This window comes from Paroedura picta, chromosome 10 (assembly GCF_049243985.1).
Source record: "Paroedura picta isolate Pp20150507F chromosome 10, Ppicta_v3.0, whole genome shotgun sequence".
NCBI classification, from domain to species: domain Eukaryota; kingdom Metazoa; phylum Chordata; class Lepidosauria; order Squamata; family Gekkonidae; genus Paroedura; species Paroedura picta.
In genome coordinates, this window is record NC_135378.1 from 58220061 (window position 1) to 58364239 (window position 144179).

Here is a 144179-nt window from a genome sequence, read left to right on the forward strand (position 1 = left end):
AGAAATACTGATACATCCTATGGTTGCAGCAGCAGTAGTTGCAAACCACGGCCTTGACTTTTTCTTCTTTTTAGTCAAAGGTGTGTGTGTGTCTGTTTGTATGCCTGCTACTTAGCCACCACTCCAAAATCTCCATGCATTTGCTTGGTTGCTTGAATAGAATTCCTACAAGCTTTGTTGTGGCATATATAGCAGGAATGGTGAAAGACTATGTGAGGGGTCAATCTGCCCCAAAGTGGGTTGCATTTCCCTGAAAGTAGGTTCATATCTTTGGGATGCTGCTGCCTCTTCACCGATGTTTAGATACTCAGGTCTCCATTGTGACATGTAGCTCTGCTAAATGGTTATAAAAGAACCTGATGGTCCACACTTTTCCATATCCAGAGCTGGATCCCTCACTCTACCAAGACTTGGAAAGGGCTGCTTATAATGCAGCATGAGTCAGGAATAACATAACATAACTCAGTGGTAGTATTAAATTATTTAGAATATATCTTTTCTGCTTCTTCAGAATCCCGCTCAAGGCAGCTTACCTTTAAAAAAAACAGCATGTGTGTGTGTGTGTGTGTGTACCTCTGCGATAATACCCATACCCACACACTCACGAGTCATTAAAACAAAAACATTAGACATAAGCAACAGGAAAACTGTCCATAAAAAAGAAGCAGACCATGTGCAGTCCAGGCTTGAACCTCAATGCTCCTCAATTCAGGTAGGTAGACCAGGACCCATTCCGCACATGTTGGATAAAGTATTTTCAATGCACTTTAGATGTAGATTTTCTTGTTCCCCACAGGAAAATCCAGCTACAAAAGCACATTGAAAGTGCATTATCCCGTGAGTGCAGAATGAGCCCTGGAACGACCTGAATACAGTGGTAAATCCATGATAGTAACCATGGAAATGGTGGGTGGCACAGGCTGAAGAACCGAGAACCAAGCTTGTAACTGCAAATGATCAAGAAGAATGGACTGTAACCAGTTTTGCAAATTATTCAGGGTTTCACTACAACACTAGTAAGGACATTTGGCAGAGATTATTACAACAAATAAGGAGGGAAGGAAGAAAAGGAAGGAAGGGGAGGACTTTATGACAATGTCTCTATTGATGTCTGTTGGTTCTGTCTAATTGGGGAATGATTTTATGACCAAGACCTGGATCTATTTCTGGCACTGAAAAGAACTTGGCACATTTGTCCTCCAATATTAATTAAGCCTTTGGGGTACATTATCGTTTAAAGCTATTAACCTTTAAACAAGCTTTAGAATGCTAAAATGAACAAAAATCAAATCCAGGCAAAATAATCTAGTACTCAGGAAATGTTTATGAGACTTTCATTTCTCGTGAGGATGCTCAGAATTGTTTAGTCTGACTATTCCAAAGGCAGGCTTTTGCAAATGTAATGTGTTTATATTTCACAAATCATGTATATTCTGGGAAGTACATAACTAAAGGCTGTTAGCACAAAAGTGAAGCAGCACATGGTAATCCTGGTTTCCAACATGAAAATGTGTCTGTCTGTGCCAGCTCTTAATTACTAGCTCATTAACACTCAGGTGTCAATTGCTGGTGGCAAAGGCAATACTCAAATGGCATGGTTGCTGTCATGCACAATGTAATTAAATTGACCTCAGCAAGAGGAGCCCAGCAGTTTCCTAATACCACTTGGACGCTGGTTTCGGGCACTAATCACAATAGTGTAATTTGGTGAATCACAAAGTGTAATGAGGGAGCGACTCGAGAGAGTAGAAAACTGTACTTGCATATGTAATAATGACTTTAAGGACAATTAAAGGAATATAATCACTGCTCTGTTTTATTCCAAACTAATAATGCCAGGATCTTGTTGCTTTTGCATTGTAGGCTTAAAACTCCTCTTTGCAAGATGCTGTTTGTAAAGGTCATCTTTAAAAAAATGGTACACTCTCCAGATGAACATTAATTTATGATTTGGAGAAGATTTTCTTCAGACTTGATTTTTCACCTCCAAATTGTGGTATTGAAGTATTTTTCTGCCCATAGGTTTGCTGCACTTATCACTGATGGTTTGAAAACTAATTGCATTACACCATGTATATTTCTGTATCCTTGAGAATTTGTGGATGGTAAAACTCAGGGCCAGTTTGTTCAGACTTTTGGTAATGCAAGTGAGTTTTGGTGCATGGAGTTTTATCCTCTGATTAATCTTTCAGGTATCGAAATAGCCAGTTGGCCAACATGTGATTATTAGTTGTTATATCATGTGATGAAACCAGTATTCGGTCACCAGATAGTTGCCAGATTCAGTCACCTTGAGGCTGTCAGAAGGAAGAAGCTATGACCTAAGTTAGAGAGAGCTGTTGACATTTGTCAGTGATGCCATTCTGTTTTTACACAGGTCAAACTGATCAGTTGCTAGGCAAAAAACTAAAAGGACACAAATCAGATATTAAAGAATATTATGTTTCAAAACCAGTGGGGAAATATTTCAGTTTCATGCTACGGATCTAAATGTCACCACTGTGTAGGGGAAAACAAAACAAAACAATGTTGCACTTATCTGTAATTGTTGTCTACTTTTTTCTCTCTGTGCAGGCACTCATGAGTAAAGTGCTGGTGTTCAGGCCAGCCACCAGAAGATTTTTTAGCTAAGCTGGTAATAAAGCAGGAGGAGCCCTCCCAACTGGAGACATTGGAACTGTTTTCCTGCCCAATGGCTATATGCTCCAAGGAGAGGCTCCGTGCTATCTTTCAGCTCTCCTGAGCTACCTCTGCGAACCAGAGATAATTTCTTTTACAATAGAGGAATAGGGGGCTGCGGGGAGGAATATGTGCCTGCAAAGAGAAGACTTGATGAACAACAGTTACAGGTAACTATAACGCTCTTTTCAACATTGTTGTCCTGTGCAGTCTCACAAAGGAGACTAACAAGCTGATTTACCAGGTGGTAAGGTGAGCAATTTACTGAAAACAGAGTGCAAGACTGCTGCCCCACTGATGTCTCTTTTTGTCCATTTCTGCACTGAAAACTTCACTGTCCCGGTCCCTGTGCGCGAGCACAAATCCGAGGTGGGCAAGGTGCACAAGGCCAAATGCTTAACACTAGCCTAGCTGCAAAACAGAACACATGGATAATCAGCCCTAAGAGCTGTTGTTTCCCCTACCCTCCATAGACATGTAACTAGCAGAAAAGCCTGTTGTATCCCTGAATACAACTGGTGCTAGCCCCTCCACAAGCCCTGGGCAGGCCAGTCAAGTCCTCTCCCCCCTCCACCCCAAAAGGCTTGCCAAGGCTCATGGAGGTGGGCAGAGTGCTGGGGGTCAGCCTGCTCCCCTCCCCTCTGACCCCAAAAGGCTCATGGAGGCCTTGGCAGACCTTTTGTGGCAGAGGAGAAGTGCTTGGGGGGGGGGCTTCCTCCCTCATCCAACCCCCATTGGTGCACAGTCACAGGCCATCCCACCCTCCCTCCCAATTCCTGCTTACTGGGTTGGAACTTCTTCCAAATGGAAGAAATTGGAGGCAACCAGGGGCAGGATATCCTTTCTGATGGCCGGCCAATCAGGAAAGGGACAGCTGGGACAGCCAACCTGATTGGTGGATAGGCAGTTAGTCCCAGATTCTCCCAGCAACCTCTTACCATTTTATTTAGAGTCACAGATGGCTTGAGATGCTTCACAGAGCAAGTGGCCAATGGCTCAAAGAGAAGTAGCATTGGGTGAGATCACTGTATCACAATGGGAGTCCTGGGTGGGTACAAGTTTTTGAGGCCTTTGAGGAAACTTGTTGAGACTTCATGTGAAAAATGGGATTTTCCTCCCTGGGGGTAATGAAAGGCAGAAATTGCTGTTAAGTGGACAATAGATGAATTTGATATTAATACTATTCTTTCAATAACTCTAAATATTCAAATACTGTAGACAATAGATGGGTGACAAATAAAACCCATCTATTTCCCAACCAGCCTAAAAAACATGTCCATTTAGAGGAATAGGTGATCCTAGTTGAGGGTTTTGAACATTAACAAGAATATTATCTACAGAATCATAAAAAGGCTGGTCTCCAGTTTCAACAACCAAGCAGTTAGGTATAGGTTCTCCACACCTTTATACTCAGTAGATCAGGGACCCAAGGGAGGTGGATAAACATGCCATTCAAGCTCTGTAGGAGTTCCTGAAACCAAATCTAATTAAGTGAGAAAGGTATGATCAGTATGCAATGGGAGTCATCTGTGACCAATTTGGCCATAATCCTCCCTATCAGGGGCAGTGGGGGGAAGAGGTAGAATAGGATTAGGGTCTAAGTTAACTGGAAGACATCTCCCAAAGAATGTGGGTCCCTGCCCACTCTGGAGCAGAAAAGGGAACTGAGCCCTATGGCAAAAAGATGTACTATGGGAAAACCCCAATGTGTAAAAATGGGGTAAAGATCATCTTGATAAACTGACCACTTATGGGTGGGTTCTCCTAATCTGCCAAGCACATCTGCATTGATGTTTACCACACTGGCAATATGGATGGCCTGGATGGATGTGTGATTCTAAATTGCTCATTCTCATATGGCAGTAGCTTCCTGACACAAAAAGAGGTAAGAAATCCCTCCCCCCTCATTTGTTGATGCAAAATATTGCTGTGGTGTTTGAATTTTACAAAATTGCATCTCACCATGCATTTCTTACATTTCATGACCCTTTAACCATTTCTCTTTACTCTTCTCTATATGTCTGCCTAGTCAGAACCAACTGCAACATCAAATGAAAAGTTAACAGTAGAATAAAGAGAGCCAGTTTGGTGCAGAGGTTAGGAGTGCAGACTTCTAATCTGGTGAGCTGGGTTTGATTCCCCGCTCCTCCCCCACATGCAAACAGCTGGGTGACTTTGGGCTCCCCACGGCACTGATAAAACTATTCTGACCGAGCAGTAATATCAGGGCTCTCTCAGCCTCACCTACCCCACAGGGTGTCTGTTGTGGGGAGAGGAAAGGAAAGGCGACTGTAAGCTGATTTGAGCCTGCTTCAGGTAGAGAAAAGTGGCATATAAGAACCAATTCTCCTTTTTCATTTTTGCTGCAGCAGACTAACATGACTACTCTTATGGAATTAATTACTTGGTAAGGTGATCATTTATAAAGCTTATCTGTAGATATGGCTGAGAAGAAGAGAGGGCTCCAACGAATGGCCTTGAAAGATATTGTCCTTAGCTCTTAGGAAGCAGCATGAAGGACACACTCCATCTTTTCACTCAGTTCGCTTTGCTTTGCTTTGCTTTCATGAGCAAATTAGGCAGATGGGTGTTAGTAAACCAACAGGCTATTTTGCAACAATAAGAAACAATCTCTTGATTATAACATCATATGCCCAGCTATGACAAAGCGGTATTTCCATTGATAGTTATTACCAATTTACTACTGGAACTAGTATCAAGTCAAAGGGGGGGAGGGTATTTTGGCAATCACATTGTGTTACTTCGCATTATCATGAAAGAAAGGAGAAAAAAGAGTATTGTCCTTACTCTAAAAAGATGGAGAGAGGGAGCAAGCAAGCTTCCCTGTGATGCTGAGGCAAACAGCAGATGTGTTCTTCTAGTATTGTGCTCTGAGAATAGTTAATTGTCTGCTATCAAGGACAGAGTAGCAAGAAGGAAGGTATTGTCACCTTGTATGTAAGTAAATGTTCACCATGCCAGTAGTGCCAAGTGTTTTTTGACATAATACCCATAAGTCCACATTTATTCAGTATGGTGATCCACTTAGAAATAACAAATAACAACAATAACAAAACATGCATAAATCAGTAGCACTGAAAAAGCCTGGGACTCACTTTCATAGGCTTTGTGACTCCGTGTGGGCTGAGACCCATCAGCTGGGAAATACCACTCTATGCCAGTGGTCCCCAACCCCCGGTCCGGAGACCTTTACCAGTCCATGGATCAGTCTGTACTGGGCCACAGCTCCTCCTCCTCCTCCTCCCTGGTTGCTGCCTCAGGGGCTGCCCTGCCACTCTGCTGCCAGCTCACCTTTGGTGCTCTCCAGCGGCTGCCATGGCTGGGGCTCCCCCTTGGCATGGCACATCACAGCTGCTGTTGGCAGCACCCCCCAGTGGGCGGTGGGAAATCAGGGGCGCCAGCAGGAAAGCAAGTGGAGCAGGGGCTCAGGCGGCAGTGACATCCGTCCGCAAAAGACTACCCCCCCCCCCGGTCGTCAGTAAAATTGTCAAGTGTTGACTGCTCCCCGGTGATAAAAAGGTTGGGTACCACTGCTCTATGCTACCATACTATGCTGTGTGGTGTAAGAAAAATCTTGTAGTTCAGCTTGGAAAGACTATGTAAGTTGCCCATTGTTTTCATCTTCTTGCTCTTGTAAAACAAGCAAACTTTCTTCCATTTCACAAAAAGTTTCATCATAAGATCACTTTCTATTTTGGCTCAGCTACTGTTGGATGTACCTGAACTAATACAAAGTCATGTTGTAGAGCAGGGCTCTCCAGATGTCCATGGACTACAATTAGTATGAACCGCTGCCAGCATGTGAAGCACAATTGTATGCTGTGGCAAGAAAGACTCCTTAGGGCACAGTTTACTGGCCATGATTCCCTTTGTAGAAAAATTAATCAAACAAGACCTTATCTGATGAAGAACACAAACCAGAGCTTCAGTCCAGAAACTCTAGTGTTTTACAAGGTCTAACGAGAAATAAGAGACTACTTCACAAGCTTTACTGCAGGGGTAGTCAAACTGCGGCCCTCCAGATGTCCATGGGCTACAATTCCCAGGAGCCCCTGCCAGCTTTCGCTGGCAGGGCTCCTGGGAATTGTAGTCCATGGACATCTGGAGGGCCGCAGTTTGACTACCCCTGCTTTACTGCATGAACTTTATTTCATATTTGATGTGTGGAGCCCACACAGACTCCTGCTTTTGTTGCTTCCTACACTGTGTTTTCCAGAACCGCTCGCTGCTGTTGCACACTCCAATGTAGAGGCAGGCAATGGCAAGCCAGTGCTGAACATCTCTTGCCATGAAAGTCCCCACAGCTCACTATAAGTCAGCTGTAACTTGTCAGCGCTTTCCACCACCAAACCAGTATTATACCTTTCATACTGCCAACAGGTGCCTGACAGTATGGCCCTAATAAAGCTACCCTGAGAGGGTGAGGTTGAGATAAGTTTTGAACTGGAAATTCCATGAACCCTAGTAGTATGGCAAATAAGATCTAGATGTATAGCTATTAGTTATGACAAGGTACAAACCACCTTACACAGTTACTGTGCAGGAAAAGGAACAAAGATAATCTTTCCCCCTTTCTTGTGAATGATGTAAACAGATTTGCTGACAAGCTTAGGCAACAGGAAAAAGCCATTTCTAGAGGCAGTACAAAAATCTAATGAATAGATGAAAGCATTTTGTTGATTACATATTTATTAGAGATTGAGCAATCCCAGGGAAAGGATCTAAAAAGAGAGAAAGCAGGGAAGAAAAGGAAACGTGCTCCCTTGAAGAGTGACAAGCAATCAAGGAAAGATGGCTTCCAGTGAAGTGCTAACAACTCCTGCAGGTGGGAATGAGCAAACTGAAAGGAACTCAGTCTGAAAACAGGAGGAAATCAACACCTTTTGGTTTCTTTGTGGGGAAAAGCTGTGAAGGTTAACCTGAATAAACAGTGTTATGAGAGTATAGGAAAGAAGAAAAGAAGAGGCAGAGAGGGATGAAGAAAATGCAACCATTTATGGCTTGTGTTTTCTCAAATGTTTTCTCTATTGTTCAAGCTAGGCATTAATTATAAATTATTCTTCTCATTCAGGCACATATACATGCATGAGATAATTTAAAGTATAAAATGGGATTGATATACTTCTGTTTTTACATAAGAAGCTGTTTTATAATGAATCCGACCATTTAGATTCATATAGTCTATTTTACTGCTGATTCAGACCACAAGTGCCCCAGAGACTTACTGGCGGGGCAAATTGGTGCCAGGAGGAAGCAGGAGAGCAGTCTCCTGCTCCCAGCAGCCTCTGGGTATCGCACACAGTGGCAGGAAGTGGGGCCGAGCTTGCATCCTGTTTATACGATGGTCCGTTGGGGGCTCAGCCTCTTCTCCCTTTTCTAGCGACACAGAATGCCACCCCAATCCTGTCGAGCTCAGTGGTGGGTATAGGCATGGGGCGAATCTTTTGGAGGAGGCTTCTCTTGCACACTGGCCTCTAGAGATTCGGGGGCACCATAAGGGGCTGTGCAGATGTGGTAGGAGGCTCACATTTCCAGGTGGTAGTGAAACCCACCAGAGGTGGGATGCCCAGTGGGTTTACCCAGTTATCACCTCCCACTAGTCAGCAGGCTGTTGGTCCTGGTCCAAGACTAGAGATCCAGGGAGCCCGATGAATTGGGTTTGGGCTTTCTAACCAGGCTGCCTTGTGGTTGGACAACTGCAAAAGGGCAAGTTCCTCTTCTCCCATGCCAAGCCATGCTCTGTTGGATAAAAGGTTGTGGCCAGTTCATGCAAAACAATCATTATGAGACCAGAGTTCTTATCGAGGTGACTGGTATCTCACTGCAGAGCAAGTCAGCATCAATAACATTTAGCAGTGACTATGCACTTCCAAGTTTACAATGTGCACTGCCAGCCATTGCTGGCCACCTACCATAGTATACCACTCAATTTTTATGTTGTGTTTTGCTTCTGGAAGCAGGGCCATCCCTGCCTAACAGAACAATCTGGTGGAGAGTAAGGGATACCCTAAATCAAACAAAAAGCCAGAGGGAGTATGTTACTCAACTCTCTCTATGACCATCCTATATGTTGGATCCACACCCTGCCATGAACCTTAGACACATCTCTCATTAATGTTAGCCAATCCAGCAGGCATCCCATTTCTTATTTTATTGGGTTTTTTTTCTTATTTTATTGTACTTTGTTCTTATTTTAAGGAAATATATTTTCTGATGCACTGCCAATATAAACTGTTCCACCATATGTTCATGGATATCAAGTATTGGACCTGAGATCATCTGAATGCAAATGGCATACACACTCTACCATTGAGTCATGACTTATACTAACTGATTGGGGCAAATTATGCAACAGCTTTATAAATGTATACTTACAGAAATGAAGACGTCTGCTTGCACACTAAAGCTTATACCTTGAATAAAATGTTGTTGGTATTAAAGCAGCCTTTTCCAACTTTTCTACTCTTGAAAAAACCCTGGAAAATCCTTCAGGCTTGGAAAACCCCAGAAATGGTGCAATCATGCAGAATATAGTTAGGAAGCATAGCTATGCACATGTCCAGTTGGGGTCCGACACTACCCTCTCCAGGGCCATAATTGGATATGGGGGTGGGAGGAGAAACAGGCCAACATTACCATATATGGTCATATCACCTGATACATGTTTAACAAAATTTTAAAATATGAAAAATTTAACTCCCACCCATTCAGGAAACCCTTCCAGGGCTTGCAAGAAACCCCCGGGGTTTTATGAACTAAGCCTGGTCTTAAAGATACCACAGGACTCAAACTATTTGGCTTTTCTTGTTTGGAGAGGCCTTCAATTTAAAACCTATTTGTTTCATCTTATATATTTTATAGCAATTTGTTTTTAGCATAATATTCCCATTTTTACTACCAATATCTCAATTTTGATTAAACTTCATAATGACACCATTCAATTTAAAATAAAGCAAGCCAACAAACCATAAATATAGTAAATGAACCAGAAAATAAATGGACACAAATGGACCCTTACCCCAAAACTAACATTCCAGGAATAATAAAAATAACAGGACAAGCACTTCAAAGCCACTTGGTGGTGCTATTAGGAGAAATTTAGAATTATAAAATTATAAAAATCAAATACAAGAAAGACTAGCTGAAGAGGATCTATACTTTTATGTATAGGTAATTTATCTGTATTGATAAATATTTGAAATAGAGTGATACAATTATATACACTTCGCGTACTGATGTATTCTTATGAGAAGTGTGGGAATAATGTTACTAAGGACTGATGGTATTTGCATTTTCTTGTTAGTATTTCCCTTTAAATGTAAAAAAGTAAAACAATAGTTAGAAGAGGCATTCCCCCATTCAAACTCTTCTGATGTTACTTCTAGTGTACTGAGAGGGAAATGTCAGTAAGACAATGTTACTTGACCTGTGGAACATGGTGGTAAATACAGTTCTATTTTACAATTGTGAGTATATATCGTAACATTAAGTACAGTTTTGCCCATTGAATTCATCTCGGTCACAAGCCATTTGTTTCATTATAAACCATAACTGCATTATGAAAAGATGGGGAATGTTGTTATTTGGGAACACATAGATTCTTTACTTCCCTAATGCCACAGGCTTGTTCTAGCGATTGGGAGTGAGAAGGATGTTTGTGAGACATCTGCAGGACCCAAATCATAGGGTTACTGAGCTACAAGGCAACAAAATGACAGGCAGATAAGTATGCTTATCAACCGGCTTTCCAAGCAACCATATTATTGGATAAATAATGGTGCTTCTACACCTTCTCAGAAGCCATCTAGAACCAATTGTCTTGTCATCAGGTCAAGCTAGTAAGGTCAACTATTACCTCTTGTAGCTTTCGAAGATGGGCCTGGAATGGGTCATTCTTCCCCTCCCAACTGCCCTGTGATAAAAACTGGAAAGAACAAGGTGAACTGGCCTTATTATTATCTTCATTTGTTCTTGCTTCACCAGTTGGACTAGTTTTCTGTAACTTGTCTTTCAGCAGCAACAAGAACCTGTGTGATTGTAACATGCTAACGTTACAATCTGGGAGGCCACTAGGTGTTTCAGATTTCAAGTCAGAACTTTGTGTCCTTTGCTGCTATGATGTTGTAATAGTGTTTCTATTTAATTGTATTTATACTGTTATACTATAAAGCAGGGGTGGCCAAACTGTGGCTCCCCAGATATCTGTTGACTACAATTACCCTGAGCCCCAATCTGTAGAATAACTGTTCCTTGCTGCTATTAGAATTATTCTCTTAACTATTTTTTTCCATTTTGATGTTTGTGATGACACTTCTTATTTTTAACAAATATATACAGGGTGTATATATGAAGGAATATTTTATTTGTTTCTGTCAGTAGTTGTTTCAAAGAGGTATGAGGCCTGGGTATACTTTGTCCAAATAAATATGTTTAAACTTTCACTGCGTCCCAAATCCATCAGTTCTCCTGACTGACATCCTTACCTCATCATATCCCTCCCTATTATTAGCCTTTGAAGAACAACATTTGAAGAACAGCCTTTGAACACAGCATTATTCAACTTCTTCATGGCTATGGCAGTTCTCAGTCTGTAAAACATGTGGTCACACAGCAGCAGTGTCTGGAGGAGGGTCTTATTTTTATATTTGAACCACAGAATACAGAATTGTTCAATTTTGGCCCTGTTTCAGGGGAAGGAGACTGAATATTAATGAAATATGATTGTGGGACAACAGATTTAACTTTATAAATGCTGTATATAGGTTATATATGTCTATGAAGAATTCATTAGCAAGTCCCTGTTCCTGTCAAATAAAAAGCTTCCTTGCAGAAGCTTGGGAACTGCATAAGGTGAGCACCTGCAGAGATACATGAATGTCATCCTGCTCCTAGTCATCATAAGAGATGTTTACCCATTCCCATTCCCATTAGTTGTTGGAACAAACCAATCTAAACAAAAGCTAAAACTTTACAATCAATCATGCTAAGAAATACAGTTAAAGATATCATGGCCAAAATATATTCAGCTACATATTTGTTCGAAAGATTACATCCTACTTTAAGAAAGCAAACAAATTGTAATAAGTAAAGCCCAAGTCCTACTAGATGTAAACAGACCATCAGATTAGATAATGTATTTTTCAGTTGTTCTAAGTAGACTAATACATTATGTTGCCCTCAGCTTTTGTGTATACTGATAATGTAGTTCAGAATGCTGACATAATCAGGCACTAACATAGAATCAGCACTTGCAAGATAAAATACAGCCAGGAAGACAGTATTTTTGTTTTGTTTTTCTTTAAAGGTATCTAGACAATCTGAAAACTCAGGCAAACACACCAGGCTTGGCTGGAATTGACATGCCTAAATTTAGCATGTTGTTATGCACCTGTAGTATTGAAATATCAGTCCTATAGTGTCAGTATAGTGTCATGATTTGCAGGTTAGTTCTGGTGTATTGGCCACTCTAGCACAACCCAGGAATGCTTAGAACTGCTTCAAATAGATTTATTCCAAAGGAACAACATTTATGTTGAGGAAGGTGTTGCTCTTCATGCATAATGATTATATTTTTGTGTAGTTTGCTACATATTTTCCCTTCTCGAGTTTTGTTATCATCCTACATAACATGCATGCTTCTTTCTACAGGGAAAATCTCTCTGTTCAGGAAATGCACCAATTCAAAGCAATCCATTTAGAATGGTCAAAGTGTACAAACTAATCTGGGGCAAGAAGGAAGAAATGTAGCCAAGATTTTTTTTAAAAAAATCTATAATTATAAGGGTGCATGCCTTAAGGGTGCTTGCGCTGCTGCACCAGATTTTTGTGTGCGTGCATGCTTAGGATCCTGACCTTAGGTTGCAAGACAGATTAAGTCTCCCTGAGATATGCCATTTGAACACTAAGGAACAGTGCAGAAATGTGGATTTGTATCTAAAAGATTACGGTGTCAATGGTGACAAACTGTGTGGTCCACCGTTTCTCAAATCCTAGATGCTGTCTATACACTGGAATGAGTTATGCAAATAAGAATAACCCAATGGCCACACAAATTCATCAGTCAGGGAAACAGTTACTTTAATCATGGTGCTGAATAGTGAATGCACAGCTGCACTGGACCATTTATAGCTTCCATTTTCAGATATAATGGAATACATGGAAAATCAGTGGCTTTTCTTCCTGTTCCCTATACCAGTAGTCCCCAACCCCCGGTCCAGGGACCGGTACTGGTCCGCAGAACAGTCGGTACCAGTCTGCAGCTCTTCCCCAGCTGCTGCTTCAGGGGTTGCCCTGCCACTCTGCTGCCAGCTCACCTTTGGTGATCTCCAGTGGTCACTATGGCTGGGGCTCCCCCTTGTCGTGGCACTGCTCAGCTGCTGTTGGCAGTGCCCCCAGTGGGCGAGAGGATGTCAGGGGCATCAGTGGGAAAGCAAGTGGAGCAGGGGCTCAGGTAACAGCGGCGACATCCCTCGGCAAAAGACTACCCCCCCCCCGGGCCTCAGTAAAATTGTCAAGCGTTGACCGGTCCCCAGTGATAAAAAGGTTGGGGACCACTGCCCTATACCATGAGAAAGTATCAGAAGTTCTAATTATATATACTAAAGAAAAACATAGGTACTTACACTTCTGTTCTCATTCCTGCTCTCTCTCATAAGACTCAAATCAGTTTTTAATCGCATCATAACCCTCAGCACCAATCTGGATCTTTCAAGAGTAAATATATTTGTTCACACAATTAACCATACAATGTTGGCAGATTTGATCCCTGGGATCACTTCATGTCAGCTATTTAGTATTTGAAATTTCTTTCCATTTATTTAGTAAGTTTTAGTTTATATAGGGTCAAATCTTGACTCCGCTGAATCATAAGATTTCTCATCCAGCTGTGCTTTCTGAAGATCTTAGTTTTGTCTTATTAACTTGGAAATCAAAAAATTAACACACACCTAAATGAAGAATTCAAGGGTTAATGACACAGTACTACATTAACTAGTGAATGCTGTGAACAGTTGAATGATGGGTGGGGCAGAAATGATCATAACATTGGTTTATGGTAATTTCAAATGCTTTTTGGAACTTTCTCCACTACTTAAAATTAAATGTAATATTTCTTTAGGCTGCTTTGTAGCCTCGGTAATTTTTTTTCTAAGAGAACTGTAATCACAAAACTTTGACTTCCCCTGACTTTTCAGTCAATGCACAGTATTGCAAACTTTATTTTAAAAATCAAATTCCAAAACATTTTTGGTTCAAGAAAGCTGTCAAAAACTGTTCTTGAGTATGACACAGAAATATATCTACAAAGACACACATTTTCAGTAATGAATTTGGACTGTGTGTGAGGGAGACAGTACTTATGTATATGTATCCGTTTCATATGAAAACTTATTAGCAGATTGAACATTAAGATGGAAGAGCTCCTTAAGAAGCTTTCTGGCCTTGGTTGAAAATTCCATAGTGGTAACATAATGAAGTCTTATTGGATTCTTTGGGTCGACGTATGAAATATTTTTCTGCTTCATCCTATCAGTAGTTGCTGGTGTTGCTTGGTCAGATGAGTGACAAAATGCATTTGAAAAAGTTTATGATGAGATTTAAGATTGTGACCATCAGGAACTGTACTAGGGAAATCCATATTGAAATCAATGAAAATTGTGCTAGAGTATCCCAGTTATTTCCAATAAGACCTATGTGCAAACCACCCAATTTTCTTCAATGAGTGTAGCTTGGTGTGCCTCTCCCTTTGATTCTGACGAAGTCTTTGCAACTGAAGATGTCTATATGTTCCTCACTACAGGATTGCTGTATCATTGCTCTACCATTATGTAAACCTAGGCAAACATCCATTAAGAAACCCAAGTGAGGTCAGCAATATGAAACAATGGCTAATAACAGCGGAAGCATTTTATGGAGCCATGGAAGCAGGACAGTTCTTGAGGAGGTCCAATCTCTAAGAAATAACAATTATCATTCCTGTTAACATTCCTGCCCCCTGGTCACAATGAGTTTGATCCTGTCAGCATTTCTGCTTGTGACAAAGGAAGGAGGGGGTCCTCTTCAATCACCCTAAGAAGGCTATACTGAGAATCATGAAACCTATATGTACAAAAGTTTAGCAGGGTCAAAGATAAGATATGAAGAGAAACTGGGCAATAAGCAGTGAAAAAGCTGACTACCTGAAAGTTCAAATACACAAAATGAAGAGATGGATTCTCACTCTAATTAAAGAACACTCATCTCCTGTTTAACTAAAAAGCTGAGTTGTATTTTACACTGTGAGATGAGTCCATATATTTATGTTGGACAGAGAGTAAAGTTTGAAAGAACAATAATTAAAGTCCAAATTTTAACAACTACAACTTCCGGCTTTATGTTATAAGCTAAAATAATTATAATTAGGCTGCGTCAACCAAGATCATAAAATTATTATAGACCTGCAACTTAAGCTATTACTGCTGAAAACACAGCAGTTCCTCAATCTGATTCATGATTTTGCTTGCCGAAGGAAGCCAATCAGAACACAGAGATGTTGTTGAAGGGAGGGGACCCAGAAGCCCCATTGTTGTGTGCTCCCATTTCAGTACAATCTTGTGCAATTCAGCTATAATGTTTACAAGTCAACTGACATACTTCAGTCCTAGTAGAACATAGTCTCCCTCAGAAGCTTATTTTTAATACCTTAGCCTTCTAAATATGGTTCAGGAAAGCAAAACAAAAATACTTAAATGCTTTATTTTGCTTTGAAAGCAGGAAAAGTCAGACAACTCAACAGTTGAAAAATTCAGCCCACTGAATTTAAAGACCCTGAAGATTTTTTTATTGTATTATTAGATTCTGGCACATGTATATGATTCTGTTTTAAGAAAGATACAAAAGCAACATATTCACCAATGCTATTCATCTTGAATGTGATGAAAATTGTTTTTTAAAATATATGCAGTTAATGCAGCCTGCAGGACTGCATGTTCTTTTTCCCTTTAGAGAATATTTCTTTATAAACCTAATAATTATATCTATACTCTCCTCTTTTTTTACAAAGAGATCAAAATTTTGTCTCGTATTGATTATCGTTCAAATACAATCTTGTTTGAATTCAGAAACAGAACTATATCACACAACTTTCAGTGATCCTTCCCACCCACACAGTATTCAGAGATGCATGAAGAACAGCTCTCTGAAAGTGGATTGTGTAGGCTGGGATCAAAAGAACTCCTTTAGGCTTGTACCTGGAGGAGCACCATTATTTAATGGACAAACATACCACAAGTCATCTTGCTTTCAATGCTGCTATGCAGATACCACCAAGATTCCCTGGAGAAAGGGAGTGTGAGGATTTGGGAGTCTTGAAATATCCTTCAGAATTCCAGTTCCATTTCATACCTACAGCAACAGTAGTACAGGCCTGTCAAGCCTAAAACCCTAAACATTTAACATTTGGACTCACATTTTGTTGTGGAATTTCTAGCAAATACAAGGCAGGATTATTTCTAATGTATCCAGCATTGCGAAGGATGGCCTGATTCAAGTTTTTTTTTTTTTAGATTAGCTAAATTGTTCATGAAGCAGTTTTTTTCACATCAGCTTGAGTAGCAAACTATTTGATTTGAGCTCCTTGATAATCAGCATGTCAGGAAACCATTTAATTTCAATGGATATTGGTTGGATGGCAAATACCATAGATTACCATATGAGGACTTATTCCAAGGAAATATTCAGCAAGTGATACTGTCATCATAAGGTCATAAGGTCATCATAAGGTCGCATAGTAGTGACTTTACCCCAACAAGCATATTCCATCCTACTTAAACAGGAGAATGAGAAAGTATGGGTGCTCCTTGAATAATGTAATTGTATAATATTTTCTTGAATAGGCCACTCACCATTCAAAAGCCCCACTCACTCTCCCCCCATGCCCCTTACGCAAGTTCACATTGACTTCCATTGTGCAGTTTATATTAAGTGATGTGAGGATAAAACAAAAGCATGAAATGAATGGATGTATACATATGATGATTACATATAGTTATTATACATAGAAAGATGGAATAAATGCACTAGCAAAGACAGGTGATATTGTAGCAACGTAACTATTTTTTCTCCCAAAAACTTGCATGGAAAATGTGAGCGAGATCTCCGTAAATCAAAACACTTTAATAGTCTATAAAAAAGAAAGGGTGATTTTTTTTCTCTCCACAAGACTAGAAACAACCCTAATTTACAGTATATACCTCAGTTTAGAGAGGCTATAAAAATAAAGCAAAACCAATTCCACGATGGGCATTCCATTTCTTGCCTTAAAATCAGCAACAGGTTCACAGACTTCTTAAAATGAAATATTTGTCACACAATTCATTACTAAAATAGCCCATTTTTCAAAAAACTAACAAGGCATAGAGGTGACCAAAACTCTCATTACCTAAAGATAAAGATGATTTCATGGTTGTGTTTTCTCAAATTAATGGTCATTTTCTGTGCTTTTTCTGTAATTCATATATAATATACATTGTTAAAAGGATCCCAATAAAACCTTATAGATATACGAGTTTAGAAATACGTATTAAAAGTATTTAGAAGGGATATTGTTAAGACTTTGAAAACTAATGTAACCACACAGTACAACATTTGAAACCTTATCTATAAACAATTCCCATTCATATTAGTGGGAACACAGTGGAAAATGAATGATGGGATTATGACGTCCCCTCCCATTCACTTACCTCCCTCAGAGGCAAGATTCTCCCTCCGTTTTCCTTTCCTTGTCTGACTCAGATGCCCTATTAATGTTTTCTTCTTTCATTAAAAACTGGCTGTCCCACCCTGTCACAGTATATTTTGACTATTTGTTCAGCCTAGGAACCTGAGAAAAGGATTAGAAACCCCCTTTAATTTAAATTGCACTCAAGATGCTTTTATATTCCTAATTGATGAAATAGTCTTAACATAAATGGGAAAGATCAGGTGAAATTGGGATAAAATGTCTGAGGTATCTCTGTATAGATAACTCTCGAGGTAAAATCGGTACCTACACATACTTTAGTTTATGTTTCAGACTACTGAGAGTTTCTGAAGCTAGCCAGAATTACTTAAATTTTCATGTTGAGAGGCATTTGTTCTTTCCCCAAACACTTAAATAAACTTTATTTACCAACTCTTTGGTTTCCAGAAGGCTGGTACACTCTTTCCAGAACCCAAATTGCTTCTCTTGAAACACCAGTACTCATCTTGATGTTTTAACTGGGTCTTAAGTTTTCTAAAGGATGTTTCTAACCATACCAATTGAGGGATCTCTGTGGTATTATAACTGCGGTATTATAACTAGAAGATCTATCCCCTTTCCTTGGCCTCCATGGGAGTCTCCATCTAACTATCCACTCTTTCTTGCCAACTTTCCTCTTTTCCTGTTGAATTGCTCTAAGTCAGGGCTGAATTCTGAAACTGACTCTTCTCAGTTAGCACTGAAATCAGACTGAATTCTCTCAGCATCCAGAAGTCTTTCTCTGCTCAGTTTCTGCTAATTAATCAAATTTCTTGGAACAGTCTTGTCACTCAAGGCTCTCTGGCTCTGTGAAGAATTAACCCTTCTTAATCCTTTATCTGTTTACATAGAACATCTTTTAAAAATGCAATCCATCACAAGGACTGTTGGTCTTATCTAGGAAAATTTTGCAGGTATGGGGTTATGTGATGCACATGAACCCACAAGTGCAAAGGGATGGATACACAGGATCTTCCATCCACTGAAATATATGGGGAAGCCTGCATGCACAAAACCTCCATGCATTGTACACATGGAGCTCTGGATCAGTGTAACAGTCTTTTTATTTCTTTAAAAAAATAAGAGCCACTTTCTCTACCCTAACACCTAGTCTTTATTATTATTATTATTATTATTAACCCTGTAAACAGTATTCAGCATGAGCTAGGATGCAAATTGATTGTCCTTGGATGTGATCCAAAATCTTTCTGAAACATTATGTGTTTTCCTTGTTCAAAGGGACGTTGTATCTAAGCACCGCCAACTGCAACAGTTGCTGTTATCACAGACAGAAATTTTATGGTTTCTTTTAAACACTTGACAGGTAATCATCAGAAAAAAAGATAGCAGAGAAGGAACCAACCCCCCCCCCCCAAGCACCTCACTGTATATCACTTTTCTCGATGGTACTTAAAGTCAGAGAACATGAAAGTAAAGGTTCAACTTTACTTTGCTAGGTTTTGAGTTTTAGAACAATTTATTGTTTTTCTAATAAAAATACCCTTTCTGAGATTTGTCAAGCCATGAAATTACTACAAAAATAACACAGGAGGGACCAACCTGATTATCAATGAAGTTGGTACAGTCTATTCCTAACTGCAAATTGCTTTTTTTCTTTTTTCTTTTTGTAAAAGAGACAAAATTCAAATTAATGCCCTGGCAACATGTATGTCTCTGAGAATCATCTTTTCCAAAAACTACTGCAAGCCAGCATGAAAAGATATATTTGCACAAAATGTCAAAGGACCATGAATGTTAGCTATCAGTTGTGGGCAGGAGGGGAGGGATGTTTCCTTAAAATAGTTATCTTTGCTTACATTTTATCTTACATTGCAAAATGTACAGACACCCAGTGTACTTTTCAACAACATATACATGTGAGTTTATAGAGCCTTTATAAAAAAGTTTTTTGATTCCAAATTAAAAGCCATAGAAATAGAATTAAAATAATGGAGGTTGATATATATACTTTTGATAGTACATAGTCAGTGCTCATTTTCATAATTAATTATTGACAGCTGTATCTTTGGCATTGAAAATTCAGTACAACTTTCAGGGAAAAAAACTGTTGTTGCTTACAGCTTTTTTTTTTTTTTTAACAAGGACAAACAGGATTGACCAAAGTACAAAAATGGGGAAGTATTATTAAAGATTTATTTTATTGTTTAGGCAAGGATAATTTAAGGACCCTGAATTACCTTCTCACTTTAGTGTATGGTGCAGACTGTATGAATTCATTTAAAAATCAACTAAATGGTACCACGTTTCCCGGAAAATTATATGTAATATAATATATATATTTTATATTTATTTAGAAGCTTTGAAATAGTACAGTAAACACTTTGCAACACGGTGTATAAACTACAGAATGTCTTTGATATTTTGTGGGTCTTTAGATTAACAACATTTTCATGACCCACGGGTGAAAAGAACATGATTCACAATTTCTTTTGTAAAGTTGGAATAGTTTGGGGGACACTTGATCACACAAAAATAATATAAAACAGTCAAGTTTAAAACAGTGATATTGCATTTATAATGCACGTTTCCTTTTTAAAATCTGTACGATTGGCTTCTTGTGGCGAATATAAACATCTAAAGGGCTCAGTGACATTTTAGAGAGAGAGAGAAAGAGAGAGCTATATAGTGCTGTAAACAGGCACACACTGATCAGAGAGGCAAAAAAATCAATTGCCTCTTGAAGTTTCTACAGTTCCATACATTTCAACTCATTTCTCAGGCCTGCTGAGAGCAGTTAGGTCCTATTGTTGGCCATGATGTCTCCAACAGCACAGTAATTCTTCAGTTAACACAGAATTGGATGGCCAAGATAATGAAGTTGAAAAGTTGATGCTTTTGTTGGTCGACTTTTGTGCAAATCATGCTGCTTCAGGTAAGTCCCGTAGAATAGACTAGCATATCCTTTTCCGTGCTGTTGGGGAAAAGAAAGAAACTTCAGATATTATCTGAGACAACAGAAAAATACATTAAATATGGAACTTGATGTACTGTTGGTATGCTATGTTAAATCAAAGAAACAATAATACTGATTTGGTTCTTCATCTTCGTATTCTTGACAGGAAAATGATCCAATAGTAATGTGTGTGATTCATTCAAAGGTACACATTTTAAAATCTGATTTATTCCATCCAGAGATAATTAAGTACATGCCTAATGGACCCCAATTAAATCAACTGGAGATGCATGTCCCTCTAATTTTATTGGCAGTAACCTCTAAATAAATGTAAGGATTGTAACTTGCAGTGGCTGGAGTCTGTCCAATTGTATCTGCAGAATCAAGCGTTGCTGGGGTTTACAATAACTTAAGAAAATCCCACCACATATACTATCTCTACCCATTCTGGTGATCTAGGGTAGTGTTGAATTTTTCAGCCTGGCTAGCTTCAGAAATCAAGGGTTGTCTACTCAATAATGTTTCCTTGCAAAAACTCAGTTTTCCTCTTTACTCTGTTTAGCTGTTCGTTGTGAGAGTTGACTATGCCATTGCCAGTGATGACATTTCCTATATAATCTGGATAGTTGATTCAGAATCAGCTTGCCAATGAGAATGAGACAACAGACAAACAGATTTTGATGACAGGAAACTGAGATACTTATAGGCCCTCTTCCCAGGTCACTATCCTGACCAGATTATAAATCCAATCCTCCACTGGTTGATTCCATTTTAAAACAAACATGATCCAGATAAGATGATGGAACACCTGCCATTTCATCTCTTTTGGCTCACATTCTAGCATAAAACTAACAGAACACTATATACATCCAATAATACGTTAATTGTATCTAATACCTATTTTTTTTTTTTTGTGGGCTGTTACTCTCAAAAGATAATGGAAAATCCCTTCTCATCCACCACAGACCCATAATCTATCTGAGGATGAAATCACTGTTCCATTTCTATAGAGAGGATGTATACCATCATCTTTATAATTGTTGATACTGGGGATATTGTTCTTTTAATCTTTAATGGGATGTTAGGGTTTTACTCTGCTTTTATGGTTATATTCTGTAAACCACCTCGAGATGATGTTTGTCAAGAGAGGTGGAAAATAAATTTGAAAATAAATAAAGTGCATTACGTGTGAAACTGCCAACTCAGAGGCCCATTCTGCACATCTAAGAACATAGTGTTAAGCCAGCACAATTGTAATTAAAATTCACGCCCCCACCATTTCTCACTATCTCGCACTCTTGCTTTCTTCTCCCCCTTTCCCCTGCTTCCTGGCACTCTGCATGGCTGATTAAAATGGTGGAGGAGAGGGACTTGCTATATCCGTGAGTCTCTCCCTGCCTGTCAATCATGGCAGCCAGCCAATCACCTTTCTCCCAGTTTTAAAGGGAAATCTATGCAAGCAATCTCTCTTTTTAAGTAAAAAAATCGCAATTGCTATACCTATGCATCTCATCATAGTTGCACAGTGAATATTTTAATGCCCCCCGTTTTGGAATTATGGAGTTGGAGATCAACAAAAGTAATTCTTTTCCCGATTTTTTGGGGGTAGGGTGTTGAGAGGCATGCTTTGTGCATCAACTGGTGGGTGATTTTTTTTTCTCTGCCTGGATCAAGCAATGAGTATTTGTTGTTTCGGACAGCTTGTTAAAAAAATTAAAGCCCTGTTCCAGGGAGAAGGAAAAGGGAGGCAGGCACAAGGGCACTGTGAGATGGAGATAATGCTACTTCTGTCCACTTTGGTTATGCACAGCTATTTCACTAGTGATTGCTGGTTGCTTTCCTCCCGCTTGCACAACATAGTTGGGGGAATCCAGTTTTGTGGATTCCTCCACTAGTGCTTTAAAATAGAGGATGTAGCTGCCGTTTTGCTGCTGAGTTGCTGGATGCTGACGGCGTTGTTTAAAACATCAAAAAAAGAAAAGAAAAAAAGCATCTGCAAGGGGTAGCCCTTTCACTTCATTTTCTGGGTGCGGAATGGCTACGATTGTGCACTAAAAAAAGAGCACTATTATATTTCTTCAATGTAAAGACCCTGATTTGCAATGAAGACACTTCACACTGTCAGCTGTAAACCATCAAATGACACAAGATACTTGTATAAGGAGCTGCCTTATGTTGAGTATTATCTAAGAGGGGGGAAAGGAGAACTCTGAGACTACTGACAGAGATCTTCCCAGTGCTGCTACCTGAGGTTCCTATATCAGACATGATTCTGGAACCTTTAATATACAGAGCACAGACCTCTTCTGAGACTTGTTTGGTTAAAAAATACAGGGAATGACTGTTGGAACGAATACAGGAATAACAGGGAAAATCAAGTGGAAATGCAAGAATTGAGGGCTGACTTGAACTTCTGTAGAACTGGGTGATTCTACTTTCCAACAAATGAGCATGTAAGATCATGAAATAACACAGGAATAAAGCAGCTCTTTGAATACTAACAAAATTTATAAGCAGTTGATGAGAGCTCACTTCATCAGATGTATGAAATGTTTATCTATTAAGCAGATGTGTTTAAATGGATGAGATAGGGAAACAGAACTGAATTTCAGTTTCTGATCTAGAAATCACTATTTTTCTACAAAAAACTTCAACAGACGGATCTGATGTAAAATTGCTGAATTAGGATTCATCAAGAAATTCAGTACTATCTCCCCTCATGCAAGTCTTACTTAATGAGATTTCTCACCCGCTACAGGAAACAAAATCTTAACATATCCCACCCTTTGCCAATGTAATTAGTTCTGCTACATCTTTATACTTTCTAATTGGACCAGCATTATCATGTTTTATCCTGTACTTGGTTAGATCAGATCTAATTGTATGTTAATCCTACTTTGCCTGTCTATCAACTGTTGGGAACAGTTCTCACTCACTCTGAGCAGATTGATTACTCTTTTAATTATATTTCGTTTTCAACAGGCCTTTGTTTGAAACACCCACCAACCTTTCTGGTGTTTGCCGCTCTTAGCATAAATGTATCTTCCTAACGGATATGTGAGCTCATTAAATAGTGGCTGTTATTTTTTAAAGTGCCATTGGAGTTCTGTTTTATATTGCTACTGCAGACTACCATGGTTATCCATCTGGATTTGTATGTCATGACAAGTTCTCAAGTGGTTTAGAAAGTGCTGATAAGTCCCTCATGGCATTATAGTTCTACTTATGTAAATTCTATATCTTGCATTGTTCAACATATCATGTTTAATACTTATGCCTTGTTTCATATTTTTTCAATCCTAGTCCTAATCTGCAATCCTGATCCTACTAGGAACTGGGGAAAGGGCATTCCCGTCACAACAGGAAGAAGGCAAGCCTGCCTCCCAACCTAAAACTGCAATGATGAGGCATTGTGTGCCTTCCAACCATTCCCTAATACCTCTAGGTAGCAATACATGTAAAGATTTATATGATAAATGATCACCATTATAATCTATTCCAAGCAGTATTTAAATAAACAAACAGAGGCAGAAGTACAAGACATGAAAAAAGGTTTATCAGACATTAGGATGAAATGTAGTATATAAGAGTAGTATATATGTAGTATATATACAAATTTTTTTATTTGTAAAATAAGTATAAGGGACACAAACCTTCCCTGCATACATCGTTCAAGAGAGTTATTGTAAGACTAGGGGCAAAGCCCGTTGTCTCCAAGAATACAATGGACGCTAGAGCTTGGCAGTGGAAAGAGGAACGGGAGGAGTTATCCAGTCTGTAAGGGCATGGGGTTGAATGTTGAGGCCTACTGTACAGGGTTGTTGTGCAGATGAAACAGGAGACAAAAGAGCCAGCTTCCTCTGCAGAATAACGCTGTGCAGTGGCCTCAAACCTGCAGAGAGGTGCAAAGAAGAAAGACACATGGCTTGGCTGTGTCTAACCCCTGGCCAGAGCAGCATTTTAAGTGAAAAGGGGCTTTTCTTTGGCCTCCCTGTCAGCCAACTGTTTGGCAGAAGGGGAAAGTCCCCCCCCCTCAAAAGGAAGGCCCTCAGGCTCCCCTGCGTTGCTCTTGGAAAGGCCTCCTTCCCTCAGTCAGGGCCTGTCAGAGGCTCCTTCGCAGCAGGCCTGAAGGGGGGAGGGGGAGCACTCTGCAGCCTCCTGCCAACTCTGTCAGGGTTCTGAGGCAATTTGCAGTTGGACATGACAGTGAGGACAGCCTTGGGCTGAAAAGGGCTGGCACAGCCTGTGTTCTCATCCCCCTTGGCAGCCCTACTTAACCTCCTTTCCCTTCGGTGGTCAGGAGCAGACTGGCAGCCAGACTGGGCTGGGTGAATGGAATTTTGGTCTGTCCTAGTGAGGGGCCAATAGGAAGGTGCTTCGTGTGCCTCCCCATTGTCTGCTTGGCCCTGGATGGGCCCTGAGTTTTTATCCTGGACAGGGCCCGCCCTAACTCTTCCCCAGGTGGCCTTACTCTTTTATTTAACCGCAGGAGTGGTTAAAGATTATTGCAACCAAGATGATCTGGGGCCAAGGGACCAAGCCCTATGAAGATAGGTTGAGGGACTTGGGAATGTTCAGCCTGGAGAAAAGGAGGTTGAGAGGGGACATGATAGCCCTCTTTAAGTATTTGAAAGGTTGTCACTTGGAGGAGAGCAGGATGCTGTTTCCGTTGGCTGCAGAGGAGAGGATACACAGTAATGGGTTTAAACTACAAGTACAATGATATAGGCTAGATATCAGGAAAAAAATTTTCACAGTCAGAGTAGTTCAGCAGTGGAATAGGCTGCCTAAGGAGGTGGTGAGCTCCCCCTCACTGGCAGTCTTCAAGCAAAGGTTGGATACACACTTTTCTTGGATGCTTTAGGATGCTTAGGGCTGATCCTGCGTTGAGCAGGGGGTTGGACTAGATGGCCTGTATGGCCCCTTCCAACTCTATGATTCTATGATTATCTACAGCTGCTGGTACTGCTGAGAGGTGGGGGTGGGGTGACTCCCCAGTCAGTTCCGCGGAGCTGAAAGGGCATTTAGTGTCCCTCTATGGACATCATAGGTTGAGGCTGAAAGGCCTGGCTTTCCTGCTTATGCATGGGGCTGGCCTGACCCAGCCCCCACCGGTACCCATGGCATCAATCACAGGGAACACGGAAGATCCCGTGTTCCCTTGTCGCGGGTCTTCCAGAGTGCTGCGCTGGGCCAGGGCTGGGATGGTGGCGGGAGGGTGCATAATTGGGGCTGGCCTGCTGCCGCCATCCCGGATTTCCAGCCCTGTGCATAATGGGTCATAATGAGAACCAGGTTTGATTCCCTACTCTTCCACATGCAGCCAACTGGGTGACTTTAAGTACTTTCAGAGCTCTCTTGTTCTCACCTACCTCTCATTTTCACCTACTGGTTGTAGGGAGAGGAAAGGAAGGCAATTATGAATTGCTTTGAGGCACCTTCAAGAAGTAAAAAGCGGGGTACAAGGAACATCTCTTCTTGGCATATACTAATTTGGGGTAGATACATTTCATATATTGTATATAGATTATGCATCCACTCTCCTAAGAACTAGCTATTCTCATTGTTTATGATTTTTATGTCTTTAGGATTTAATCATGTTTTACTTTGAGAGTTCCTTCAAACCGGCTCTTTGGAGAACAGTAAGCAAATCATCTAAACAAATAAAAATGTGATAGCTTGCCACTGAATATGAGATGCAGCCTGCATTGAACACAGCCTCTTTAAAGGGAAGAAGCATAATACAATAGATGAACTGAGGCTGTGTGATCTGGGCAGCTGATTTCATATGAGGAAGTGCATAAGAAAGAAGCAAAGTCTCACTTGAAACAAATGATGAGACTATGGAAGTTGTTTTTTTTTAAATCTCAATTTTACAGCATTTTGTGGTAATGAATTATGATTGAAATTCAGTTCTAAAGAGACTGAAGGAATTATTGGATGTAAGCACAAGTTTTATTTGGGGTCTTGAACAGTGCTATTAATGTTTCTATCCTCAATTTTACACACAGAGGTTAGTTATACAATGTCAAGTTTCTAAATTGTAAAAAACTATATTGGTTATGATCCAAAGTAGTACAAAAATAATTATATGAGCCCAAAAGTGATTTACAGTGCTATCCTAGCAGACTAATACCCTTCTAAGTCAACTGCAATGCTCACTTGGATGACCTTCAATCACTTTTTCTTAGTATAGTCTTCCTTGCAGAAGAATAAAAATGGAGGAGGGAGAAAACTACAGACTACACCCTCAGTGATCAGAAGAATAGTAGGATAAAAAGCTATAGAAAGACCTCCCTCCATGCACAAGTCTATTGTCCTTCATGGTAAACTACTTTCGAAACAGAGAAAAAGTTGGTTCAGCTGTTCTAAGAAAGGTTGGGGAAAACACCTCCAGAATTCCACTGTGTTAGTACAGACATCTTGCAGGAATGTAAGAAGCCTTTTTGCTCTCAACATTATTCAGCCAACTGCTAGAGCAGAAAAATGAACAGGCAGTTTATCCTAGTAGCGCATGTAATATGCATTACAGGCCCCGTGATTACAGGGGCCCCATGATGCTGTATGCTTAGGAAGCTTTCACAATGTGATCATAAGGGGGTCTTGATATTTATGTGGATTATGAACCATAAGAATGAAAAAAGTTGCTTTCAAAGTTCCAACTATTCCTAGTAAGGGTGCCCTGATGTTACAGCACAAATAGCAATATCAGTTGTGTTGTGCAAAAGGCCCTGTGAAGCCTTACTGGGGCTGAAAACCAGTGTTGTTGTTTTTTCTGCTGGTTTTCATAGATAAATTTGTGTTGATTTCCACACCTTCCCTCTTTGGGACTTGGGGGACCCCCCTCTCAAGATGCAAGTACTCCATACCAGTATCAAAAAAATCCCTGAAGAAAAAACAATGTACATTTTGAAATAAAAAGTATAATCTAAATTGAGATTATTTCTCATCTATTGTGGTTTTAGTTAATGCATTAAAGACTTCTTTCCTTGCAGTTTTTTTTTTTGCAATTTTCTCTTATAAATGTTGACATCAAAGTAGCAAAAGTTATATGGAGAAGCAGTGCTGAAGAAATGTTGTGGGAGAGAATTGTTGAGATCAAAGTAAAATGAAGTTTTCTAACTCTCTGCTGACTTTAGTCTTGTAAATCACAGCAAATATATATTTTTTAAAAAAGATAATTTCCCACAAGAAATAACAGAATGCAATTTTAAGTATCTAAAAAGTGGTACTTTGAGAGTAAGTTAAAATGTATTTAAGTAAATAATACTAGCATAGTAGAAAAAAAATCTCTAAAGTATTGATAAAATCAAAGCAAAATACACATTTCTGTTATAGCAATATCATCACAGGGCTTAACACCCCTCAACAGGGGACACCTTCAATTAAAATCCAATTAGAATATACATTAGATCTGTGATGATTAGATTATTCATGTGAGGAGCTGCTTATACAATCAATTTTCCAAGGAAAGCAATTTGTGAATTCATCTCAACCTATTTTTATCCTTTTTAATGTATATAGGAAACAGTAACTCCAGCAGGTAGTATCTGGGCTGCCCGATCTGGGTTGGGAAAACTTGGATGTAAATTGGGCAATTTCTGTAGATATGAGAATGGGCTTGCAGAAAATGGAATTTTGGGAGAGAAAAGTGTTCAGGGGTGATGTGATTCCATGGAGTCCATGCTTCAAAACTGCCATTTTCCCCCCAGGCAAACAGATCTCTGGAGATCAGTTTTAGTACCAGGACAATTGCAGGCCCCATCTGGAGGTTGGCAACCATATATTTGTCAGTTTAGCTCCATGATACTGTAAGTACTTTACATTTAAGGTTAATTTTGTTTAATCACAGTAGTATCTATGCAGGTCTCATCACAGCCATCACAGTAAACACTTCAACTCTTACAGATACTAGGGATTCAAGGAGAAGAGGGTCTTAGAATAAAAACAATACTCAATGTCAAACTTGGGTTGCCTCTGTATAATGTGTGGTAAGTCCGTGAAAAACGCCACAAATGCTATGCATTTCAGAATACGAAATAAACAAACTAAAATATAAACTAAGTGTAACTGAGGTGTGATTCTTACATTCCTTTCTCCTTCTCTGAGGGAAAAAGTTGTACAATGTTACTTCTAAGTGGTCCCAAAATTCACGGTTTAAAAGTGGACCCCTCCCCCCAAATACACTAAATTTGGAAGTGAATCTAACATCAAAAAGTGGAGAACCACTGGTTTAAACTGCTGGGAATGACGCTCTGGTCTCTGTGACAGACCAGAGCTTCATTCACAAGCAGTTGAATCTTTTCCACAAGCATGTTTTTCTGGTGGTTTTCATACAGGGGAAGATGCTACTCAGGCGTCTTAAATCAATTGCACAAATTAATCTATAATAAATGTTCTGCCATAGTTCTGCAAAATTAACAATCTGCAAAATTAACTCCCCTTCTATAATTTTAGCTGCTAATGGAATTATTCCAAATGAGTAAAATAGCTAGCTGCAAATATATTTTAGAAGATTTTTTTGTGATGGAAATTAGCAGCTACCTAGTACAATGAATCCTCTTCCCGTATATTTCTAAAATCACCCTAACCCAAAAAATCAATTATGCCATTTTGAAACTTGTACATTCATTATACTAAGAAAAGTAGCCAATTTCCTGCTGAATTAGTTCATTTCCACAAAATGTAAGAGAAAACTTGTTTAAATCCTGAGAAAGAATGTGATGGGTTTCTAACATGTGGTCAGCACTACCCTTCTCTTCACTTTTCCGCTAGCACTTAAATGTGCCTACACAGAAATTTCTATTATTATCCTTGCTTTACAGTTGGGGAAATAGAGTCAGAGAGGTTATACTGAAAGAAGGATGCTAATGTGCTTAAAGTCGCAGTTATAAAGACAATATATCTGAGCTTTGGTTCTGGTTCTGCCTTGGCAGGGATAGGGGGAAATGAAATAATCACTAAACCTCTCTGTCCTTGATTCCCCTATCTGTAAAATGAGAATAATAATGCTTACCTATCTCACCGAGGATCTGCGTGTCTTAAATCACTATTCTTTTATAATCCGCTCTGAGATCCACAAATGGCAAGGCCTAGAGAGGTGAAAAGCATCATTTTCATTACAAGATTTCATGTAAGAAATTTAAAACATACAAGCCTATAAGGGTTGAACTCATATTCTTGGCTATCTTTCTAGCTTCCTTATCAGGGTTGGCTGAAATCACATCAAGAGAGAACTCTTGAGTTTGGCATCACTTTGCTTTATTATTTTAAAATTAATCATTTGCAATGTTAAACAAAATTGCTACTGTATTTGCACAACAAATATCTCCCTGTAATAACAGTAAAGGGGAGAAAAAGATCAGCAACCAGGCAAAAGGCAGAAAACTCGAAAAGGTACTTTATGCTAGGATTTTTCAACTTAACACATTCCTTCAAAGAACAATATAGACAATTCTCAACATTGTGCAATTTTATCTAAAGCAATCCTTGGCTAAAGTTTTACACAGGGTTGCCAACCTCCAGGTGGAGCCTGGAGATTCCCCAGAATTACAATAGATTTTCAGATAACAGAGATCACTTCCTCCAGAGAAAATGACTGCTTTTCAGGATGGACGCTAGGGCAGCGGTAGTCAACCTGTGGTCCTCCAGATGTCCATGGACTACAATTCCCATGAGCCTCTGCCAGCAAACACTGACTACCCCTGCTCTAGGGCATTATACTCTGCTGAGGTCTCTCTCCTCCTCACACTTCACCGTCCCCAAGTTCAACCTCCAAATCTCCACAAATTTTCCGGCCTGGAGTTGGCAACCCTATATTTTCATTAGGAACAGATTTTAAGAATTGTCCCTATACCCATCACAGAGGACAGAGGATGGGTTCAAGGTCCTCACCCTTTGTCAGACAGGAATTGCAACATATCCTTACTTTCCAAATGTACAATGTCTGATTCTTGCAGCGAAGTGCAAAATCCAAATCAAAAATTAAGGAGAGGCTGCATGTCATCTGTGACAGTGTTACAAAGGACATAGGATGCAAACCCTGGACCCAGTCAATGCGCTCTGTAATGTGTAAAGAAGCCTTGGAATGTAACAGCTTTCAGTAAAAGTCAGAAATGAAGTACAGTACGTATTTCTAATCCTTTTTTCTCTATTTATGTATTATTTTATAGATAACTCCTATTAATATATCAGTATTCATTATAAAACATATAAAACTGTGTTTTAAAAATAAGAAAGCAAAAATACTGAAAGCTATCATAAATTGAAGGAAATTCACTTTCCTATTTCAATGCTGATATATAATGATCTGGAAATTTTATGGAAACATATATACTGGAAGTTTCACATCTAAGTACATTTATTAAAAACCTATATCCATTTACATTGATTCAGGGATGTTGTGATCCTAAGACTTATGGGAACTCCTTCACATATTGCTTTCTTTTCCTTGCAATGCCACAGATAGTTCTAAATGTATTCTCCAAAGATTATGTTGATACTGCTCACAATGTTTCAGTGGATGAATATGCACCATGTATATCCCTAGAAATCCTCTAGAGCTTTGGATAAAAGACCTTAAAAATCTTAGCCCTTATTGCACTTTCCACTAATATTATTACACAATACTTGTATATGTTACAGACATTCATTTTCCCCATGGAAATTACTTATTTTTGTATGTGCAATGTATTATATTAGACAATCATAAATCATCAGAATATTAAACATTTCAGTTTATTGTTTAGTACTTATAAGCCATACACTTAAAAATTCAGGAATTTTAAAAACAGTAAAACAAAAGTTTTATCTTACAATATTAGAAAGGGAATATTTCAACATCCATTTTCTCAACACTATCTCTGCCTCATATTTTGGAAATAACATGGGATGAGTCAAGTTCTGCCATTTGGCAATCACAGTGACATCGGTCTGAAGATATTTGGAGAAAACAAACCTTCATAAATGATCATATATTGTTGCCATGTTGATCCCAGGAAAGAGAGAGAGGAATCCCCTTTATTTCCTCCTTCCCTTTCCTTGATAAGCATCATAACCTTTGACTTTCTTCTGCTTTGTTCCAACCCAGCAGCAAGCCTACCTGTCCTCTGTGTCAGGTTTTCCTTTTTCCTCAGTCTCTACCCAGGAAAATATGTCTGAGGTGCATGCATTACCAGGCAATAGGCTCATACACAGTGGGGAACAACCAGAGAGTTATGAGGGCACCAAAGTTGTATCAGCCTCACATCACTATTTCCTCTTTTACCTCTAACTGGAAACTCTTATACTCCCTTCACCTTTCCCCACTTTCTTCTCTCAATCCCACTCACCCAACAACCTACCTTTTATCCACTTCCCACCTTCAGCTACATTTATTGTTTATTTACTTCATTTATACCTTGCCTTTCTGTATGAAGGAGACATGAAGGAGCATATACATCCTTCTCTTGTCAATTTTATCATCACAAAAAAAATAAAATCCCGTGAGATAGGTTCGCTCACCACAGATCCTTATATGAACAACTAACCACTGCAACACACTGACTTTTGTGGAAAGACAGCTATTAAGCAACAGCAAGCATCCAGTCCTGGGTAAAATATGAAAATAATATTAAGCCACACATGTCTTCTATCAGGCTTGGCCCTGACGAGTCCTCCCTCAAAGGTTAAAACCTTGGAAAAGGGCTTTTCCCCCCACATACACACCTTTTACTGACAGAAACCACTGGAACTTCTGTCGTGATTGCCTAATACAGCTGCTGAGAGCATTCATGCCTTAAAGCTATAGATGCTGCTTCATGTGGTTTCTGAGGATTTAAATCCCACAATGTTTTGTTTTTCTTTCAGATGTTTCTACAAACCTGAAGCTTTTTTCAGGTTGGCAGAAAGATTTAGCTTGTCTGTTCATGATCCCAAACGCAGATTTAAGTATCCACAGATTTGACCAAGTTGAGAATTAACTATATTAATAAAAAGAAAAGCTGAACATATGTGAAAAAGTTAGGGGGAAAGTGAAGCTTGTGTGGGGTCCTGTTCTCAGGCAGGAGAGAAAGATATTCAACCATGAATACAAGTTCAAATGTTTCTGAAGTCCTGAGTGCACAGAAATCATAGAGATGTTGCAGCTCTTGTATAGAGGCAATGGGATGAAAACCACTGTAGCCCTACAGGACTTTGTTTCATCCCAACTAGAAATGGCAGCCCTTCAGTGCTATATAAAAGTATGCACTACATTGGGAATGGGGATTTAATATATCAAATATATATCTAGGGAAAATATATATCTAGATTGTTTTCTAGCTCCATTCAATAATCTAGAGCAGTGGTCCCCAACCTTTTTATTACCGGGGACCGGTCAATGCTTGACAATTTTACTGAGGCCCGGGGAGGTAGTCTTTTGCCAAGGGATGTCGCTGCCACTTAAGCCCCTGCTCCACTTGCTTTCCTGCCAGTGCCCCTGACTCCCCGCCGCCCGCTGGGGGGTGCTGCCAGCAGCAGCTGCGCAGTGCCAGGCCGAGGGGGAGCACCAGCCATGGCAGCCGCCGGAGAGCACCAAAGGTGAGCCAGTGGCAGAGTAGCCCCCAAGGCAACAGCTGGGGAGGAGGAGCTGCAGCCCGGTACCAACTGATCCATGGACCGGGACCGGTCCCCAAACCAGGGGTTGGGGACCACTGATCTAGAGGACAGCATCATTGGGAGGAGCATTTTTAGGAGAAGAAAGCATATTTGTTGGATCTTGGGAATAAATATAACATAGACGTTTAGAGAAAGGAACACAATAATACACCACACAAAGCCCCATCCTCTGATCTCAGGTTGAATTTATAGATCTTTAGAATAATGAAAAACCACAAAATATTATTTCTTCAGACTGAAAGTATACCCTAAAAACTGTTACATAAAAACAAATATATTTTTCTAAATTCAAATGAATATGGCATACATAATAGGGCTTTCAAAGCAGGAAATAAAACCATTATTAATGGAACCCACCAATCTTCTATTTAAATGTTAAGATACATAGATATGATTGATATTTTATAGAAACAAATAGATTAAAAACTGAAAGTACTGTACATTTATTATGAACTATCCATTTACTCTGATTCCAATATGTTGTGATCTCCTCCCTTTCATTCCTATTTCTTTCCTGTTTTTTAGAGGACTAAGGATCATTGCATTTCCTCTGTTTTGATGCATATCTGTGGGGATTTCCCGGAACCTGAATGAAAAATTGTTCTAGAGATTTGGAGAGGATACACATAGGAAAGCCTGGCTCCAGTGTGATTCATTCTGGAGCATTAACCACTAGCTATATCAAGGAACCAACACACTTAAGCAAGCCTTATGCTACTACTTTTTTTCATCCATACAAACATATGCCGATTTACTGGAAGATATCCTTTTAACCATATATAATTACAATTAATTGCATTCAACTGCTAGGTCCATTATTTCCTCCTTTACCATTCCTGATCTATATGCCACTAACCTCCCCAACAACCTATTAGAAACTATTCTCAAGACTGAAGAACTCTTCAAATGCAGCTGGGACCAGTTAACTGCAGCATCACAGCCAGACAGAAGCAGACTCACATAAACTGAGCTGAGCTTAAGTAAGAAAAGTGAATCAACTGAAGGGTTGGGCCAAATTTTCATCCATGAGAATTGAGAAGCAAGGCTGAGTAAATGATTCCGGTCAACTTCTGACTTTTTATAAGCTCTGTGATAATGCCATATAATGGATTTTACTTGTATTTATGACAAAATCACAAGGTCAAATCAGAGTGAAGGCAGTAAATATCCTCTTCATTCTGAACAGGTTTGACAATGCTATGGGCTCAATGAAATTTGCCAGCATGATCACATCACGCCTGACTATAAGAATGGCAAATCTTTCTGTACTCACACAGAAAAGTCATACTTACTGTTCCCCACAAACACACAGATGGGGGAACTGGCATCTGTAATCTAGTCAACCTTACAAGGTCCATTTACTGTCCTATATAGCATTACAGCCAAACTCCAGCAAAAACTGACTGAATCTGATACAATAATATGTTGCTTTCTTTAATATGAATTAGGTATGGAGGGGGTGCGAAGGGAGACAAAAGAATCACAGTGAAGATTTTTGGCATTAAAATATTTACTCCATTCAGTACTATAAAGGGACAAAGGAAAAGAAAAAAAAATCTTTTCTTGTTAAGACACAACATTGTGACAAGCAGAACAAATATAGCAAAACGACACCTAGCCTTATATGCTGTCTGGCCAAGATTCAAGTATTTTTTTTTTCTGCATGGAAAGACCAGCTTCCTCACGTAGAGAAAATCACTTGCACTCTTGTGAGGGGAACTCAGCCATACCAGTCATCCCTTTCCATATTTGGTTATATCCCCTGCACAAGCTGTATGTACAATTTAGCTAGGTGTACAAGTAACTCATTTTAGTTCTTGCCCATATTTGCATGCACAACTGCATGAGCTGTATTTGTCCTTTAACTCACCATTTGCTTATTGTGTTTCTGCCTGATACACCATTCCTAAAGGCACAAGAGTCCTGCTGGGAAAAAAAATACAGATGGCAATGTTGTAGATTATGGAAGACGGTTGAGCATCTTTATGAAATTATTTGTTCATATTAAGATGGATTCTTCAAAATATTTGCATTTGAGTTCCTTATGAAGGTTTTTTCCCCCTCTTGAGGACTTTTCTAAAGTAATTCTACTATATAACAATTTCCGGGGGGAAATTTGGGATAGTAGTTAAATATTTCTCATTGGGAATAGGTGAAATTATTTTTAAGACATGTTTTTGTTCTCTGAAAATAGGTGGTTTACGTCTTGTTACATAATACAGTCAACAACATGAATGGATAATGTGCAGAGGAGTCACTACTGACTCATAGCAATCCCATCTGTAGGGTGTTCAAGGCAAGAGATGAGTGGAAGTAGTTTGCCTAACTTCCTCTGCATAGCAATCTGTCTTCCTTGATACTCTTCCATCCAGGTAGTAACCATGGGCAACACAGCTTCCCTTGGCCTAAACTGGGCTATTCAGGCTATTTATCAACAGATAATGATAATTTATATTAAAGAATACCCTATAATAACTAGGAAAGGCCAATTTATCTATCTTAAGGACTTTCTCCCCCAGTTTTTCTGATGGAAATCTGGAGGAACACTGGGAGGTGCCTCTTTTGGAACATATTTTCTAGTGTCATTAGTGGAGGTGAATCTGCAACCTGTATTTTTATTGCAGTGTCAGACCCTGAAGAGGCTGGCTAAGGAATATGGGACAATAATGTTTTTCCATTGGACTGTTAAGCAAAAGAATATGCACAATCTTGCTTTTAAACCAGGAAAGCTTTTGCAGAGTAAATGCAATAGGCAGCAGGCAAGGAGCTTTCAGCAATATGCAGTAGTGGGGGAAGCTCTTTGGCTGTGATCCCTGATGTAAGAATAAAGGTGTCAAGTACACCAGAGCATTCCTATTTTTATCTGTGAAATTTTGGAGGTGATGCAGGGGAACAGAGCCTGAGCTAGATCAGGATTGCTTTCTCACAGCAGCTTCGTCCCAGTTTTAAATTCAAACTTTTTTTTTTCTAGTGTCCAGATGACATCGTTTTCTGATCATCTACTTTTCAGGCTTCTCTGTTTTGCACCAATCTTTCTCAAACTTGATCTTACTGTCAAAAGTCAAAGTATGTTTGCACACTGTGTTGATGGGAAAGTGCTACACACACCACCACTATTTGCCTTGCCTTAGTCCCTTACAATTAACATCCCCTCTCACCTCAATGGGACAGGGCAAAATCAGTAATTGTTACCGTGCAATAACAATTTATTGCTAGATTAATTTTTCTGAATCCCAAGCTTTGTTTTTAAGTAAATCATTAGCTCTTTTCAGTATGAAGGTCTCTACCTGTAACAAAACGGGTTAAAAAGTATCAATAAAGACATCCATGGGTCCTGCTGAATGAAAAATCATGGAAAATGATGAATGAGGGAGAAACATGGATGCTTTATTCCCAGTGTGAATGCATTGGGAATGCAATGACAAGGTAACACAATGTAGGTGTAAACCTACACTAAAACAATTTCTTTACCTATAATGAAAAATGATACATAAAACCACATCCTTTTATTTTGTATTAAATTTGCACATATCACACCATGATTCCGTGTCCTTAATCACCAATACAATTTGTAATACTTCCTTCTCCTCCATGTATTAGCACACACTGATTATCCTTTGACTGCAGCAGAACTTGACTTTCCTCTTGTAACCACTCATGAACAAAATTTGAGTCCTGTGGCACCATTAAGATAGAGTTTTATCCAAGCTTTCTTGAATAAAACCCTGTTGGTTTTAAAGGTACCACTGGACTAAACCTATGTTCTGTCACTTCAGAATAATACAGCTGACTAAATTTAACCACCTATGTTAAGTGAAAGTGACTTAAGGAGACATCTTTAGAGATAGAAGTCCTGCAAGTGACCAGTCTTGGTCTACAAATATTTCTGGGATATGAGTTGAAACAGAGGGTCTGTATGAGAGATGTGATGCACATCCAACTGAGATGGTTAAATGGAAAGGGAAATAAGGCTGCAGTGTCCACTGATTGCATATTGGAAAAGAACCCACTCCATCCACATCACAGTCTATTTGCAAAACGTTATTAGGGTATGGTAATCAGCAATCAATCTACATTTGCTTATATGCTGGAGGCACCAAGCATTGAAGAAAACAAAATTGTGCTTACCTGTAACTATTGTTCATTGAGTACCTTCTGTGCAGGCAAACATGGGAGCTGTGCATGAACAGGCCTGACATCAAAGAAATATTTACAGCTAAGAGCCTTCAGGGGATTATTGTGCACCAGAGCAAAATTTGTTTTTATCTAGGGACCATGTTGACTGGGGAAGGCACTGGCAAACCACCCCGTATTGAGTCTGCCAAGAAAACGCTAGAGGGCGTCACCCCAAGGGTCAGACATGACTCGGTGCTTGCACAGGGGATACCTTTACCTTTACCTAGGGACCATGTACTTCCATACAATTGTGCCCCTATTCTCAGTAACTCTAGCACTGATAAAGCTAGAACATGTTATGGTGGGCAGAAGGGAGGGTATGCATGCCTGCATAGAAGATACTCAATTATCAATAGTTACAAGTAAGTGCAACTGTTTTCACCATTGATCTTCTGTGTAGTCCCACATGGGGATTCTAGCAAGCTATTCACCAGGCTGTGGGGCATGCTCTGCTCCCCTGAACAGTTAATTAAGTACTGCCTCCCCACTTGAGCTTCACCAGCAGATCTGATGTGCAATGGTGTATGAATGTATCTGCTGACAAAATAGCAGTTTGGCAAATCTCTGTCAATGGTACTTCACTGAAGCAAGCTGCCAAAGAAGCCATCACTTTAGTAAAATAAACATGAATGTTTAGCAGGCACGACAGCCTAGCCAAACCATAGCATTCCCTAATGGCTGGGACAATCCATCATGACAAAGTTTGAGATGAAGATCCTTTTCTTTTATTAGGACCAGCAAAACATAGTCCATGGAGAGTGGTGGGGTATAAATAATAAATAAATAATACATAATATGGACAATGCTCTATCCCTGCAGAATTTCAGAGTTCTCTTAAGGTAAAATAATAAAGTCCTCCTAATATTGCGGGAATATAACAATCACTAATTTTCAGAGCTTGGTGCAGGCAAAAAAAGCCAGGCAAAATAATATCCTGAGATAAATGTTACCTGGAAACTATTTTAGGAAGAAACCTAAGACCTAAGTTGCAGCAAAAAGTGAACATTCAAAGACTTTTACTACAACGTGAGTGTTTTTACATTTTTTCCTTGGGTTCATTACATCCACAGGGATTAAATACTGCTTTGGAACTCACATGTTTTGTGAGGCTGCCCCTTTAAGACGCTTGTTGCTGGAATGCACTTGCCATTTAATTACCTGGAATAAAATTAGGTAACCTACAAACCCAATTTGGGATCTTCTTTGTCATCACTTAGATCCCTGTTACTTTTCAGAATCCTATGGTCAGAGGATACTAAAAATGGTGATTATTTAGGTAATTTTGTGTTCTGTATTATTTTATTAGAGCCTCTTGTGGCGCAGAGTGGTAAGGCAGCAGACATACAGTCTGAAAGCTCTGCCAATGAGGCTGGGAGTTCAATCCCAGCAGCCGGCTCAAGGTTGACTCAGCCTTCCATCCTTCCGAGGTCAGTAAAATGAGTACCCAGCTTGCTGGGGGGTTAACGGTAATGACTGGGAAAGGCACTGGCAAAACACCCCGTATTGAGTCTGCCATGAAAACGCTGGAGGGCATCACCCCAAGAGTCAGGCATGACCCGGTGCTTGCACAGGGGATACCTTTACCTTTACCTATTATTTTATTACAATTTAGGAATTATTATACTGATACTTTAAAATATGAAATATATTTATATGTATTACAGATACTTGAGAATTTAAATTGACATTTTTTTCTGGAGTGGACTTGGACAATGGCTCTGATCCCACAAGGCTACTTTAAGTTTTTGACATTCTATTTCCTTGAAATTTAGGAGTGAAATATTGTCATCTTAAATGTGGGAATGTTGTGCCCTCCATCCAAACACAACAGACATAAGTCATGTTCATCAGTTTAGGTCATCTTTGCCCTACAATGGGTGCAGTTTTTGAAAAAGGGCTTTCTGAGTCATAGCTAGAACTCAGAAGCCAGAGAAATTTCCATGACTGGGCAAAGGAATTTCTCACCAAAGTGAAATTCTTGAGGCTCCTAAAACACAACCTTCTTCTTTTGTGGCAAAAGAGGAACTGAGGGTAAGAGCGTAACTACATGGTCCCTGGGTTGGAACAAATTTCTGGCTCCAGCACACAACATCCTCTCAAGGCTTTTAGCTGTCAAGACCTCTCTGATAGCAAGCGTTTTCATGTGGGACTGCACAGAAGATTGATGATGAAGACTTCCATTATTCCATGTGATCCAGAAGAAACAGAAGATATCTTTCAAGTCCATATAATGACATTACTTAAGAATGTTTGAAACAGTCATGTTATTTTATGGCTACTGGTATCTGTGCAATACACAGTTTTACCTTCAGGCACCTAGAATTCAATGCATTTCCCTCTAAATAGCTCTACATATTATTGTGTTATTGTGTCTGCTCTTGACTTCATTACATGTTGATTTGAATATGTGAAAGTGTATAGCAATAGGTACACAGGTAGAATCTAATTTGACTGGCACTGTTAACTTTTCAGATATCCAACATGTGCGGAGTCCCTTCTCACAATGTTCGTACATTCTATGATTATTTTTTCAACTCAGTATGTAAAGGTCAGGGGCATCTATGATGTGCATGATCCTGTTTGCTATATCTTAAATGACATCTGAAAAAGCTGGGTCTTTTAGCACTGAAATGAATCAACTAGCCTTGCATTAAAAAGCTGTACTTACTGTTCTACCTATAGAGGGTTCGCTCTCCTGGATAATTCATTTGTTACCCAACAAGGCACTTGTTCTGCTCTGTTTGCTACCCCACTTTTGAGACAGCACATCTTCTAAAGTAGCTGAGAACAAAAAGGATCTGCTTGCGCATGTCTAAGGGCAGCACCTCTCCTTAACTTTTGCAAAACTTGTTCTAAAGTAGAGTGGTACAGAAGGCTCCCTCCCACAAAGACTTCAAACCTAGTCTAAACTTGACCCTATGTTTGAATTCTAATAGGGATGTATTTGTTCTTGCAGTATCCAAGCTTCACATACAGTTTCTAAAAAAAGCTGACAATGCTCAGCCTGGCATGTACAATTTATTCAGAATCTGTGTAAAATCAAAAGAGAGCGTGAGCATCAGGTCTCTCCAGGCTGTGAATAAAATAATGAATGCAATAATTGCTCTGTTCTTCCTTTGCAGACAAGCACCCAGCTTTTATCTAAATAAATGCAAAAGATCATTAAATCAATTCCACAATACTGAGAGGTTTGCCCATTGGTAGGGGTCAAAAAAGAAAAAAAAAAGAATTAAAGCAGCCAAGAGCTAACTTCTCCACAGAAGGAATAAAATAACCAAGTGTACCCATTTTGGGGGGGGGGGTGCTGCACATAAGTGCATGTGTAATATCACTGTTCAAATCAAGTCAACTCTATTCTAGTGACATGACTTAGAGGCAACCAGGGATATATAAGGCATGGATGGACACAGCACTAACCCTTCACTGCTTTCAATCTACTCGGAATGACTCTGATGCTGATGCTGTTACCTCCACAGTCAAAAGGGGACAGATGGTTCATCTAAATGCAAATAGGTCACTTTTTCTATCAGAGCATATTTCTGAGTACTAGACCTGCAACCAAGTGAATTTGCTTAAAAGGTTTATAAACCAAATTCTGCAAACACACACACACACCACTTCATTTGTTTCAATATTGGAGGTAATTAAATGTGTAAGACAATGCAGGTTAATATAATAAAAGTAAAGGAGGTAAGACTCCCCCCCCCCCATTTTAGCCATTTTTAGAGTCTCTGAATATATCCAACTTCTAAGGTATACTTTTTGTTCCAAAGAGAGAGATCAGGTCAAACTAGAAGTGAATGAAATTGTGGATTGTTATTTAAGGAGGAGCTAACTCTTTAACCTTTGAGGTGTCTTCAGTGCTATCAATTGTCGGGCTGGGGTGGGGGGATGAGAAACCTCTCTTTGTCCCTGTTCAGAGACCAACTTCTTTACAAAAAAACCTTACATTTTTAAAATGCTAGGAAGATCTATTCATAGATCCTCCAATATATTGTCTGTTCAAGAAAGCAAGCATTTTAATAGTCATCAAAACATTACAAACAACACACCTTATTATTAAAGTAACATAAAACAACTATAAATTCAAATAATTGAACTGTTTATTCAATTATTTATTTTCAGTGTTTGAGAATTCTAAGTATTCAGTTTTACACCTACTGGAAGTGTGCTTATTTTAAAGTTATAGTAACAATTCTCACAGAAATACAAGAGTTATGATTGAAATAGCTGATTCAGAAAAAATTATTAAGGAATATTTTCCCCCAAAGCACAGCTTTCCTCTTCTACACTCCTTATCTCCCTTCCTCATGGTATATGATCTCCTTCACTACATATCACCTGTCTGTTCAGCTTGTTAATATGGTTATGAGTGTTGGCTTTTAATCTGGTGAGCTGGGTTTGATTTCCTGCCCCTCCACATGCAGCCAGCTGAGTGAACTTGGGTTTACCACAGCAATGATAAAACTGTTCTAAGCAGTAATATCAGGGTTCTCTCAGCCTCACCTACCTCACAAGATGTCTGTTGTGGGGAAAGGAAAGAGAAGGTGATTGTAAGCTGCTATTAGACTCCTTCAGGTAGAAAAAACGGCATATAAGAACTAACTCTTCTTCTTCATCACTCACAATCCCAGTTGTGCAATTTTACCTCCTTGAACAGTTTCTAAATGCTTTCCCTGGTTCCTCCATAGTCTCTCTTCTCATGCCACTTTTTCTCCAGTGGACATAACGGGGCCTGCATTAGTTAGGATCTTGCAAGTTCAATCTTCCATTCTGGAGAGCCTAGTGGTATAACCCATACTTTGGGTTAAAAGGCTCACGGCTTACAATTACATGGATAAAACTACTCATTCTACTGAATCCCTATGACCCCTTGAGAAATAACGGTACTGGGTCTGATCCATTCTATCGTGTTTCCTTACTTTAATTGGGGGAGATAAGGGAGGGTCTGTATCAGGCTTTTTCAACCACAGTTTCATAAAATCCTGGGGATTCTTGACAGCCCTGAAAGGGTTTCATGAATGACTGGGATTTAATTCCCTTTCAATATTTTTTGAATTTGTTAAACATTTATCGGGTGATATGATCATATATGGTCATGTCAACCTGCCTCCCCCCAATGTTGGATAATGGGCCTGGAATGGGTGGGAAGGGCCCAAGGTGGGCATGCACACAGCTATGCTTCCCAACTATATTCTGCACAATTGCACTCTTTCTAGAGTATCATGAAGTCTGAAGAATTTCAGGGTAATTCAGAAAAAATGGATAGCACTCCTAGACCTATAACACTTTAGAAAAGAGCTATATAAATGGATGCAATGTTGGAGCTTTCTTACTATGCAAAGTTAGCCTGTCAAGGAGACAGATAGCCTTTGGTCAGGCATGCTAGTTTTCTAGATGCTGAGAGTTTCTTTTTTATGCATTGAAACAGTCTCTCTACCTGTATTCTATAAAGTTAACCAAATACCCCCCTCCCGATATGAAGTACAGCTATCAGTCCAATGCTCTAAGGTACAAGGGCTATACTATGCCAGACTTATCCACAAGTTTACCTAACATCCCAGTGTGGCTATCAGTTTATTTTGTCCTTCTTTAATACAGTGAAGATGGTCAGATATTGAACCAATATGTATTCATCATACTGCTTCCTCAGTCGTGCTTCTTTAACCATCCCCTATTTCTTTACCCTCTTATGTCTTTTGTGTTCAGAAGCAAAGCAATTATATTTTGTTTTGAAGTACTATCCTATCAAATTTCAGCCCGTCCTTCCAATTTATCAAGATTATAGAGTACTTAATTGCATTCTGCGAAAGATTTGCAATCCTCTCAAAGCCTGTATTGTTTAAATATGTGATTAGCATACTCTTCACTGCAATGGCAAGTCACTGATGAGTCATATTATGCCTGAAATAGGCCACGTTGTTATCCTCTTCATCACTGACACTAGGCCATCATAACAACAATTAGCATGCTTTGTGTCTGTGAGCTGCATTTTCGAGCCCTTGTTTTATTTAACACGAAAGGGATACTAGCACCATGACTTTTATTTCAATTGGGCCAACATGATGTTATTGCATATTTCCATATCTCACACGGGTATAACTAAACTAAATATTTCTCATCAATAGAGCTGAAAGACAAAAAAAGGAAAGAAGGACAGGCTATGCTGAAGTAAGGTGGCCAACTTTCAGGTGGGGTCTGAAGATCTGGAATTACAACTGATCTCCAGACTACAGAGATTGGTTCCCTTAGAGAAAATGGATGCTTTGGAGAGAGACTTCTGTGACATCATATCCTTGCTGAACTCCCGCCCTTCCCCAAACACCACCTTCCATAGGATTCATCCCCAAATCTCCAAGCATTTCTTAATTCAGAGTTAGTAATCCTAAATAAAATTGAACAATTAGAGTTTTTTTTTCATTAGAGAGAAAAATGAAGATAAAAGGTATGGGAAGGCAGACCTAAAATGTATACAGCTGGCTTCTTTCAGCCATCTACTGTGGTAGCACATTTTGTACTAAATTAAGAAATGATGAGCCAAAGATCTTTGATGAGTCACATGCAAACAGTAGTCAGACTTTCCCTGGGCCTCATTTGCAGAGAGATAAACTCTACAAAATGGATGACTGAATAAAATGGGTGACTGCAAGAAATACATGAGATGAGGAATGCAGCATATGACAGGCTGGTTGTTTGAAGCAAGCTTGGAAATGATACCCTGGTCAAGCCCTGGTCAACCTGGGAAAGGTGCCTGATTACAGTAAAACTCTGATAGAAATGTTCTCAAATTTGTTAGAAAATCTCTTGGGTTTTTACAACAGGCATTAATTTAGTTATAAAAGATGGACACTACTAGCAAGGATGTTGTGGTCTTATTAATAATGGTAATGCTTTCCCCCTCATATCAGGAGAATTTAAAGGACTTGGTGAAAAGGCTTCCCTTTGACTACCAGGTTTCTCTCTCAGGTGAGAAAAAAAGTCACCATATAAGCCTGACTATGGCCTATTATGCACGGCCGCTGAAACGGCAGCATGGAGAATGCGGAGGAGGAAGAAGCAAAGCAAACCGCTTACGCACGGGATGGAACGTAATGGCAGCAAAACCCAGAGTATCCGATTATGCACGTGGCTACTCCGGAGCCACTTCTGGTTGCACCCTGATCGCGGGAAGCTCCACTTTCTTCCGCATCTCACTAACTCAGCTTTTTCGGCGGCATACGTTGACTCTGCGCCCGGTTGCTGCCTGCAGCGTGCATAATTGGTGATTTAAGCCGCCACCATTCTACCCCGAATGCAGACCTTCCACTCTGTGCATAATGGGCCTATAAGATTGACTGTCCCTTCTAAATTTGATTCTGGGAACTTTCATTAGAATTTTTACTCCTGTATTATCCATGATTATTTTTATTTGCTATCTCTTAGAGAACTGATTATCACTACAGAACAATGGTTACCAAAGGTGGGTATATGACCCCCAGGGAGAGGTGGAATTACTTAGGAGGTGCTAAGAGACAAGGGGACAGTGGCGGACCTGGAGGTGGGCTCCTTGGCTCCATTGTTCACTTATTTATGACTGACCAGGCTAGGGCCTAGAGTGAAACATTTAACTTGTTACATCTTTAAAGTTTTATTGTTCTTATCACTTACAAAGTTATTTACTTTGGTCACATTTGTTTGTATTTGCAATACTGAGTTGTCACAAGGTTACTGGTAATAGCTATTGATTTTCTTTCTTAATTGCCATGCATCTGTTTTAGGCTAAGGTTTGTGCATGTTTGGTAAGCAGTTCTATAGATATATCCCATGAATTTTATTACTTCATTTTTGTATAAAAATATTACTCATGCAATATGCTTTGCTGTATATTCATGCTCTAGCTACAATTTTAGATCAGAGCATATATTTATTTTTTAGGTGTGCATGAATGTAATACACCCATACCTGTTAAGGTAGTTTTTCTGGGAACCTATACCTATGAATGGCAAATGTATTTCTTTTCTTTTTTTGAACTGAATACGGAGATACCAAATTTATAGTATATTTATCATATTCCTTAGTAGCCGATTGTAGAGATGCATGTTTGTATGTTTTCAGAATAGCTTTTGAGATCCTCATTATTTTAATGGTTATAACTGAAATGTACTGATAATTATCCTGTCTGAGAAGATAAAGCCTGGATACAAGATGATGATCTGCACGTGTTTTGTGACCATTTGGATATGCTGCATGAAAATGTCTGATTTCTTTCAACAGAAATCAGTTTCAATAGAAATTCCAAATTTCTTATACTGACAAAGCTGAGATCTTGGAGAAAGAACTAAATGAGCTACAAAATGATAATGAAGGATATTTCAGATTCCTAGTCACTGTCAACAGTAAAGAAACAACTTATTGTATTTACAACTTCATATTTGGTGGAATGTGATTTTACTAGTGTCATCCAACTTCTCCTGAAGCAAGACGGTAGCAGGAAAATGGAGGGGGAAAGTGAAAAGCACCATTGTAGAGATATACATTTTCATTTTTAGTGTATTATTAAATGAGGGTTTTTGAGGGGGAGGGGTACATTTTGAAAACACAATGACAAACATGATGAAAGGGTCAATCAAAAAGCCAATGTCCTAGAACTGAGATTCTATAGATTCCAAGTGGAATACCAGATCATATGACTTATGTTACTGTGTCAGAAATGCATCTCTATGGACCAGAAAAAGGAATTTATATTTAGATTATTTTGTAAATTTGTGTCCCTGCATTTGGTGTCCCTGTAGGGACACTGTAGGTGTGGGGGAGGAGCTTGGCCTCAAAGGCCCGGCTTTTCCCTTATGCACAGGCCTGCCCCAGCCGGGCCTCTGCCGGCTGCCATGGCAAGACAGGGAATGTGGAAGAATGCATTCCCTTGCTGCGGGCCATCTGAGGCCCTGATTCAGGACAGGGACAGGATGGCAGTGATGTCATATGTACACGGGGATTAGCCCCGCTGGTCTGCGGCTGCCAGCCCAGCCTTTCCGCCCTGTGCATAATTGGTCATAGAAATATATTTCCTGCTACCAACTTATTTGAGAGAATATGTGCCTCAACATCTCAAAAATATAGCAGAAGCCCATTCATAGTGTGCAATATAGGTGGCAACTGAAAATAGTTTCCTGCATTTATTTTCCCCTTGCCTTGTTTCATGCTCCTGGCTCAAAAGGAGCCTATACTCATCCTCAGCACCACCACCACTAGGCAGATAGCAGTGTTTAACGGCACCAGTTCCTTGTTTTCCCTGGCTGGTGGCAGGTGCTCTGCCCTGAAGAAATGGGCAACTATCTTCTTTTCAATTATCCAGCGAAGATCAGCTTTCACTAGACAGAACACAGCCAGCACAACAAAGTGCTCTATCCAAAACAGCTACATTTAGCTGCCGATGGCTTGACAGCAGCAAAGGAAAGCAAACGCTGACAGGAAGAGCTTGAACCATCACTAAAAACAACACAGCAGGTAGAGGGTAGCTTTATTTTGTGTTTTCTCATTAAGAAATAACATGCGACTCAGGTCTTAATTTCTATTTAATTTATTTGGATGTTCCTGAATGGAGCACAGATTATTCAGGAGCAGTCTTCCTTTGATGCTGGTAGAATTCGGACGCAAGCAATTGTATTTAACTACTGTGGGATGTGGTTGTTTAATCTGGCCAAGTACTTGACTGTATCCAAGAAGACTATTTCCCAGTTTCCAGATTTTCCCTATCTTCTCTCTTGTTGTGAAACTTCTAGAGCCAAAAGCGCTCCAAGTGGAGGCAGAATTTTCCTGCTGGAGATGCCACTCCTACACATAACAAGAAAATTTAACTTTGTTTATTTAGGCACCATTTTAACAACACTAGAGCCTGTGACAAAATGCTACCACATAAAATAATAACTGGCATATTACTAGTGCAATTATTGCCTTGCTACGGATCAGGAGCAGGACCAACTAGATAGTGCAAGCAAAGATAGAATATCTTTGAAGTTTTGTTAACTTTAACTACTTTCTTAGTACTGAAGATAAATGTTTTAACATAGAGCAATCAAACCTCTATTTTGTTAGTCTTTCTGTCTAACCTCTTCTTATACATGGTAACCATGGTAAGCCCTTCTCTGTCAGTCACATTAAAAAGCCATAAAATGAAAGTTATGCTTTTTTACAACACAAAAGTAGGAAGGGGAAGGAACAGGATTAGGCGTAATTCAACACTATCTCATCACATGGACTGGAAACAAAGGCAGCCTCAGAGGGACACAGCCCCCCCCCCACGATCCCACATTAGAGGTGGGATCACAAAGTAATTAATCAAAATATATTTAGATGTAAAAGATTATGTGAATTACTATTCCAGCCAATGAATATTTAATATAATAGTGGCATTCTCAGCTAAAAATATGTTCATGCACAGTGACCCAATATAGACCAATTGTAATTTCCCTCGCTGTTTTTTCATCCTTTTAGATTACTGGCAATTCATTCCCGCCAGTTGCAGATGGACACCTACAGCTAGTATCTCATATGTCTGGGTTGTGGGAGCTATAATCCCCAGCTTCATCCTCTTGCTCTACCTTCTTCAGCTTCAGCTTTTCACTGCCTCCCCTTATTCATTCAGTGATATAAACTACAGTCTGCGTGAGCATCTGGAATGTAATATCTTAATGCAGGCATTATTATGTTGATATTATTTTATGAAAGGTTGCCAAATATGGGTTGTGAAATTCTTGGGGGCTTTAGGGGAGGAATGTTAGTAGGATATAATGCATAGAGTTCTCCCTCCAAAGCAGCTATTTTCTCTAGGGGAACTGATCTCTGTAGTCAGAAGACAGGTTGTAGTTCCAGGAGATTTCCAAGCCCACTTAGTGGATGGCAACTCTAAATACTTGACAGTAACATGACTGCATGTACTTGAGATTCATTTCAAACTAGCTCTTATATCACCAAGATATAAATACTTCTTTCAACTGTGTGTAAGGAGCTTTATCACTTTGTCAAAAATCTTGATTGATATATTAGCCTTGGCCTGATTAGGCATATTTCTTCAAGCCAGGTGTAGAAATGGAACTAGCATCTCATTGGATGGAGAAGAAACAGAAGGAAGCCCCCCCCCGCCCCTTTTATACTCAGGCTACCCTAGTGTGAAGTTCGGGAAGAATGAAAGGGCACATGTTTAAGGCACACATGCCCTTAACACACAGAGAAACCGCCCGTTTAAACATCAAACAGTGATTAGGTGCCACAAGAATGACCCTAAAAGATCCTTGTGGCTTACTCTCACACCCGTTCACCTTCTTATTTTATCAACTTACATGTTAAGAGCAAATTAATTACATTTTGGTTTGCAAGTAGGGCTGCCAGATCCAACTTGGGAAATACCTGGAGACTTTCAGGATGGTGCCGAGCAAGGATGTGACATCATATCCCGTATGTCACTTCCAAGTTAAAGGTCAAGTGATGATAGTTCCCAAGCACCACTCCTTTGTGATGTCACTTCTAGTGCATTGCACCAAATCCAACCCCTTTCTGTGATGTCACTTCCAGGGCATTTCCCCCCAAACCCACCTCTTCCTCTGAAGTCACTTCCTTCTTTAAAAATTCCCATCCCATTTTCCCCTACTTTACGTTACTTGTAGGGTTTTAGGCTTACTTCTAGTACAAAAAATAACAAAAAGCTTTAAGATAAAATACTTTAAACATTTAACAATAAGCAAAAAAACTCAAGCTAACAGCATATGACAAACAAGTGAACAAAACAAAAACTATCATAGTTATACTGTTTTCAGCTTGTGGGAAGGAAAGCAATCTTTATCTTGGTTTCTTACTGCTTTCACTATCCCTAGTCTTGACTTTATAAACTCGCAGAATTCTTCACAGAGCATCCTGAAATTCAGTTTCACTTGGAGTTCTGTTTTGACAAGACTATCATTCAGATGGTTTCTTTTCTTGCTTCAGAGTTGAGTCATTAGGCTGAAGACTCTCTCATAGTAAGCATTGGATACGGGGATAGTGCAAAAGAGACTATGGCTGTCTGAAATGAACCCGAACATCTTTACTTATCTCTGGTCTATGTTTTCCTCCTGTGATAAAATTTACTTTTGCCATTTTGTCATAATGCAGAAATAATCAAACAGCTTGTCAGTGTCATAATAGACCAAGGCCAAATAGATCAGGACCAAAATTAAGGTCTTTGACAAGACTCTCTAATGGATCCCATATCTCAGGATTGTCAAGTGAGAGAAGTGTCACATCTTTGAAAATTTGTATCAAAATCATACAATTTCTCAAGGTAGTCAATGTACCTTGAGAATGGGTCTGCTTCTGTTTCGAATTTTGTTCTTTGAGATGCAGAGATGTTGACCAGAATGGCCATGGCAGATCTTCCATAGAACTGTTTCTATCTCCTCTCCTTAAGTTTTTCACAAAGATCATTCAGGATTCTTTGGAGTTCTGTACAGCTAACATATAACACAGAGGAAGAGATGACTCCTCTTCTGGACTGAATCCTTCCCACACAATTTTTTCACATTTTTCATCCCCACATGACAGGAAGTTTTCCCTCAGTGCAGGCCAGCACTGAAAAACCTATTCAATAATAGGCATAAGTGACACCCATCATATTGGACGAAGATGAATCAGATCTCTATACTCAAGATCTACAAATTCAAAGAGCTAACTCAGAGAGTCTGTACTTTTGGCTGATCATGAGAACTCACTATATATCTCTGAGACACATGAAAACTCAATGCTGTCTTCCCTGTTTAAAGTCAATTATGAAGTACATAGCATTTGCAGCCCACATCTCTCATTTGCTTGTTAAGTGGCTTAAGTGTTTGACTTGTGCTTCCCAAATTGCATTTAAACTATTTAACAATAAATAGAAATAGAAATGTCTTATCTCTTATTTTGGGGAAGGCACTGGCAAACCACCCCGTATTGAGTCTGCCATGAAAACGCTAGAGGGCATCACCCCAAGGGTCATTCATGACTCGGTGCTTGCACAGGGGATACCTTTACCTTTACCTTTTATCTCTTATTTAATTGTCTTAGAACAACCAAAACGGCCTCCAGATTTAAACCGTTTTCAAAGGTATTTTCATCAGTGGTTGTTATCAGTGGTTGTTTTTCCAACTTAGTATTTGCTGGTGAAGTCCTTCACAAGGATCTATTCTTCTTCACAGAATTTAAACAATATATATGTTGGCCTTTAGCTCACAGGTATGGGGAAGTTTTAGTCCAAAGACTGTTCCCCAGCAATAATTCTATGGATTTTGGTGCCAAAATGTTCTCCACAATTCTGGTGGCTTTTGTCCATCTAATCTTTTTTGCTATGCCAGAATCAGGAAACATTCTTGGCAGCAGTTTCTTTGTGTTGTCTTGACTTGCATAACTATGATGGTGCATAACACTGTCACACTTCTACCACATCAGCTGCAGTAACCTGATTGATTCTTGTGAGGAATCTGGTTTGTTAAAGAAGGTTGTCACTAGTGGTGTCTGTCTATCCTGTTTCTCCAGTTCTTTGTACTTCATACTTTTCATATGATTTATTAGGGTACCTTTCCCCTAATAATTCACAGGTATCCTGTGATGACAACAACATGAATGTTGCCATTTCGAAGTCATTTTTAAAAAGCCAGTTTTTAAATTGTCTTTCAGCCATTTATCTTTAAGAAAAGATAAGGTTTTTTTGGGGGGGGGTTTGGTCTTTATTTCTGTGCTACTGCTTGAAGGAACTTCTTCACTGTCTGATGGACTTCTACATTATTTCTCAGTTTTTGGATGGGAACTAACTCTGAGTACCATAACAGGAAAATAGCCGAGCAATCACAAATAGCTTCCTGTTCCTTATAGGTGGGGCCCACACTTTGGCAGTTATTTGATTATACAAATACAGATGCAGAGAATGTTATTTATTCACTTCAAGTATATTTTACATTTCTCTCTCAATGGGCTTACATAATTTGCTTCTCCTCCACTCTGTCCTCACAATAGCCACCCTGAGAGGTAGCTTAGGCTGAGAGTGTTTCACTGCCTAGCAGCTTTCCATGGTCCAACAGGAATTTGAGACTGGTCTCTGGGATGTTAGCATGGTGCTCTGACATCTTAATATATTTCACATTTCAACATTTCAATAAATCACAAATGAAACACCCTTACTCATACTCACGGGCTCCTTGAGCATGGAAACTTAATTCACAACAAATCATGGCTTCCCTCTTAAACACTGGAAGCCATTCCCAATCTGGTAAGACTCAGTTACTGTTCTTTTCTCAGGTCACACACCATTGCGAGCCCAAGTAGCTCTGTGGCCAGGTATTTGCCAGTCACATTCCCTTTGCCACAGAAAAGAATTTGCAACTCATTATGCTTCAGGAATTTGGCAATTTAGAAGCTTCAAGAAATAATTCACACTCAAGAAAATTCTTACAGGCCCTTGCAAATGTCCTGTGCACACTGCAGCATACGGCATTCTCCTCTTTTCTATGTACTTCACTGTTATTCCATTAGCATTTATTTTGTAGCCCTGATCTCCCTCTCATCGTTCCCAATCAGAAAACATGTGTCCTAAATCCTCTGCTCTGTTAATCTAGTAATTGAGGTCTCTAATGAAGTCATTTAAAGGCTGCTATATGAAAGAACTATTCTATGTCTGCTTCAGAGGGTAGCCATGTGAGTCTGTATATAGAAGAGCTAGATTCAAGTCCAGTCGCACTTTTAAGAAGTGAAGGCATTTTATACTCTCAAAGCTCATACCACAAAAATCTTGCTGGTGTCTATGCCTGCTGGGATTCATTAGTGCTCCTCTGTGTCTGCCAACTGGGGACAGCACAGTACATGATTAAAGGGTTTGCATGCATTAATCTTACCGAAACCCTAACAAGCAGCTAGCTACTGTCATAGAATAACCTTAGGGTTGCCAAATCATCCCTGACCAGCAGCAGATAAGGCTGCTAGCTATTGGTTAGGAAATTCCTGGAGACTTGGCAATGGAGCCTGGGAAGGACAGGGATCTCAGTGGGGTAGAACACCCCTCCAAAGCATCCATTTTCTCCAGTGAAACTGACCTTGTACATGAGCTGTAATTCCAGGAGATCCTGAGGTTCCATGTGAAGGGTGGCATTTCTAGCTAAGCATCACACCAGCAATTACTTCCTTAGAATCATTGCTCAGAAATGAATTAACTTGGAAGCAAGATGGAAGGCAGCAGAAGGGGAGATTCGTTTAACTGTGTTTAAACTACTTTTAACAATGTTGCTACTACCCAGAGGAAAGCAATGACAAGCTACCTCATAATGTCTTTCAATAGGAAAATGCAGCCACAGCAGGAAGAGTCAGACTACTGATCCCCTACTGCCCTAAAATTCCTTACTGCACCCTTCCATCGCCTTCAGAGGGGGCATGCCAACCACTATGGAAATGCCTAGTTTAGAACAAAGTTTGAGAAGTGATACCTTAACTAAATGTACATGCAATTGAAAGCTTATACTCAAAATTAAACTTTGCTGGCTTTAAAGGTGTCACTGGACTCAAACATTGCTCTATTGCTTCGGACCAACACTGCCACCCCCATCACACTTCATTTACTTTAGATGCATATAAGAAGAAGAATTGGTTTTTATATACTACTTTTCACTGCCTGAAAGAGTCACGAAGAGTTACAATCACCTTCCCTTCCTCTCCCCACTACAGACACCCTGTAAGGTAGGTGGAGCTGTGAGAAAATCTCATAGGACTGCTCAGTCAGGTCAGGGCTGGGACAAGCCCAAGGTCACCCAGCTGGCTGCATGCATGGAGAAGCAGAGACTCAAACCTGGCTCGCTGGATTAGAAGCTGCCCTCTTAACCACTACACCACATTGGCTCAGGTGCTATTATTGTAAATGGGTGTTAAAGACAAGGGGGAAAAGGAAAGCAAACTATTTACAACAAGCCGACTGCGTTTTGAGTAGATCTACTTTGTTATGCAGCCTCCCTTCCTTTCTACCTCTTCCTATTAACACTGTGGGCCATTCCACACATTGAAAAAAATTAGTGTTAACCCAATGCAATGGGGTAACGCTAAAAAATAACATGCCTCCCACCATTCCTCACCTCCTGGCTCTCTCACTTCCCTTTGCCACCTTCTCTCACTTCTTGGCACTCTGCATGCTTGCCTGTAATGCCGGAAGAGAGCTATGCTATACATGTGCTTCTTCTCTGCCTGTCAGTCATGCAAGTCAGCCAATCACCTTTCTCTCTCTTTTAAAGAGGCCACAAGGCAAGATTAAAAAAAATTAAGTCAAACTTCTCCATTTAGACGCCTATGCATATAATAAAAAATGCATAGTGTTTCTTTTTAATGCCACCCCTTTTACATTAATGAGCCTTGTAGACTGTACAAATTGATCTTGTTCCCAAATTAGGGTGGGCGTGGGGGTTAGAGAGGCATGTTTCATGTGTCAACTGTTTGGGGTTTTTTTCTTGCTTTGTCTGGACAATTAAACGCATACTCATTGTTCCAGGCACTTTGTATTAAAAAAAAAAACATCCCTGGGAGAAGGTAGAGGGAGGTGAGGATGGGCACTGGAGGCAGAGATAGCACTCTATTGGCTCCACAGTTCCTTGGTGTGTTGCTTGCTAGGTGCTCTCCTCCCACTCGTGCTACATGGCTACATGGAATCCACTTTATGTGATTCCCCAGCTAGTGCCTTAAAATGAAGGATGTAGCTGCTGGTTTGCTGCTAGGATGCTGGATGTTGGCGACATTGTGCAAAACACCTAAAATATGGTGCCTGCAAAACGTATTTCACTACATTTGTTGGGTGTAGAATTGCCCTGGCTCATGAAACCCCTCCTGACGCATGGAACTTCTTTAGTCTGAGAAGACTGTAGCTGAGTGCAGCACCAAAGTTCAGCCAGTTAATTAAAGAGAGACAACTGCCTTCCTCTGGTGCTGGCCTGAGCTCACCTTCAGATTTCTCATCATTCTGGAGGCAGATGCCTGAATTGCAGCAGCCCCTGCATGCAGGCACACATATGTGCATGAAAAGCTGGGAGGGGTAGAATTGGAAGCTTCATGATGAGTAACTGGGGCCAGGCAGCAACTTTCCCTAGAAGCCACGCATGCATGCATGCACACACTGGGAGGTACACAAACACTGGGAGGTAGAGCAGGATCCCACAGCTGCTGGCCAAGGGAAGGGAATCATTGAAGGATTAATTGAAGAGATGCTCAGTCAAAGAAGGGGATGGCTGAGTCAAGAGGCAGCTGTTTTCAATCTGAGCTTCTACGAGCATAGTAATTAAAGTGGTAAGTTCCTGTCTCCAGCCCCCCAAACTCAACCCAGCCATGCACACACAAATTATTTGAAAAGTGAGTGATGGTGAGGCAGCCTGAATGGAATGGGGTGGACAGGCTGACATCCTGCCAGGCTTTCACTCCTAAGAAGAGAGCTCTCAACTACATCCTCTTGCTAACATACAACACAATGCACTGAGCAGAGGCTGCATGGACCAACTTTTAAATACAGGATGACCTACCTTTAAATGCGAGACTAGGAGGGAGGAATGTCATAGCATACCTTTTGGGTGGCCATTTCCCCCCACTTCCTGATAGCCCTGAAGTGTGAAGGAGTCCAAAGCAGGGATCCCCAACCCTTACTTGGGGACTGGCAACCTATTTGCAAGAAGCTGGTTAACTGTCACTCCTAAATTAGGAACTTACAGCTTGCATTTGCCCAACAAATAGGGATTGCGGACTGCGAACAAGTTGTGGTTTGCACAGCAAGAACAAACCACACTTTACGATTTATTTCTCTACTTTTCTTACATTTTTTAAAATTTACATTTGTAGTAGAACAGTAACGTGAAAGTTATGATCATGTGGAAACTGACACATTTTAAAATTTGCATTCACCTTCTATGAGACCATCCTCTTAATTCCCCCCTCAAATGATCTCTTGTTAATGCTGTATTTTCTATTTTCTATTGATTTAAGCACATAACTTTTGAGGGGGGTGGGATTAACTATTGAGTTGCTTGACAGATTCTATAGCATACATCCTCAAGAAACCCAGTGATAAATCAAGTAGGGAAGCATGGATTTAGAACAACCAGATAATTGAATGTGGGAACAACTTGCTAGGAATCCGCAAGTCAGAAATCATGTGCAGTGATATTTGATTCCTGCCTCCAGTAGTCCATGCCACTTCATATACACAGTAGCTGCTGAACCTAAAGTGGGAGATTCAAAGACCTGATTTAATTTTCTGCTGTTCTTATGTCTAAGAAGGCACTTGAATTAAGTCTTCTTGAGTCAAAACTGATGTTTTGGAACCATGGAGCTTAGGATATTATTGATCAGACAAAAGAAAAAATATAGTTAAAATAGAGTACTAAAAATATTCTTGAAGCATAAATTCTCAAAGAATATTTGCGTTTCTAGTGCTCGGAACTGCAATAGGTAACTATATGTGTGCGCTAAATGAGGAAGTAAACCTTAGCAGTCCTTCCTAAGTATTATCTTTGCAAATGTTTTTCAGTTGATGTTTGATTTTCTGTATGTGAGAATTTTTATGCTCAACCATGCTGTTATATATTGTGACTGTAGAATCTGAATATTGTGACTACTTCAATTTTGATAATATTACATTGGCAGTTGTTTCCAAGCATACATTAGGGGGAAAACAAAACTATCCCAAAAGACTGGCATGGTGCTAGCTAACACTTATGCATCAGAACTTTCCCATTGCAGTTCCTTATGCTATACTGGATGCCAGTATGGAGCGTCTTCTGACCTTGAAAAGTGGCTTTTCAGAAGAAGGAAGCCAGAGCAGAACCAGTAATACTTGGTGTTCTTTCTTGAAGACTCAACAGTCCAGGAAATTGAATAGTAATTGTACTATGAGAATTCCCCTCCCTTTTCATTTTTCTTAGCTAACCATTAAACCATCTAGTTTACATGACGATTCATGGTTTAGTTCAACATGTTAAGGACCTAGTCTAAAATTCCCCTAGTCCCAGAGCTCCAACACGTGGAAGGTAAAGAACCATGCCAGTCTGTTTTTAATATTCAGTGGACCAAATTTCACAGCATTCAATGTAGGGCTGAAACACAGTTTCTTTGCTTAATGAAGAGTAGATCTATAAATGTATCCAAGCTCAAATAGGATATAGGGGAGAGGAGGCTAGGCTGCTTAATCCTTATATTTTCCTCTGTATGTACCCAGTTCTTACCCCCAGTTGCTTTCCTACTCACAAGAGAAAGAAAACTAATCATTTGGAACTACATCCAGAAGAAATGGATCTTTGACACCCTGTTATGGACAACTCCTCTACAGAGTCATAAAGAATCACGACTAGATTTTAAAAAATGAAGAATCACATCTTTCTAGATATGCCTAGTTACATTTGTGCAACAACTCCTTCTACAGTTATCCTCCTTTCAGAAGGTATACTTAGACTCTATCAGCAAAATTGTCTGTGCAGCAACCAGGCTCTTGGGAATGGCTTGCCAGAAGAGGTGCATAAGATACCTTTTTTATGTATTGATTCTAAACCAGATCATGGTGTCCTTTGTTGAGGAGCTATTACTCCAATTTAGTTTCCTTTGTGGTTCTGGTAGTCTATTGTTGGGTTTGAAGGTTCTTCAGCACAATATCTTATGTGTATAGCTTTTATGATTCAGTTATGTTTATAGTTTCATTGTGAGAGTTATTGTTTTTATTATCGATATGGTATTGTTTTCAAAGGCCACTTCATGGATAGTAGAACCACTATACAAATTATTGAAAATTAAGTGCCTACTGTTAGTCAAATGTTTTATAATTCCCATTCCAGTTACTGTTTCTTTCTTATTAGTAGTACCTGTCTAAATTGCCATGTTCATTAGATTCAAATAATTATCCTAACCTTTTCTAAATTGAATTTATTTAGAACATAACACTTATTACACGGAAACTATTTTTGTTAGAAATAAGTCAACATTCCCCTTAGCATCTTTTGCTAACTGTTGGAAGAATACCATCTGGTATAATGAATTTATTTTTATTTAATGTGTTAGTTTGTACGTACTTTGTCACTTGATCTCTCATTCTCAGATATGGTCCCTTTTTACCTAACAAGAACTAATAATATGCATGCATCGATCATACCAACTACTTTAAAATTTACTTCATCCCCTGAATGAAACCCAGGTAAACCAGATCATTTTAAGCAGTTTTCCTAACCCTTTGAAAATACTCGTAAAATGGCACTTTGACTACAGACACAAATAAATAACATATTCAATTATCTGTTGCTTTGATTAGCTTATTTAGTATTTCCCTACTCATTTTACTTTGTGAAGCTATTGATATATTTGGCGTCTAACTGTCTGCATCTCAGAGTTTCACCATGGAGAATATACACGTTGCCTGTTTATTTTTTACTGTGCTGATGCATATGTTCTCGGACTATCCATGATCTGATTAAATCTAATGTTAAAAAGGTGAGCATAGTGGGGCCCTGCCTGCCTCTTCCAGTTTGCTTGAAAGATTTGCCTTTGGTACTGAAGGAACCCAATGAAATAAGCACTTTTTAAAGCAGAACAATGCACTTGTGCATATTACGGCATTATAGCCCCATCACCATCTAGAATTCCCCTAGGTTTCACTGTAAGTTGCTTTCTGACACTTGTCCCTGAAGATTTCAGAAGTGCCTACCAATTCAGTTGGGGAAGGACTATTAAAACAAAATTTCCAAGTCAAATTCAGGTTTTCTCATACTGTTCTTGTCTTCTGGAGGTAGATCAATGTGAATTCCAGATGGTTCCACTCTTAAGATTTATTTGTTTGCTTGTAATTCTAAACCTTGTGTTTTGTGAGTTAAGTATTTGTTATACTGAACACAGCTTTTATTTTATTTCTCCTGTTCTACCCCAGTATCCTAGCTTATAGGTGTGAAAGCAGAATGCTTACTCTGCATATTACACCCCTTCAGGGTTTTCTCAATTAGCTTTTTGTCTATTTCCCTTTATAGAGCTCAATGTTTTCTTAATGGTTTTTGGTACAATCTGCCCCTGGGGAATGTTAAATTTAATTATGCTGTGGTCACTATTACTTAACAGTTCTGCTATAGTTACCTCTGCTATAGTTACCTCTTGTGGCTTTCCTTCGAATTGAACTGAAAATAAGGCTCTTCCTTTTTCAGTTCTACAAAAAAAAGCATGCTTCTAAGCAACTGTTTTTTTCACCCACCTCCAAGAAACTTTAGTATAATTCTTAGTTATAAAAAAATAAGGAAAGAAAATTGATTACAAATAAGTAAAGTCAGCCATATAATTTCATATTTAATACAGATTTAGTCTTGGATATCAAATAGAATGCAAAAAACAGCTGGGTGGTACCCCACTTTCAAATTCATTTATCCATTTACAATACAGGACTTCTAATATATGATTAGGTGCAAAATATCGCAACTCATGAAAAAAGATATAATGAAGCTGACCAAGCAACACATCCATGTTAAAATGACAAGATAACAGGAAATTGGTTTTCTAACTCAAGGCCACTCACAGATTCACACAACTCAATTCAGACACCAGTTTGCCATCATAAAAAGCAACGACTGGATTCAGCCACCAGTAAAGAAGCGTTAACTATACTGGAAAAAAAATCATCCTAAGCAGACACTGAATTGAAGCACCCAGATTAAAGAAATGCATAGCTAAAAAGTTGGATAAACCGCCCTGAGCCTTTGGGGAGGGCAGTATATAAATCTAAAAAAATAAAAATAAATAAAAATAATAATAGTTATAGAGTAAGAGGATGTGTTTGTGAGACTAGGTGAATCACCAGGTGAGGTAAAGTAATAAACAAATAAAAAAGCCATCCACCTCTATGGAAAAATTAAAAGGCAGCATATACAAGAAATATTACTGTTCTGAAACAAATTATGTGCTTTACAACAGGACCTAAATATATAACTTACAAACCTGACATTATAAACTTATACTTGTTCAGTCAGCTAAGAGGTAAAATTGGCATAAAGGTTGAATGCCTGACATAAAGATTGAATTCCTGGTAGGCAACTGCCAAGACAAAACTGAGGGAAAAGACAATGAAGCACTCAAGTATTCAATATGCATTTCAGAACTCTCCTGGTCTCCTGTAGCGACATCACTGTCATACCACAGTCTTCATTCAGGTTTCCTTTTCTCTCTAAGAAGGATTCCTGCAGCATTTGCAGCCATTTTCGCTTACGAATCAAAGCTTTGCTTTTGCTGATGCAACACTGCTTCCTGCAGTTCCAGTCACACAGAGCGTAAGAAATATCACAAGCACTTCTAACCCAAGGAAGACTTTACGGCCTTGTAATAAAACATAATGTGGTGGAAGGAGACTGGAATATTTGGTATCTTGGGCCATTAAAAAAAAGATGGCACAAGAACTGAAATAATGAAGAAACTTTCTTAAGCCTACACACTAAACATAGTATGATGACCATCAGAAGAATTCAGATAGCAGTAAAGCAGAACACTAAAGTCCCTCCCTTCAAAGATGGTCAAGGGAACAAAAGGTAGTAGAAATGGCAGTGAACCATGACTCAGAAGATGAGTTCCAAGTTTTCGCTGTGAACAAAGCAGCTGCAGTACAAAACGGTTTGGTGCAGTAGACATCTCAGTAAGGTAGTACTACAAATATCTAAAAAGGTGAAGAAATATTTGTCTTCCTAATTATCAATTCCAAAAAAAAACAGAATATGTATTTAAAAAAAATCCATCTTCAACATGATCCTAGATGTTATAAACTTAAAATGCCACAGGCATTTAGAAAAATTAAAAATGAGGGGAAACTCAACATTTCTCTCTTCAGTGATTTTCAATCCAAAGGGATTCAAGGGTTTCCCCCCCTATTGCCTAAAGTATACTGTTCTATTCCTAACAAGCACATTGGGGGGACAGAGATTGATTTCCACAAAGGAAACACTGTCTAGCAGCCTTTTGAACAGTACTTACTCAAATATGGTGGTTTGTAAGGCGCTCGTGTATTAGACAGCAGTCCATCCAGTTCCTTCCTCTCCAGAGTGCTGTGAAGGGCCTTCTCTTTGCCAAAGGTGGAGAAGGACCTCTCTGCCCCAGGCTGGGCTTCTGGTGTTTCAAACACTTCAGTGTCTGGAACAGAGTCCATACCAGGAACATGAAGATTGCTGCGGTAATCCGCAGCCTGGCGTCCATCAGAAGGGACAAAAGAGGGCATCCAACACCGATCCGAGTGGCCCAATGCTTTACATTCTTCCGTGCAATTAGAGAAGAGATCCATGCCTACATGCAGGAAAGAGAAAAAAAAAACTGCAGATATAATCTTCAGCATCACGACCAGCGGCTGACTGAGGCAGTCAAAAAAAAAGAAAGATTTTTGTCCATCACCTTCATCCTATCAATAATGAATTTGATCAATTTAGCCTTTTAAAAAGTCAAAAAGAAAAGAAGTGCTCGAATGCCCACAGCTGGCAAAACAGTCATAAAAAGGCAATGTTAGGGGTTTTTTTTCTTGTGTAGCTACTTCATCGAGCTTATTGGGGGAGCAAGTCCCATTCCATTAGAAAGTGTTGGCAGCAACCTGTTGCCCAGAATCAGCAGGGAAGGTAAATGAGGCAGGAAAGTAGTGACAAAATGAGGAAAAAATTGAATCTTACTGTTGTTCATTTAGGTTTCATCAGTGGAAAATAAATGTAGAATGTTTCTGGAAAGATCAAAAGGCCACAAATTAAGCATCTTAATTTAGATGAAAGGACTTGACTTAGAAGAACTAGGCTTCTCCCCATTTCTTCCAATATACTTTTCGTAGGCTTCTTCCTTACAGTCCCATAAACCAGCATAAAACTGGAGAAAAGCTTTGAATGAAATTACACTAATTACTAGCACTAAGGGCAGCTTTGTCCGATGTGACACAGATCCAGATACTATTGACAAACACGTTAAGGGTTACTCTGGGCCATCAAGGAACTATTTGCTTATATCCTATAAATCTATTACAACTCTGAATGACAAGGAGAGTTTCTACTGATGAACTTCAGATTGGCATTTCATCAGAACAGGTTTCTTGAAAAACAGTGATGCCCGAAGTCTTTTAGAATGGAATGGAATAATCAACATTAACTCATGTATTAAGCTTCTGGTGGCTAAAAATTATTCCTGAAGATCTTGCTTGGGAAAGCGAAGTATGTTAGATAATCTTAATATTCCTATAACCGGAACAAAATCATTTCCTGATTTGGCTTTGTAGCGACTGCATTAAAATTACTCCATGAACAAACTACCAGCACCCAAAATGCTGATGTAACCTTCAGGGTATTTTTTCAGTACCAACCAGTACCCTATTGGTTATTCATTATTGTAAACCAATACAGTTCCCAAAATCGTTCCTCCATTCCCAAAATCATTAACCAAGACTCACTGGCAAGGCATCATGGCAGATTTACAATCTGACGGACAGGATCTGATTGTAAAGGCTAGGTCGGACCAACTTGCTGCAAAAATCTGTAAATTTCATGATTCTTCAGCATCAGAATTCAAGAATGGCAGATGGTTCTCAGAGAAAAATCTGGGGAGGAATGCCTGCTTTTTGATAAAAAAGAATTGGGAACCATGGCCATAAAAGAAATCATTTGTTGTCTCCTCCAAGCACAGATAAGAATTTAAATTCTGCAGTGGCTCTGAATTTTAACTTGGGACATATAAGTAAGAAGCAATGTAAATATTCTGCAAACAAGAAATCCTACCAACTTATCAACAAGTATTTGAGAAAGTAAAACAAAAAATGCCAGGCATTTTTTCTCACGTTTAATCTTTTTTTGTAACGACAATTTTATTTTAAATTATAAACTCTGTCCAGTACAAAGTATAGCTTCGTTTTTCCACTGATAAATTGTTATGCACAAGTCTGGAAGCAAATTACTAATCGGTGAACTGTTGAGGAATGCAGTCGTGAATGACAGCAGGGATTACAGATTTAGGGAAGAAACAGCATGGGAGACATACAAAGGGTTTCCATGAAATGGTTAGCTTGCTTTGTGGCTAGAGAAACGAGCCAAAAGGATAAAAAGTAGACCAATGTATTGCCAACATTTCTCCAGCACTGTCCCTTTGTATCATATGATTTTACTAGCTGATTACCGGGCATTATAGCACCAAACTCAGTTTTAAAAAATTAAATTTTAACATTTAGAGTTCATAAAAACAGGCAAATGCAAATATATAATCCTCATATACTCTAGTTTCTTTTTAGATCTCATAAAATCCTCATCATCTTTAGAAGGAATCCAGTTCATGATAATTATATCTTTTAATCATTTTCTGAAACTGAATCTGAGTTAAAGAGATAAATTGCTAAGAGAAGGGTTTTTTTTAAATCTTCAACAACAAAGCCCTCTGTTCTTTCCACTTCCCCAATTTAGCTTTCTAGTATAATTTGTCTGGTGTTTACAGTCCCATTTTAGGTTTCGAGCCACATAGCTTCCTAGGACTTCTGTCTACCAACTGCAGGAACCAAGCAAATAATGTTATATAACAGTGTGATATAAAACATGAAAACAGTACTTCAATGACTGAAAACGAGAGTCATGATCCAGTACTCTAAGTTCATGGGCTTGCACTTAGCTCCTTTTCACTTAAATCAATGGGGCATTCAAGTATGAAATTCTGGCTGTTTTGAGTCCTTAAAAAAAAGATTATAATGTTATGCTATAACGTGATTTGGTGGAAATGATGAAGAAATCTCTAGAATCATAGAAATTCAAAGATATAGATGGTATTATTGGTGTAAAATACTAGCTGTACACATTTGCATTGGAAAGAGAAATGGATGGTGATGGTGTGAAATATTTCTATGATGTGAACAGCTGTTCAGCACCGATTTTCTGTATGGAAAGTGGTAATGTTAAGAGTTTCCTCCATAATAAACTGTACTAATCATGTAAATCCTGATATGGGAAACTAACATACAAAATACTCCTTTAAAATAGTTTTCAATAAGTGAACATCAGCTATTACCCAATTGTTATAGATTCTGGCCATCATACAATGCAATATGCCTAAATGAAAACTGGATTGGTTTGGAAATCAGACTAGCACATATGCAGGCTTTAATTCTGATTCTCCATTTTATTCTCCTGATTCTCCTGGTGGAATGAGCTCCCGGAGGAGATCAGGGCCCTGACAGAGCTTAAGCAGTTCCGCAGGGACTGCAAAAAGGAGCTCTTCTGCCAGGCATCTGGCTGAGACCAGACGTAATCAACAGTGACCAAAGGGCCCCTGCTCCTCCCCGCCCCCCCTCAGAATTCCACCAATAAGCCCTGGACCTGTTTGTATTGTTACATTGTTGTATTGTTATATTGTATTGTTACATTGTTATCTGGTTACAACTATTATTTATTATTATTATAAGGTTATTCACATGTTTTTATAGACCGTTCTATGTATTGTTCCTTGTTCTTATGTAAACCGCCCTGAGCCTCCGGGGAGGGCAGTATATAAGTATGATTAAATCAATCAATCAATCAATCGATCAATCAATAAAAATCTTCCACAGTCTATTGGCACAACACAGTGCTCATTTTGGTCACTCTTACAATGAATGACACATAACAGACTTCAAAACTTAGAGTAACCATCTCTTGCCTCCTTTTTGTTATCACTGCTCCATGTACTTTCTGTGGGGACAAATTTAAATCCAAGCAAGTTCAATAACCAAGCACATTTCAACTCATGTCAAGGATTACAATTGTTCTTCAGATGAAAGAGATCAGTTCCCCTGGAGAAAATGGCTGTTTTTCCAGGTGGACTCCATGACATTTTACCCCACTAAAGCCCCCTCCTCACCAACCCCGCTCCTCAAGCTCCCGCCCCCAAAGTCTCCAGGTATTTATTAATCCAGAGTTGGCAACTCTAGTCATGTATCACACAGGGTGCTCAAAGGTATACTAAAGAAAAGATACTTATTAATGAGCTAGCTTGGCTCCAAACATTATTTACTTATTTAGATAGATACATATCATGTACCACCTTGAAGGTCTAAGATGACTACAAAAATTCCCACTGGCAAAGAAACCACCAGAACAGAACACACCAAATTATGGCACGTCTTCCCCAACTTGAAACTTTCCATTCATTGCAGGAAAATGGGCAATGTCATTGCCCCAGTAATGCTTGAGTCAGGTAGGTGATTCCCACTTTAAAATGCTGGAGGGACTGGAGGATGGAAGAGGTGCAAGCCTCCCTGCACTGTGGGCCTTGTGCCAACAATGGAAGGTCCCATACTCTTCAACACCCACCCCCTTCCCCTGCAGTCTCCACTTTCCTACCTGGGCTGATGTTGGGAAGACAGCAAGTTGCCAACAGAGAAGAGAGTAAACCACCACTTAGGCAGCCACCCAGGAAAAGAGCAATCTGGCCACTGTGGAATGGTGGTGATTTTACTTCTCTTTCTCCACAGCCATCTTGCACTCCATCAGTTGCCTTGGTGAACATGCTGTCTCACTTCAGCTACTGCACCACATGCTTAAGCAAAGATGAGAAAAGAGAGAAGGAAGCCCTTTCCCTCACTCCAGATATTCAACTGCTAGCTAAAGTTCAAGAATGGCGGGGAGAACAACTGTACATGCCCAGAGGTATTCTGGTCATTTGATATTGATATCTCGATGTTATTATTTTTTGCTGTTTGATGAAGTGATGCACAGGCCACACAGTAGTCATGTGGCTCTTCTGGTTAATGCAGCTGTGACTCTCCATGTGCATTGGAGTGAGTACACCTGTTCTAAATCAAAACAAATGGCCAGTGGTTGATGTCCTTACTAACATACTTGTTTGGTTGATTTAAAACGAGAAGCAGGGCTTGTATGCTATTCAGTAAATCATCTGACTGTACTATTAGTATTCTGCCAATAAGAACTGAGGAGGAGGCTGTCCACTCCTTGCTCCATAAACAAAGAGTCATATTTTTGATTTATAGTTTAAAGAAATGTTCAGTCACTCAAACACTTCCAGCTCCATTCTGTCATAAATCTCACTTGATGTGCAGTCTTTCTGGGCTAGCCTATCCATTATCATTGCCAATCTACAGTGTGTGTGTGGGGGGGGGGGGGGAGAGAGAGAAAGACATTTTAAACTATAATCGAATGGGAAAAATGGTAAAAGCCTCAATTACAGCATTAAACTGGTTCTTTAAAAGTGAATGCAAGTTATGAATGTTCAATGGCTTTGCTGAAAGGGATTTAGAAAACTAATGCAGAGAACGACTCAATAATATCCATCACTATATCTAATATATGCATTTTAAAATCTGATCAGGCAACCCTGTTTCTCAGCTTTTTCTATCTAGATGCTTCAATTTTCCGCTAATCACATCACCCACCATAATTAAAGAAGTCATGGAAATCATTCTTTTAAAGATAGCCCTTTGAGAAGAAAAGGTATTGGATGTAACAACAAAGGCATTATCTTGGGGAAAGAAAAAAAAAGCTGAAGCAGCAGCATAACACAGATTAATAAATGTATTTTCTTCAAAATTTAACATGGAAGATGGTTGCAATCCCATCTAGGGATTGGTGGCATATTTCCCACTGAGTTCTAAGAGAAATAAAAAGCTTAAAAATACACCAGACTACAGCCATGGGAATTACCATGAAATCACTGGTTTTGCTCCACAATGTTATGCATTTTTTAGATTTGTTTCTTCTTGATTAAATTAAGGAGAAAAAACTACACATACAAAGCCTCCAGAGATTTTGAATAATCTTCAAAGTACTATCTTTTAATTATCCAATTAAAAATTGCAACTGTAAAGTAAGGTACTAATATCTGCCAGATTTCTTCCCCTCACATTGCATCCACTTTCATCAAAATGCTGTATGTTTTATTAATAAAGTTGCCTGCCATTTCTTCAGCTGTAAAGACAGTCTTCACAAGTTTGCTTTCAGTAATCTATATGCTCCCCACTCCACGTCCCATGAGCTTTACAAAACATTAACATCATAGTTGAATCTGGACTAGTAAATTGCATTATTAATCACAGCAACCATAGTGAAAGACACCAAAATAAACTACTTGTCCACTGTCAAAGAACTGCCTTAAACCCTTTTCCCTCATGTTCAATCCTATTTTCCTCCAAGACTAGCTAAATGCTAACTTCATCTTCAAAGCAGGATTGAACTATAACAGTACAGAAGCCGAGAGAAGAAAAATAGCATTATGAGCCCTATTGGGATTTTTGTCTTTTCATTGGTCATTCTCCACACATGAACTCAAGTGTAATTCTCTTTCTAGTTTCTAGTTTCTAGTTTCGATCTAGTTTTGAGCCTAGTGGCTCTTTAAATGGCCGCTAAAACCTATTTCCCAAACCACTTGACAACAAAATCTTGTGAAATTTCATGCCTACACTATTCAAAACCTTAATGTTTGAGTAGTGGTAGAAAGTGCTATCAAGTCACAGCTGACTTATGGAGATCCCGTAAGCTTTTCAAAGCAAGACACATTCAGAGGTTTTTGCCTGCCTCTACATCCTAACCCTGGTATTCTGTGGAGGTCTCCCATCCAAATACTGGCCTTTGCTTGGCTTCTGAGATCCAATGAGATCTGGCTATCCCGGTCAGGACAACTTTTTAGTAGCCAGTCCCTTATGATTTTTTTGGGGGGGTGGGGGCTACAGTAGGGTCTGGATATCTCCCCAAGTCCCAAAGGGCCTGTAAAAGTGTTCTTCCACTAAGCATTTGGTTGAGGCCAAGGCCACACTGTACCATCTCAATGGTACAGTCCCCCACCCCTGCTCAGTCCTTTGCCAGGGCCAGGCCACTCTCCCCTTGTTAGACACATGGCAACAACAGGTCTACCAACTACTATGGGAGAATGATCATAAAATGGAGTTTGTGACCAAAATTTCTTAGTCTTAACTATTCGTTGTATGGGGATTTTGCCACATTTGTTGTAAGCCATCACAAGACTGCTATGGAGAGGGGCAGTTCAGAAGTCCAAATAAATAAATATATAAATAACATACATACAAAAGTAGCCTCTAGATGATAGAAGTCAGTTCCCCTGCAGAAAATGATTGCTCTGGAAGATAATATGGTATTATACCCACTGAGGTCCTTCCCCTTCTGAAACCCTGCCCTTCCCAGGTTGTATCCCCAAATCTCCAGGAATTCTTAAATAGGGATTGGCAACACTGGGGGGCTGACTCCCCAAAAGGTCATATAGTAGAAAATAATGCCTTAATCAAGATGGTAGCGCAGTACAGTAATCTGTGTTTACCAGTGGAATAATAAACTCTTGTCTATCAAACTATATGCACTTTTAATTGCTAAATAAGCTTGTGGTCAGAAGACCCTTCCTCCAATTCAAAATCTAGTTTTCCAAATGCAGCTTCCTCCTATATTGATTTTGTGAGCAACTACAGGAAGTGAGGTGATGGCTTCAGTCCAAGTGTTGGCAGACTGATGTTTGAATCACACAGCATAGAACGCAAATAAGCAGTGATACTTCACCCCCATTCTGGAGATCTCCAAAGAGAAGCCTGAAGCTTAATTATCCATGGAGGTGGTGAGGAGGAGAACCCTCAAGCTTAGATACTACACCTTGCAAAATATCTCCAATATATAGTATTATTCTACATGTGGATTTTTTTTTGTTCTAAAAAGCATTATGTAACACATAAACACCTAAACACACATATTCTTTCCCTATTTTTAGCCGGATGTGAGTGATTTAAATAGGAATAGCTGCCCTACAATACCTCAGTGAATCACAACAGGTGATGCTCACATAAAAGCTGAAACACAGTCATCAATAAACAACTGTACTCCCACACATCTCAGTAGCAAGGGTGGATGGTTCTAGTGCGCACAGAAAATACAAATTCAGTGCCATCTCTGCAAAAAAAAAAGTTTATTCACAATGATCTCCATGAATGCTCAACAATAATGTATCAAAACTGGGTACAGTAGTCATTAATTAAAACCACACTTCAAATGCTAATCCTAATAAGACTGCAAAACTATTCTCAATTTTATTTGTAGATGTCTCTAATTCAGATTAACAGGCAGGCCTACAAGCCAAAGACCAAAGATTTGTTCAGCACCTGGGAGAGCTCTGCTGGGCAGCCTGGTCTAAACTGAGCTGCCCAGCAGAGCCCGCTGGGAGACCTTTCTCCACAGGATTGGTTTCTGGGCAGGCTCCATTGGGAAGTCCAGTCTAAAACAGGCCATCCAGCAGGCTCCCCACAGGATTGACTGTTTGGTGGGTTTTGTTGGGTTGCCCAGTTTAAAATGGCCTGCCCAGAAATCCAGCTGCGCTTGCAGGATCAGCTGCTTGGCTAGCTCTTTTGAGCAGTCTGGTTTAAAGCTACCATCCAAGAGACCCCCAGCTGAACTGCCTCTCAATTGTTTTTAGCAGCTTTGCCATTGGTTTATTTTTTTTCCCCTTGGCACTTTTTGGTTGGGGTCTATTATACCTTGGGGGAAAAATCAGGATTTTCAAAAAAATCTCATATACAAATACCTTTTGGGGATCTGAGGTTTTTTTTCTGGGTCCAACAGACGTGAACCGAAAAATGCAGAGGGGAAAAAAATTCCATGCCCTTACTTCAGACCTTGCTACCTATTTGGCTAAGTAAAACAGCACCAATAATTGGCCGCTGATAGGAATTGGTGCCAAGCATCAGGCATCACAAATGCTCTAATTCTAGATAGGCCTTTTAAAACAACAACAATAAGTAAGCTAAGAATAGTAACACTGCTAGATACTTCCAAAATAAAATGGCTTTCTGCTTGATGTGCATCACAATTTTATTCCTCCACTCTGCCTTTCCATTCCAGCTTCTTATGCAGATGTTTATTCTCTCCTCTCCTATTTGGTTATTATGGTTCATTATGTTGAGAGAATAAACTGATTGAAATGTTCGCGGAGATGAGTACTGCAATGAAATGTGTTAAAAAAACTGAGACAACTAAAAAGGAAAAACAAACGGAAGAGATAAGGCAATGGAGAATTTTATAACCCTTCAGCTGCTGATTGTGGCTTCCACGTTGGAGGCTGAGGAGGAAGGGAGAAAGCAAAATGCATGGAGTTGGGCAAGCCACAGCAAATAATTTGCCAAATGTAGGCCAAAAACTGCAAGTGGTCTTTGTGCTCTTCTGTAAACTTCTTGAGACAATTTTAAAAAACCCACAAAAAGTAATATTAAAATATAGCAAAGCACACGGTGCTAATGTTCAAAACACAGTCCTTATCTAGATGTGTAATATTTCATAAGCCTGTGGATCTATTTAGGCCCAATTCCCAATGCTCAAAGTTCCAATGGAATACTAAGATACAATATGAGAAGACAGAACATGAGAAGAAAGATGTGCCAATGAAATATTGCTCATCTTGATGAGTTGCCCATGTGGCAGCGTAAGAAATATTTATCACAACTTACTCCATGTGTGCACATCTCAGTGAGGGTAAGATCCATGCGGTACATGATGATTTTAAGGTCCATTTTGTCTTTGATGAGTTCTGTAGATATTGTTGTTTAATTTATGAAATGCTCAAGTCTGAATTTTACCACTGAAGAAGACTTTTAGCTGAAATGCATTTGGTTCTTTCCTGTACATGGACATAATTAGTACCTTTTAACCTGTATTAATCTATTTGGACATTTATTTTTTTAATATATTAGGCAAAGTTGCTTCTATGCAGAACCATGGAAATGTGGTTGTTAAATGATATTTTAGCACCTTAGAATGTATAATAAAATTACACATTAAATTTCGTACATTAGCACAGTGTGCTTAGCTATAGTTTCATTTGGGCTTCTTTTTCCCCCTCAAACGTTTTGGTTACCTTTCTCCTGTAAGGTTGTTTTCCCCTCTCCTCCTTTTATTGGTCACACAAGAGCTGGATTGTTGTTAGGTTCCCAGACATTAAAAAGAGACTGTTCACTGCACATGAAGCCCTACAAAAAGCAGAGAGCTCAGAAATTCTTGGCTCCTCTCAAATCTCATTAGGTCTGCATATTAATGACTTGCAGCAACATAAAGCAACCCTTGAATGGACTTTTCCCCTATGTGCCCAGGCTTCATCCAGCAACACACTGGAATAGCAAAGGGCTCTCCTCTGATGCTCCTAGGCATTATTGGTGTTGATGAGTAGGTTCAAAAGAGAGGGAGAGCATCTGCCTCCCTGGAGTGTCACATTTTATATTCTTTCAGGATTTTTGAAAGCCTGGAGTTTGGGGGAAGAAAACTGATTTACAACTGATTGTGGATTCCAAGACCTTTGGTGCCTACAATCTAGTGAACTGACACTTGTGAAGCTCCAAGATACATTCCAGCCACGCAAACATCAGAGTCAAAACTTATCTCAAACAGCAGGAATACAAAAGCAGATCTTTTCACTTTCCCCCCTTCAGCCCAGAGAACAAAATCAGAAAATGATTCCATGTAGCCTTTGATAGTTTAGAAACAACAAAGCACCAAAACAACCACTGTTCTGCAAACACATCATGCATTTCCAGTGTTTTGATACTACTGATCTCAAAACAAACAAGCAAACCCACAACAATCCACTATCCAGGTGTCACTCAATCTCATCTTGCACTCATTCACCCCCTGTACATACCTTTGCTAAACCTCCTGTAGTCCTTGCAAAGAACTAGCTTTTCAAAAGATTTTCTTCCTTTTTGGGGGGGTACCTACAATCAAACTTACCAGTTATCTTGGTCTCTCTACTATACAAGATGACAACATGGAAGGCGCAGCAACCACATAGCCAAAGTCTTGCAAGCTGGCTTTAAAACGCAATATCTTTCTCTGTATATTATGAATGGGCTTAAGGCCGTTCAGTTATACAGACACATACAACGATAAACACTCCATATCACATTACTTCTGGTTTATTATCTTTCTGTAGTTGCCCTGGCTGTCTCTCTTATTAAAAGATCAAATATTTAGATTCCCCCTTATCAGACTTACCAGAGGATTGACCTCGATTAGTGGCATCATGATCGCTGTCTCCTTGCTCACTGTCTCCATGACCACTGTCCTTAGAGCTTACTATGTCTGCTTCCTGGAATGCAGAACTAGAAACGGTAAAAAAAAAAGTCTTAATGTTTGAACACCCAGGAATAGGAAAACTCATAAAACATTCTTCTGCCATCCCATGGTCACATGTGGTGCTGCACTCAGCCAGACCTCCCACTACTTCTCCCCATCACAAACAAAACTTGTAGTTTCAGGCATTAGCAATCCAAGTGGAAGAGACAGTGGCCATTATTACACTGCCTGTGTTACACACAGTTGCTATAAATAATTGAGTTGAATTTGCTTAAACTGGGAAGCTAAATTTGCACACAGAGAAGTCAGTATTATCTGCCAGTTCTTACAAAGGGACTCATAAGTATTTGAAGCACGTTTCAGACAAGCACAGAATTAGATTTGGCTCTTTTTTTCCCAGGTAATTTCAGCAAAACCCACCACAGCCATAATTCAAAGATGCTCGTTCAGTGCCGATTTATTTTGCTTAATGGTCCTGTCTGAACAAATTCATTTTTATATTCCTCAGCTATTATTCTACATCTGCAGTAAACATATTTCCACATCCCTAGCCGTACTGGCTGAAATATCTCTCGGGGTGTGTAAAAATCAGGGCTATAATTTAGGAAATCAGGAATGAGGAGGTCCTACCTGTTTACCCGCCGTGGTCTATCAACTAGATAACTGAGCTCTGCACGCTGGTGTTTAGTCTAGAAAAATAATTAGGAAAAAAATGAACTCCCAGTATGGTTTGCTGGCAACCAATTTATGTATCTGCAACTGTAATGATAGAATTTGAATATTCAGAGTTAGGCCATTCAGCACCTACAGGAACAGATATTACTAGTGTGTCTCATATACCTGTTTACTCACACAGAAACGTGCCAACAGGATTGGCCCCCAGATTGATCAACAGGCATTAAGGTTGGATTTAAGTTCCAAGTCTATGCTGAACAATTTATACCACAGAGATAATGTATAAAAGGAGCTACCACTGAGTCTCAATAACAGACCCACAATCCAGATTCCAACATATATGTCAAAAGAACAAATTTAAAGAGGGAGTACAATAAAATCAACAGGGTCAGCAAGAAAGCACACTCCAACCAGTATTCCAAATGTGAACATTAAAAAGGCCTTCACTGATTTTGTTGAGTCTCAAACTATTTTTTCTCTCCCAGCAGCAGAGTGTACTCTCAATTTAATACCCAGGAGACCAGCATTTAGTAGAAGAACATTAAGTCTAGATTATATGATCCACAGGAATTCTTGACAAACCAGGATGAAATGGGCATAAAGGGGCAGAATGTAAAGCTCTAACTGATGCTTTCAAAAACATTCTTTTAAAATGCTTTCTCAATCAAAGCATACTTCTAGACAGAGATGACTCTTCCAGAGTCATTAAAATTAATTAATTAAGTCTTAATTCTGGAATTAATTAAAATTTCCACCTGGTAGTGCCTCAGTCCCACAAGGGAATTATTTCGCAGCCTTAATCATAAATGCAAGCTTCGTAGAGATGAATACATTGGACAAAATATTAGAGATTACCAGAGGGAGACATTCAGATTCTGACCAGAAAAACTCTCAGGTGGTTCTCAGGTGAATTGCTGAGTCCAACTCCAAGAGAAAACAAAGGCACCTAACCTAGGGCTATGTTGTTTTGCATACAGAAATGTTAGATTCTAGGCTAGCTTCATTGAAATTCGTACAGTGTGGGTGTTCGGTTGCAATAATATCAGACCTAGTCTCTGGTGTACAAATGCTTCTGTCTTCAAAAGATTGGCAGGGGGGGGGAGTACCTCAGAAAATAGCAGTGCTGTCAAACTGCCCTGCCTGACAGCACTGAAATTCTGAAATGAAGCCAGGGTTATACCATGCTGCATCCTGTACAAATTAGGAAGCTAAAGAGAAAGGGGGGGGGGTCAAATTACAAGAGGAAGGAGTCACAGGGCATTGCAGGCTGAGGGGCGGCCCTAGGTGTGGGAGGAGTCATGCTAGGAAGAGCCAGGACAGAAGTCCCCCAACTATTCCTTGACTACTTGCCACAACTTGTGCAGTAGCAACAATACAAGTGACAGCTGAAGTAGCCTGCAAGCCAGCCAAAGCAGAGAGGGATTTGCATGGGCATAAGAACGTGCAGGTTATAGGCCTCGAAGCGTTTGCAGAGGAAGGTTGCAAGGAGCCTGGCCTCCCACCCAGGCACTGCAACTGCATGTTCATAAAGCCAGAGTACCACTCTTGACCACCACATGCCATGACACCCGGGCCCTGCCACTCTCCCCCCGAATTTACTTGGAAGTGAGTCCCGTGGCAGACACATCCGGATGGACTTGTGAGAAAGCCACATTCGTGAGTGAGGGCCACATCTGAAAGGGCCTACGGGGCGGAGCAACGCTTCTGGCATCAGCCTTACCTCGCTGGACAGTATACTGCCGTTGGAGATGATGTCGGGCTGCTGGTCGGTGTACCCGGTGACGATGGCCCCGCAGGGGTTGTGCTCGGCGTCGGTGCTGCGCGAGGGGCTGCAGGGCTTGAGGAACATCAAGTCGGTCTTGGCCGACTCGGGCGTGAGGCAGACCTGGTAGCAGTAGTTCTGGTTGTGGTGGTTGGAGCCGAAGCTGGCCGCCTCCTCGACGGGCACCTGGGCCGGGTTGCTGGGCACGTTGGAGCTCTGCACCAGCATGATGTCGGACTTGCTGAGCTTCTTCTTGCGGGCCCGCGCCTGGCGGCTGCAGCAAGGGCAGCAGCAGCAGCAGCTGAGGCAGCAGTCGCTGGCCAGGCACGTGTAGATGTTGAGCTTCTTCTCCTTCTGGCAGCGCACGGCCAGCACGATCATGGCCAGCAGGAAGATGAAGGACACCGAGCCCAGGGCGATGATGAGGATCAGCGTGAGGTCCAGGGACGTCTCGCCGCCGCTCCCGCCGCCGCCGGCCCCCGAGCGGCTGGGCCGGTGCTCGCCGCCGGGCCCTCCCGCCCCGCCGGGGCCCAGCCCTCCTCCGCCGCCCGCGCCGCCGCCCGCGCCCGCCCCCTGCCGCTCCACCGCGCTGTCCACCAGGAGCACGTGGAGGGCGGCCGTGGACGAGAGCGGCGGCTGGCCGTGGTCGCGCACCTCGATGACCAGCTCGTAGGGCCGCTGCGGGTCGCGCTTGGCCGGCACTTTGCGCGCCGTGCGCAGCTCGCCGGTCCGCCAGTCCATGCGGAAGAGGCTGGCCTCGTTGCCGCGCACGATGCTGTAGGTCAGGCGCGCGTTCTCGCCGTCGTCCGCGTCCACGGCCGCCACGCGGGTCACCAGGTAGCCCGGCTCGGCGCCGCGGGGCAGCACCTCTCTCGCCGGCGTGCCGTTGCGGCCGGGCAGCGGGCTGACGATGGCGGGCGCGTTGTCGTTCTGGTCGACCACCACGATGTTGACGGTGGCGTTGCCGGCCAGCGCCTCCTCGCCGCCCCCGCCCTCCTGCTCCTCGCCCCCGCCGGCGTCGCGCGCCTCCACTTGGAAGCTGAACTCCTTGAGCTGCTCGTAGTCGAAGGAGCGCAGGGCGTAGAGGAAGCCGTTCTCGGAGTTGATGGACACGTAGGTGAAGACCGACATGCCCTGGATCTGGCTCTCCAGGATGGAGTAGGCCAGCTGCGCGTTGGCGCCCTGGTCGCGGTCGCTGGCGCTGACGGCGTAGATGTAGGCGCCCGGCACGTTGTTTTCGCTCACGTACACCTGGTAGACGGGCTGCGAGAAGCGGGGCGCGTTGTCGTTCACGTCGCTGACGCGCACCTGGATGGACTTGCTGGTGCTCAGCGGCGGCTCGCCCAGGTCCCGCGCCACCACCGTCAGCGTGTAGGCCTCGCCGCCGGGCTGCTCGCGGTCCAGGGGCCCCTCGGTGACGATGGTGTAGTAGTTCTTGAAGGAGCTCTTCAGGCGGAACGGCGCGTCGCCCTGCAGCAGCTCGCAGTGCACTTGCCCGTTCTCCTCGGAGTCCCGGTCGGAGACGCTGAACAGGGCCACCACCGTGCCGGGCGCCGCCGCCTCGCTCACGGCCTCCTTGACGGTGGAGAAGCTAATCTCGGGCGCGTTGTCGTTGGCGTCGAGCACCCGCACCAAGACCTTGCAGTGGGCGGGCACGGCGTTGGGCCCCAGGTCCTTGGCTTGCACGTACACCTGGTAGACGCCGCTCTCCTCGAAGTCCAGCTCGCCGTTGACCTCCAGGCGGCCCGTCCGCGGCGAGATGCCGAAGAGCTCGCGGGCGCGGGCCGAGATGTGGCTGCTGAAGGAGTAGATGATCTCGCCATTCTGGCCCTCGTCCGGGTCGCTGGCGTTGAGCTGCAGCACCAGCGTGCCGGGCGGCGAGTTCTCTGGCAGGGAGACGGTGTAGACGGGCTGCTCGAAGGCGGGCACGTTGTCGTTGGAGTCCAGCACTCGGATCGTGAGCAGGGCTGTGCCGGTGCGCTGCTGAGGCTGGCCGCCGTCGACGGCCGTCAGCACGTAGCGGTGCACCGCCTGCTGCTCGCGGTCCAAGGGCTTGGACAGCACCAGCTCGGCGAAGCGGTTGCCGTCGGGCTGCGTCTGCACGTCCAGCGAGAAATAGCCGTTCGGGGTGATCTCGTAGGTGCGCAGCGCGTTGGTGCCCACGTCCGGGTCGAAGGCGCTCTCCAGGGGGAAGCGGGTGCCCGGCGTGGCGCTCTCGGAAATCTCCACCGTCAGGTCGGGCTCCGGGAAGGCGGGCGGGTTGTCGTTGATGTCGAGCACTTCGATCTCCACGCGGAAGAGCTCCAGCGGGTTCTCCAGGAAGACTTCCAGGTGCAGCTGGCACGACGGGTTCTGCTTGCAGATCTGCTCGCGGTCGATCTTCTCGTTCACGTACAGCACCCCGGTCTCCAGGTTGAGGTCCAGGTAAGGGCTCCGCGAATTGGGCACCGTCTGGAAGCGGCGAGCCGAAAGTTTTGTAATGTCCAAGCCCAGATCCTCGGCGATATTCCCCACGAAAGTGCCATGCTCTTGCTCCTCTTGCACGGTGTAGTGAAGCTGCGACAGGGCCCCCTCCACCATCCAGATTAAGGCAAAGAGGACTAGCACGACCATCTCCAAAAGGGGGAAGAGATTCCCCCCCTCCCCGACACAGCTTCCTCCTTCTCCGAAAAAGCCCCCCTCCTCCTCTTCTGTCTGTGAGCGGAGGGAGGGGGTGGAGAGGCAGAGATGGATGGGGGCTTTAAAAAGGATTTATGATCACTCCTTTGCCTTCATTTTCTCCTTTCTCCCCCATCGCTTTGCGTTGGGAAAACAAAATCAATAAATTGCCACTTAACAAAAAGAGAGAGCGCGAGAGAGAGAGGCAAGCAAGGAAATCACCCGAGATGGGTCTGGGAAGACGCCGGGCACAGCTCCCCTCTCATCGGTGATCTTCGCCAGAAACGGCCAACGAGAGGCAAGAGGCAGCTGGCGACACAGAACCGGGCGCCCGTTTTTTTATTTATTCCCAGAGTCCTGGCGCTGCACCGCGGCAGCCGGAGAGGCGGTGGAGGCAGCGACAGCAAATCCCGGGGAACGGGTCTCTCTCAAGATTGTCCTCGGTTCAGCTTCCCGAGCAGAGCACGAGGGGGGGAGGCTGCAGGAGGAGCCGATGGGCATGCCCGCTTTAGATGAACGAAGAAAAATCATGAAAGACCGGGGAGGGGGTGTCGCTTAAAAATGTATATATATAAAAAAGCATGACGATCTGCAGGATGCCATAGGAAAAAAAAGGCAGAGGGCAGCTGGGCAGCCCCAAACTTTGCGTTCCTGGATTTCTCTGGGGCTTGTCTGAGGTGTTCTTAAATCTCCCTCGCCATGTCTTCCTTCGCCCTGAGCGCCCTCATCTTTTCCTGCCTACGGAGGGTCCGCATCAACCCTCGCTACTGCCTGCCCCTCGCTCCGGCTTGCAAGCACATTCACTTTCTTGCTGCTGCTGCTGCTGCGTCTCGCGTCTCCTGTCCCGGCTCCAGCTCCTGTGATCTCCGCTGGCAGTTTCTGAGCTCGGAGCGCTCGGCTTTTCTGTTTTTGCGCAGCGACCGACTCCTGCCAACCAATCGCCTCGTCGTTCCAGCCTTAGGGCAGCAGCCCATTGGTTGCGCCGCACGTCCAGCAGGCTGCGTCACGGAGACAGGAGCGGGGGGGGGAGGGAGCGAGCGCGAGCCTGGGAGAACCCGCCGCTGTATTCTCAGGGCGAGTGTGTGCGTGTGCGTGTCTATGGCAAAGAGAATAACCCTGCCGCTCCCGACGCGCTTGCTAGGGAATCTCTGCTCGGAAAGTTACCATTCCCCTGTTGCCGTTACCGAGCAAGGAGATCACCTTCTCGTCATCGATGCAAGCCATGACGCTAATAAACAAGCTGCTCCGCGGAGACGGAATTTCCACCGTCAACTGACTTTTCCTTTCGTCTTTTGCCTATTTCTGTACCTGTTGTTGTTGTGGTTATTTTTTTAAAAAAGGAAAACCTCATCAGCAAAGGAAAGTTGAGACAGAATTTCCCTTCGTTAGTCTCCTCGAAGTTTGATTTTCCGCTCCCCTGTAGCAGTCGTCTGGAAAGACAGGCAGCATGGAGGCAGCCCACTCTCCCACCGAGTGCCTGGAGCCTTCGGGGTCTCGGTGGTCATAAACACTCGGCGGCGCTTCCCGGTTACTCTTTCATCAATTCCCCTAAAGGGGCGTCAGGGCAAACAAGGCAGACGAGGTTGGAGGGAGGGGGGCATGCTTGGATGGCGGCCCACCATTTGCCAGCAGCGCGCTGACATTTTGGAAATGACTAAGCTCCGGCTGGGGAGAGCTTAGCCGGTTGGTGGAAGGACTCGGTGAAAACCTCCCCCCCTCCACGCACGCACACCCAAACGTTTACTCAGAAGTAAGGTTCACGGTGCCTCCCGAGGCTTCCTTCCGAGTAAACAGGCTTTTGGACGTGCAGAGGAAAGGCTTGCCGGCAAAGGGGTTCCGCGATGCGTAGAGCGCCAGGGGTAGCAGCAACAGAGTGTTTACTATTGGCTCAGCCGGCCGAATACGGTGACTTCAGGCTCCTTTACACAGAGGAGTTGTGCTTATGGCAACCGAACAGCAGCGCTTGGTGGTGAGCCGCTGGCTCGCTACCTGGCGTCTTCTCGTGCATCGATGCTGCCCTTCCTCCTCTGAGCAGCAGACCGTGGTGGGTGGGGGGAGAGCGGTGCTCTCCTCTCTCTGGCGCCGGAAAGGACAGCGGGGCCCGGGGCGCCGTCTCAAGTGCACGCGTGGCCCCCGCCTCCCCTCCCCTGCTGTCCCCGCAGGCCAGACCTCCGCATTTCGAGAGGTGGCCTCGGAGAGGGAAGCCGCCATCGGTATAGGAGGGAAGAGGAGGAGGGCGAACCAGACGCCTGGGCGCCTTAAGGACGGCAGGTCGCACACCACGGCGTTGAGTGGCTCGCCTCGGGGGCAAGGGGTAGGAGGATGCGGGGCGCTATGGGTTGTCACCCGACTGTAGGGTGGGGGGTCGGTGCGCTCACACGCGCTTCTCTCTTTCAAACCGATGCCTATGGTCTTCAAAAATGGCTACTGCCAGAATAAACCGTGCAATGAAGTGGATCGCTACAGGATTACTCAGGAGTAATCGGCTTGTAAATGGCAGCTTCGCTGGATGGTCTCCTCATGCTGGCCAGGCAGCTCGCTGTGTAAACGTACATCGGTGTGTGTGTATCCGGAGGAAGGGGAGGGGGGGAATTACGAGCTCGACAAAACCGTTTCACCCCATTTAAGTGAACAGGAGAAAGTCCCCAAACGTTTATAAGCGAATGCGCTCTAGTTTTCGGGGCTGTAGGCATACACCCTGGAGGGATGTATGTTGCTCCTCGATCCGTTAAGCCTTGGCATGACGCCCAGTCTCCAAAGAGACGATGGGGTATGTGTGTGTGTGTGTGGGGGGGGGGGCTGAGTGTCGCTCGCTCGTGCGACTGTGCTGTGAGTGTCTTTTAAGATTTCCCGAGGGGAGATTTATAGATCAATTGCAAGATTTTGAGCAGATCCCCAAATCAGTGCCCCCCCCCTCTCCCGCGCACACCGTTCTCCTTTAGCAGCGCTTCCCTTCCGCCGCCGCCTGTGGAGGGAGAACGGGCTGCCCTTTAGGTGCAGCCGCGCTTTGCAAAGCAGTCCTCGCTGGCGGGGGCTCCGCGCTGCCGGCCTCCCATTTCCAAGCACCAGCACCCTTTCCCGTCCGTCTCCTGCTCGCAGCTCGCTGCCGCTCGGCTGCTGCTGTCACACGAACAGAGCCCGGCTCCAAGCGGTCGAAATCCGCGGCTGCCAGCTAAAAGAGACCGGGGCGGGGGAGGGGGCAATGTTCGGCTGGGCAGGCAGCGATGGCCCGAGAGAAACGCGCCGCGGCGGCACAAGCTGCTGGTTGCGAAGGGGCGGGAGAGCTGAGCAGCGCCGCGAAAGGGGACCTGTGGCTCCCTCTGGATGTGACACTGCCCGACCCCGCCCCCCGGATCGCCCAAGTCCTGTCGCCTGGTCTTGGCTGCCTTGCCTGCTCGACGTGCGCGACGCAGAAACGAGAGCCCTCCATGCCCACCGCTTGGCCGACGTGGGGCGGGGGAGGGAGGGAGAAGGGCGGATGGAACTCAGCGCTTTCCATCGACCTGATCGAGCTTTCTCCGAGATGTAACACGAAGGGCTGCACGGGTTGCCTTTTGGAGAATCCCCTTTTGGGAGAGAACTTTTCAAGCCAAACGTAGTCAAGTTTCCACCGATGGGGGGGGGGGGTGTCCTTCACAGAGGAAGAGGGGGGGTGCCGGCAAGGATGGGCGGGAAGGATGTGCGGGTGGGGTGGCGGAGACAGGGGAGCAGGGAACGCACAGTGCCAAGCCAGCCGGGGACGGGGGGCAGGGGCCAGTTGAGGATGCCCTGACCTATCCTTGTTAGTATCGTCCGCCCTTCTTTGGGGGGCTGGAATGTGCCTGGCGGGGTTGGAGGCGGGCGGGCTGGGGACCGGGTAGCCCCAAGTGTGTGTGTGTGTTTGTGTGTGGGGGGGGTGCCCCTCGGCCATTGGTCCACCAGGGCTGGTCCCGGTGGCCTTAACAGCCAATCAGCCTGTGCCGGCAGTGAGTGTTCCAGCGTAACATTTTCTCCAGCCGGAGCCCGCTGGCTTGGAGCGCTCGGCTTTGGCAAATGTAAGCCGCAGGCTCCTCCTAGCGACCAGAGTGCGTCTTGGCAGGAGACGGGAGGCTTCGCGAGAGGCGATGAGAGAGCGTGCCCGCGCGCGTGTGTCTGTGTGAGTGTGTGCCGCCTCCTCCTCGTCTCCCCCCTCCCCGAACGGGCTCCTTTTGGAGCAGCGGCTGCCGAATGCCTCCCGCTCTCCACGGCTCGGTCTGGACGGCCCGCGCGTCCTCAGTGCCGGCGCCGCCCTTGTGTAAGCGCCGCAGCGCCCGCAGTCGTGCATTTCTCGAAGTGCCGGCCCCAGGGAAGGCGCCGCCTGTGGCTCACTTGGGCGCGCCGCAAAGCCGCTTCATGCGCGCGAGTGTGTGTGTGGGGTGGGGGGCGCTGCCCAATCCCCCTTGGCTTTCCCTCTCCGGCCACGAGGCTTCTGCCTGCCGCAAGCCGTCCCCGCCGTTTGGACGAGGAAGGGACTCGCGGGCACGAGGGGCCCGGCTGCTGCCGCCGCCGCTGCCACATTGGCGAGGCCGTGCCCCCCGTGGGAAAGGACCGCGCTTTCCTCTCGACGGCAGCTGCCCTTGCAGCCGGTCGCCAGTTGGTCTCCGCCGTCAGGCGCCGCGCCGCAGGAGGGTGGCCGGGCAAAGGCCGCCTCCGCCTCTCGGGCGCCAAAGGTGCGACTTCGTTGGGGGCGAGCAGACTGCGATGCCGCGGCGTGCCTTTTGGCTGCCCTTTGCTTCCAGGAAAGGTTTGGCCTCCTCTTTGGCGGCGCCCCCCCCCCCCGACTTCTCAGACCATAAAATAAATCGGGAGCGAGCAAGTGGGCTCTCTTGGCTCCCCTACCCTTTGGGAAGAGGAAGGCGGGGGGGGGGGCGTTTGTTAACATCTGGATAAATGAGTGCTTGTTGTGATTTAACAGGACTTGAAAGCAATCTGTTTCTAAATCCTCTTCATATTGTGGCAAGCTTGGAGCTTGGCAAGAGGCTCCCCCCTCCTCAAGTAATTGAAGGAAAGGGGGAAATCCAGATGGGCTAATAAAAAGGCATCCTCAAAAGTAAAAAGATGGTCCAGCTAAGATAATTAACCAGTAAACAAGGAGGAACAAGAGACAAGAGGAACAAAAGCATCTCTTAGGGAAATCTCTGCACAGGGAAAAATGAGGGACACTATGAAAATCACATCAACAGGAAAAGTGACTTGGCTGGCTAGGTGGCTCTACCATCTATCTTCGTGGTCAGTAAACACAAAAAAAAAAAATCCCCAAAATACCCCCTCTCACAATCACTTATCACCTATATTTATTAAACTTGGAGATTTCTGTAGGGAGAAAGATATCCTGAAACTCATGCTAGCTTTTCCTAGTCCTTAGAAATGACATTCAAACTAAACCACCCTGGTTAGTGACCAAGTTCAGAGGCATTTGAAAGCTTGCTCTCTTGGACATTTTAGTACTTTGTAACACTATTGCTAATTCACTGCCGCTTTTAGATATTTTCTGTGGCCCAGTAGAGCTGAGGGGAAGTGTTGTCTGCATGGAAAGATACTCTGTGTGCAATGGAAGCCTGAGGAGAGTTCACATGATCCTTCTCAGCCCATTGCTCTGTCAGCCATCCACAAGGCTGTGACTTTCCCCCTGCAAATGACAGGGCTTGGCTGATGAGAGCGAGTTTCTCCCTCACCTTTGGGCAACACATTATGCAGTTTGGCTTCTGTTCACTATTTATGTAATGTACCACCTGTGGTTAACATTCCAGTTTATCTTTCAGAGGAGTGTGGTTAAAAAATAAAAGAAGTTCTTTAATCTGCCTCAGAAAGGACTTGGGTGTTCCATGCAGGTTTAGAGACAGATCATAATTAGTGTTTACATATCTAGGGAAAGCAGCCCCTATCTCCTTTGGTGCAATATGGCCTCACATCTTCATCGCACCTGGTGTGGTCCTTCCTAATTAATCCAGGAGAATAGTTCCTGTTCTCTCTTTACAGTTATGGTGGCTGCAGAGTTAAAGTGGAATCCATATTTCAAAGCTGATTGCCTTCAATAGAAAGTAGGGTGTTTGGTCCAGGAAGAAGTGTTGGTGCTTCGAAATGTACTCGGGCTGTACTGGTTGGTCCTGATTAAGTTGTTTTGCATTGTTTTCCTCTAGGAATCAACGGGACTCTCGGCCATTTCAGTCGGCCCAGGCAGAAGAGGATCCTGAACTCATTGTTGATGTGGCACCTTGGGTTTGTTGACCTTTTCCTTCTGCTTGTACTTGCGCTTACATTGAGGAAGGAGCACCAGAGGCTTCACTGCAGGTGCACTTTTGATTTGGGTCAGTCTATGCTGGCTCATAGGTGATGCTGGTGAAGACTGAAAAGGCCACCACTCTCAAACTATCGTTTGTATCATGCCACAGTAACTTAAATACAGGGTGTTTCAAGGGAGACATGCCTGGCGTATTCCGTCACAGATTATCTTGTTGAATAATGAAGCAGTCAGCAGTCATTTCTGAACCCACCTCATAAACTGATAGACCCCAGACTGTGGATGTGCATGTCAAAAGCATCCACATGAATGATTCATGTGGAGATAAAATGATGGGGAAGGAGCCACATGTTGGTTTCTGCATTAGACATCACCTGTTACAGCTACAACACCTGGCTCTGAAATCCTTACATCTGCCTGGGTGTATTTTGACCCTCCTCCCCCAGAGTCAGCTTGGTGTAGTGGTTAAGAGTAGTGACCTCTAATCTGGAGAACTAGGCTTGATTCCTGGCTCCTCCATATGCAGCCAGATGGGTGACCTTGGGCCTGTCACAGGTCTCTCAGAGCTCTTAGCCCCACCTACCTCACAGGATGTCTGTCGAGAAAAGAGGAAGGGTAGGTGATTAAACTACTTTGAATCTCCTTTGGATAGTGAAAAGCAGGGTACAAAAACACAGCTCTCCTTTTGGCATCCAGACAGAAGTGTGGGAAACCATTCTTACAAAGGATATACGAGCATCCCCTGCACTGGCCCACTGGACTGCCACATGAAGAGGTGGAGAAACAGGTGGAGATACTTGGGGCCTTGTGGCCTGTAGGGGTAGCCTCGGCTGGACCAGGAAAAAATGCTATTCATGGGGAGCTCAGCAACTTTGTGTCTCCAAAGTTCTCAACAGATAGCTAATTCAGTGGCAGCATTATTGCAGTCCCCCACCTCTTCCTCTCTCCATCTTTGGACATTTTTAAACAGATGAGCGGATGAGCGATAGGGTTGTAAGTGTCCCGCAAAGGGCAGGAGGTTGGACTAGATGACCCAGAGGTCCCTTCCAACTCTATGATTCTATGATTCTATATATGTTGGAGTCCAGCAAATAAAATAACTGCAATGCAATGGCTAGGCGGTAATGATTGTAAAAAGTTGTTACTAAAAATGCTATAGGGGCAAAAAGGCAGCGATTCCATGTTTTCCATGGACACTTGAGGAATGATATCCTCCTGCTTCTTGCAACTACATGTGCATTTTTGTGGAAAGAGTGTGGTTGATGCTTTATGCATAGTGCCAGCTGGACTCAGATTCTGCAGAAGGGGAAATAAGTTTAAAATAATTGATTAAAATTATTCTTTTATTATTATTTATATTATTATTATGTTTAACTTATATACCACCCTTCCATACTGGCTCAGAATGGTGTACATCATCAACAAAAATAACAAGCTACAAGGTTTTCTAGTATCCAAGTCTAGGACTCACTGTGCAAACCTAAGCAGAGCTGCATCCTTCAAAGATAGGCCTCTTGTGGAACAGCTTTTCATTGTGTCCAAGTGACAAAGAAGACAGGTCTCAATAGATGGTTGCTAATATGCCTAAGTAAAGCATCATGACAGAAGAACTCTTTAACCACTAAGGGCACCCTCGTTTCTTCTCTCTATTTGTCCACACTCCCTGAGGGCACTTCATTCTCATATAGTCTCAGTTGTCAGACAGGGCTGGGCAGTATTTTGTTAAACTCTAAATAGTGAATTAAAAGCACCGATGATCTGAAGCAGCCCCCTAATGCAAAATGACAAATTGCACTTAGGCAATACATGAACAAGAAGATGATTTATGGATTTTCATGATGGTCTGAGCAAATGAAGGCAATATGAATTATACATCCTAACGCACACTATATCATTTTCTAATAATACCGTTGCCGCCGTGATGCCATACATGGCTCTCTTCAAAAGGACATATCGATTAATCAGAAGGCCAGGCATAGTTTTACACCAGATGTGCTTCCCTCCTCTCTTCTTTATATATATATATATATATATATATATATATATATATATATATATATATATATATATATATATATATATATATATATATATATATATATATATATATATATATATATATATATATATATATATATATATGTATATGCCAGCACCAGATAAGGTTTTCCATTTTATTGTATTTATTTCTTCATTTTTGAAGCAAGTGATGAAAATCGACCCCACTGCCACAGTCCCCATCAGCTCTTCCATATGTCATCGTTTTAGGCAGCAATTACTTTGGCAAATGAAGACTAATCTTTTCTGAAACTGCCTTGTGCTCCATGCTGCCACTTAGAAATGCAAATAAACGGTTCCAGGCTAGTAAATCCACCTTTCAGATCGAAATAGAAAATTAGCAACAGATTCCTCCCACTTCTGGAAAGTGCCTTATTCTTGATCATCATTTGTCTTCTTTTCTCCCAGAAAATGTTTTCTTCACCCCTGAATCGCAAATGATTTTGGGTTGAGGTCAGGAAAAGATGCTTTCAGCACTGCATGAATCAACCATGGATTTCTTCTGAAAGTATGCCAGAGGGGCCTTGGTGGGTCATACCTGCATCTTATTTCCCACCTGTGCCCCTGCATCTTATTTCACACAGTGGTCAACTAGTTATCCTGGAGAACCAACAAAGACAGCATAAAGGCCAAGGCATTATCTGATATTGCTTCCTGTTACTGGTAACATAAGGCTACCTAGCTCTGGACATGGTGGTTCCATTTAGCCATTTTAGCTAGTAGACACTGATAGATCTGCCTAATCCCTTTTAAAGCCATTTATGGTCATAACTATCTCTGGCAGTGAATTTTACATCTTACTTTGTTGTTAAGTGAAGAAATTCTTCCTTTCCTTGGTCCTGAATTACTGTACACAAATTTCATTGGGTACCCATGAGGAGCTGTATTATGGAAACGGAAGGGTGAAATCTCCCTATGTACTTTTCCCACCCCATATGTAGATTCATAAGCTTCTACCATATAAGCCTTTATAAACCTCTATCCCCTCTTTTCCTATGCAATATGAAGAGCACAACAGCTAATAATATTATTTTTTGCATGTCTGATAAAACTTCTGTCTGCCCCTCTTCCATAACCACATAGTGATGCTTCTCATGAACTCACAGTGGGGACCATTACATTTTGCTGTACACTATAGCATTACAGCAGAAAATGGGTTTAACAGTTTTAAAAATTTATAGCTATACAATAGGTTAAAACAAAGTTTAAAATTAAACCGCATGTCAACAAAAGATAAAAGATCCTCCTGTAAGTCACCTTTTAGAGATCCTTAACTGAGACTTTCGAATACTATATACTTGGGAGCAGCATTTAGCAACTTGTGTAACAGTTGGGGCTTTACTTTTCCATAGGATAATTTTTTCCTCTTCTGCACAACTGAGAATACTTTCAAGTTGAGGTAGAATTTGCCTTGTTCTGGCAGCTTTATAGACAGGGCACCTGAGGATCATATGTTCAAGGTACTCTATCTCCCCGGACTTGCAAGGGCAAAGTCTTTCTGTTCTTGGTGCTTTCTTATAATCTCCCTTCAAGACAGTACCCAAAGTTTGAAATTCCCTGGTACTCCTCGCGCCCAGCCTCAACCCAATGCCTGGTGAAAGAGCTCTGTTTTGCAGGCCCTGCGGAACCTCAAGAGCTCTGACAGGGCTGACTCTTACACAGAATGAAGAACAGAAATCAGCCTGAATACCCTGCATTGTATAAATTTGTAAGTATTCAAAGGATAATGTAGTCTTCCATGTCCTATTTTTTTTTATTTTTAAGGGACCAGGTATACCCATGCAATTACTTAGATCACATTAATCCAATTTATTAGAGAGAGAACAAATTTCACTCCACACCCCCTCCCCCCAAAACACACAAAATAACTCTTTGGAAGTGTGATGGATATTCATGTGGAAGCTGTCATTTTTACGACTCAAAATAAAGCCTGTCATGCAAACTGGATTTGAAACTTTTTAGGGTAAGAAAATGGTTGTGAACTGGCTATAAATTGTTACTGTTTTCATCAAATAAAATTCTCTTAAAAGCAGGGCTTATAATAAACTGTCTCCCTGCCATGGGAAAATCTAATTTGTATTCAGTAATCTATATTGTAATCCCAGTTAAGACAAGGCAATAGTAATTTTTACTAGTATTAGTTAAAGGGCTGAAATCCCAACATTCCTAAGAGACAAACAGATTGAAGCTTCACCAAATCTCTTTAAATAGATTTTGTTTAAATGGAGAGGGAAAAAACCAGATAGGATATTACACCTGTGCATCCACTGAATGATAGATGTTTCTCTGAAGATTTCTTTTCAAGAAGTGGGGTTTGTGGCAAGTTGAAACAAATTGTATTCAGATTGTATTGTACCTCTGTGTTATGTCTAGCATATTTTATTTATGGTTTCTACTTTTTTCTGGTAGGGTAACTGTTGTAGCTGAACAGACAAGAATAGCAGGAGAAAACTATAATGTGTGTGGACACAGTGGTGGAGAAAGCTTCATTTGTTGAATTTTCGCATCCCAGGCAGATCAGGTGATCAAAATATGCTCAAAATGGCCTCAAGGAGGTAAAACTGGCCTTAGTAAGGGTATTTTTGGCTCTGGCCAGCTGGGGCAGCATGGGCCATTGAGGGAGGAGGCCAGGCCACCACCATGCTGCCCAAGGTGACTAGGGCAGCTCATGGGGTGGTACCACAGCCAGGCGAGCCAGTGCTGCCCCACCCAAGGCCTCGGAAGATCAGAAGCCAGGTGGGTCAGCGCCACAGCAAAGGTGAGGAGAGGGGGGGGAGGGAGCAAGGTGTCTGGGTGGGGTGACAGGGGAAGCAGCAGGGATTCTGGGTGGTTGGGGAGGGGGAAACAGCAGGGAGTCTGGGGTCGGAGTGGGAGACATTGGAGCCTGGCTGTGGGGAGGAGAAGGAACCCAGAGTCTGGGTGGTGGGGAGGTGAGAGGGAGCAAAGAGTCTGGGGGGGGGAGGTGGAAGGAGCAGGGAATATAGGTGGGGGGAGGAAGGAGGGACTCTGGGTGTCTATCTGAGAAAGGAGGAGGGACCAGGGAAGAGGTAAGGTAAGTGAGAGGTATGGGTGGCAAGGGTGGAGGGGGAATGGCGGGGTAGGAATTTGCATGTGTGTGTGTCTGTGTGTGTGTCTGAGAGGTGGAGGGAACAGAGAGGAAGTCAGGCTAGTAAGAGGGTAGTGGCGAATGGGAGGGAAGGAGTTTGTGTGTGTATATCTGAGAGGGGGAGAGGGGACCAAGGAGCCTTTGAGCAGGTATGTATTCCACATACCTGTGAGAATCTGGCTGTCACTGCTTTATTGATTTAAATGTTTATGGTATGTTTAATTTACCTGTATTTTAACATTGATGTGAGCTGCCCGGGGAAGGGCAAAATATAAGTAGAATTATAAATAAATAACATTTAACAGGCAGTAGTAGGCTATCTTCAGCTTGGTGTGGATGATTATTTTTCTGTAATTCTCATGGTCCAGCTATGAGTTTCACATTTAAAAAGCAAGAATCTCTTAGCAGTTGAGGCATTACCAATTTGTGTGATTTTGAGTCTGCTGAAGAACATAGCGTTTTGCTGGATGACACCAAGGTCTACCTAGTCCAGCATTATCTGCATGAATCCCAACAACCAAGCTGTTTAGAAATTCACTGAAAATTGCCTCAATATAGTTTTTACGTAAAGCTACAAGAATCCTGCTAGGAAAAAAATAGTAGAAGCCTACTACATCTATTTCAGATCTGACAATGAGTATCACTTGTACATATTGTAATGTCTCCAAAGAGTCAATTTGCATGATTACTTTATGAGGCTATTTCTCAATCTCAAGCAATTTTCCAGTTCCCTGAGATTTAGTGTGGTCACAGAAAATTAGGTTCCTGAACCCGCTTTCAGCCATTTGCCATGAGCAGAATCTTTCAATGCAGACCTGTTGATGTCCTTCTCTCTTTCATTTCAGGATGAAGACCTCCACTTAATTCTACTAAGTATTTCTGGAGGTGGCTTTTCACTCTCAGTTTAACATGTCAATGCCTATATGTGGAAGTGATCACATTTTCAGGCAAAGCTTTGGGGTTTTTTGCAAGTTAAAGTTCTTATCCATGTAGCAGCTATTTTCCCTGACTCTGTTCCCATGATAGCCATTTCTTTCTCCTGCTACCAAGGGGCTTTTTTTGTTGTTTTGTTTTAAAGTGTCCATTGAATATTCTTATAATGTTATAATGGCCCAACATTGAAGTATTTCAGCAGTGACTCATGGCAAAAATCCTATGCGGAAATGGCCCATGCCTAGTGGTACTCACATTGCATAATGAGACAATATGTCCACATTCCTGTCTCATCCTATATCTTTATATCTGTATACCACTAGCAGTTTAGTAATAATTGTAGCAGCATTTTCTAGTTGAGAAGTGATTACCATTTAATTCAATAATTTAATCCAGTTATTCAGTTTCTAAGGTGCTACGTAACAGCAAGGTTTCAAGACACATTCTTATTGAACAACCATCTTGAATAGCACACATGATACCAGTTTTGCTGGGAAATTCTGTGATAGGTTTAGTTTCTCCATTAAAATTGCATGTGGTCTTCTAACAGTTCTAAGAGAAATCTCAAGGGTGTCATTCCTCAGCTCAATTTTAATTATCTAGGCTTACAAAACGAACAAACAAACACCCTGGTCCTGTTTGGAGAGGATTAATAACTGTTCTTAGTGCAGGAAAGATTACCAGAATCAATGATGTGATTAGGATTGTAAATAAGAAGAACAAGCTGTTGCCATTTTTTTTAAGTTGCCTTCTTGTCTAAAGGCAAGATCTGTGCTTTGCTGATGAACCCTTAAGCTTTATTTCAGACAAAGCATATTAAACAAGATATGTTCTAAAAGTCCTTTTTTTAAAAAAAGGTTAGTTGTGTGGGAAAGGGGACGTAAATTGCCCTTATGCCACTTCTTTTCCTGAAGTCTCCTTTCTCGCTTAAAGCTAAATTTTATGTGAAGCTCCCTGATCTTTTAGAGAAACGATTTTAAAATTTCATGCAATACAGCTGCTGGAGCAGTGATCCAAAACAGGAAGCCTGATGAACATGGCATTCTTAATCCCTTCCACTCATGCCCCATTTCTGCTCTAAGACACTTGAGATATATTTTGTCCCTGCTGGAAAAAAATGTACAGGAATCTTTAAATTTCCTATAGGGTGAATGAAATTTTTTTCCATCAGCAATAATGGGTACCTTTTTGTTGGTTGTTTAAAGATGTTGATGAGACCAGAAAGTAAACTGAGACTATGTGCACATTAGTCAGAAATCAGCTCCAATGTGGAACTCTCCCTTTGAGTAAACATGTTGGATGTCACTGCACAACTCTTCAGTCAGCCAGTAGTAACCACTGTACTTTTAAGTTGTATGCCCCATTTCTTTTCTGTGATTCCTCAAGGTTTCCATGGTTATCAGCTGCCTTTCTATGGATCTGTATATGAAATGGGGACATTATTGTGGCTTCTAAGAACAGCTTCCTTTATTGGTCAACTGGCTGCTTGGCTTGTGGGTTTATGATTGCTTGCCCTGCCTTTAGGGTTCCGTGCAGTCCTGCAAGTATTTCCCAGTGACAACTTGGCCTATGAAGAGTTTCTTGTGTGCCTGCGGTAATTAAATTCAAGAAAATAGCTGCTGAATATTCTGAATCATAAACCTTGGCCCAGGTACAACATTGGGGACTTGGGTTTCCCGTTACGGGTTGGGAAATTCGTGGAGATTTAGGGTGGAGCCTGTGGAAAGCAAGATCTGGGGAGGGGAGGGACCTCAGTGAGAGATAATACCATAGAGTCCGTTCTCCATAGTCATTTTCTCTAGGCAAAACTGAACTCTGTTGTCTGGAGACGAATTGTAATTCTAGGAGATCTGAAGGCTCTACCTGAAGGTTGGCAACCCTGTTGCAAAGTCAGGTGATGCTTATAGGATATATGTGCCTGAGCATCCTGTGACCCAAACAGAAAAACCTGCTAGGTCCAAATAACATTGGGTGATTAAGACTTCTGCTGCTTTTTCTGCCCATCTACCCCTTCAGAAACAAGCAGACTGTCAGTGGGAAAAGGGACAAAATGTTCATTTCATACTGCAGCCTGACTAGTTAGGGATGAAACTGGGTTAATAGTGCAAGTATTTATCTGGAGGATGATGTGGGTATATGAATATCAGTGCCTGTATGTGCATTCTTGCCCATATATCTTGGGAGTGGGGGTCATGCGAGAATATTCTAGGATATATGCTTCAATATGAATAAGAATGACAGAACGGGGTTATGGCTTTGTTATGCCAAATGACAGTTTTACAATACCTGATGACAAGGTGACAAAGGATTCCCAAAGTGAAACTTTCACATTGTTTGAGTGCCTCGCTTGAATTTGGCATGTATAAGAATGTCAGTGATGGTATTTTGGTTAGCACCAAGATTCACGCACTTAAGAAACTGTGATTAAAAGTTACTATTCATATCTCTCCTCTCATTCTCTATACATAGGTAAAACGAGTACAAAATGGTTATATTGAAGTGTCACCCCAAACAATCTCCCTTTTGGTGATCATCATATGTTTTCCTGTGCTTTTTTAATATAAGTGGGAAGAAGAAGAAGAGGGTACAAGGAGGAAATATAATCTTACCCATCAGTTTTATTTACATAAATAGGAAAAAAAAGGGATTCAACTTTGAAATAAAGGAATCAAGCTTATATATAGAACAGCCTAATAAATTGGAATCCCCCCATATGACCCTTGCCTGCCAATTCGGTAAATGGGCTGTTAATGCCAATGTTAGACCCATTAATTGCAATCCATTTGCATTTAAAACATATTTTAAAAAGCAGGTTACTACAAACATCTTTGTATCCTACTTGAACCTTTGCAGTCTCAGCACATGTTATCGCTTGTTTCTTAATACCTAACAAAGTTGATAATGTGTCAGACCTGGCTCCTGTCTTGGCAAGGGTGTGGCAAAGGAAAGGCAGCAGACAGAGCAGGTTTTGATTCTCAGCTCAGTGAGCTAATTGGGTCGGCAGGCTGATCTTTGGCCTGGGATCCTCAAATGTTCTGAGGCACATCCCCGAGAAGTGTTTAGATCAGCCCTAGATGAAGTGCTAATTGCCACCAGTGATGTAATTAGTAGAAGATGAGTGGGAGGGCTGCTTGGCAGGAAGGGAGTGCAGAGCTCCAGTTGCCTCAATCAACAGCAGTTCATACTGCTCTGTGCTCAGCTAGACCATCTGCCGCTGTGGGTTTCTCAAGGAGGCCGCAGAGCAAGTCCCTGTATCCGCAGGCATCAGGCTCCTGCTGCTGGTGTTCCTGCAGCATTATGAGGCTCCATCCATCCAGGCCAATGATATAATTCACTGCATCTACAGTAAACACTGAAGACCAGTCGGTGCTGGCACAGAACAGGCCTTGTAGCTCTGTTGTTGCCTATTTAGGTTTGCTGATAGGGATGCCTATTTCTTCCACCTTCAGTGAACACCCCAATTCTCTAAGTACAGTGCTACCTGTGCTGAGAGGAAGCAGGTATACCAGCAGTTCCCTCCTATTGCTGTTCCACCTGTCTGATCTGAGGTGACCTGTGACATAACTTGTGTGAACCAGAAGGAGCAACAGCCAAGTTTACAATAACAGTGATCAGTAAGCAGATGTGTTTGCTTGAAGAGAGGTCATAAACGGCAGGGATGTGAACACGTTTGTTCCTTTTTCATGAATGGGCCATATGAACTTAAATATTAATTTAAAGGATTAAGAATGTCACAAGTGGGGTCTCACAAGAAACGTAGGAGCAGCTATTCCATTTCCTCCCACCTTTGCTTCCTCCTCTGTGTGCCTTCTTCTCTCATACTCTTACTCCCTGCTGCTACCTCACTCTGCTGCTACACCCTCATCACACTCTGGCTTCCTGGCTGCTTCCTGGCTACAAGGACAGCAGCAACTCTCCAGGAATCACAATGGGTCTTCAAGCTACAGAGATAAGTTCCCCTTAGAGTTGCCAGCCACAGGTTGGGAAGTTCCTGAAGATTGGGGAGTGGAGTCTTGGGAGGATGAGGTTTGGGGACGGAAGCGACCCAGCTGGTTGTAATGTCATATAGTTCATCTTCCAAAGCAGACATAGTCTCCAGGGGGACTAATCTCATTTGGAGAGCAGCAGTAATTTCAGGTGATCTCCATCTCCCACCTGGAGGTTGGCAATCCTAGTTCCTCTGGAGGAAATGGTTGCTTTGGACGGTGGAGTCTATGGAATTATAAGACTTTGAAGTCTCTCCCCTCATATCTCCCCCCAGGTCTTGCCTCATTTCTAGGAATTTCCTAACCTCTTTCCCACAATATTGATATCTTCTCCCTTCCTCAGTCTCCCTTCAGTCATTTGTCAATCTACATTTTATTTTCCTCCCATCCTCAGTTGTATTTATTCTTTATTTATTGCATTTATATCCCCTCTCTGCTGGGGAAGGCACTGGCAAACCACCCCATATTGAGTCTGCCATGAAAACGCTGGAGGGCGTCACCCCAAGGGTCAGACATGACTCGGTGCTTGCACAGGGGATACCTTTACCTTTACCTTTTATCCCCTCTCTGTATACCACAGAGACCAGAGCAGCTTACATTATTGTCTTTTCTGTTTCATCCACCCAACAACCCTGTGAGGTGGGTTAGGCTGAAAGTTCAAAATCACCCACTGAGATTTCCACAAGAAGATGGGGATTTGAACATATGTCCCATAGACCCTACTCTGAAGCTCTAAACACTATATCTCACTGGCTTTCATAGAATGGCTCTGTTGAACAGTAGCAAGCAGCCAGGCATAGCTTAGGTATGCAAGCTGGGTTTTATGAAGGCACTCAGAGGTTGCTTCCAGGCTTAGGGTGCTCATTCTTCAGGTAGCACTTAGAAATATCCCAGAATTACAACTGAACTCCATACAAGGAGATCTTTGACTTCCCAAACCATGCCCCCCTCAGACTCTACTCAAAAATTTCCAGGAATTTTCCAACCTGGATCTAGCGATCCTTAGCCAGGCCTGACCCCAAAGGATTCTCCCTCAAAAGCCAAAATAGGGTTCCCCCTGCCTTTTTGCTTACAGAAATTGAAGCCTGGAATAGTGGTTACCTAGCAACGATCACTTTAGACTATTGATTAAATCTACAGGCACTCCTTTTACCATTTTTGGCTTTTTTAAGCTGCCCAATATTTTTTTTTAATTATTTCACATTTTCTTGCAACCTTTCAGGTTTATATTCTGACTATAAGCTAGAAACTAAATAAAGATATCCCTTCTCACGCTCCCTTTTCCTTAATATCACATTTTCCCGTTTCCTTTAAGTTTCGTTCTTAACAATATATTTTTTACTGGAGTATTAAAAGTGTTATATTTTAAATCACTGAGAAACTGCTGGACAAAAACAACTCTTGGGATTCCTCTTGCATTACACTCTGCTCCCCTAACTAGCAAGCAAAAACTTTACTGTTAATTCTAATTTTGGAACAGGGGGGGGGCATCAAAGATATGGGGTGGCACAGAACAAACAAGATAAATGAAAATTATATCAGATTATTACAGCACCAGTATTTTAAACAGAAAAGAGACTACCTGGCTGCTGTTGTAGAATTATGACTCACAAGAGTCAGGTCTCTTATCCTTACTAATCTTGCCTGGCAGAGAAAGAGAAAGAGCAAACAAGATCTGACAATGAGACATGAACGATGTGTAGTATTTTGTCTTTTTAAGTGTGTTTGTTCAGCAAGCTAATCAGGTGCTCCAACGCAAGAAATGGTCCTACAGGACTCTATAATACTGAAACGGGAAAGAAAAGGATTATGATTTCATATTTCAGTTCCTTTTCCAGCCCCAGTACTGGAACAACTAGGCTACATTGTAAAATAAATGTTTAAAATAAATCTCTGAACACTTTCCAAGGAGCTGTGGAGATAGATATATATATTTAACCAATTAAAAAGCAGGCATTATGGGTTCCATTCTTTCCCCAAGGGATGTATCCAGAATTGTTTTCAGATAGCTTGAACAGAATTGTTTCCCTTCATTCACTATTATTGGAGGAGTTAATGTGACTGCTCTAGAGTGGATCCAAATCAATAGAAAGCTCCCATTCACATCAATGGGCTTTTGATCAGCCTCTCATTCTTCCGCAAACTGCTGAGCGTAACTGAACTAGACTTGCCTGGTGCTGACTATGCAGGGTGTTTGTTCTTGCTAAATGGGAAGAAGGTGGAGACTTCCTAACAGATTGTCTCGTTGGAAGTTTTCTTTTTCTTCATTGTTATTCTCTTTCCCTTGCAGCTGTTTATAGAAAGAAGATATAAAATGATGTTAAAGTAAATTCTGTAAAAAAGAAAAAATTAAATGTGCTTCTTTTTTAAGGTTCCTAAAGCCTGCGACTGGAAGATAGATGGTTTGGATTTTTTAAAATTACTTTCTTAATGAAAGACAATCTGCCAAGGTTTCTGCTGTAGTCAATATCAGATTTTCTTCTGGGATTGGGAAATTATAGGAGAGTGGATGGAAGACCAGAAGCCAGTCATAAACTGGGATTTCACATATGGGTCACATGTGTTAAGCCATCTGACTATTAGCATCCAACAGTTTCTCTTTTTAACTTCACAAATTGCTAGTCTTTGCAAGCTGTTTTCTAATAGCTGAACAATTAAGAGCACATGTTGTGCTATTGATTGGGTACTCTGGCATTAAGCTGGGAGCATGGGAGTCCCCCTCTAGTGACCTTTTCCCTGGAGGGTCTTCAGTTTGAAGTCTGGAAGCAGGTCAAATTTACTTCACAGAGGGTGCCAATAATTAGCAGACCCCTTCTGTTATGTGGGCCCCCAATGACACGTGGGGGACCACTAGGGTATTAACAAGTGGGTGTTTGGAACCGCGAGGTTGAAAAATGTAGTTCCATCTAATAATTTTCAAAAGCTACTGTACTAAAGCTATAATTCTAAATATTCCTACTGGGGAGTAAATCCCATTGAAGTCAAGAGGACTTTAAATATCCTTAGGGTTAAATTGCCCTTTGTTACAAAACAGCAGATTTTCTGTTTAGCTCTAATATCATTTCCACAACCATTATCACCGCAGAAAGGTTATTTTTGCATTAGCAGTTGGAAGTAATATTTGACCTTATTAGGTCCACCCAACACTTAATATAGAGCCATGTTCCCCATAACTATTCCATTCTGTCCTTTCCCACAGGCATTATCAGAAATAAGTTTCATTAATTTCAGCTGGCTTTAATGAAAGTGTGCTTAGGAGCCCAGCACACCAGCCCTTTATTTATTATTGTATCTCTTCTAGCTATCAGCAAAACTAAGTACCTGTTTCCATCTTCCTTGTGCCCATGGAGCACTTTCTTCCCAGCCTCCTGCTGCCAAGGCTGGTGCTGGCTTTGGAAAGAAGAGGGTGCAGCCATCTTCATGCACAAGTATCCAGTTGACACAGACCCCCTTGGTAAAGATCTGACAGGACCCCCCCCCCCTTCATCAGCATCCTCCTTTGTTTATTCATCCCTTTTCTTTTAACTTTCACATTCATGCACAGAAAGGATAGGGCTTTTTAAAATACAAAAATAACCAGCTTAATTCATTACAGCCACTGTATCATTTTTGACCAAGGAAGCTTAAACTCCCACTGGGTCATATTCTGCTTGCCAGTGGCAAGCAGAAGGTGGGTTTTTGATAGTTTTGCTGTTCACAAATAGCTTGAGCCTGCCAGGAAGCTTACTTTGTACACCTTCAAGCTGTAATATACAGTGCAATAGGCAGCATTACCCACACATCCAGTTCTCACAGACTCCAATGTCAGTTTCCCTGTCTTTGCTGGATATCACTGGATATCGCTCTGCTACCAGCTGTTTAAATGGTCAACAAATCACACAGTCTGGGTGGCATAGCAGTAAAGAACAGCAAACACTGATGTGGAGGATTTGATTCGCCACTCTTCCGCATGATATACAAGTTTCACTCACACCTCTACCACACAAAGTGACTGTTGTGTGGAGAGAAAGCAAAGGTGATTGTAAGAGTAGAGAAAAATAGGGTATAAAACCCAACTCTTCTTCAAAAAATTACATGTTTTAAGAATTGATTTTTGGTGTTTGCTTGATTCTGTAATTATATTATTTCACACTATAATTTAAGCACGTTGTAGCTGATACAACAGGTGCTAGTGGGAGGGGATAGCAAAGAGAGAAGAAGGTAGAAAGGAAGAGAGTAAATAAGATAGAGCTTGGCATTGGGAAGAGTAAGGGGAGGGGTTGTCCAGTCTGTAAGGGCATGAGGTTGAATATGTGTGTTGTGGTAAGGGGTGTGTGTGTGGTGGTGTGGTGGCAAATGAGGCCATGTGTGTGGAGAGATGGGTGTCAAGAACCTGTGGTGTGGAATGTTCGTTGAGTGTGGGAGAGGACTGACCTTTGGGAATTGTGGCATAGTGGTTACAGATGAGCTTTCCAGAGCCATGTCTTCAGATATGTGAAGGGAAAATCAGACTGGAGATTCTTCTTGGGGGGAGATTACATGTCAACCAATTCCCCCCAGTTCTGCGTCATTTCCCTTCTTGTGTGAATTAGGCCACATTCACCAAAATGCCCCTCTGCCCTAATGGGGTAGTCATAGTACACAGGTGTCCACCCTGTTCCTTCTGTCTCCATTTTTTTACTGTTTGATATAATGTTATGTGCCCACATGCTTTTTTCACTGTTGCCCCTTAGAAGAAGAAGAGCTGGATTTTTGTACCCTGCTGTTTACTACCCAAAGGAGTCTCAAAGCGGTTTACAAACAACTTTTCCCTTCATCTCCCCACAATAGACAACCTGAGAGGGCTGTGGGGCTGTGAGAGGTCTGAGAGAACTGGGAATGAGCTACAGTGACTCAGCAGGCCTCAGATGTCTCAAAGCAGTTTCCAGTTGCCTTCCCTTTCTCTCCCCATAACAGACACCCTGTGAGCGAGGTGGAGCTGAAAGCTCTGTGTGAACTGGGAATGGTCCACAGTCACCCAGCAGGCCTCAGGTGTCTCTAAGCAGTTCACTTCCTTTCCCCATAATAGGCACCCTGTGATGGAGGTGGGGTTGAGAGCTCTGAAAGAACTGGGAATGGTCCACAGTCACCCAGCAGGCCTCAGGTATCTCTAAGCAGTTTAAAATCACCTTTCCTTCTTTTCCCCATAACAGACACCCTGTGAGGGAGGTGGGGCTGAGAACTCTGAGTGAACTAGGAATGGTCTACAGTCACCCAGCAGGCCTCAGGTGTCTCTAAGCAGTTTAAAGTCACCTTCCCTTCCTCTCCCCATAATAGGCACCCTGTGAGGGAGGCTACTAAGGAAGGTGGCAAGCATAGGGGCTGGCCATACCCTGATTGGCCTGTATTCAAGTGCAGACAGCCCGGACACACTCCTCCAACAGGGGCGTTTTACAAATATAAAGAGGAACCATGGATAAGGATGTTTATTGTGTCATTAAGGGAGTTGCCTCCCCCCAGTACTTAATGGGGAGGGGAAACCCCTGATTACCCATGTACCTTGGAGAGAACCAATCCACAAAATCCACTTCAAGGCAAAAATAAATAAAACTTCACCACCACAACTTCTGCCCAGCCATGAAGTGATCTGAGACTTGCTTGAGTGAGATAGTGGTGAGATCTGAGGGATGGTTCATGAGTGACTGTTTCTTTCTCCATGAACATGTTCCCTTGTGAAATTTGTGGCACTTCTTATTCCTGACTGGATCCTTAATCTTGTTTGGTTGGGAGAAAGGGTTTTAATCGGTGCTTTTGTCTTAGCAGCTGGGAAGGATTGCTAATTCATAATCTTTTATTTTCTAGGATTGTAATTGTACAATTACTAATTGGCAATCATGAAAAATAAAGGGGAAAAAACAGGAATGAGCCCTTTGGCTGCAAAGCAGAAAACTGTAATTAAAGCTGCCTTCCCTCTAACTAACACATTCAAGAACTGATCCAGGAATGTCAGCTACTGTGATTGATCAGGTAGTAATTAATTATGCTGAGCAACAGAAGCAACAGAAAAGGAAAGAAAAACATTTAAAGGGACAGTAGCTAATGGAAATCTCTGTAGTGTTATGTCAGTTTACATCTGTATGGTTACCACTAGAATTCCCTTTTAATTTGATACAGAAAGCACTGCACTATAGACTGACAACACTATTACTTGGATTCCAACCCCCTCCCACATACACACACACACCCAAGAGTGATGAAACAACTTTAAACTTTTGGTATTGAAGCAACTCTAGTTCACCATCACTGATAAACATACAGGATAGCACCGGATAGCACCTTCACAGTACAACATTGACATGATATAATAACAAAAAGAAGGCAGGCAGACACATGAAGAAGATAGACAAGAGCTTTGCTGTTGTTCATTCACTATTGGGGTATCTACATAATTGCTACTGTGCTTGACACTGCAAAAAACAAAACATGTTGGTCTTTCAAAAATTAAAGTATGAAACAGTTATATCACTCAGTACCATTAATGTCAATGAGCCTGAATCTGCTATGTTATTACCTATGGTTACAACATTAAATTCATTCATTCTCATACTCATTATATCAGTTAGTGGCTAATTGGGAGGAGAATCATATTTTCTTATGAGAATGTTGCACTTCTGAGTTCTAGGGAAATGTGATATCCATGAAATGGAGGTGCAAGCCTAAAAAGAGATCAGAGGATTTCTGCAACGACCAAGAACATTGTGGATGCTCTTAATTAATTACTGAATGGAGAAGAATCTTATAGATGGTCATTTTGATACAAATGTGGTTCGATCATGAACTTTGGTACAGAATTCCTAGGAAAGGTTCAATCCTAGTTTCAGTAGTTGAAACTACCTATCAAACCTTCATTTTTCTCCCTCTTATCACCTTCTTCCATAAGATGTTAAAGTAAATACAAAATGTCCTTCCTGCAAACCAGGCTATCCAGAAGGAAGTCAGACTTGGGAGTAAAAGCACTTTAAACTTACCACACTCTGTGGGAATAACAACTGTATCAGAGACAAACCAAGCCACTACTTCTATCTGGCTTTGAGACCATTATTTAGGACCTATCCGTCTTTATTGGAATATGTTTAGTGCAAATGATCAGGTTTCTTTCAGCACTCAAATCTTTAAAAGTATGTATGTATGTATGTATGTATGTATGTATGTATGTATGTATGTATGTATGTATGTATGTATGTATGTATGTATGTATGTATTTATTTATTTATTTATTTAAAGGCAGCAGCCAGGGAGGAGGACAAGGAGAAACTGCGGCTTGGTACTGACTGATTCATGGACTGGGACCGGTTCTCGGATGCGGGGTTGGGGATCACTGCTTTAGTCCATCATAATCTGATTTAGAGAGTGGGATTTCTCAGGTAAATGCTCCTTCAATATTCATCCACTCTGGCTAGAACTTCTCTTTTTTATTTGGAAATATTTTCAGTGCCCTGGACCTTCTTATCATCATCAGTCAATGAGGTTGCATACTGGTTACTTCACCTCTTCCATCATTTCTCTGAATCTGGAAACCAAAAAAGACCTTTTGTTTCTATGACAGAAAGCTTGCCCAATAATTGAGGCCAGAAGCTGTCCCCAAGAGTACATGTGCTTGAGCTCTGGAGTGCTCTGTCCTTGACGCTTATCCTGGGAAGTGGTTTCTTGCCATGCTTTTCTCTTCCCAGTCATGCTTTTGCATTGTAATGATTGCTTGGAGAAATGTGCTCTGACCTGCTTAGTAAAACATCTGTCTGACAAGGAGCAAGAGAACCAAAATGCATGCTTCTTTGAGTTTACTGACTGCTCAGGTCACTGGAAACCCTGGTACGGAACTGGAACTGTATCTGAAACCCTCATGGATAGGTAGCTGGGGGCTCAGTTTCATCCTCTCTCTTTGGCTTCTCCCCCCCCCCCTTTCTTGAGTGGTACACATATTGATGTATTTATATTTATTTATTCTTTGGACTTTTGTTCTGTCCTTTCTCAGCCAACTCAGGCTCTATGAAGATTTTAAATATTTGTATCTTAACATGGGCACTGTATGGTTGATATTGTCATGACTGCTGAAATTTTTCTAATTATTCCCTTTAAAACACTTGGCTTTGATTTTACCTTGTCCAAGATTTTCAGTGGTTCTTCCAGTCTTGTTCAAGGAGCTTTGTCAATCTGTCAGTTACCCATTTTTGTTTGTTTGTTTGATTTCTTACCTGCCGCTCTCAGAAATGACTTGTGGCAGGTTACAATAAAATAAAACCCTAATACATAAAAACATAAAACCCCATAAGGACCAAATAACAACGTGCTCAGCTGATGAGAAAAAATGTTAAGAACCCTCCTTAACCTCCCATGTCCCCCCTCCATCAGCGCCTCAGGATCCCGATTCTCAGGGATGCTGATAGTTCTTGGTTGTGGAGGGGCCCCTGAGATCTCCCACACCTCAATCATCTGTATGTATCATTGTCCAGGTTGAGTGTATTCTTTTTAATGGGTGTAAAACTTAAGCTAGTAGTTCTCATCCTTATGTTCAAGCTCTTGCCTGTATATACTTAGGCCAAACTGGAAAGTAGGCCAAATTCACATGGACATGGCTGGTCCTCTGATAACAAGGTAACAACACTAGCCACATGTGTGTATGAGTGTTCAGTTTTGGGTTTCATTGGTCTGTCCTAGAATGTTAAATAGCTCAGTTTTACTGAAACATTTTAATATGCATGATGGATTTAATATTTGCTTGGAATGAAATTATGAAACCCAACTGATTATGCTCTGCAGATTCTTCAGCATATAGAAATCAATTCATTCCAATAATTTGTTAGAATTAATGAATAAAATTGATTTTTAAATGATCATTTAATAATGTTTAACTCAGCTTTCATAATTCAAAGAGAGCTTCTGCAATGACATTTAGTGATGGAATTAATTTAATTCACTATGCGTGATGACTTTGCATGTTCCAAACCCAAATTAAGGTCAAAATGTTGTGGGTCCTTCTCAATAAACTCAATTGAAAAAAGTGACAGTGGAACAAGAACATATGAATGGAAACTGCATAGCTTCAGTGTACTTCAGTAAAGCTTATATAAGACACCTTCCAACTGGATTGTATCTTAAAAGATCCTGTGTGTGTGTGTGTGTGTGTGTTCAAGGCAAAATTTGAAAGAGATTGTATCTTTTATTCACCCTTATCCTTTCATTTTATATCATTCTGACCTTAATGTATAAATGCAAATTTTACTTACAATGATGGTGACAATGGTAATAATTTGTCTGGAATATTAGGGAAAGTGCAAAAAATTATTCAAACAGCACACAGAAGAAATAAACATTAATATTTGCAAATGTGTAAGATAGTCTTGCTATTTGTTACACATAAAAGTGACATAATACAGTAGGCCAGATTATTTAAGCTACTCATATATTTCAGTGATTCTCCTTAGAAGTGGGGACCTCTCCTGATTTACCACCAGTCAGCAAAATGTGACTGTATCTGTAGTGTTTTCCAGTCGATCTGAAACAGTTTTTGCACAGCAAGAATTCAGTCAAGACCTTCCACCTGCTGCATTCTTAAATTACACAGTTTGATAAATGTTTTCTTTTTATTAGGAGCTCTAAGAAAAACAACCACAGTGAAAAGCAAGATTCAACATAGTGCTCACAGATCTTCTCTGAGAACTTGTGGCATGTCAGAATGGGGACTGAATTTTAAAAATGACTACAGTGTCTACAGAACTTTGAATAAATACATGCTACTGATCTTGCATGAGAAATCTGCAGGATTATGTGTTCTAGTGTGTGTGTGTGTGTGTGTAATAGATAGGTTTTCCTGAATTTTGTATTTGCATCATGAAACATCTCAAATGATCATGCACAAACTTACATGTCCTTGTATCTTTCGATACAAGAAGATTTCACAAGTGCTCTCTGTAAAAGTCAGGACAAGCTGCTTTTGACAATCTCTGAACTCCTTCCCAGCTGATCTAGCAAACAGAAATGGCCATTGTGTACTCTTATCAAAATTCAGGGATGAACTGATCAAGTTTTAATGGTGTTAGATACAGACACATTTAAAAAATAATAATTGTTTTCAGTTCTCCTTGAGAAAATGTCATGATCATTTTCAATTTCTCTTTTGTAAATTTATGAAATTCATAGAAATTTTGCTTTGCTACAATTTCTTTCCAGTTCTGTAAAGCACAAATTATATATAAATATAAACAATTGACATTTGAACAAATTTGAAGTAATGACATACTTGTATTTTAGTGTGACAGGTAGACTAGTGAACATTACCCTAGGTATAATAACCTCCTCTTGTGACAGGAACATTGTAGTTTATGCAGAAGAACATACAAGTAAATGGTAAACATCCTGAAGCAATGGTGTGTGTGCGGGGGGGGGGATCACTTTTATAAACCAGCTCCTTATAGTTGACTGATCCAAGGTGAATGACTGACATCACTGAACTCTAAGGGCCCATGCTGCTTAGCCCAATGCTGACAGTGAAGGATGAGGGACATATATGACCCTTGGGGCAAGCATGAAGTTGCCCATTGAAAATTATGAGACATTTTATTTCTTGAGCAATGTCATTGTAATCATTCCCATATGAGAGTCAGGGGAAGATTTCTTAATTAGGTTTTGCTTCTCTAGGTTAGCTTTCAATAGCCATTAATATTTCTAAAAGAAAAAAAAAAACATATGCCCCGGGGGACACTAGAAGCATGAAAAAACATGCAGGTAGCATATACTGACACATCAATACACTCATTGTCTTAAGTTGGTTATGTAGACTTTAACCTACATTTTTGTTAGAATATTCAAGATCTGTAGTGTGCTTGATTCAAAAGCATATGAAGAATAATCCTACCCGGAGGGGGGGGGGAGAAAAACTGGAGGAGATGTGTATTTGACATAGTTAGCATTGGAACGTCCTGGTGATTTTCAAATAATCCCCTCCAGTGTTCTGATTTGGAGCCTTCCTGCTGCATTGAACATGCTTCCTCCCTGCTTGCCTCCAAAATGAACAGGCAGACTGAATGGAGACAACAGCAGAGTTAGACAGGTAGGAATTTCTCTCGCCTCTTTCTGTAAGTTTATTTTTATTTTCAATCAAACTGTTTTATTCTTTTAAGCAGCTTGGTGCTGCATAATCTTTCCAGACCGAAGCTCTGCCAACAATTTTCAAGTTCTTTTGAAAAATGTTTTTGCACTTCTGTAATAGATAACGCTTTCCTGAGAATTTTCTTCATCGTAAGCATTCTTGTAACTGTCACCTTGACTGCCGGAGCCTGGTATGAGTTAGTGATGAAGGTGGAAGTTAAATGGTACCTAAATGATTTTCAAGTATCTTTGTTTTACCAGTTTTTTACATATAATTTTCGTGATTGACTATATTATGCCTGGATTCAGAATTCATTTGAATACTGCATGTCTTTTTTGGGGGCGGGGGGGGATCTTGGATAATCTGTACATGTATCACCATATGTCTATTTATATACATATAACCTACTGTGGCTGTTATATAATTATATGAATAAGCAGAAAAGCAATCGATTTTGGAATCAAGTCAGCCACATGTTAAGATGTATGTTTATATTCTAAAATTAAAAGCTTGAGCCTGATCAGGGGCTGATTCTAACTGTAATAATTCTTACCTGTGGAAACAGAAAACCCTTTCCTTTTCTTAATACTTAAGGAAGGAATAAAAGTAAACAAACAAACAAACACCAGCACTACAAGCCGGTTTGATTCCCCACTCCTCCTTCATATGCAGCACTGATGAAGCTGTTCTGACCAAGCAGTGATATCAAGGCTCTCTCAGCCTCACCTCCCTCACAGGGTGTCTGTTGTGGGGAGAAAAAAGGGAAGGCGACTGTAAGCCACTTTGAGAATCCTGGTAGAGAAAAGTGGCATATAAGAACCTCCTCCTCCTCCTCTTCTTCAAATTATTTTCATCTTAGTGACTGATTATGCATTACAGTGGCTGTGCTGGGATGCTGACAGTTCCTTATGGTGGGGCAGCATGTTCTGCCACTTCCAAAGTACTCACAAGGGATGGAATCCCTCAGCGCATGGGGACTGCCCTGGTGTTGTGTGTGTTCATGCAAAACACCGGGGCTGGAAGAGCCCAGCGTGCCATGCAGCGGCGGTGGCAGGGGAAAAGCAGGGACATGGTGCCCCCTCCGCAAAATGGTGGGGGGAGGCATGCCATTAACCCATCTTTGTGGGGGTGGGAGACTGTCCCATTTGGCTTCGTGGCACCAGGAAGCTGTCCAGGGCAGTCTGTGTCCCTGCATGGGGCTGGCCCAGCAGGGCCATGGATGGCAACTGCAGCAACACAGGGAATGCAGAAGCATCCATATTCCATTAACGCAGGCCATCCAAGGCCCTAAGTCAGACCAGGGCTGGGCAGCAGCTGGGATAGTGGTGACATCTTGCATAATCGGGGATTTGCCCCGCTGCCCCATTGCCACCAGCGCAGTCTTTCTACCCTGTGCATAATCTATCAATGGGTTGATTTCTCAATACCAAGATTCTAAAAATGTGTGTCTATCATAAGTCATATAAGTTTGTTGATGTCAGTGAGGCTGGACCTTACTTGTGAGTCCTAAGTCCAGTATTCCCAGTATTCCATTTGGCCATTCTGTATACAATCTGTATCCATCAAAGAGAGGTAAAATGAGCCCAAATAGTTTATGTAGGCCTGTTTCCACTCCTTCCATCCCGTGACCTTTACCACTGCACCAGGTAGAAGTTTACCTTTCCCTATCTGCTTGGCTCCATTAGCCTTTTAAAAATAACTTCCTTATAACGCCTAACCAACTCACAATTGTAAGACAATAAAAAAAAAATGAGGGTGGTGGGTCTGGGAAATAAAGCTCCAGAGATTAATTGTGCAGTAGTAAGCAGGATTGTGCACTTCTAAATTCACTGCACAACAATATCAAATTTTTACTGAAGATTGTTTAAAATATTAAAATACATTGAAATGATATAATAACATGCACAAAACACCTGAATCAGTTCTGCAGAGCCTGTAAAATGGAGCTAGCCCACCAGGCTTATGGTTGAGGTCTAAAATAAAATCCATCAAGATTGGCTGGTCTTTCCACTGGGAGGAGGAGGTGAGTTGGAAGATCAGCTCCTTGCCTCTACCCCTCATCTGGGAATATTAGTTTTGGGTAGGCATTAGCAATAATTGTCAAAGTTTTAAAGTCTTTATCTTTGTATGTTGTTTTTATTGTTGTTACCCACCCTGAACAATATGGAAGGGCGGAATAGAAATAAAAAATGCATAGAAGAGCTAAGAAAATAACATGGGAAAATACGAAACTATTCTCTGTCCAGCACATTCTAAGACAAAACTGTTTCTCAGCCTCAAGTTAGTTTATCTTTTAGGTCAACTTTTTACTCTTCTTATAGCAGGAAAGTTTTCCAGCAAATATATCTTCTCAGTTATCTTCCATGATACTCTGTAATCCTTCTTACTCATTGGTCTCTCATTTCTGTTGTTCACATAGTCCAGATCTGGAATTCCCTCAAAAATCTTGACTAAACAGTAAAACTATTTAAAATTCCATTTTCATGTTTCATGTATCTGGACCTTCAAGAGGTCCAATCTTTAGTTTCTATTTTTTAGGCTGTCTGTATAATTTTTCTGCCAGAAACAGAACAAAACTATCCCTCTTCCCAACAGAAAACCATTTTAGGAGAGGCAACCAATAATTCCTGTTTAGATCAGGAATAATCTGTCCATCCAAAGAGTTGCCAGCTCTGGGTTGGAAAATACCTAGAGATTTAGGGGGCAGACCCTGAGGAGGGTGGAGGTTGGGGAGCGGAGAGATTTCAATGGGATACAATGCATAGAGTCCACCTTCCCAACTGATCTCTGTCACCTAGGATTGCTAGGTCTCCCCTAGACACTGATGGGGGAATGGGGGAGGGGTAGGATCAACAGCTCCAGGTGGAACTTCCTGGAGAACAGGGGGGTGGAGCTTGCGGAGTGCATGGATTTCAGTGGGATACAATGTCATAGAATCTAACTTCCAAAGCATCCATTTTCTCCAGGAGACTTCTATGATCTGGAAGTGAGCTGTAATTTTGAAGGGTTCCAGGGTCCCACCTGAAGAAGAAGAAGAAGAGTTGGTTCTTATATGCCGCTTTTCTCTACCCGAAGGAGGCTCAAAGTGGCTTACAGTTGCCTTCCCTTTCCTCTCCCCATAACAGACACCCTGTGATGTGGGTGAGGCTGAGAGAGCCCTGATATTATTGCTTAGTCGGAGCAGTTTTCTCAGTGCTGTGGTGAGCCCAAGGTCACCCAGCTGGCTGCATGTGGAGGAGCAGAGAATCGGACCCAGCATGCCAGATTAGAAGTCCGCACTCCTAACAGCAAGCTGGCTCTGGAGGCTGGTATCTCTACTATTGTATGGAGATCAGTTGTAATTCCAAGCATTATGGGGCAACCTATGCCCATGACCCTGTAGTATTAAAAAAAACTTACATTGTTTACTGTCTAACCCCTAAGGACTCAGTGGAATGGATACAAGTTTCATTATCCTCCTCGTAAGCACCAGGAGTGTTGGCCTAACATAATCATTCAGAATCAGGCTAGGATAGTGGTGGGCCTAGTGGACAAACCCATTCTGTTATTTGTGTTGTATTTCTTTTTTCAAGCCAAGTTATCTGCTCTGAAGTTTCAGTATTAATTTATAACCTATTAAGATGAAAGAAACTGTGAACTTGCCATGAAATTCTTATACCACTGTGCTTTGACTTATATCAGAAGGTATATATGAGTGATTAGTGTTCCGTGTTTTTGTTGTGCATGATAATTTCAGTTTGACCTTCAGAGAGACATGCTGAGGTTATGCAGTGAGTGGTTGAACTTGACTCTCAATAATAGTTCAGTCATTGTAAGTTCATTGTCACTTAATTTCAAAGTTCTCAACAATCTTGGTTGTGTTGCATTTTCCCAAGTGTTAAGCAAGATGAAGGAAAGCAAAGTTAACTTTCTGGCCTTTCATATTATAGAAAAACATTCTATTCAGAATACAGTCCAAGTATGTTATCAATATATATGTTCTGAAAGACAGTAATTAATGCTGGCACTTGTTACACTGCTCAGAAACTGTTGGAGGGGGAGTAGAAAAAAGAATATACAAAATAGCATTCCCATTCAGACGTATCTTGATAGGTGAGACAGTAGCTACATGGGAATGTATACATGCAGGTGGACTGTAAAAATATTGCTCCCCTGGTTTTGTGCAAATGCATTTGTACCCCTGACGGTAAAACGATAGTTATCCAGATTTCAGCATGTTGACCTGATCCGGGGGGATCACTCTACTGTTCTTTTGAAAATTCAATGAAAGAATATTTTTTAGAGAAAAAATTAAATCAGGGCATGTCATTTTATAACTGTGGTACGAAATGAACAGAGGCAAGGAACAGTTGCCATTTCAGTTCAGTAGGCCCTAACCCTGCTTGTGATATTATATTGATTCTGCAGTACAGAAAGAGTTTAAAGGTTCATTGTTAAAGGCTCAATGTTCTATTTATTAATTAAGCTACACGGAGGCTGTTTTGTTTCCCTGACAATGACCGCCCTTTAATTCAAGGGTGTAGCTAGGACCTTAAGCTAATTTGATTTCCTGTTTCCTCATACGTTTAATAATACTTTACCTTTATTCCAGTGTTACTCTAAATATTGAAATATTTTCAATATTTATTTTACTCTTTTAAGTTACAACTTGTTTACACTTTGGATAAGAAAAGATTTAATGGCATGAAGTCTGTGACCTAATGGTTTCAGATAGATGTTCTCTAGAGCATCTGTAAACTGCTCAGGGAGCGGTATAAATAATTAGCTAAGGCTAAGGGAGGTGGGCCAAGTCCAGGATAGGAAACAGTGGCCATTGGCACTTTGGCCCCGGACTGACAATCGGAGGGGCCAGTCGAAAGGCGCTTCGCACCTTCTGATTGGGCCTTCACCAAGGCAGACCAGAGTTCCATCCACCCAGTCCAGCCAGGGGCAATCTGGAGACATCACTGCTAGTCTGTTCCTGACCACTGCAGGGAGAGGAGGTCAGTAGGGCTTATGGGACTTCTCCATAAGCCATCATTATCGACTTTATGGGGAGAAATTATGAATAAGTTTAAACCAGCATGTTTTAAATTGTTTTGCTTCTTCAATTATTGATTGATTTGATCCTTTTCTTTCAAGCAATGTTTTCTTTACAATAATCCTACCAGAGATCAGGTAAACTGATGGCTGTTGCCTGGAAATGAGCTGTAATTCTAGGAGATCCCCAGGTCCCAACTGGAGGCTGGCATCTCTGGCTTACTGCTGGAGAACATCCTGCTCAGTCTGGCAGTTTCTTGTTGATACTAGAATAGGACTGCTTTCGGGTACTTCATAGTTTTCATCATGTCTTCCCATCTCATTAGGCAGTCTCAGTCTTGCATTGATGGTGGCCGTTCTCAGAGAACTCCACTGCTGCAGCAGATCTCAAAAGTGGGTGGTGCAAGTGGGAGCCATCAAAAGCTTAGCAATTGGGGGGGGGGTATGAGCTTTCTCTTTAAAAGTCTAACACCCACTCCCACTTCTCCCTCCTAAATGAGCTTGTGAAGTCTTAACGTGTTAACCTACCTTACGCAACAGCTACTTGCTTCACCAACTGAAAATCCATTGCAATAAGTTGAAGACCTCTGCTATTCCATTATAAAGTCTCCATACTAAACAAAACAACAGTAATGTATGTTCTATCATTATTACAAACAGTATTAGTTTTTCTTTGTTGGCTCATTTCTCCACAATATATATATATAAAATCAATTACATAGTTATTTTTCCCCAGTTGTTTTTAGGCTATAGTACCACATGCTATTAAAAAACAAAAACAAAAACAAAACAGAACGATATGTCATGAATGAACAGGGAAATTGGAGAGTAATCTATTCATCAAGATCACATGAATAATTAATATTCATTATCATCAATTCATCAAGCACATTAATAGACAGAGACTTAAAATGAAAAGCATAGCATAGTGGATGGTGCGTATTTCAAAAGTTGCAACAAGGATCTCAGCTAGGGAGGTCCTGGTAGTATTTTATGACTTTGCATTTTTCATACGTGTCAACCGACAAATAGTTATGCTGCGTGCTAGAAAGTGACAACTTGGCGAGACAATGCACTGAAACAAACTTTGAATTTGATTTTTAAATGTAATTGCTCAGTTTCTGTTTACTATTTGATCTCTGAAAGATGTTCTTCATCATCTCTGTTGCTTAACTGCGCCATATGATTGAAACAACTGAATATCGTTTTTTGGTATGTGTTCTGTGCAATTGACATAACATGCAATATGCTGTTCATTTTCACTTTCATTGTCTACGAAAATGAAGGAAACCCCTAAGCACCGATAATAATGTGCTGTCAAGGAAAGCATTGTCTTTTGAAAAGAAAATGTGTGGGGTTTCCGTTACAGTAAGACCTTTCAGGAAGTTCAGGAAAATAAGCTTTGTAGGGCCATGTGCTCTGTCAGGTAACCTTGTAGCCATTGCCTGAAGGGGTCACTCCTCCTTGCATGCCTGAGTGAGGCTTGAAGAGTCTATAGAAAACATTTCTTTCCCTTTTTTTATGCACCAACTACTCGACATAGAGAAGCAGTGGACATATTTGCTAATAGAGGAACTGTTTTGATGTATTTGTGGGAGGGGGACTAATTTTTCTGGATAGAAGAGAGAAAAAAACATTTGGCATTCACTTTAAAAGCAATATTAGTTGTTCTGGGAATCGAATTCGTGAGTGTACTGGCACTGCAGATGCTCTCTGTCATGTTGTCAACCTCCAGGTGGGGCCTGGAGATCTTTTGGAATAACAACTGATTTTTCAGACTAACAGAGATAATTTCCCATCTTGTGTAAACTGTCATGCACTTTAATATGTAATGGATACTATTTATACAGGAAATATATGCAATGTATAAATAACGCACAAACAATGCTGAAAAATACATATAGGAATTTCAGGGTGAGAAAACACAAAACTGAGAGAAGTAAAAATTCTCTGGCTAGATGTGCTCACAGCAGAATGGAAACTGAATTGTGTTTGGGGATTGAAACGGCAAGGGTGAAAAATTCCAAGTTACTCCTAATCTACAATGGCTGTTGCGACATGTGAAATTTGTATTACTTACCTGAAACTTGGTGAGAAATCCTCTGCAACATATCTAATGATGAAAGTCCCCCCCCCCAGTCTTTGCTTCTCTATCCATTTACCTCAGTCTTTGATTTATCATTGGAAAGTATACATAAGGTTTTTCGCCCATGTCAAATATTAAGGAAGATAAATAAACTCAAAGTATTTCTTTCAAGCAGGAATTGGGATGCCAGTCCCCTGGGGATCCCCTGGAAGTATAGCTCATCTCAGAGATCAGTTTCCCCAGAGAAAGTGGCTGCTTTGGAGGGTAGACTCCATGGCACTATACTACACTGAGGTCCCTCCCTGCCCCAAATCCTGCAAACTCCTAGCTCCACTCCCGAAGCCTCCAGGTATTTCCCAACCTAGAGCTGGGGTGACTGCTACTCTACCTTCCACAGATACTTGGCCGGGGACTGATGAGAATGTTCAAATTATAGCAAAAGGTTCTATTTAGTTCTGTACTGTATCAATTCCTCTGGATTGCTTGACAGCATAATCATATGGATAAGGCGGGTGTGGAACCTAGATCCAGCTCAATAGTAGAAGTGAAGGTAGAGAGTAACAGTTTATGAGGTGGGCTGGTCTACAGCAGGAACTCACTGCAAAATGCTTCATTCAACAATGGTTTGTAGATATCTGTTCCAGATGAATTTATAATATTGTAAATGGAAAGCTTCTTCAGATTAATCCCAGAGAGAGAGAGAGAGAGTACTACAGCTTGCTCATTTTTTCTATTACCTGATCCCCCCTTTATTTGTTCTGCCAATTGCAGTGTTCCTCCATTTCTAAAATCAATTATGTTTCTTGGTTGAGAACAGCTGCTAGATTATAAACTAGTTCATTCTAATAAGATTACAAAAACTTCTTATAAACAGACTGTAAATTGAGCACACTGGACATAAAAGGTCACTTGAATGCAGATTCCTGGATAGTCTGACATGGAAGAAATTTGCTTCCTGACCCCAAAGAGGTAATTGGCATTTTCCTAGGCATGCAAGAAAGGGCCACAAGAGCCAAGCACTGACACAATCCCTTCTGCCCACCACAATCTGTCTAAATTCACAGAATCAGCATTTCTATCAAATGGGTATCTATCCTGTACTTTCAAACATCTGGACTTCCTGAGGAACTGCTCTGTCAGGAACTTCTTCCAGATGTTTTAAATTAATTTCAACCCATTGATTCTGGTGCAACCTTCTGGGGCAATAGAAAACAACTCTGCTCCATCTTTATATGACATTCTTTCAAGTACTTGATGATGGTTATCATATCACGTCTTCTCTCCTCGCTAAAGACCAAGCTCCCTCAGCCTTTTCTCATATGACTTCATCTCCAAACTCCTCACCATCTTCATTGTTCTCCTTTGTGCTTCAATCTGTCTACATACTTCTTCAATTGTGGTGCCCAAAGCTGAACACATTATTGTAAGTGAGGTCAAACCAGAGCAGAGTAAATGTTGGTCATTTAAAGATACATCTAAGTGTGCAGGTTACAAAGAGATCCATGCCTGCAATCACTTTGCAAACAGATGCCTCTACATGTGCAGGCACAAACAGCAGTAAATGCATTCTATTTGCTAGTGGTTATTTAAAAGAGGCAGAGCTGTGCAGGTTTAAAAAAGTAGATTAACTACAAGTGATTTCCTGTTTTTATAGGACTCCATCAGTTAATGAATTGCATGATCATGATTCTGGAAGATACTGCTTCTTCTTTGGGAAATACGGTGGTTTAGTTTGTGTACTGGACAAAAAGTAACTGCAAGCTGCAACAACCCAGTGCCTGTTGTATAAGTGCAAAGCTGCTTGGTTCACTACTGTGCTCCCAATGAATTTCTTTGGGAGCATTGGATGAACTGATCATGGGAATGCCTCACATGTAACTGAGGAAGTTTGAACAAGGTATCATTTGCCTGGTGAGCAAAGTGGCCACAAAATTCTCAGCATGGCTCATTTAAACACTGCCATAAAGATGTATCATTGGAAACGTAGGGATCTGTGTGCTTTTTCTGTGCAATGTTATTCAGTTTTCTGAACTTGTTGAGGAATCTGTGCAATGTTAGCAATAAAAATTGTGCTGTTAAAACTGAACATAACAGCAATGACAACATGGTCTGGTTCAGTCTCAGATCTCCATGAAGCAGCTTATGGGAATGCATGAGCTGCCAGTATGCTTGTGGCATGATGGAGGTCAAATGAAGATGCCACCTCCATATAGGAAGCATTATAATGGCAGAATGGAAACAGCATCTTTGAACTAGGTAGCACTGAGGAATCTAAGGGGAGCTGCCAACTGTTGTCAACTCTACTTTAATTTATAGGAACATAATCCACTGGAACATCTCTTCCAGAAGTCTTACAGAAATAAATGGGAAGTGAGCTCTTGAACTAATCTAATTCCTTTCAGTGAGGCTTGCCCTGGGAGTACAAAAGCAGCATGGTGATGGGTAATACAAATCTGTTGGTAGATTCATAAGTATCTGTTGGCAACTAAACAAATGATATTATCAGAAGATTTGGTTGAAGGGGAAAAAACCTTCTATTTGATGCAAAAGGAGGAGAAAGCCAAATTATATTAGAGCCCATTGATTTGTGAGTTGGAGCCAGACAGAATTACCACAAAGCAGAGTCCATACAGATTTATTCTCTTTTTTCCATGAGGGAATTTATTGTACTAAGCATTTCCCAGTTAGCTGTTCAAAGGCCGAAACCACAGTGAGGATCCAATTAATACAGTGAATGTAAGAACACTAGAGATAGAAAATTGCTACATGCTGCTTTCTAACTCCACTGAAGTCCATTTACCTTGTGCTTCAGGACTTTGAGTTGCTTCCAAAAGAACTTTAAATGTGTGTCAAAGGAAATGAGTGTGATTGGACAATGAGATTAGATGGAGTTCCCGAAAATATTAAGCAGAATGAAAAGCTGCTGCATTTATTATACCAAGTATTTAAATCACTAACACATGAGAAAAATTTATGGGATAAATCATAAATACATATATATGAGACAGAGACACAGTGCAATACTGTTGGATAGTCTTTCATGTAGTAATTTATATTTGAATTGTGAGATCTCCTGCTTTTTCTATCCAATAGGGCTGAATTAAATGGTGCCACCTGGGTAAGCATGAGCATACATAGTTCCTACTCTGTTGGTATCTTCTGGGGGAAAGAAGTGGCAGATGCTGCTGACAGACTATTAGTTGGACATTCTTATGTGCAATAATGCTAATGTGTCCTAGAGCAGTTCCTGCTAATTTCACCAAAGCTTATGCAAGAGAATTTCATTTGCTTGCTTTGTGGGTGGGAACATTAACCAAGGCTTAATGAGGACTCTGACAACTTCTTTTTTTGGCCACAATTTTTCTTAACATAAACAGAGAACTGCATAGCATGGGGCAAAAGGATCTGGCCCTCTTCTGGTCAGCTGACCACAAGACAGCCATCATATGCCAGTCGGCCACTTCTGCAGATACGTTTGGAGGTCGTGCTCTTTCCTTTAAACCTTGGTTCCCAGGGCATGTCCAGGACCCCACTACCTCTGCACCAAAAGGCCAGGGAATGCTGTCTCTAACAGCACACATTCAAATGCCAAAGAACAGTTGCTGCATTAAGTCCCACAGGACCATAACAGGTATCAGCTGTCTAAGGTCTGCCTGCACCAGGGCAACCCTTCCCCACCCAGCAATCGCCCTGCATGGTAAAAAGGATGTGGCTAGATCCTACTAATTCTGAACTTTACAGAAAAACAATACCCCCACAAGCTGTACACTCATAGTCTTTGGGGCCCTCCCCAAAAGGGAGGATGGCTTAAACCAACCTTGTTGCACTCCTGCCTTGAATAAGCCCCACAACAGGCATCATAGCAATGGTCAAAATGGCCTGTGCCATTGGCAGGTACACTTATTATACTCCCAGCAGGCACCTCACATCTCTTACCTCTTACCTCCGCCCCTGGGCTTATACCTGTCTGGGTCTGTCTTATGCACATAGGGACCAAACTTCACAATCCAGACATCATGGTCTTTTAGTCTATATTGTTAGATGCCTTTTCCCTAACCACCATGTCATATGCCATGGCTGCTGTGTCACTAGGCAATACCTTTGCCTCCAATACATTGGCAGGATGCCACCTCAGGTGCCACCCCCTCTCCAGGTAGACAAAGATACTCCATATAGCTCTTAACTAATTGATAAAGAAATGCTCTAATGTTGTGAACTTTCTCCCTTTTTATTCATGCCTATGACCCTCCTGGGGGGGGGGGTCACCTTCTGGGTGCACCACCTCTAATATGTCTACATAGTATCCATCTAGGGTTCTATCCAAAATCTTCCGTGACAGATAGATCCCAGGTGGGCCCTCCCCCACCGTGTAGCCCATTGGTGGGGGTCACTTATATGCAGGGGTTGTCTGCTCCACCTTCAAGACGGAGACCATTTTCACATATACAAAACGTAGCTGGACAGCCACCACTTGTTGGTGGCAAATTCAGGCCCCTCCACATGATATCGGCAACATCCTAAGGATGGCTAATAGCTGGCTCACAATTTCACCATTTTTAACTTGCGATTTCAGGAATCCAGAAAACTGGATTTACCACCCTAAAGTGTGTGAACTACTGGTGAGTCACCAGTGAGCAACCAGGCATAAGATCACATGGAGGGGGAAACACGAGATAGTCTCAGCAGCTTTGTCTTGCCCTTGCTACCACCCTCCCTACTCTATTTCCTACTTGAGTAATTAAAGAAAAAATGGCACAGTCCATGTTGCAGCGTGACCATAAATCTACATTTCCCAAAGTGAATTAAAATATTCTTTAAAGTGTACACAGTCTTCTTGGGTTCAGACAGGCAAAACACAGCCCTCTTTTTGTTTTCTGGAGGTGGTAAATGAGCTGGGAAAGTGGAGGGGAGGTGATCCAGCAGCTTTGTCCCGATCATTCAGCCATGAGTGCACTTTTTTTTAAAGCCTATCATTAGCACAGAATGTCTTCTTGAGCTCCAGGGACAGTGTGCAGCATCTCAGAAATCCACCCAGACAGAAATACAGTACAAAAAGAATACAAATCCCCCCCCCCCGTAAAAGGGGGGGATGTTGTATCATTCTGCCATTTCTCTATAGCAATGGGTCAGGGTTGATTTTATTAAAGTTGCATCTGTGTTATGGCATTACTGCATAGTAATGCAGATGTGCCTTTAAAAACAATTCTGGACTGGGGTTGGGGAAGAAAGTTTCAGTCCACAAGCAAACTGGGGTGCTGTGATTGGTGGTTTGCTGTGATTGACAAGCCAAGTAGGAGAAGGAGAAGTTCGACTTGTTTTCCCTTGCAGCCTTGTTAGGAAGCAAAAAGCCTTGTCAGGGTAAAGGGAATAAGTTGGAGGGGTCTTCCCATGAGAAGGGCTGCAAATGCGAGATTTACCATTCCACATTTGCCTGCAGGAAGTCACTCGTGGTTAACCCCTCCCTGTGGAAAACATTACTTTTGTTGTTCCTCAGAGCCAAGCTAAATGGAAGAGTGAGCACAGGCCCATCCCATGGCTCTCCATGACATCACATAACCAGGTATAGTTTTCAAAATATTGTTGTCAGGCCCTGATGTGGACTGAGCATGGTGCAGCAACCCTCATTGTTCTTGCTTCTCTCCCATGCATCTTTTCAAGTTCAGTGGTGTCAGTAGCCATGTAACAGACTCAGTGGTAGACTATAACTCTTCATCTGCTCTTTCCCAGAAGTGTCAACTGCCTGCTCTTCCCCCAATATTCTGTCAACTCTCTGAAAGCTGATGTTGCTGAAGCATTCAAATCTGCTCAGGCTTTTGAATGGGACAGGATTGACTGCAAGAGCCAGGGCAGCCTCCTGTCTGTCACACTTGGCAACACCTTTCTGTGTAACTGAAAGGGTTAATCACCACTGTACTTCTCCATCATGGAATCCATCCATTACAACAATGTACAATTTTCTGGAATGTATTTCTTTTTCTTTTCCAGAAATAGAAAAACCTTATCCATGATTCATACCAATAAAAAAACCAACAGAATGGCCAAATTGTGTGCGTGTGTGTTATTCCAATATTAAATATTATGCTGCTTTACTTACTTTTTATTCTAACATATTACACACATGCATATTCTAACATATTACACACAAATCAGATTTGTTTAAACATCTCAAATTTTATGCCTCAGTGTTGCACACAAATTTGTTATCTGTAACTATGCTGAATCATCATGGTGCCAACTGAGAGAGTCTTTATGCTTGCTTTGTTATTTACTTTGTGTAATTTACTTAACATTAGTCTTATCTCGCCAAATACTTTCAGTGCTATTGTTAGTTGGTAATTGTTTATTAATATTGCTGGAGATTGAAGAGAGATTGCTTTGTTTTGAAGCCAGCCAGCCTAAGAAACAGAAAACAACTGCATTCTGTTGGGGATGTCTCCAGAAAGATAGAGATATGAGAGTGATTGATTAAATGTGGGAAGTTGGAATAATCTACTCCTCCTGTGCCTTCAGCTCTGATCTTATTCCTGTTAAGAGGAAGTAAGTTGGAGCTGAGCTTGGAAATTAGTCCAAGTGGCCAAACTAACCGTGTTCTGATGTTTGCCAATGACATGTTTTCCCAGCTTGCATGCAGTGCTTGTCCTTTTCAAATATCCCCTTGCATTGATGATTTCTTCGTAATTCTAAACCAGCAGCATTTTGAATATATTTGTTTCTGTACAGTTTGCAGCATTCATCGTAACTGTAGGTAGTCTGTTGATAGAATCAGATGGTCCATGTTCAGAACTCGTTTATTGGACTGGTAATGATGAAGATAAATTGCCCCCCCCCCTTCTGATTCTGTTCAAAAGACTGCAAACTACAGTTTCTACCAATCTTGGCATTTGGGAAAAGTTATAGCCCATTTTCTGTTTAAAGAGTCATTCCATGTTGCTGCTAATTCACCACCCTTCAGAAAGGTAAGGATTGTGGTTTGTGGAAGAGGTGTGGTGTGGTGTGGGAAGGTAGGGCAGAGAAAACTGTGTGCGTGTGCCAGCGTATATCTTGCAGCCAAATTCACATGTATCTGAATGTTTTAGTATCTGACAATGACTCTTCTACTATCGTAAAACATTTTGCTTTTGATGTGGATGTTTATCTATTGTTAGATCTAACCACTAACCACTGCTCAAGCACATGCTCTGTTGACATGCATAATAATATATCACATATAGTTAACAATGAAGATGCTGCTTTTCTAAAAGCTGGAGTTGGGACTTCTGGGAGGGAGGAGGGAATTGAATGCCAGAATTAGCTCTTTGTCCCATTAATTTTGATGGGCTTATATCCAACTATCTCAGTTAGACAGATGGGGTGTTTCCACAGTGACTACAAATGTCATGGCAGCACCCATCTAGCTCCACAGAATTTCTTCAGTTCCACACAAAAATCTTGCTGTTCAGGTGCTGATCCGAAGGTACTTCCTGTTTGCTGTGCAGTTTGTGAATTCTGGTAAAACACAATTACTTCCCCCTCCCAGGGAGGGAATTCACGTTTATCCAATGAGGAAGCATTAGATCAAGTATGCTATGCACTTCTTTTCCTGTGTCAAGTGATGATGAGTCAACTTCAACCAATAATATGCCTCCCCCTTCCCCCCTCTTTCCCCTCCATGATTTTTAAAAATTTTTCCAAGATGATTGCATTAGGATGCAAATTTGCAAGCACAAGCTCTGGAAACACTCCAGAAAGTTAAAGTGTTCTGCCTTTTCTCCCCCCTCCCACCCCCAATTGTAGAGGCAAATTCTGCTCTTGGGGCATTTGCAAATGGAAACCTCCAAGGAGCCTAGAGAGGGACTTCTTTCCACCACCACGCCTTGGAGATGCAAGTTCTGATCCTGGGGCATCTGCAAGTAGAAGGCTCTGAGAAGCCCATAGAGTGTCTTCTTCTACCCCTTGGAGAGGCAAGTTCTGCTCCCAGGGCATCTGCAAGCAGAAGCCTCAAAGGAGCCGAGGGCATGCGAGGAGAGAGATTTCCCGCTCCCCCCCCCCCATTGGAGAGGCAAGTTCTCCTCCCAGGGTTTGACATTTTTATTGCTTTAATACACACATGTGCTACCACATATGCAAACAACAACAAAAATGAAGTTGTGAGGGCTGCCCACCCTTCCCAGAAAACCACAGAACACAGGGCCAGCAGCCCATGCCTCCAAAATAAATGTGAATGGCATGAGGTGAAACCAATCTTCTTTATTGCCGTCTGGAGACAACATGTGCATAGAACCTGGTGCAAATTCGATGTTAACTTCCAGAGGCCTGTATGAAGGAAACTCAGGAAATACAGACAACCGCTGAAAGGCCCATGGGGTATCCTGAAGCAATTATGGAGTCATTTGGTGCCATGTATAAGTGAGGCAATGTTCTGCCGGCCCAAGCCACTCCCTCGCAGCCACGAGGTAACACCCTTTCCTGTCCAGCTTCTGCTGGGCCCAGGTGCTCTTTTGCGGCCGCGAGGGAGCGCCTGGGCCCGGCAGAAGCCTCTGCCGCCTGGCCCCTTTCCCATCCGACTTCTGCTGGGCCCAGGCGCTCTCTCGCGGCCGTGAGGGGATGCCTGGGCCCCGCAGAAGCCTCCGCCACCCACCCCCCTTCTTGTACGGCTTCTGCCGGGCCCAGGCGCTTTTTCGCAGCCGCAAGGGTGCGCCTGGGCCCAGCAGAAGCCGCTCGTCCTCGTCGCTCTCAGCCGCCGTACCCAATCAGTGACCCGCTTGGACTCCGGCCCCCCTCGCCTCCAGGTAAGCTGTGCCGCTGGGGAGGGGGTGAACGCTGTATTTGGAGTACAGCGGGCTTATTTTCTAGTATACAATAATATCACAAGCACAGTGTTCTACAGACTAGCATTTGGAGAAAGCAAGAGATAGATGTATAGTCGTCGTTGAGCATGTTCATCTGCTGTTGTCCACTGGTTATTTAGCAGCAGTGAATTCTACAATTTTTTCTATCTGGGGTATAGGAAATAGAAATGAATACTCCTTGCAGTCAGAAGAATGATGACTTTTGTGGATTTGCCCATCAGGAGATTTAGTATCCTCTTTCTTTCCAACTGAGAAGTGAACTGTGTAATTAATGAACAGCCCTTTGCTATTTATCTGTAAGAAAGACAAATGCTTGCCAAAACAAATGCTTGTATTTTACAAGCTGAGACAGGTCAAATAGCCTCAAGACTTTCACACCCCAGTGGTTGCAAAGTCTGATTGCCACCATACTGGTGGAGCATAATTGGAAAACCAGCTAGACTTGGTGGCCTATCTCCAGGGAAATCCTCCTCTGATTCAGACGGCTCTGGTACATATGGTCCCAAAGACTTTTGCAGCCCGCCTGCTGTTTGGCATCCTATTCCTAATTCTGTACACTATCCCAAAAATTCTTAGTGTAAGTTCCATGTGATCCAGAGCACAGTTTGGTGTAGTGGTTAGGAGTGCAGACTTCTAATTTGGCATGCTGGGTTCAGTTCTGCACTCCCCCACATGTAGCCAGCTGGGTGACCTTGGGCTCGCCACAGCACTGATAAAACTGTTCTGACCAATCAGTGATATCACGGCTCTTTCAGCCTCACCTACCCCACAGGGTGTCTGTTGTGGGGAGAGGAAATAGAAGGCAACTGTAAGCCGCTTTGAGCCTCCTTCGGGTAGAGAAAAGTGGCATATAAGAACCAACTCTTCTTCGTCTTCATCATCATCATCGTCATTAGCATGGATCTTTATGGGGGCAACAATGACATACATATGGTCAACTATGAATCCATTTCTTTTCACGAAGCTCCAGAAACCAGAACTAGCAAGAAGGGTAATGTTGCCAGCTTCAACCTTGGAATGCTTAACCAGGCTCATATAGAAGACCAGATAATCCCTGTGTGTTAAACTTTATTTTTCTTTATTTTCTGGTATTCCTTTTTCCCTATTCCGTCATTTGTCCATGTGCAATTGGAGTAAATTTCTTAAAATTTAATTTTACTTTTGAGAGTTTTTTTTAGGTTAAGGGTCTCCCGCAAGCTACCTGCTCAGCTCACATGATAGGAAAGGTTGTTTTACTGGTGACAAGGACTTTGACTGGTTCTTCTTCCTTGGATAAAAATGCATGTTTTCTGTCATATGGTGGAGATCTATAACTGATCAGGGGAAGTTTTTTAATGTTGCAGAGAATTAACATGTCCTTCCATTTAGGATCTGAAGATATTGTGAGTGGTGAATAATGTCTCTTTAAACAGGTGCATCCCACAGTGGAGCCTGTGCTTCTGTACAGACTGAATTTCAGTCAGATTTCCTGTACACTGAGCAACATTGAGCTTTCCCCCCTCGTTTCTATTATACAAGAACCATTTCCCCCTTTCTCTGAGTTATTGGAAGACATCTGCACTTTTATACACAAAGCTCTAAAAAAGCAGAATGGCTTTCAGTAACGTCTCACTTTTATGCAATCTACTCTTTAGTGTCTTCCTAAATCTTTGTTGCCTTTCACACTGAAATAATGTTCCAACATCTAATTTTTAAAAGTTTTGCTTTTGTGGCTGAATGATTCATGGATACTTCAGTGTCGATATTGAGCACATCGTTAATACAGCATATTTTTTGGTGACATACAAACAACCAGTTGGCAGTCTCTTAAAAATAGTTCTCATATATTTTCCATTTTCTTTTATTAGTCCTTCAAAACCTATAAGCAAACAGAATTAATCAGAATGGGGAAACATTTCCAAACATACAGATATATAGTCTGCTAACCTCAAGGTGCTTATTAAGGAATCTGAGAATATTGTAAAAGTTCACAGGTTTGGATTGCACAGAGCAGTCCACATGGGTTGGACAGGACAAACAATAGACAAACTTGAACAGTTGTCCAGAGGAAACAAGATCCAGGAGAAGGTTCAAACCTCAGATAGTTCCCAGGGATATGTCCTATTCTGGTATACTGGATAGCAAAGTATGGAAGGAACTAATTGTCAGTGACCAGCAGGGGTAGCAGAACCTTAACTTGTTCCTTGAGAACACAGATCCCCAAGATCCAAAGTTCTACCTAACTCAAGCAAAGACTGATGACTAACAGGGCCCTCAGGTTTGCATTCTGTCTTGGAGCTGCCACTGAAGTTCTTTCAAAAGACTTTGGATTTCACCTTCTCCCTTCTCTAATAGGGAATCTTAAAAAAAAATGGAGACCGTTACATGACGGATGAGCATTGCAACATGCAGCAATCGACTTCACAATGCGTTTCCCTCAAATCATTTAGCCTTGAAGAAACTGAACTGATGGTGCAAAGCAAATGTTTTTAGAAGATCCCAGTTCTTTACTCACCTTTTAGCATAATATTTGCAACATCAGAAGTAAGTGCTAAGTAGTTCTGTTCTTAGGCACTTGGGTATATGGTAGCCATACAATTTCACAGTAAGTAGTAAATGCTTATCAATGCATGCCAGAATAACATACATCTCTGTTCATAAGGTATATAAGGAATGACAGTGGCCCATTTCAGAGCATATACTTTCTGCATCTTATAGAAAATATAGAAGATATGTCTATCATGGTTCACAAAATTAATACCAAGAGCTAATAATTACTCTGGGACAGCCCCTCCAGTTTGCAAAAGGTGACCTAATTAAAACAACAACAACAACTTTTGTCAAGCTCATATCTCTAAAGGGAGACCACTCCTCCCTGGCATGACCTTGACTTAATTTTAGTCACAAGGTCTGAAAGGGCTAATCACAGATAACACAGATAACAGATGTTCTTGGCATAAACTCAAGAGAGAATTCTCACAGGAACAATATATTCTGTGATTTTTCCAGGTCTAGCAGAATCAGAGGTGCTGGAATAATGGTTCTCTCAAGGTAAGGTATTTCATGAGCAGCTAATATACACCTTTGGAAAAAAATCTGCAAAAGAAACAACTAGGGCTGCACATTTGTGTGGAAGTAAGGTCCCACTGGAACTTCTGAATAAAATGCTTGGAATTGCAGTGTTAGAACTTTTCAAAAGATTCATCTTGAGACTAGAAGTCCTATTCTATTCAAACATTTTTAGCTAACATGTTACTGCACTTTGATTAAATTGGTTTGACCAACTGTCCTCTGTTTGGAACTGAATTCTGACAAAGTATTTTCAGATATCAGTTTTGTCATCATTCAGGTAGCCTTGGCAATTGAAGAATCTGTTTGAACATTAGGGGAAGTCATATTAACCTGGTACTGAAATGAACTTTTTGGCATATATTTTTAATTTTAGCATATATAGCAAATCACACAGGAGTGAGTATTTTGCATTTCTAATGCATGTATTATTTATTAGCATTCGTTAGAATTTGTAGAGGATAGTTTAGGTCACCTTTCCCTATCAAACAGAAAGAAACAAAAGGCCATCCCAAATATAGATGGTCAAAGGTTAAAAAATCTCTGAACCTGTTGTCTTTGATTTCTTCTGTGGACCCATGCTGGCTGGGACTTCATTTTGACTGTACATTCACACAATGGGAAGAAACTCAGCCTTGTTACCAAAGGTGAAGTAAGGGGAGGGGGCCCCTTTATCCTCAAGGTTGCAAAAGGATGCCTGCTCGTTCTCACTGATGTTCAACTGGATAAGGCAGCAACAGATGGAGGTGGCACATGGCTCCAGAGATATAGAGAACTACAGTTCCACTCCTTCAGCTGGATATAATCTGCCAATCAAGTGGGTGGTGATAGTGGTGGTGATGGAAAGAAAGAAAGAAAGAAAGAAAGAAAGAAAGAAAGAAAGAAAGAAAGAAAGAAAGAAAGAAAGAAAGAAAGAAAGAAAGAAAGAACAGGCCAAGAGGCCCTCGTTAGTAGACCCTTCACCACAACCCTTTGCTCAGGGCCCTCTCCCCTTACCTGCTTCTGGCTCCAGGCACTGAAGTGCGTCTGAGAGCAAAGAGGCTAGAGGGAGAGAGCTCTAGGGGCAGGGCCAATCAGGGTACAGCCAGCATTGCTGGCTGCACCCTGATTGGCCCTATTCCAACTTGGACAGCTGGACACATTCCACCCCCTAGGCTGTTTCACAAATATATAGAGGAGCCATGGATAAGGATGACATACTGATATATTGCAGCCCAGGACACCCATCTTGATATAAATGTTTTTGTAGAACCTCATCCCTTCTCTCCACTCTCACCAATGCATGACATGCAGTGTTACTGACAATCTTTTTTAAAGCACAGTGATTTGTGGCCTTGATGAACAGTTTGAAAAACTAGTACCAGGATCAGCACTCTCCCTTCAAGGTTGCACAGATTCAAGGTACAAATAATATTCAAAAATAATATACAATAATATACAAAAATCCTAAATGGACCTGTTTGATTACTAATTTGAAACTGTTATCTTCTATTACTACTGTTTTTGTTACCATTGTTATATTCTAGTTCATTGGCAAAACAATTTATAATTCCTCATGTTCCACGTAAACTGCCCTGAGCCTCAGGGGAGGGAGGTATATAAATATAATAAAATATAAATAAAAAAGAATAAATAAAATAAATCCACAAATATCATCATAATATCATGCAAAAAAATCAAATGCCAGTTCCATTCCGCACATCTGCCAATGTTGCTGGATGTACATGGCAGCCCGAACCTCTACAATTTGTAGTGGAATTTTGACACTTTGCGCAGTGCAAATTGTAGCATAATATTCATGCACCCTTAGTGTTTTTTTGGTAACGTACATGTTTCCGGTCTTGAAGGAATTGCAAACAAGGCGCTCTAAATTTGTGACGCTTCTGCCTGCCTCAGCCCATAAATCAAACTGAACAGCCAGTCAAACAGATTACTCTCGTGGCTCTGAAATGCTCCTTTCCCTTTAAATTTTATGTTTTAAAAATCCTAAAACACACGTGGCAACGAATATTCTTTGCTTAACACGGAACTGTATTTCATTGTAATTTCCCCTCCAAAAATGGCTTTTTACACAAGGCTAAACCATGGGGGAGGTATTCATTGGAGATGGAAAAAAGCCCACTGAGGGAGCTTTCACAGTTCCTCCATCCACGCTAATTAATACAGCCTGCTGGTGGACATGCGTGTAATCGTGACACACGTCTCCAAGAAAAAAAAATAACATACAATGCATGTTAGTGCAGGCAGGGCAACATTTGGGCACACAGTGAGCAAGGGACTCTGTGACGTTATGATGCTCACTTTGAAATTTTAAAGTTTAAAACCTACTGCCAAACGAAAAGTGTGCTCGCTTATTCATTGCTTTCTACTGTTTGTAGGGGGGGGGGAGGCATTCCTGTCTCCCAGAAGCTTGGGGGCAGGAGCGGAGGAGGGATCTTCTTCCTAATGCTATTTTGAGAATGCATATGTATTTTGCTGATGTGTTGCAGGCTGTTCTCAGGAGTCAAGCACTTTTTTTTAAGGGGAATCCACTTTTTACGATTCCCCCCGAAGCGCTATAAAAAAGTGAATGTTGTGGGGGGGTTGCTGGAGTGCTGTGGTTTGTGTACGATATCGTGCATAATGTCAAAAATGTAGCATTTACAAAGTATTATAATTCAGTTCCCCCTTCAAGGATCGCTGCCTTGTTGTGGCAAGGGGGCTTGCGTAGTTCAGTGAAGCTATGAGCTATACCGTGCAGGGCCACCCAAGATGGACAGGTCATAGCTGAGAGCTCAGACAAAAGGTGATCCACTGGAGAAGGAAATGGCAAACCACTCCAGTATCTTTGCCATGAAAACTCTATGGACAGTTCCAATAGGCATAACGATATGACGCCGGAAGATGAGCCCCTCAGGTCGGAAGGTGTCCAATATGCTACTGCGGATGAGCAGACGGCTAGTACGAGTAACGCCAGAATGAATGAAGCGACTGGGCCAAAGCCGAAAGGACGCTCAGTTGTGGAAGTAACTGGTGGCGAAAAGACAGTCCGATGCTGTAAAGATTTTTATTCCATAGGAACCTGGAACGTCAGATCCATGAATCAAGGTAAGCTGGACGTGGTCAAACAAGAAATGACAAGACTGAACATCGACATTTTAGGAATCAGTGAACTAAAATGGGCAGGAATGGGTGAATTTAATTCAGATGACCATCAGGTATACTACTGTGGACAAGAATCTCGCAGAAGAAATGGAGTAGCCTTCATAATCAATAAGAGAGTAGGAAAAGCAGTCATGGGATACAATCCCCAAAATGACAGAATGATCTCAGTTCGAATCCAAGGCAAACCATTCAACATCACAGTGATCCAGGTGTACGCCCCAACCACTGCTGCTGAAGAGGATGAAGTTGATCAGTTCTATGAAGCCCTACAACACCTTCTAGAAGCAACGCCAAAAAATGATGTGCTTATCATCATGGGGGATTGGAATGCTAAAGTAGGAAGCCAAAAAATAACCGGGATAACAGGCAAGTTTGGCCTTGGAGTACAAAATGAAGCAGGGCACAGGCTGGTAGAATTTTGTCAAGAGAATACAATGGTCATAGCAAACACTCTTTTCCAACAACCCAAGAGACGACTCTACACATGGACATCACCAGACGGTCAACACAGAAATAAGATTGACTATGTGCTCTGCAGCCAAAGATGGAAAAGTTCTATCCAGTCAATAAAAACAAGACCAGGAGCTGATTGTGGTTCAGATCATGAGCTTCTTGTTGCAAAATTTAGGCTTAAATTGAAGAAAGTAGGGAAAAGCACTAGGCCACTCAGGTATGAACTAAATCATATCCCCGACGAATACACAGTAGAGGTGACAAATAGATTTAAGGAATTAGATCTGATAGACAGAGTGCCTGAAGAACTATGGACGGAGGTTCGCGACATTGTACAAGAGGTAGCAACTAAAACCATCCCAAAGAAAAAGAAATGCAAGAAATCAAAATGGCTGTCTGAGGAAGCTTTACAAATAGCTAAGGAGAGAAGGGAAGTGAAAGGCAAGGGAGAAAGAGAAAGATACACCCAATTGAATGCAGAATTCCAGAGAAAAGCTAGAAGAGATAAGAATGCCTTCTTAAATGAACAGTGCAAACAAATAGAAGAAAACAATAGAATGGGGAGGACCAGAGATCTTTTCAAGAAAATTGGAGATATGAAGAGAACGTTTCATGCAAAGATGAGTATGATAAGGGACCAAAATGGTAGGGACCTCACAGAAGCAGAAGAGATTAAACAAAGGTGGCAAAATTATACAGAAGAGCTATACAAGAGCGAGCTTAACATCCCTGATGACCACAATGGGGTAGTTACTGACCTGGAGCCCGGCATCCTGGAATGTGAAGTCAAATGGGCCTTAGGAAGTCTGAGCAACAATAAAGCTAGTGGTGGTGACAACATTCCAGTTGAACTATTCAAAATCTTAAAGGACGATGCAGTAAAAGTGCTACACTCAATATGCCAGCAAATTTGGAAAACTCAACAATGGCCACAGGATTGGAAAAGGTCAGTTTACATTCCAATCCCAAAGAAGGGCAATGCCAAAGAATGTTCAAACTACCGCACCATTGCACTAATTTCTCATGCTAGCAAAGTTATGCTCAAAATCCTACAAGCTAGGCTCCAGCAATATGTGGACCGAGAACTTCCAGAAGTACAGGCAGGATTTCGAAGAGGCAGAGGAACTAGAGATCAAATTGCCAACATACGCTGGATCATGGAGAAAGCTAGGGAGTACCAGAAGAACGTCTACTTCTGCTTCATTGACTATGCTAAAGCCTTTGATTGTGTGGAACACAACAAATTGTGGCAAGTTCTTAAAGAGATGGGAATACCAGAGCATCTTATTTGTCTCTTGAGAAATTTATATGCAGGTCAGGAAGCAACAGTGAGAACTGAACATGGAATCACTAACTGGTTCAAAATTGAGAAAGGAGTTCGGCAAGGCTGTATACTGTCGCCTTGCCTATTTAACTTGTATGCAGAGCACATCATGAGAAATGCGAGATTAGAGGAGTCACAAATTGGGATCAAGATTGCAGGGAGAAATATCAACAACCTCAGATATGCAGATGATACCACTCTAATGGCAGAAAGTGAAGAGGAACTAAAGAGCCTGTTGATGCGGGTGAAAGAGGAGAGTGCAAAAGTTGGTTTGAAACTCAACATCAAGAAAACAAAGATCATGGCATCCGGCCCTCTCAATTCATGGCAAATAGATGGGGAAGAAATGGAGATAGTGACAGATTTTATTTTCCTGGGCTCCAAAATCACTGCAGATGGGGACTGCAGCAAAGAAATTAAAAGACGCTTGCTCCTGGGGAGGAAAGCTATGGCAAATCTAGACAGCATCCTAAAAAGCAGAGACATCACCCTGCCAACAAAAGTGCGTTTAGTCAAGGCTATGGTCTTCCCAGTTGCAATGTATGGCTGCGAAAGTTGGACCATAAGGAAGGCCGAGCGTCAAAGAATTGAGGCTTTTGAACTCTGGTGCTGGAGAAGACTCTTGCGAGTCCCTTGGACTGCAAGGCGAACAAATCGGTCAGTCCTAGAGGAGATCAGCCCTGACTGCTCTTTAGAAGGCCAGATCCTGAAGATGAAACTCAAATACTTTGGCCACCTCATGAGAAGGAAGGACTCCCTGGAGAAGAGCCTAATGCTGGGAGCGATCGAGGGCAAAAGAAGAAGGGGACGACAGAGAATGAGGTGGCTGGATGGAGTCACTGAAGCAGTAGGTGCTAACTTAAATGGACTCCGGGGAATGGTAGAGGACAGGAAGGCCTGGAGGATCATTGTCCATGGGGTCGTGATGGGTCGGACACGACTTTGCACATAACAACAACAACAACAAATAATTCAGTTACATTTAAGTTGTGTGGAATGGACCCCAGTCTTATATTTGCAACACACACACACACATATGCAAAAAATCAAATGCCTTGGTCTCCTTACTATAGATTATTTAGTTATTTTATTTTATTTCATTACATGTGTATACTGTCCTCCCCTAAGGCTCATGGTGGTTCACACAGAACATAAACAGAACAATACATCAAAGTCAGTGATTATAATGAATGAAATGTAACAGTAATAATAGACAGAGAAAATAACAGTCCAACATAGTAACAATCTAACAGACCCATTGTTGGTCAGATACATCAGATGGGTTCGAGGGAGGGAGGTTTGGGGAACTAGTAGATACTGTTAGTTTCAGTTGAAATGCTTGGAGGAGGAGCTCCCTTTTGCAGTCCCCACAGAACTGTTTTAGTACCTTTAAGGCCCCGATCTCCTCTGGGAGCTTGTTCCACCAAGTGGTGGGCAGGACAGTGAAGTCTCTGGCTCTGGTTCAGGCCAAGCGGGAATGCTTACATTTGTATTCCCAGTGGCCTGAATCTCTCTAGTTTTATTTATGAAAAACTGCCAAATATTAATTGTGAATAAAACTGAAATTAGTGGAATTCTTTGAAATGTTCCCTGAAAATATACAGTGAAAAGATTTCTGTGCATCAATGTTATTTCAAGCTGCTCTCCTGGCTGTAAATGTTTTTTAGATTCTCTCTGTGTTTGTTTTGTGTGCCTGTTCTCCATTCTAACTCCTTCCTGCTTGAGATACTTGTTTCTCATCGAGATGGTAAATGACTGAACAGGAGGAAAGTGCCTATAGTCAGGCAATGGCAAAAGTTCAGGCTCTGATGACTCAGAGCACAGCGGGTGAGCATTTCATATACCATCACTACTCTGTGACAATTGATACACTGGCTCAGGGATGAATTGCACTTTTCTTTATCATTGCTGGGCAATGAAGAGTTTTGTTTCAATGATTTTCTGCCACTATGAGAATAATAGGGTCTGTGACCGCTAGTTCAATAGTAGAATAAGGGTTTCCTCAATAAGTTTTCAGCAACAGAGAGTAGGTACCACATTGCTCTCATTTCACATTTTGAAAGATGAACCTTCAGGGTTCATGGAAGCCTAAAGCAACAAGCTTCTGCAGAATGTGAGGGTCATTTCTCCAATAAAACACTTCAACTTCATCATGGAATCATAGCACATGAATGACCTACCTCGGTGAAGAATAGATCAGGTTGAGTAATCAGTAATAGAGAGAATGTTGAACACTATTTGCACTTACCACAATGACAGAGGGAGACATCTTTGAAATGGGGGTGGAAATGTAGGGCAGAATAGGTGGAACCTTAATGTAAGACAATGGAATCAAATTTTAGTATTTTTATTTCATTTTAAATAGCTTTAACGCATATAATTTTGCATGCCTTTCATAGCAGCAAACAAATGAAACCCTGCAGTACTAGGTATAGCAAAGGATTGTTTTACCTTAGCCCAATTTTCAGCCCAACTATTTATGATTATGTGAATAGTATGTTTATGTGAATATACAATCAATTAATGGTGACTCTAGCAAGGGGTGTTTCAAGGCAAATGAGATGCTGTGCCACCACCTTCCTCTACAGGGTTTTCCTTGGTGGTCTCCCATCCAAGTACACATCTATGCTTCCAAGATCTGAGGACGAGGTTATACCATGCTGCTGTCTGTACTCAGAAAGATAGATAGATATAGACCCAGGCTTTCAATCTAAGTTACAAAAGGAACCAAGGACTCTAAAGAGTATTGAAGAAGATTAAACATATATAATAACTCCCAATTACTAAAATTAAATCCCATCTATGGCCTCAGGATAAATCAAACCCAATTCCCCCCTTCCCCAAAGTCCCAGCAGCACACAGCCTATGGATTGCTGTCGTTGATTCCAATTCAATGGAGGGAGGGGGAGAAAACCCAGGATCTTCCAACCCTAGCCTCAACTGAAATCCTGGTGAAAGAGCTCCATTTTGCAGGCCTTGTGGAAGTATGACAGCTCTGACAGGGCCCTCAGCTCTTCTGGGAGCTCATTTAACCAGGCAGGGGCAGAAGCAAAAAGCACACTTCCCATGGGCTACAGGATGACACGCTTACATTCCTGCACACTTCTGGGACTTGCTGCTGGGGTAGGGGCTTCCTTGCAGTCTTCTGTCCACAAGACAGATTGATCTGTACATGCTGTGCCATGCTCATTGGTTTATCAATAAAAGCAGTGACCTATTTCTTGCCAAACAATGTTTCTCTATGTTGTGTCATCATTCTATTCTGGAGACTGTCTCCTTGCTATGCAACCTACGCTAGGATAGTTAAATTCCCTTTGAAAATCTCTACATCTTCTCTTCAATTAATTCTGGCCATTTCTGAAATATTATTACAGCAACATTGCTGCAATATTACTCCAGTGGAACCAGCACTAGATTTGTCAGCCAGCATTATGAAACCAAAGAAGACCAATCACATGAGCAGAGAGGGAATTAGGAGTCAACTAACCATCCAAGTGACACAAGTAATTTTGCATTAAAAGGCCATTCATTATGAAACTTTACGAAAAGATCACTAGAATATTAAAGTTTGGTGAATGTGAAATTGCTGCCCCAGAAACTGCAAATACTTTGCAAAGCAGGAGAAGAGAGAAGCAATGACCTTTGCAGTTAAAAATCATGAATACATTTTAGAAAGGTAATGACATGTCTATCTATCATTGAAACAGGAGGCAGAACATGGGGACAAATTAATGAGTATTTGTAAACCTGGTTACAGATTCTCAAGGACAGCTCATGTTACTATACACTGTTTGAATATGAATAGTGAAAGTTTAAATGGAACAGCCAGTGAAGTTATGCCAAAATTACTGTGGCATTTATGGGAATATATAATTAAATAGGAGTTGCTTTTATGACTAACAGTGTGGTGAACCGTACATTGTTCCAGTTGCTATTTACATGTTTATTGGGATTCTTAATGACATAATTCAAGACTTTGTACTTGCATAGCAGTCATTTATAAGGGAGAACTTGTAACTAACAAAAGAGGAAGTTTTCTGACCTAAATCTATTCCTAATGTTCAATTGGTATATTGATTCACCCCATATACCTGCCAATAATTTTCATTCAGAAGAAATATCTTAAGATACTATACTCAGCATGTTTATTGAAAAGCCCCATATTTTAAATAAAGTTTAGTCCCAGGTAATACACAGAAGTGCAGCTGTAGATGTACATCTGTTAGTTTTCTGGGACATTTTCCCCTTAATTTGTATGGAACAAAAAAAAAAGAAATAAAACGAATATATTCAAAGCTCTGAAGTACAAGGCACAATGCTACCGTAAAACATCAGTAATGCAAGCTTGAAATTAATTTCTCATTCTGGCTAGGAAAGCATCCCATGTTTCAGTGTTATCAGATACTTGGCCATGTATCAGAGAAGGTTGCTTATCTGAGGGACATCTTGTTTCCTTATGCTCCCCTCCCCACCACTATGCTGCTGTTCTTCACTATGCTGGTGCTGAACTGCTTGAGGTCCCTGAACCCAGGGATGCATGCCTGGCCTCGATCTGGACCAGGGCCTTTTTGGTCCTGGCCCTGACCTGGTGGAATGAGATCCTAGAAGAGCTGTCTAAGTTTCACAGGTCCTGCAAAACACAGCTCTTCCACCAGGCTTTGGATGAGGCCGGGCTCAGGAACAACTTTGATCTCTCCTCAGGCTGATGTTGTACCATCAGACAAACGCCCTGTAATGTGTTTAAAACTTTTATGCTGTTGATTGGTTTTATAGGGGGGGGGGGGGGTTCTGTTTATATGTAAGCCGCCTCAAGTCTCGTCTTGGAAAGTGGCGGGATAGAAATCTAAAGAATAAATAAATAAATAATACATAAAGTAATATATTCAGCTAATTTCTCCCACTGATCCTCTTTCTTCAGGGTTATGTTCTTTTACCAGTTATGAGCAAAAATTAGCCTTGCAGAAGTAATGGCATTGTTCCATCCCTAGTAAGCTCAGGTTTCAGACCAACAAGCCACGCATAAACTCACAACTGGGTACATTTCACAAGTGATCCCACAAAGGGTAAAATATTTGTAGTGTTGTAGTTACAAAACTGGCCACATAGACCTTACATGATTTCAGAGCCATCACAAAAATTATGTCCTGTTGGTCAGTACAGTATCCAATGGCAACACATAATTTGAGAATTCATCAGCTGTCAATGCTGGTCTTTGGCCAAATGGTGCTCCAGGTGAGAAGTTTCTGAGAAGTTTCTTCTCTTTAAGCATGTGGTTTTGGGCCACAGTGTGACACAAACTGTTGGACTGTACAGTCCATTGGTCTGATCTAGCCTGGCTTTCTTTCTTTCTTCATCCTTGTATTTATGTAGCAAGTGTCTCCTTTTCCAGGCAATTTTTAAGACCAGCATTTAAGACTATTGTTTGCTCTGAAACTCATCCCTATACCCTAATAGTTCTTTAGACTTGCCAAGAGTTCTGGGCCATAGTTCTTCAGCTGTACACCTTTTTATTCAATTTTGTTTTTGCATGTTATTGCACTGGGCATTTTTGCCTCATCCATTTTTGTTGCAGTTGTTTGCTTCTTTTATTGGTTTTATGCCATGTTAACTGTCATTTATATGACAACATTTATATAAAAACAATGTGAAAATAACTCTGGAATGCAATGTTTTTGTGGTAAAATTTCAATATGACCAATAAACAGAAAATGGCATACAAAGGCTTGGAGTCTTTGGTTCACCCATGAGAAAAACAAAAGAATTTCTTGGGTCATTCTGTAAAATTTGGTTGCCTCCTTAATAGTTATATGATGAGAGTTTTGTACCAGTGATTCAAGGCCACTAGGGATGTTCTTGTTCAAAGGGTAATTCTGACAAATTCCTGAGTTGCTGGGTTATTTTCCATTGTTGTGCCTATCACACTCCTTAAGATATTAGACAATGACTAACTTTCAGAACAGGAACATAATCAGCATTTATCAGATCTATCTATAATGCCTTCCCAGTGCAAAGCTAGTGTTTCAGGAAAGTGGTGACACAAGACTATTCTCGGCATGCAAATTTTGAAATAGGCTAAAGCGTCTATTCTTCATTAAGCAATGTTGCATCATGTCTAATTCCTGATTTTTTTTTTTGAGAAACAATATGTGAGCATGTATTTAATGGGGCGATTGCAACAGGAATTCACACGTGGTTTTGAAGAAGGATTGTTTCTTAGTGAAATCTTGGCTCATAAGTCTTGTCATGGACAGTTGCATTGATTAATAGTTACTCAGCACAATTCAGTACACTGGGATGCATATCTGAGAGGCAGTAGCATGTGGCCCTAATTGGCATCTAAACAAAAGACATGCAGAGGGAAGGAAAGTAAAACAGAATATAGGAGGAAATCGTTTTTCACCCCTGCTGAAATTTAAAACAGCTGGCTTAGAACGTAAGATCTCCTGCATTGAAACATGGCTTCTGTGTGAAATCATGGTGAAGAATGGTTTGCACTGTAAATTTTAAAAGAAAATTATGGTTGTCTGGCAAAATAAGCTTCTAGAATGTCCCCTTTCAGGTACACCTGTTTATTTTATATTCTCTGACTCTGAAATCAAGTTGTAGTTTTCTGATTGTGTTAATAAACGCCTGCGGAGTTTTCCTGGGGGGAAAGTGTTTTTTCTGGACCCACAAACAGAAACAGCAATCCCAAATGGCCAACAAGAAGGCGCAGGGGATCCACGATGGAGTGTCTCCCTGTAAAGACTTGTATCACCTCCACCATCTTAATTATCACATAATATCTACAGTTTATGTCACATATCATGTGGTTCCGGGCTTGTTTCATAAAAGCTTTGTCAATTAACTGTGAGGAAAGTATTTGAGTCTGTCAGCTTATCTCACAAATCCAGGAGAAAAGGACCACATCAGATGCATTTAAGCAAAACACACTTTTCAGACAATCAGGCTATGACCCTTTTATTTCCACTTTATTTGCTATTGCCCTGTGAGGCTCTATTATAATAAAACACTTAACACTTATCATGTGGTAGTGAGGAAGGACACAAAGATATCTGAAGTGCTTTGTATCAAATCCACAGGCTCAGAGACATGGACAGTGTGATTGCATTTCAGCTCTTTAGTGACCCCAGCTCCAAGTTACAACTGAACTGAGAACCCCCCTCCCAAATACCAAAATATATAGAACATAGAACAATAGGAGATTCCCACCAGTGTGTGCCATTGGTCAGTTTTACTTTAAACTGATTGGATCTGGCCAACAGGATCTGGTCACACACAGACCAATTACATTTGTAGGATTATGATCCTACCCCAGACCTCAAGCTCCAGTCTTTGGCAGGTCCACTTATACAACACTTTGGGTTCCGTGTTTGGAGCTGTCTATACTGGAATCCCAGTTGGAAGCCATTAAGTACAAAAATCATCCCATTCTTAAAATTTGCACTGGGACTATTAATGGCTTCTTTTGCACTGTCAAATTGTCTCCAGGTCAGGAATAGAATAACAAAATACTAAAGAATTTAAGGTTTATCTGAAGAATTCTTAAAGAATTCTTAAATGAATTCTTAAACCAAGCAGAAAGACTCTACTTCTAGGGTAGAAACAGGCCCTGTTTTGATACTTGATGGTCTACAAGCATAACCTAAATGAATGAACAATAGCTACGGTAATTGTGCAAACTATAGAGACCATGTGTATTAGCTAGGAGTAAACTAGCTTTGGTCTTTGGACATTCACAAACACATTTTAGATTTGCAAAGCTAGAATGAAGGCTTAGTATCTCTTAACCATTCTAGCATAACTGATCTGTGTTAAATGATTCTAGATCTGCCCTGGTGGATAATTCTAAGGTCCAGCATACTTTGCAAGTGGCATATGGTTGGTGATTTATTGAAAACTAGCAAGAAAGCCCATTGCAACCAGGAATGCAATGGGCGCTAGGACCCAGGGGACACCAGGAGGTGCTTTTTTTTCCTGCTGCGTGGAGCTGTGAAAGGCTCCTACAGGGTTTTTTTTTTCTGCTGCTTGGAGCTGGGAAAGGCTCCTACAGGGTTTTGTTTTCTGCTGCTTGGATCTGCGAAAGGCTCCTACAGGGTTTTGTTTTCTGCTGCGTGGAGCTGGGAAAGGCTCCTACAGGGTTTTTTTTTTCTGCTGCGTGGAGCTGGGAAAGGCTCCTACAGGGTTTTTTTTTTCTGCTGCTTGGAGCTGGGAAAGGCTCCTACAGGGTTTTTTTTTCCTGCTGCGTGGAGCTGGGAAAGGCTCCTACAGGGTTTTTCTTTTCTGCTGCGTGGAGCTGGGAAAGGCTCCTACAGGGTTTTTTTTTTTCTGCTGCGTGGAGCTGGGAAAGGCTCCTACAGGGTTTTTTTTTTCTGCTGCGTGGAGCTGGGAAAGGCTCCTACAGGGTTTTTTTTTCTGCTGCGTGGAGCTGGGAAAGGCTCCTACAGGGTTTTTTTTTTCTGCTGCGTGGAGCTGGGAAAGGCTCCTACAGGGGTTTTTTTTTCTGCTGCTTGGAGCTGGGAAAGGCTCCTACAGGGTTTTTTTTTTCTGCTGCGTGGAGCTGGGAAAGGCTCCTACAGGGTTTTTTTTTTCTGCTGCGTGGAGCTGGGAAAGGCTCCTACAGGGTTTTTCTTTTCTGCTGCGTGGAGCTGGGAAAGGCTCCTACAGGGTTTTTCTTTTCTGCTGCGTGGAGCTGGGAAAGGCTCCTACAGGGTTTTTCTTTTCTGCTGCGTGGAGCTGGGAAAGGCTCCTACAGGGTTTTTTTTTTCTGCTGCGTGGAGCTGGGAAAGGCTCCTACAGGGTTTTTTTTTTCTGCTGCCTCTCGTGGGCGTGCCGGCTTGGAGCTCCTACAGGGTTTTTTTTTTCTGCTGCTTGGATCTGCGAAAGGCTCCTACAGAGTTAATTTTTTTCTGCTGCCTCTCGTCGGCGCGTCGGCTTGGAGCTCCTACAGGGGTTTTTTTTTCTGCTGCTTGGAGCTGGGAAAGGCTCCTTCAGGGTTTTTTTTTCTGCTGCCTCTCGTCGGCGCGCCGGCTTGGAGCTCCTACAGGGGTTTTTTTTTCTGCTGCCTCTCGTCGCGCTAGCGGCGAAAGGCTCCTCCGGGGGTGTTTCTTTTTTCTCTGCAGCTTCTCGGCGGCTGGAATCTTGTGTTGTGTTTGCGGCGGGGGCTTCCTTGGGGCGGCAGAAGGCTTCCCTTCCCCCCCCCCATCCACCCCCCCCCCCGAGGCTCTCTGGAGCCTTCTCTCGGCCGGCGGAGCGGGCTCGCAGCGTCCACAACGCTGCGAGGCCGCTCCGCCGGCCGAGAGAAGGCTTCCCGGCCCACCCCCCAGCCGAGGCTCTCACCAGGCGGGCCGCCATTTTCCGAGCGAGTGAAGCAGGCAATGGGGAGCCGCGCGAAGCGCGGCTCCCCATTGTCTGCTTGGGGCGGGATTGACACTCGGAGGGGCCAATCAGGAGCCGCTTCGCGGCTCCTGATTGGCCCCCCCCGAGTTTTTATCCCGGACCGGTCCCGCCCTAACTCCTCCCCACTACCCCTTACTCCTTTATACAGTCCGTGGCGCCCGTGGCGCCACGGGCTGTTTACAGATGGGCCAGTGGTTCCATATTGTGCCATGTCCCAGCAGATCTTCCCTTTGACCCACTATAAATTTCATAGGAGTTCCTCTCCTCATTCCCTGATGAGTAACAGGCATACTAACAGAACAAAGTTGTCATTGTGATTCTATCTATAGTATTTGCATTGTTTGCATTTGTCTTTCTGATTCAGCAGAGTATTTCACAACCTATATAAAAAGGTTATATTCTATTTGGCTTGAAAACATGAACAGTACAAAGTGTAAATTAGTCAGGAAGCAGAGTTTCAAAGCTGAATATTAACACCACTATTTAATTGCCACAATATAGGTGGGAAGAGCGGTGGCTAAGCAAAGGGGGAAAAAACAGATTTGCGAGTCTACAGAAAGTGGTGGGATAGAAATCAAATAAATAAAAATAAATACATTTACTTTGACTTCTGAATTTTGCATCATTGATAGTTTTGTTACTCAACATATTACTCAACATTGTTACTCAACATATGCCTGATGCCAAACAACAACAACAACAACAACAATTACTTTGGAGTGCCATTTCTATGGCTACTTTCACACAGACAGTGCATTCTGGGAACAAATATTTAATAAGTGTGCTCTAGTAGTAGAATTCTTTGAAAATATTTTGAAAAATGCAAGTTGGCCTTGAAATGTGCCATTTCAGAACACAATTTTATATGCACAACGGTTTTATTTTAATTCTTCTTGCTCAGGCCTTTGCTGTTGCTTCATTCCCCTTAGTATCTATGACCTACCAATATTTAACTTTTTGTATTTAACATTCATTTTTTACAATACTTAGAGTACATTCAGTCGACATTATCTTGCATAACTTTTGGTGGGTTTATTAGAGCCCTCTTTTTCCTTCCTTTTAAGTGTCCATCCACACATTGCACTAGGTCATCACAGGGCTTTGCATGCAATCCATATTCCCTTTCTGCTTTCCTCTCCACCTGGTGGGCAGCACTCAAGTTTTGAGTGTCTTCATTCAATGGGAAAGGATAGACTGCATGTTGACATATTGCATCATAATCACTGTGTGACCATGAAATTAGGGCTGATTCTTTCATACATACTTGCATTGAGATGACTTGCAAACACAGCTTATAAGTTTGTTAGAAGCTCTAAACATGAACCTTGATTTGTTTAACAGACCAACACGGCTACCCACTTGAATCTTGATTTGTTTAAAATGGCATTTCATTTGTACTACTGAAAGTGTCATTAGGTAGTGCTAAATGCTGCATTCCTAGCATGCATTTCTACATTGGCGGCACAGCCCGGAGGCACTTGCAATTTCACATAACCTAAGCATGTCACAACTGTTCTTCTTGTCACTCCCTGTTCCACCTGTTTCCCCTGAAACCACACCAAATACCTCTGCCACTTGCCATCATGTTAATAAATATTGTAAGGCTCGATCTCCTCCGTACTTCTTACACTAATCTGTTGAAATCAGTTATTCTCGACTCTATATTTGTGTGCAGAAACAAAACCAACAGTGCAATCCTAAGAAGAGATTTACCTATCTAAGCCCTTTGACTTCAGTGGATTTAGAAGGGTTCAATTCTGCTTAGGACAGCACTGTCCACAAATGACTGCTGGAAAATGGTTTTACTCAGCTAAAAACTGTTCCTGCCCCTTAACCAAGGCAAATATTTTCATAGTTGGAAATGGTATTATATTATTGACTAGCAGGTGGCGACTATCCCAGTAACGACGCAGACCCCAAGTTTGGCAACAAAATTGGCCGCAGCCGTTTATTAACCAGACCCCCTCCCCGCGGAGGGTTGGCCCGCATGCCAGGTTAGGGGAGCCCAATGCCCTTTGTCAACCGGCCGGTTGACCACCATGCCCGCGGCGTTCCGGCTCCTCGCCTCGCTCCCAGCCGGGAGGATGGGACGCCTTTCACCGCGGGATCCCTGGGAAGCGACCATTGAGGACCCCACGGGCGTCCGCCTCCATGGGGCCCTCTCCCCTCGCTTGGCCCCGGGCCCCTGGCCTCCCAGCCGGGTAGGCCGCGCCCGGTTGTGGCCGGTCCCCTTAACGAGACCCCCTATTACCAGGGAGTCCCGTACGCAGACGGGCTCCCTGCCAACGGGCTCCCTACCTGCATGACCCGCCACTGGACAGGACCGAAGGTCTCTGTTCCCGCCAACCCTCAACCAAAACTGTGCTCAAAACGTCCCGAACGTCGGATAGCCACAGGTCACACCCCCGTACAGAGAGGTGAACCCCGTCCGACCTAAACAGCAGCGGGGAACGGAAGGTGATCAAGGGGTGAGGAACGAGCACGCCCCCCAGCGACAGCACCATCTTCGACGCGACCTTATTCGCCTTCCGTTTTGCCCAGTTCACGCGGTCGGATCGTTCAGCTGCCCTCCATACCAGGCGATCCAACATCTCTGACCACACCAGTATGGTATGCGGCATCCGTTGACGCAGGATCCTCAAGTCCTCAGTTATGGCGGCGCTCAGCTGACGACCCGTCATCGAAGGCAGATCATTCTCTCCCAAGTGTATCAACAACACGTCGGGAACGCCCAAGCGATGAACGTCGTCGGCCACGACCCGCAGCAAGGACGACCAGCGTAATCCCCTCCGTCCGGACCAGGCGATCCTGCAGACGTCTTCCAGTCCAAGATCCGCTCCCCATCCGGTAGAAGCTGCGTGCCTGCTGGCCCAGTACGGGATACTGTGCCCCACCACCATGACCGCCGCTGTGGCCGAAGGGACACCTGGGAAGAACCATAATCAAACAGCATGTTGAGGGCGAATGTAAGACTTATATGCCTGCGAACGCCACCGCCCTCTCCGCTTGATGGCCCCAGGCGGCTCGCCAGCCAAGTAGGCCTCAGTGGCGGCACCAATGCGAAAGGAATGGGCCCCGTACAAAGCCGGTTGCAGTCCGGCCCCTCGCAGGCATGCCCTGAGAACCGCAACGAACTGGTAACGGGACAGGCAGGCCCCATTCTGGTGCACGAAGAGGGCCCCTGTCACCGGCGGCCTGATTTCAAGATAAGCAGCCATGGCCCGTCGCGGGCAGTCAGCTTCCCCCCGGGACGCCGGAAGGTACACGTGGGTCCCCTTGCCCCTTTGGTCGCACTTGGAGCGGCGCAACAGGCACTGAACTCCAGAGTCAACCAACTCCACGTCTGAGAACATCAGGCCCACGGGGGACCGTGCGGAACGGGACTGGGCCACCAACTCGCCGCCCCGTAGTGCTCCGTGGAAAGCCACCGTGAAGGCAGCCTGGAACAGGACCCGCTCAAACTGGGACCGGGCAACGGCCGGCAAGTGCCCCAGCAGCTGGCGCAGTATGGCTCTGGTAATGGGACGTCGAGGATCAGGCCCGTGCGCACTCGACCGCCCCCAGCCCTTCACAGCCTGCCGGGCCAGGAACGATGTCCCAGGATCCCAGGATCCCACGGCTTTGGAGCAGAAGGAAAGGCCGGCCAGTATGACCCGTAAAGTCCGGTAGGACAGTCCCCGCTCCCTGAGGTGAGCCAGGAAACGGAGCAACAGCCCCTCACTCATGGGCCAGCCTGAAGAATGCCCGGCCAGACGAGCGAAGTCCACGAATTGGCAGGCAGCCCGCCGGTACGCCCTCCGCGTGGATTCAGCCAGGGACGACAGGACCCCCTCCACAATCAGCCGACGCCAAGCTGCCACAGGTCTGCCGGGCACGGCGCCGGGTCCGCTGCCGCTGCAGGAGCGAGCCGGCGAAATCTCTCGACCTGAAACCGAGAGAGAGCGTCGGCCAACTCGTTGGTCACCCCCGGGACGTGCCTGGCGCGAAAGGAGACATTGTGCGACAAACAAGCCAGGACGAAAACCCGAACCAGGCGCATAACCCTGGCTGATCTGGACGTTTGTCTGTTCACAATCTGTACCACGGCCTGATTGTCGCACATGAACTCGACCCGTCGATTCGCGAAGCGGGGACCCCAAATACGAACGGCAACCACAATGGGAAAATATTCTAGGAAGGTCATGTCACGGTGAACCTCCGCCGCCCAGGCGTCTGGCCACCGCGCAGCGCACCAGTCCCCGTTGAAATACACCCCGAACCCGCATCCGCCTGCGGCGTCGGAATGGACCTGAAGCCGATCCCTGGGGGCATACGGCGTCTGCCAAATGGCCACGCCGTTGAACCCTTCTAGGAACTGCTCCCAGACCCGAAGGTCAGCCTTCATATCGCTGGTGACACGAAGGTGGTGGAAGGGTCGGGACAATCCCCGGGTGGCGAAGGATAAACGAAAACAGAACGCCCTGCCTGGGGTGACCACCCTACAGGCGAAATTCAAGTGCCCCAGCAGCACCTGAATATCCCGCAGCGAGCACTTTTTCTTGCCCAGGATGTCCCGGATGAGCCCCCGTAGAGCAGTCACCTTGCCTGCCGGCAGCCGCGACGTGCCCGCCACGGTGTCGAGCTCAACCCCCAAAAACGTGAGCCTGGTCGCGGGACCTTCTGTCTTGTCGGCGGCCAACGGCACGCCCAAGGAGGCCATCACCCTTTGAAACGCCGCCAAACTACCGGAACACGCGTCCGACCCCGCCGGGCCGGCCATCAAAAAATCGTCCAGGTAGTGTGCCAGCTCGTTGACCCCCCCCCGGACCCTGGCCGCCCACTCGAGGAAGGTGCTAAACGCTTCGAAGGCCGCACAGGCGATGGAGCAACCCATTGGCATGGCCTTGTCTACGTACCATCCATCGAGGAACTGGAAACCCAGGAGGCAGAAATCGTCCGGGTGGACGGGAAGAAGCCGGAAGGCCGATTGCACGTCGCACTTCGCGAGCAGTGCCCCGGGACCGCACCGGCGAACCATGCTGACCGCCTCATCAAACGGGGTGTATCGTACAGCACACAGCTCCGGAGGGATGAAGTCGTTAACTGACCCGCCCCTCGGGTACGACAGGTGTTGGATGAGGCGGAACTCCCCGGGAGCCTTCTTCGGCACGACGCCGAGCGGGGAGACCCTCAAGTTGGGAAGAGGCGGTCCGCTAAAAGGTCCGGCGATGCGGCCCGCTGCCCGTTCCTTCAACAGCTTGGCAGCCACCACATCCGGTAGCTCGCGGGCGGATCGCAGGTTCCCGCTCGTGGACTCCACCCGCTCGCCGGTGAACGGGATACGGAAACCCTCCGAAAAACCGGCTGCCAAGTAAGCGGCCGCCGGCCTGTCCGGGTAGTGACCCAGCCATGCCAGCAGCACGGGCAGCTTGACCGGCGTAGGAGCCATCGAGCGGAGCACCCCCGCCGCCTTAGCCGGACTTAGGGGCTGTGGAAGGAGCCGCGGACCCCGATCCCCCGTCCTTTCTTCCGGAGGATCGGGTGCCTCGAAAGGGCTGCGAGGACGGAGACTGTGTGCAGGCTGCCATGGCGTGGCCACCGCCGCAAGTCTCGCAACGATGCTCGAAGCGGCACCTGCGGCGCTTGCAACCACCCCTATTGTAGTCCCAGCATACCAGCCCCGGCAGCTTACGGACCGGACCGGAGGAAACTCCCTTTCCCCGGTCTCTTTTCTGGCGGGCGCTGTGCCCCACCTGCATGAACCAGGCGTCATGCAGCCGCAGATCCCAACGCGTGGAAGCGTTGTGGGAGGCGAGCTCCCTGAACTCGCGATCATAATCGAAAGCGGCCTCTTCGCCCCCCACCTCCCAGGCCTCGAGCACCGTGTACAGATAACGGGCAAGGTGCCAACCCCTTTCCGGGTACCCCCCGCAGATCAATGCCTGGAACTCGGCGAAGCCCTTTAGCCAGTTGAGCATTGTACGCTCGCACGGCTGGGACTGCGCCTTGTCTTTGTCCGCCTTCTTCCCGGTGTCGGCGCCCTTCCGGCGCCACTTGACCAATTCGAAGAAATCAACGAAGTAGCCATCGAGGGTCCTCTCCCGCAATTTAACGGGGAGGTGGACCCCCGGGGGTGCCTCGCCATCTCTGAATCGGCCAGGCGGCTCCCTCCGCCTTCGGCTGATCCCGGCTTCGTCCAACATCCGCACCGCGTTCCGCCGTCTGCTCTTAAGCCAGGACGGAATCCCCGGGACGTAGGCCCCTTCAATCCAGTACCATCCATCATGGATGGTACTGTCACCTTCTTCCCAGGAGGAACTCTCACCAGAGGGATGGCTGTGCCGCGACGTACGCCTCCGCTTGTGGGCCTTCCGTTGCGTCTTGCGCCGCCGCTTCTCACCAGGCCTTGGCGAAGGAGACCGAGACTCTGTGCTTCCCAACGAGCTGCCGGAAAGGGAAGCGTCGACCCCGCCAAGGCTGCGCCGGTGGGAACGCCGGGCGCCATAAAGGGCCTTAGCCTCGGCGAACCCTGCCCTGTACTCAGATGATCGGCGCTGGGGGGAAGGGCCGGACGAGGTGGAGCGGGATGACCGGCGGCTCCCTCTGCCCCTGCGACTGGAATGCCGCCGCCTCCGCCGTGCACCCCCCGCCCGCCCCCCGGACGGCCCCCGGGAAGGGCGCGGGGAGGCCCCGCTGGATCCGTCCACGTCCCGCCGTAGGGGCCGACGAGGACGGCGCAAGGGGGACGGGGACCTGTAGCCGTCCTTGGCCCGATCCCTGGGGCCCCCCAAGCGGCGCCGTGCACCCCCGCTGGACGTGGACCCCGACGAGCCCGGGGCCCGCCCAGCCCCCGCTGATCCCACCCGCGAGGGTGTCAGGCTCCCAGCCAGGCGTGCACCCCTGGCAGGGCTTTCCCCAGCCCCGACCCTTGCGGATCGGGACCCCGACCCCCCGGAGCCGCCCCTCCTGGAGGTCCTGACGTCCCCAGCACCGGACCCGGAGCCCCGGGCCCGGGACGCAGGGATGGACGAGGCCCAGGCTCGACTAGCCCGCAGCGCACAGGCCCGTTTTCGGGCCCTGCCCCTGGACCTGGATCCCCCAGGCGACGTAGACCGCGAACCCCGC

General features: G+C 42.5%; 2 protein-coding genes across 31 annotated transcripts; one reads left to right on the forward strand and one right to left on the reverse strand.

Moving 5' to 3' along the window:
- Positions 1-16830: 16830 nt before the first annotated feature.
- Positions 16831-77260, reverse strand: PCDH10 (protocadherin 10). Of its 24 annotated transcripts, none has more exons than XR_013224806.1 (7): positions 73629-77238; positions 71864-71922; positions 71153-71259; positions 60162-60467; positions 34876-34928; positions 29386-29461; positions 16831-20387 (listed from the first exon to the last, which is right to left on the reverse strand). XR_013224806.1 is itself a non-coding variant. In XM_077300291.1 (6 exons), the coding sequence occupies exons 1-5, from the start codon at positions 76281-76283 to the stop codon at positions 29427-29429; spliced, it is 3162 nt and encodes a 1053-aa protein (XP_077156406.1). In that variant the 5' UTR covers positions 76284-77238; the 3' UTR covers positions 16831-20387; positions 29386-29426. The 24 variants fall into 24 exon arrangements, 14 of the variants coding, with proteins under 14 accessions (XP_077156406.1, XP_077156409.1, XP_077156408.1 ...); XR_013224805.1 differs by having other exon boundaries at positions 34876-34931; XR_013224808.1 differs by lacking the exon at positions 60162-60467 and having other exon boundaries at positions 73629-77248.
- Positions 77261-78186: 926 nt separating this feature from the next.
- Positions 78187-104117, forward strand: LOC143819124 (uncharacterized). Of its 7 annotated transcripts, XR_013224818.1 has the most exons (5): positions 78187-78642; positions 82487-82637; positions 86262-86353; positions 87055-87166; positions 88597-88716. XR_013224818.1 is itself a non-coding variant. In XM_077300303.1 (4 exons), exons 1-3 carry the CDS (start codon positions 80700-80702, stop codon positions 87140-87142), a joined length of 630 nt encoding a protein of 209 aa, XP_077156418.1. In that variant the 5' UTR covers positions 80626-80699; the 3' UTR covers positions 87143-87166; positions 102277-104117. The 7 variants fall into 7 exon arrangements, 3 of the variants coding, with proteins under 3 accessions (XP_077156418.1, XP_077156417.1, XP_077156419.1); XR_013224815.1 differs by having other exon boundaries at positions 78197-78642; positions 86262-87166; XR_013224817.1 differs by lacking the exon at positions 78187-78642 and adding an exon at positions 80406-80463 and having other exon boundaries at positions 86262-87166.
- The last annotated feature ends 40062 nt before the right edge of the window (positions 104118-144179 follow it).

Coding starts and splice junctions, on each gene's coding strand:
- LOC143819124 (XM_077300303.1), top strand. CDS start 80,700: ATGCGCGCGAGTGTGTGTGTGGGGTGGGGGGCGCTGCCCAATCCCCCT. Junction 81,091..82,486: donor GCCCTTTGCTTCCAGGAAAG/GTTTGGCCTCCT, acceptor GTTTTCCTCTAG/GAATCAACGGGACTCTCGGC. Junction 82,638..87,054: donor CACCAGAGGCTTCACTGCAG/GTGCACTTTTGA, acceptor TTTTTCTGGTAG/GGTAACTGTTGTAGCTGAAC.
- PCDH10 (XM_077300286.1), bottom strand. CDS start 76,283: ATGGTCGTGCTAGTCCTCTTTGCCTTAATCTGGATGGTGGAGGGGGCC. Junction 71,260..71,863: donor AGACCACGGCGGGTAAACAG/GTAGGACCTCCT, acceptor TACCGTTTCTAG/TTCTGCATTCCAGGAAGCAG. Junction 55,400..58,301: donor TCGAAGGAAAGCCACAAGAG/GTAACTATAGCA, acceptor CTCCCACTTTAG/GTTCAGCAGCTACTGTGTAT.